General features: G+C 37.0%; 7 protein-coding genes and 1 long non-coding RNA gene across 8 annotated transcripts; 1 reads left to right on the forward strand and 7 right to left on the reverse strand.

Annotated features, from left to right (window-relative positions):
* Nucleotides 1–2616: 2616 nt before the first annotated feature.
* LOC140141638 (low density lipoprotein receptor adapter protein 1-like) lies at nt 2617–25438 on the reverse strand. Its single transcript, XM_072163549.1, is given in 10 exon segments — nt 2617–6135; nt 8268–8455; nt 9282–9419; nt 12474–12642; nt 17318–17432; nt 20794–20851; nt 20854–20902; nt 22065–22087; nt 22090–22206; nt 25423–25438. Coding segments are annotated over 10 exon segments (1083 nt in total). The 3' UTR covers nt 2617–5925.
* Nucleotides 25439–46627: 21189 nt separating this feature from the next.
* On the reverse strand, nt 46628–56481 carry LOC140141413 (transmembrane protein 35B-like). Its single transcript, XM_072163262.1, has 3 exons — nt 56275–56481; nt 49357–49542; nt 46628–48019 (listed from the first exon to the last, which is right to left on the reverse strand). Exons 1-3 carry the CDS (start codon nt 56374–56376, stop codon nt 47909–47911), a joined length of 399 nt encoding a protein of 132 aa, XP_072019363.1. The 5' UTR covers nt 56377–56481; the 3' UTR covers nt 46628–47908.
* A 10707-nt stretch (nt 56482–67188) lies between these two features.
* Nucleotides 67189–68490, reverse strand: LOC140141639 (uncharacterized). Its single transcript, XM_072163550.1, has 2 exons — nt 68262–68490; nt 67189–67847 (listed from the first exon to the last, which is right to left on the reverse strand). Exons 1-2 carry the CDS (start codon nt 68488–68490, stop codon nt 67189–67191), a joined length of 888 nt encoding a protein of 295 aa, XP_072019651.1.
* A 3801-nt stretch (nt 68491–72291) lies between these two features.
* Nucleotides 72292–74796, reverse strand: LOC140141640 (uncharacterized). Its single transcript, XM_072163551.1, is given in 3 exon segments — nt 72292–72770; nt 72773–73033; nt 74568–74796. Coding segments are annotated over 3 exon segments (885 nt in total). The 3' UTR covers nt 72292–72375.
* A 2636-nt stretch (nt 74797–77432) lies between these two features.
* Nucleotides 77433–80837, reverse strand: LOC140141641 (uncharacterized). The gene is made up of 2 exons (XM_072163552.1): nt 79953–80837; nt 77433–78175 (listed from the first exon to the last, which is right to left on the reverse strand). Exons 1-2 carry the CDS (start codon nt 80179–80181, stop codon nt 77517–77519), a joined length of 888 nt encoding a protein of 295 aa, XP_072019653.1. The 5' UTR covers nt 80182–80837; the 3' UTR covers nt 77433–77516.
* Nucleotides 80838–89178: 8341 nt separating this feature from the next.
* Nucleotides 89179–96471, forward strand: LOC140141414 (uncharacterized). The gene is made up of 4 exons (XR_011857408.1): nt 89179–89422; nt 92620–92785; nt 93252–93358; nt 95764–96471. It is a non-coding gene; the product is annotated as an uncharacterized lncRNA (long non-coding RNA).
* Nucleotides 96472–115247: 18776 nt separating this feature from the next.
* Nucleotides 115248–116853, reverse strand: LOC140141415 (limbic system-associated membrane protein-like). Its single transcript, XM_072163263.1, has one exon. It carries the CDS (start codon nt 116482–116484, stop codon nt 115270–115272), a length of 1215 nt encoding a protein of 404 aa, XP_072019364.1. The 5' UTR covers nt 116485–116853; the 3' UTR covers nt 115248–115269.
* Nucleotides 116854–135241: 18388 nt separating this feature from the next.
* Nucleotides 135242–137566, reverse strand: LOC140141416 (heparan sulfate glucosamine 3-O-sulfotransferase 1-like). The gene has a single exon (XM_072163264.1). It carries the CDS (start codon nt 137443–137445, stop codon nt 136189–136191), a length of 1257 nt encoding a protein of 418 aa, XP_072019365.1. The 5' UTR covers nt 137446–137566; the 3' UTR covers nt 135242–136188.
* Nucleotides 137567–144179: the final 6613 nt, after the last annotated feature.

Raw genomic sequence — 144179 nt, forward strand, 5'->3', positions numbered from 1 at the left:
TATTTTTATTGTGCATTACCAATCACAAATTGTTGTTGACTATGAGTAACACTAACCATTTGTTCCATTTGCAGGTGAAATATTTTTGTGTGCACCATACAGGTGGATGTGGATGACTCGTGCTGCAAAATGAGTAACTCTTGTGTTAACTCTTGACAATATATCAAGCTTTTGGGTTTTTCATGGCATTGTGTTTATACTTAAAAAGTTATCCACTTTGGATAATTCTTGTGTGATATATACCTAGTGTTGATATTTACTCACTGTGCTTAGCATTTATTGTTCATTCATTAATTCATTGATTGCTTCATTCATTCATTCATTCATTCATTCATTCATTCATTCATTCATTCATTCATTCATTCATTTATTCATTCATTCATTCTTATCCATTCAATTTAACACTTTATGTATTGATTATTCTTAAATGTAATGTTGGCTCAATCAAAGAAACAGCAGTTACAATGCACATGCACATGAATGTATTCTATGCTGTGAACATTAAGCTGATTGATAATATCCATTGGACACACTTAAAGACCAGCAGTTATAATGTACACATACTCTGTGCTGTGAACATTAAGTTGATGGATAATATCCATTGGATACACTTAAAAATAAGCAGATACAATGTACATATGTACTCTATGCTGTGAAATATCCATCGGACACACACTGTAAATAGACAGCAACAATTAATTACATGTTCTCTATGCTATGCTATTAACATTAATTGGATCTGAATGATATCCAGTGGACATACCCTAACATGTATAACAGATGCATAGTGAAACAAGTTGTTATGCCATTGTTCAGAACTTATACGGAAGAGAGCGGTTGCCATGGCTACTGAAATTACTCTTATTGTGTGCGATTGGAGAATATTTGTTTTGTGCCACTTATTGGATAATGTTCCGAACAATGTACTCTTGTATGCGGATGCAGACAATGTACTCTTGTATGCGGATGGAGACTAGAGACAACACATGAGCCACATATATTTTCATTAGGCGCTGAGGACAGCGCTTCAGAGAGGAGGGGGTTGTGTAGTAAAATCATATTTCTACCATAACCCCTCTAAACTGAATTTGGCGGTATGCGCCCGTATTCAGTACTAAACGCAGCCGTCACCAATTAGGCGACTAAACGCAGCCGTCACCAATTAGGCGACCTCTGACCTCTCTGAACCACGATGTGTTTACGTTTGGATATTGTTATGAAAAGATCTGATTTTTCTGTGATTTGGATTGTATCGAGGAGCCAAAACAGCGGTAATTCGTAATTAATTTAGCCTTTTACATGGTAGGGAGGACGATGAGATAATATAGCCTGCATGGGATGATTCCAGGGAAAGCTTACGGTCGGAATAATCTTCTATGTCTGCAGGTTGTGATATGAGTTTTTCTTGCGGAGTGAGTGTGGGACATTTAAAAATCGTCGATAACGCTTAGCTAGCATTGCAGAATCAATCATCGAGTATAAAACTGAATTCAGTCAATAAAGAATAAATAATAGGCCTATCGCGATCGCGAAGAATGCATACATGGGAAATAAAAGTGACATAAACTGATCAGTGCTAAATTTGCATGTATACACAAAGTGAAGTAGTGACAATATGAATATTAAAATGATCATGATCATGAATAGGTGCACCTTTCGCGATTGCTTACATACCGGTACATATTGTTACACATCTGAATGACTATTGGTATTGCCAATATTGTGTTGTTGTGCTGACTCATCATACAATTGTGTATTTATTTACTATATTTTTTATGTGTCCCTGATGATCTTCCGCCTTGATTGCGCTAGGATTTTTGGTATCATCCCTTATTGCCGGTACACAATTTTGACAGATATATTTTTTATGTGTCCCTGATGATCTTCCGCCTTGATTGCGCTAGGATTTTTGGTATCATCCCTTATTGCCGGTACACAATTTTGACAGATATATTTTTTATGTGTCCCTGATGATCTTCCACCGTGATTGCGCAAGGATTTTTGTATCATCCCCTTTATGGACAGTGCACATTTTTGCTAGGTATATTTTTTATGTGTCCCTGGCCTCTTTCTAAATTACATTATTGATTTTTGGTATCACTTTTAAGAGTCCAACAGCTAGCAGGCCCACCCATTTCTCTCCATCATTACATTGTTTGTGTTGGTTTATTATGAATAGAGTTCACGAAAGTTAAATAGATGTGTGCAGTCTCAATTATTCTTCTTTAAAGTAAATCCTAGTTAAAATATATGTAAATCAGTGTGTTGTACCCTGGTTATTTGCCCAATCTAAACTTTGTAGATCTCACTGGTCTTCCATTGGCCAAAACGTTCGCCCGCCATCGCCGCCGGTCCGCCCCCTTGTGATACCACGCCCAAGGAACCTGTTTTGCCAAAATATTTTTGATATTAACAGTACTTGAAGTAAACTTTATAAATCTGATGATTTATACATAAGTGTATGTAGGTGGGATGAAAAGTTTATGATCAATTGAAAATGTTGACCTTTTCGTATTGAAGATATGGATTTTTTCCCAAAACACCAAAAAAAAATTAGGTCTTTTGGGAAAAAAAACATATCTTCAATTTGAAAGGTCAAAATTTTCAATTGACCATCAGCTTTTCCTTCCTGCTACATACACTTTAAGAATATATCATTAGATTTATATAATTTACTTCGAGGACTGTTATATCAAAAAATTGAAAAATATCAAATTTTTATAAATCGTCATAAAATTTGTATTATATTGTGATTTTCAAAAAATGAAAATTATTTGATATCAGAAAGACATGCTTCGTATTCAGAATGCAATTTGATAGGTCTGAGGTGCTCTCATGTCCCACAAAAAATACTGTCGAAACGCAATAAACGCCCATTTTAGATCCCTTAACTTAGTAACTCAGTTTCAATTTTATGTTTTTATGTGATGTCGTATACAAAGTTGTCTTCAAAGGCAAAGGGGCAATTCCAGTTGAAATCCATACACCCCTGTGGAAGACATGACCTTTATCTTCCACAGAAGGCGTGGAATGAACAAGAAAAACTGTTATAAGTAACATGTCTTCTTTTCATTCGTCACATTGTAGTAAATAAATTTTCAATCAAATAATTAAATCTGAGTCATCAAGTTAATACAACACATAATCCGTAAGGTTATAATTAACTCTTATCATTATATGTGAATATGATGTGATCAAGCAAAATCAGTCGGAAATCGGAAATATTGATTTTGAGCTATAGTCACAACAAAGGAAATAATTCCTTTTGCTTCCTATTGTTTTATATTTGTAAATATTCTGAATCATCCAGGTAGATAGATAAATTAAAAATTAAATATCAAATTGTCCATTTGGACTTACTGTTTTGAGTTGGCTACAGTATCACGTCTCATCCGAGACGCATCGTCAGGCCTATTTTGGAAACTCTCGTATCTTTTGAACTGATTGTCCAATTTCAATGGGGTTTTCTGCAAAATGTAGCTTTGCAAATGCTTTATACGTCAAAGTAGAAAACTGAAAATTGAATATGCTCATCTTCAGACTGATTTTGCTTGATCACACCACAAATCCATCCCTTGCTTGCAAATTGCATGCAAATTTTTATTCATGAAAGCCAAAACCACCTTAATTTTACAGTGTGCAGTTAAAGTTAGTGCATGCAAAAATTGCCTATGCCCAAACCTGAAACAGGCTGAAATACACTCCAATATATTTTTTTGCGGTAAAAAATGTGTCAGGGTTTTAAAATAGCCTACTTCTCCAACAGTATACACAAATCACAAAGTTGGAACTGGTTTGAGTGCTGACAAAATGTTCCTGTCAAAAATACTTGTTGTGTACGTACAAGAAAATCCCAACTGCAGTAAGCTGGCAGGCTCAATGGGCTTTTGAAATTTGCTGTCGTAGACCGATGTCACTTCCTGCAGAGGTCACGACTACTTACGTAGTGATGGATCACATGGTTTGCATGACACAGGGGAGTATGGATTTTAAATGGAATAGCCCATTTTTAATCTTTAATTGAATACTATGTTGAATAATAGAGGTTTATTTTACATTGCAGACTTAACCCCAGCTTAACCCTATGAGAACTACCTGCCGATTGGCCAAAAAGAAGTTTCCATTATCAATTGGCCCAATCGGCAACATTGTTAGAATAATTTCACCACACACAAAAATTGAGGTGAATTATTTGCAAAGCTCCATTCTGATTGATGATTAAAGTGAAGATATCAAGTAATTGACCAATCAGAGGCAATGTTAGATCGGCAAGTAGTGCTCAGGGGGTTAAATGTGATCAGAAGCAATATATTGCAGATATAACTTTCTTTTGCTCGCACAACCTTCACCCATGCGTCCCACATGTGTTGTATACCATCACCAAACTTTGGCAAGCTTCATAAAATATTTGATATTGAATTCCCAGCCATTTTGTGAATAAGTATTGAATCCATTTTGTTAGACATTTGACTTTACAAACACCCTGCATTATCTGTATGTACCATAGTGGTTAGACTGCATACGTCTGAATTCTGCCATGTTTACATGTCGCTCATGGAGAGTGAAATGGGCGATCCCAGTTGAAATCCATACACCCCCTATGAAAGACATGACCTTATCTTCCACACAGGGAGTGCAAATTACTAATGGCAGGGATGAAAACAAGCACGCACATATTTCCTGAAATTGTGTATTTCCCTATCCTTTGTACAGGGAAGAGCCAAGCAAAATTTCCTAAAACCAGGAAATTTCCTTAAGATTTAGATCCCTGTAAATGGGGTTACATGAATGGGTGACTTCATTTGAAATCTACACCCCTATGTGGGAGATTAAGGTCATGTCTACCATAGGGGTTGCATGGATTTCAACTGGAGTAACCTCAACAGAATCCGGACTCTTCCAGTCTAACCTTGTTGGTGTGTACCCGTTGTAACTTGTTTATTTCTTATTTATAATGGATTAAACTAGTTTATTTGGATTTGCTTTGAACAAGTTTAAAAAGATTTGGCACCATTGCCATCAAGAAGAGCAACATGTAGAGCTACCAGGAGAGCTACTGTGACATTCTTTTGAAGAGTGCAGAAGCAGGGTTCGATTTACTTGAAAAATGTGCGTAGCAATTTTGAGCGAAAACCTTATTTAGGCGATGTTCTTATAATATTAGCAATTTAGCATATGTTTACATTGTAAAAAATTGCTATACAAGCTGAAATTTGTGTAGCAGGTTGTCCAAAATGGGGAGCATTTTGCTCCACAACACCAGTTAAACTGAACCCTGTGCAGAAGTGACTGCTGTGGGAGCAGTCTACCACTCTCCTTAATTGCTTCCTATCTTCTCTGCCATTTTATCAAAATAGTACAGTTATTATGAGTGACAGTAGCTCCCGAGTACAATTAAACCAGTTTAAAACAAGACATTAAACCAGTTTTACAATACATTTAACATAGAATGGTTCTAGGTCCCAATGTATAATGCATAAGCCTCTTCCCTTGTTTGTATGATTATATTAGGTTGGCGGGTAAGCATCATTAATTGGACACTGGCATGTAATGTGTTGTTTGTACTGTTTACCCTGACTGCTCATATCCATACAAGCACCAGACTTGAGTCCTTTTTATCAGGGACAGTCTGTGCAGCTCGGTGGTTAGAACCAGTTTAACAAGACATTAAACCAGTTTAACATAATAAACCAGTTTTCATGTTGTCTTTTATCCATTTCAAAGCAATATGAAATGTGGTGGTTAAGATTATTTAATGTAAGCACTATTAAACCAGCAAACATTCATTATTATAAACTAGTTTAATCCAGTTTAGAGCATGTGTTTTATATGGTCGAACCAGTTTATATTATCTTTCTAATATATATCATAATATGTTATACACTGTTAACCAGGATTAACTTACACTGTTGACCAGGTTTAACTTCATATGCTTATTAATAAATCCTCACTTGAAGACTCGTCTACTTTTTCTGATAATAAAGAACTGTTCTCATTGTTTTCTGCAGAGAAGTGGACAATAACATCGGCATCAAACGGTCCTCTCATTACATTCATGTCTAATAATTGGGGATTGGAGCGGCTCTCTGCCAATTTTGAAAAGCATTCATCTAAGTCTACATCATCATTGATATGCTGCAGAGAGAAAACAGAATACATACAATAAGTCATACATTTATCATGATTATTCAAGTACAAACAAAATCCTCAGACTAAGAGTCAATAGAACACAATTTTACTTACTAATTTTTCACAAGTTTTAATGAATCCAGTCTTTTTTGTTAATTGGAAATTGAATATTGAGTGACTTGCTCCCAGAGGGAATACTGTGTTCAAATATTCTGAACTCGCATGCAAGTCTTTTTAAAAATATATTTAGTCAAGCATAGATTCAAATGACATTTGCCAGTTCTAGAGAGACTTGGGGGAGACTGGGTCATTTCATGGTTCCACACTCCACAGACACCCTTATGAGCGGTAGTCAATAATCTTGGGTTTGTGGTTCACCTCAAGTTCGGTAGTGACGTCAATGCTTTTATCGCGGTTGCGCCGCAAGCGTGCGGACAAACTACCCTTGTATGTGTACGCTCTGCGCTTTTAACTTTACGCGCGCGATTCACATCGAAATATGCACCTACGTCACTACTGAACTTGAGGCGAACCACAGTATAATCACGATTGCTTGAGGATGTTTTCACAGGGATCATTCTGCTTTGTAACAAATTTGTTGTTACTGCGCGCACCAACAAAGTTCTAACTCAAACTTTCGTAAAGTCACAACAGCGTGAACTGGGGGAGGGGAGCATGCATCAGACACGTAATACGCCAGGCAAGCGGCCTAGTTGATGCGATCTGATGATTCACCAGTGCCCCTTGAATCCTCTGGCAAAATGCGCTATATAAATCCAAGTTTATTTACCGTATTTCGTCAAATAGCCGCCCCCCTCAAATAAACGCCACCCACCACTTTTTTCAACCAAGATTAGGGTGCATCAGATGCCCCTCATGTCAATGGATTCATCTGTCCCTAGTCTTAAAATGTTCCTATTGTCACAAAACTAACATGTGCCAAGTTTGAATTAATTCGAGGTCGTCCTGGGGGCCACCGAGAGCCTAAAGTTACAATGTGTGCTCCTATGTAGTAAAGTTCGTTGACCCCTGTACAATTCCAATTAGAAGCCGATCGAACAATTTAAAGTAGCTGCCATATCAAAACCATTAGGACTTAGAAGCTCAAATCTTTTGCGCTTATAGTACTGATAATCATCTTCGAATCGGTGATAAAAATTAATCACCAACAAAATGAGCATGTGTGGAATTGGCACAAGCGCCCTCGATACAAAATTTCAGTGAAATAGGCATTTTGTGGTAATTTTACCTCAAATTTTACAAATGTTGATGTCCTGGTTGTCATTACACTTTTACAAAGCAGATTTTCTGAACTTTAGATCAATATATAATACATATTAACAACTTTCAGTGTGAAATAAAGTATTATAGCACTTGGTTAAGACAGAAATTATAGATTTTCCCAAGAATATGGACTGTGGGGGCGCTTTTGACAATAAAACACACACAGTCATTTCTTTGAGATGGATTTTCATCACAGATTCAAAGATGATTATCAGTACGCTTAGCTCCCAAGATTTGAGCTTCTAAATCCAAACGGTTTTGATATGGCAGCTACTTTAAATTGTTCGATCGGCTTCTAATTGGAATTGTACAGGGGTCAACAACTTTACTACATAGGAACACACATTGTAACTTGGCTCTCGGTGGCCCCTCAGGACGACCTCCGAATTAATTCAAACTTGGCACATGTTAGTTTTGTGACAATAGGAACATTTTAAGACTAGGGACAGATGAATCCATTGACATGAGGGGCATCTGATGCACCCTCCCTAACCAAGATGTTTCAAAAATGCCGATATTTCCATGCTATCTTGTGTAGTAAGCTTACCAAGTTGCCCACATGGTTGATAATAGCGTCAATAATTGACGAAAATCAGGATTGGAAACCCGGAAGTGAACCAGAAGTCAGTGTTTCTAGTTCATCGTTCGTCACTTTAGCGTGAGTTTTAAGTTTACCTAATGATTTTAACGGGAATTATCGTTCTAAAATTGACTTGAATAAACGCCCCCTTGAGAAAATGTAACGCCATACGGTATCTATTTTATTATCTATTATTATATATGAATCCACAAGATCAGTTTTGTCTCTGAAACAATGGTAAATCCTTCATGAGTGGCAGGCCTATTTTACTCACCCAATTTTTAAGAAGATCTGTCGTCTCGTCCACGCCCCCATTTGTGTGATGACCATTATGGCCGTTAACGGTGACCGGTTGTGGTTCCAGTGATTTACGTGGTACTCTTTGCCTGGGCGGGATGGCTGGACATGAGGGAGGGGCTGATGTTGACATGGGTGGAAAACCTTGCGAGTGAACTGTTAACACTGCAAAGAATAGAGTACACAGAAATACAATCAGTACAAAAATTTAGAGGTTTTCTTTTCTTGAAAACATTTATAGGATCAGAAATCAAAATTCTCCGCTTCTCAAATTTTGTACTTACCGGAGCGCTTTCACCGGCTCAACCGGCATCTTCAGCGTATGTTGTTGCTCTGAAGATTTGTTGTTGTTAGTGATGTTGAGACACCTCCTATGATGTCACATGTGCAGAAGACGTCAAACAAGAAGATGTTGTAGCGCCCCCTTTATTTGTGGTTTGAAAAAATACTCCTTATAGTAAAATGCTTTTAAAGAAAACCCTGTACATGCATAACTTTTATCCCTTCCATATACAAGGCTTTTTTAAAGGTCCATTCATTTGAGATGCAATGCTTGGCGATGCGTTGAAAAGTAATCGATATATCGACATTGCAAAGCAACACATCATAAATGCGGGGGTAGTATGAACGGACCTTAAACCTTCACAGGAACAGACTTGAAATTTATGCATTAGGAGACGAAAAAAGAAAACTCTGTTCTACGGGCCCGCCCGACCCAGATTGTGAACAAACTGGTTAAAAAATTTTCCTCCACAAATGAATACCGAACCAAATTCCGACAATGTCATGAACAAATTTCTTTTTTTTGTATTCCCCCCCCCCAAAAAAAAAGCCCGACCGACCCTAGAAAGGTCTGCCCGTCCGTAGAACAGGGTTTTTTTCCGTCTTCTTTTGGAAAATAAATTTCAAGAGCCTTTAAGAACCTGTTTACAAGTTTTAGACAATACAAATCTCACCTCTTTTGGTTCTTGAGCCGGGAGGGGGATCTAACGTGGGCGGTGACATGGGTGATGCCCCTGATGACCAACAATGAGGTTTTGTGATTGATCCGTTTTCTTCGGGATGATTCTACTGCGCCCGTGATGTGAGCCGGGAATGGCTTGTGGTGCTGACTTTTGATGCGGTGATGCTACGTAGCAAAATGAATGAGTGAGAATTAATAGGAAAATAGTTTAATGAAGGAAATGAAATGATACAATGGAAGCAATTACTTTTGTTAAGTGCCTTCAGGTCGCGTGTCATGAGGTGGTCCATTTTGTGTTACATGGTCAAAATAGTCAAAAAAATTATTTTTTAATATGTTATAGATATTGTAAAACTACAACATCTCATACCATTTTTACCTCAAAAATGTTTATCGTTTTGGCGTAATTGCCTAATTAATAACTAATTAGCCCATAGGCCGCAATGTAAATCAAAATTTTCAAATGCATGTTTCTCAAATTGGACCTTATTCACATAAAATACCCCACAACAAATGTCTGATGTTGGATTTTGTCCAATGTGCTAGGATATGTTCACAAAATAGTGATGCATCAGTCTCACCCTTCAAAAAAATTATGTAATCGCGTTCACGATATACAGGGTGCGCCAAAAACAGTTGATATTTTTTAATTAAAATTTAATTAATCATTCATATTTTCCCAACACTACTTCCTACCATTTTCATAATGCAAAAATTAGTTTCCTTGTGCAATTTCCTTTCAGAAAATACATACATTTATCATGATACAGTGAATATTAAAGGAGATATGAACCTTGCAGTTTTTGCACGTGATTGCATTGACTTCTGTGTATTTAGAGGCAACCCGTGGTACAAAATGTAATGAGAAACTAATATAGAATATGAAATTGATCAATTTTGTAGTCAATCTTGTTTCTTTGAGTAATTGGCTCTAAAATGAGACATAGAAAAGCTCAATATGACAAGGGGTTATGAAGATACAATAATTATTCAAACCAACACTATGGAAATCTTACATTTTCCTATGCTAATATGTACTCCTGATCCACGTGCTCCTGATCCACGTGCTCCTCCACCCCATCAATTTTCAATTTCAGCTGATGCCATTTATTTAGTTTGACTCACTTTTCAGTACTAGTTTACACAGTTTTAGCCCTGTTCTTTAGCTTTAAAATGAGACCCAAAGTAGCTCAATAGGACAAGGGGTTGGTTCAATATGACATTTTTCATTCGCCTACATTCGAAAAATTGTAACACCTCCACCTTTTTTGGGGTACCAACTTGTGACATGCGACCTTCAGTTTTCCTACATATGTGACATGATCTGGTCCATGGAGGCCATAGGTGGCATTTTGGAAAATTGAGTTACTATGATTATTACATGTACATTATACTTACAATAGGCTATCATATACTGAAATCAACAAAGGCCTAGCATACTTGGTTCTAAAGTTATGAAGTTTTTTGATGTCTATTTTCTTATGTATTTTATTGTTTTTTACTCAATATTTTTACCTTTGTCTCAGTTTCAAATTTGCCGCCTTTGGCCCCATGGACCAGATTGTGTCAGGAGATGTATTTTGTATGATGGTTCTACAATGTTCTATCGTAACTATAAAACTTTCCCAAAAATGAAGCTCTTGGTCTCTCTTGCAATGGGCTATTCTATTTAAAATCCACACTACCCCTGTGGAAGATTTTGTAAATATCTTCCACAGGGGGAGTATGTTTTTCAAATGTAATTAGTCAGGTTTAATCATTTCGAAACCCATACTCCCCTTGTACTATGGCTTTACCTATAACTTTGACATCTGGAGTGAGTATTTCAAATGGAAGTTACCCAACTGTCTATTCTATTTGAGGGGAGCGTGGCCTAGCGGTTAAGGCATAGGACTGTGAATCCAAGGGTCAAGGGTTCGAATCCCAGGTCCGACTCTTTGCGTCTTTGAGCAAGACACTTCACTCTACTTGCTTAGTGCTTCGGAGGGTACTTTAAGCTGTCGGTCCCGTGTACATGCATATTTTCTCACATTAATGTAGTGTGCATGTTAAAGAACGTCACAGGCTATTCGAAAAGAGCAGGGGATCATCCTGGTACTGCTGACTGTACTTCAAAATACACTCATCTACTCTAGGTTCCAGAGTAAAAACTAGATGGACCGCGGTTCTCGGATGTCATGGTTTTCGACGCACAGCGTCGACGGGATGCCTCCACCAAAGGGAGCGATGTGGCACTCAAAAGTTGATACAAAGCAGTTTGTATCAATTTGACCTCAGATGATCTCTGGGTGACCCCGGATGACCCTCCAAATATTTGGCTCTAAATGTTGACTGTACCCACCAAGTTTCATGCACGTATGACAGTTTTTACTAATTTGACCTCAGATGACCCCAATATGACCTCCCAAAAATTTGGCTCTAAATGTTGACTGTACCCACCAAGTTTCATGCCCATATGCTAGTTTTTACTAATTTGACCTCAGATGACCCCTGGATGACCTCAAAATGACCTTCAAAAATTTCGCTCTAAATGTTGACTGTACCCACCAAGTTTCATGCCCATACGACAGTTTTTACTAATTTGACCTCAGATGACCCCTGGGTGACCCCAAAATGACCTTCCAAAAATTTGGCTCTAAATGTTGATTGTATGTACCAAGTATCATGGCCATACAACAGTTTTTGCTCATTTGACCTCAGATGACCCATGGGTGACCTCAGGTGACCTTGACCCACTAACCAATACAAACTTGTTCTGCCTGGGGTCAAGATGCACCCACCCACCAAGTTTGAGGAACGTGCGACCCCTAGTCTCTGAGAAAAGAGGTAAATAAGGAAAATGGGCCCCTGACCTCAAAATGACCTTTAACCTCAGTATATGACCTTGAACCTCACCCCAAAAAAAAGTAGCCAGAGTTTTTGACCATGACCCACCTATCCTGAAAATCTGAAGTCAATCCGCCCATGCATGCCCGAGATATAGCGTCCGGACGGAAGCACGGAAGGACGGAAGCACGGACATTGCAAAAACAGTATGCCTCGCGGTGGAGGCATAATAAGTACAGCTTCTCTGTACGCAGTGCGAAAATACTCATACATATGAGAGAGGCACTTATAAGGAAGAAGAACTCATACTCCCTCTGTGCAAAATCTTCCACAGGGTGTGTCTGGATTTTAAATGGAACAGCCCAATTGTTCGCTCGTTGACATAAAACTTACTTGCTTCCGGTAAATCTTCTAATTCTGTTCTGTTAACTATGATACCATTGAATCTGCTTTCAGCTCCTGCAGGTAATGATGACCCACTATCTGGTATATCCTTACAGTCCTCCCAATACTCAAAGGCAATGTTAAAAGCCTGCGCTACTGTCAGTGCTAATGCCTCAGCCTGCAAGCAAATACAAACAAGATTTAATGTAATACATTATCATTGCTACTCTCAGTATTCTGAATATGGTTCAATCCTGGGTTGTTCAATCATTTGCGACACCATCCGACTTACTAGGCCCATGAAAGCAATTTTGACAAGTGCCCCGACTGTCCCCAGCTGGAAATAAACCTATTACCAAAGAAAAAAAAAAAAAAAAGGTTTGTCTCAAAGTTCACGAGAAATTTAAAAACAAATGCGAAATACGATTTTTTTTTTTTTTTTATTCTATTCCCGACTTTTTTTCACTGAATTTTTCCAGAAAACTAAAAAAATTTTTTTTGAAATAAAAAAATTTCCGCATTTGTTTTTTGTCAAATTGTGGGATTTTACAAACGCGCGCGCAAGCTTTGAGACGAACCTTTTATTTTTTTTTGGCCTAATACACCTTGCAGTTTCCTCAAAATCTAGCCCAATTTCTAGTTTCTTGTGGTTTCTTGTTGATGTTGTTGTCATCTTTTTTCTCCTTTGTTTCTTCCTCTTACCATCTTGCACCCTTTGGCAATAATGACACTTAATAAATCCCTTATTTATGTATTTATCATCAATATGCTTAAATGATATTGTTGAGATCCATACATCCCAATCTTACTTCGTTGCAAAGTTAAGAGCTTTTACAAGGAAGTTTTTTAATGCATTTTAATTTTTATCTGCGTTTGGTTTCTCGTTTTTTTGCCTATTTCTATTTCACACATTTTGCCTCCTCCACTGGCCTGGTTAGACCATGTCCTCCCTTGTTAGACTATTAATATTGCAAATATATTGGAAATGAGCACACAATTACTGCGTAATTGAAACATAATCAAAAAATTAATTGAAACATAATGAAAAACAATTTTGCTCCAAGGAGAAAGAAATATAATATATGTAGTCTATGTATAATTTCTCATTCTCATCAAATGGCTATGTAAAGGGTGTGGTGCGAACCGATTCATTTGGGTGATTACAGAGCACAACACAGAGGTTATTTGTGGGTTCTGGCCAATTCTTTTATTGTCAATATATTTATTTAAAAAATTTGACTTTAAAGGGGCTAGCATTTTCTCCCAAAAGGGGGGGGGTCCCAAACAGGGGTAGCGCTAGGTTGCTTTTTGGGGTCCCGGACCCACCAAAATAGAGTTCGGACCCCTGTTTTTAAATTTTCTGCAAGTTCAGGGGTCCCTGCAGACCCCCAGTTTTTCAATCTAGCGCTATTGCAGATGTACTATTTATACGGTACTGCATTTGTGCAACTCGGACTCACCAAACTCTACTCCGGACCCCCTATGTTTTAATTTTCTGCAAGTTCTGGGGTCCCTGCGGACACTGGAGTGTTTAGTTCTAGCGCTACCCCCGGTCCCAAATTTAGAAAAAATTGGCATCAATATTAAAATTGTGACCCCCGAATTTTTAAAAATTTTATCACCCCTCCTCACCGATATACATCTTACCCCCTAAACAGGCTGAAATTATATTGAAATCAGTCTTTTTGAATAAAATAAACACATTACATGTACAGAGATGCCAGCCAGTTTCACTCAAAAAACCTGAAAAAGCAAGCAAATGCGGGCCAAAATGCAAAAAGCCCCAAAACGGGCTGAAAATAAATAAAAACTCGGGAATTTGTCCTCACAAAAAAACTGAATTCAGGTTAAAACCTGAAGAGTGGCATCTCGATCTGCATGTACAATGTATCTGTGGTAATCTTGTGGCTCCGTACATTTTGGTCAGCAAAAATTTTATGACTCCCTATTTTTCTTTCAAAAAATTTATGACCCCCCGGCCCCCCGTATATTTGGGACCCCCTACCGAAGAAAATGATAGCTTACTAACAGCAGGAAATTGGTCTTCACTCGCATTTCTGTATGGTAAACACCAATATATTGAAAATGGGGACACCACATATTAAGTGTTGTACCAGATCCCTAGAATCGGCTATTCCAGTTGAACTCCATACATCCCAATGGAAGACGTAACCTAATCTCCCACACATAGGATGTAGATTTCAAATGGAATCACCCATTCAGGTAACCCTATTTGAAATCCACACTTCCTGTGTGTGGGATTAAGGCCATGTCTTCCATAGGGTGTATGCATTTCATCTGGAATAGCCCAGTGGTGATGGTCCCCTTCCAACTAGCCTCTCCACCAGCAATGAGCACATATATACCAATTTTAAACTATGTAATCAGCATATGGGTGACATGATACATGATCTGTAAGCCTGCAATAATTGAGGTTTAATGAGACACATACATCATGAACTAAGCTATCAAGGGCACTGGATTATACCATGCACCATGTATTCACTGGAATCATGCTGGTATAATTATACCAGACATGTTTTTGATCAAATGTATATTTCAATTAAATGTTAACTGCTAACAGTGGATTGTACAATGTATGAATATGCCTAGGAGTTCATTTTCACTCACCAGGAGAAAAAATATCAACAGATACATGCAGGGACAGGCGATTTGCGCGGAAAAAAATAGCAAATTGCGCGGTCAGTGCAAATCATGTATCCTTGCCCATAGGAAAAAAAAAAAAAGCCAATTATGCGAAAAAAGTTCACAAGAATCGCCTGTCCCTGGATATATGTAATAATTAAAACAATAAATCCAGAAGTCAAAAAAATAAAAATGAAAACTGAAAATTACCTAAAAATCAAACACTTGTATCTTTATCAAATTATGAAAATGGTGATGGACTGTATTGCCAAGACACTTTAATGTATATTTTATTAGTCTACTTGTGTTACAGCAAGACAATACAAATTATATGACCACATATTGTGAATTTGTGTATGTCTTGCTTTCGTTTAGCAACAGCGGATTTGCATTAAAATGGTTGATAAGCAAAATAGCGAGTGATTGCCGAATAGGGTGCAACTCTACTAGTCTTATTACAAGACTGCCCCACCCCAACCCTAAACCCTAACCCTAAACTCCGTAAACGAGGACTGGACTCAAGTCTAGCAAGTTGCACCCTATTCGGTAATCATACCCAAAATAGAAAATATGAGTATGTTACTTGATTGCACCAAGGGGTTGACAGTGATTCGCCGATTCTCCAAATTTGGCCAAATTTGCACGCTACGGTATGCTGTACAGAAGCTGCCGCGAACCACAAAGTTGGTACCAGCACGGGCACCGCCATCTTGGAAAAAGGGGTGCTGGCGATCGTGAGACTCGACGGTCGCCAGCACCCCGAACGCTTCAGCAGCTCCCAGCACCATGACTACGCCAACAATAGCACGCGCTCCCAACTGTCAATCATTCGGGTCAATCACCGAGCTTGACAACGATATCTGAATAGACTATCGCCAAGTCTTACGTGTATGCGCGAAATTAGGTTAATTTTCGTGATTGAAACAGTATTTTTCTTTTATAAATCTTGGCCTGGATAGCGGGATTGTTTGTTGATTTAATGTATTTGATAAATTAAGTTCATGGATGCGCTAAAAAATGTAATTAAAAGTATTAAAAAAGCTGTTCAACATTTGAAAAAAATGCACTGTAGCAGGCTTGAAAAAGTCTAACCGTGGATGAAGCAAGCCGCGATTTTACTGGTAATTTTCATGACTTGAACGCGGAGCACGGGCGCGATGCAGCCGGTAGAAATCGCGGTAGTGTTCCAGGCCTACGCGATGGCAAGGTAATGGCGGCTTCCCTAGTTGTATTACTTTTTATCTCTAGTGTCACTTCCCAATCTTATTTATTTCCTGATTGCACCATGAGTGTACTGAATCAGTTGACTTCAGTTGCAATTGAATGAAGGATACAATTGATTTTATTTTGGTAAGGACAAGATATTTTTCACAAGTCAAATAAGGAGGGCCACTGAGTTGGGAGGGCAAGCAAAGGTTTGCAAAATGTGTTTCTAGAAATTTAACATACTGGTGGTGCTAAGAGGTAGGATGCGAGGGGGACAATAAAGTTTTGTCACTGCAAGAGGGTGGCAATAAATTTTTGGCATGCCATTTGGAAATTTTACCCTCCCGTCCCAGGGCTTATAATTCTTGCACAGGACCAATGACCTTTTGTAATTCTTCCGCTAGTCCTGACTCTGAAAATAAGGTTTGCTCATCCTGGAAAATGTTTCTCTACATGTACGACGCTATACTCCAAAAATAAAACGTTCGCTCGTCCAAAAGTTATGGTTAGGGTTAGAGTTAGGTTTAGGGTACGAGTGAGCGTTTGGATTAACGACCCTTACATGTAGGACTATGTGTAGCAAACCTTAGCAAACCCGCACCTTTGGACTAGTCACTAGTGGATGTAGACCCACATCATCAGCGTAAAATGATCGACTAACAGTAAAAAAAAGTACAAAAAGGAGTTGAACCTGTATTTTTACAGTGCCCATCTCTCTTTCGTTGCCGATTAGGCCAGACTCCACCATGAAATGTTGCTGTGGGGGATCACCACACCTCCACAGGGAGTCTGTTACCTTCCCAGCACTTCCCGGTTCCCATTTATACACCTGGGTGGAGAAGAGTAATCGAGATTAAAGTGCCTTACTCAAGGGCACAACACGATGGCGTCCCCGTGGCTCGGACCCGCAACCTTCTTATTATGAGTCCGAGCCAGTTCCGCTTGGCCACTCTGCTCGGATATCCCCAAACATGTACCCAAAACAAATTTTGTGTACTTACTATTTTTCTCTTTGCACAAAGGTAAGCATGGAGTTCTAATGATTCATTCTGTGGATTCCTTGAAATGTAACCAAATATTTTATCATTATTCTTATCTGCTGTGCAATAGGATATTCTGCAAAAACAAAACAAAAAAATATTATATCGTTAGAATGATACATTCCCAGTTCCTTGAAATGTAAATTGTAGCCAAATACTTTATCGTTATTCTTATCTGCTGTGCAATAGGATATTCTGGGCAAAACAAAACAAACAAAAAATGACATTGTTAAAAGTAATACTTTTGAAGTACATGGAAATGTAACCAAATGCTATATCGTTATTCTTATCACTTGTATGCATTTTAGGATTCTGAAGGAAAAAAAAAAAAAAAAAAAAAAAAAAATACTTTGTTGGAATTAATAATTTCCAAAAACCAGACCATTTATTTATACACCAATAAAAATAAAGTATTTTACAGAAAAAAAAATTGCAAAATTTCACTGTGAGGACAGACGTTCACTTCATTGGCTATGTACATATAATTTCCAACCTTAAATTTCTCTTCACTTTTAATAAGTACTACACAAATGTGCATTTCATTTCACCATGTAGTTTTTATCGAATCGTGCACGCTATCTAATCCTGCAGAGTGTATACATGAATAAAACAATTACTGAATTTATCATCATTTTCCTATCTATTCAGCTTGTTGTTAAATTTCCTTGTTTCACATCTAACACAATTGATGCATAATTATAGGTGCCAACACCAGGATACAGTTGATTCTGTAAGCCTGTGCAATCGATACACTTCATTGTACATACATGTAGAACAATACTTTAGGGAGTCTAAACATGATTAACTAGCACTATATTTTCTTTTCTTACAGGCATTATTAATCAGCTGTTCTATTGTAAGGTGTGATTTTCCTGTATCAAGTTCCTGGTAACCAGCAATAACCCATCATGTATTGTAGTGTAGGCCTATAATACTGGCTGGACTAAAGCAATGCGACCTGCTACCACGAAATTAGCGTAAAGTCGCAAGTTGGTAGTTTCGAAACATCCTGGTTGCATTGGTGTTCTACCGTTGTTTCAACCCCCCCCCCCCTTCAAGCCAAGAGTATGTCTGCATGTCTTTTGTGAATGGGGAAGGGGGGTGGGCACAATGGGCCATTCAAGATAGGACGATACTACTGACTTGTACAGGTGTGCCGCAAACAAATCACCTCAGCAGTCAGGATGTCTCAAAATGTTCAACTTGCAACTTTATGCTCATTTTGTGGTAGCAGGTCACTTTTACAATACATTTTGTATGATATAAGATTTGCTGAGGAGGAGTGGAGGACAGTAGCCACTTTTGTTTTTCTAAAATAATAATTTTCAGTTTACAATGTACACAATTATTGTAATACAATTATTGCAATGCACTTTATAACTAAAATACTCTGCAAATAAAATCATGGTCAAATTTAAAGGAGTGTCTCTTAAATAAAATCTCCGAATCCCAAGAATTAATTCAGTCAATCAAGATTGACACATATGCACATAGGCGTTGCCGCTAGAATAAAACATTTTACCTCATTTTTTTGGCTAAAATTACCCTGATATCTGATAGAGAAAAAACAGACATTTTTATAGATAACTTACAATTCAATCTCTTTGCAAATAACAGAAAAATCTACATTGTGGGTGAAAAAAATTCTGAATACCCTTCCTTTTTTTATGGTGGGGGACAGGGGGAGGGAGGTCAAATTTGTGATGCAAATCATTGTGTGATATCCATAAAGGAATTAATTAATTTACGCCATGATTCAATATTTTGTTACCTATCCATGTCAGTCCAATGAGTAGGACCTTTTTTTTCTAAGTTACTAGACTATACTCAGCTCAGACTATGATCACTATCTCGCCAAAGTCCAGTGGGCGGTTAGTGGATCTTTGTGGTTAATCTTTCTTGAGCAATCAGAGTCAGAGTATATAGTTGGTAACTATGAAAAAAACAGGTCTTACTCATCGGACTATCCATGCCTACACCCACACAATGTTTGCAGACAGGGTAGGCACCCCATCAAGTAATTGTCACACTGCATTCTCATTGAATACAGTAACCCTGGTAAAACAAACTTACATACATTGTATATATGTATGCACAATATGAAATATGTAGCTGTAAACTTTGCCCTATCTACAAATTTGTAAATTTCTAGCAATACCTTGCTTTTTCTTTGGGAGCAGACTCGAGAATGGCGAGAAGACATCTTAACCTTCCCAGCATGGGCCATCATATTGGGGGCGGGGGCACCAACCATGATTGGGGGGCACTGGGTCTGAATCATCTGATTGAGTGGGGGGTGCACAAGCCATGTTTAAGCAATTTTCTTGTGGGATTTTCTAAATTTTGCAATCAATTGGGGGAGGCATGTGCCCCTATGATATGCTACACCACATTGGAATGACATATAAAAAATAAATCCTTGAGCAAATTATATTTTAAAACAATTTTTTTTTTCACACTTGCGACTTTGTAGGTTTAGAAAGAATTATCATTTCTAGGAAGTCAAGCCTAATTTTCCACAAAAGTAGCAAAGCTTCACACAATTCATGTAAATTCTTTAATTGGGAGGAAATATTTCCCTCCAAATATGTGCAGTGCTCGGGAGGAAACTGAAATTTATAAAATGCTGACAATTTGAATGGAATTTTTGCAGAAAAAAATTCTCTTGAAACGCCCACCAAATTGATATGTGATTGTCTGACAACAGTCTATAATTTAAAAAAAAAAAAAAAAAAAAAAAAAAAAGTCTATAATTTAATTTCCGCACTTAAATTTATTTTAAATTCCACTCTGGAAGGATTGATATTACATCACAGAAATATATGCATTGATCAGTGCACCATGTTTGCTCACTGTGTGGGTGTCATTCATGGACCCACTCCAAAAATACTTGAATCATAAATCCATGCAGTCAGCAGTCTGGTGAAATCATGTTAAATAATTAAAACACATTCCCTACTTTGTGGAATACATCAGAAATGAAGCACAATACTAAAAGTGGACATTTTTGCGTTACATTTATTTTCGCTCTTTTAGTTGCTACGTACCGTGATAATAACACATGTGAATATATTCGTGCCTTCCTATACCGCCACATACAATCGCGCTGTCAGCTATGGGGAGAAAATTGGGGGGGTATTCGGGTCCTTGCTAACGGTGCGCGGAGACGAACAAAAACAATTCTGCGCCTCATCTGAAGCGCCTTGGTACTCCCGCAGGTCACATCAAGTGGGTCTCTCCAATGCGCCCTTCATCCATGTCGCGCTTGCATGACAACGAATGCCTCAAGTGCATTCCGAGTGACACCGAATACCCCCAATTTTTGCTCCATGCCTGTATCAAGATGGCGGTCGAGTCACAATTCTCTTCCTTTAATTCTGTGGTCACAGAGGAAAAAATTTGGAAAGCCCTGGACTGTAGGATCTGTCCATACATACCTATGTATTGATATTTCTTGTAAGTCGTCCTGCGTATCCAAATCCATCTGTTTTATAAATTATGTGTCACTGTTAATGAAACCTTTTGTATTTTGTTGGTATATTTAGCCTGGTATTGAAAGAAAATGTACGAAAGAACAAGATTAGAATTAGAATACGTTAGCAGTACACGCAATGGGCTATTCGAGTTGAAATCCACACCCCCTATGGAAGACATGATCTTAATCTCCCACACAGGGGGTGAAGATTTCAAATGGAGGCATCCATTCAGGTAACCCCATAAAAGTTGTCATGCCTGGAACTTGTGTGTTTACATGTTGAATTCAGTTGGAGGTAGCGGCTAAATATTACCGTTTTATTCTGAATTTACATTGCTGATATCAATAGAGAAATCACTGATATTCTTTTTAAGGTTGAGTAATTAACAATGATAAACAAACATTCCTCATGAGATAGACCCTGTTCACATTAGAAAATATCTTCATTGGACGAAGATAAGTTAATCTTGATTAACTAATTAAGCATGCGTACACATTACGCTGAACGAAGACCTAACGAAGACATTGCAGTGTACACATTTCATGAAAGTTAAACGAAGCTCGAACGAAGCTATTAACGCCCGGCTATTACTAAAGCCGGCGAAGGTCACTTGTCACATGATCACTTTCCTTCGTTGAACGAAGCGAGCGTACACATTACAAAATTAGCTTCGTCGAACGAAGTATTCCTTCGTCGAAACAACCTTTTTAGCTTCGTTGAACGAAGCAATTTTAATCTTTGTCGAACGAAGACATGTGCGTACACATTAGGAAAAATTGCTTTTTAATCTTCGTTCGACCTTCGTCGAAAGAAGAAAATTCCCTAATGTGAACAGGGTCATAGTCATGTGAATTATACATCAGGGATGAAAGTGGCCTGAAGTGACTTGGCAGGAAAAGCCTGAAAAAGCGTGTAAATTTGGGCTATAAAGCCTCAAAATGGGCTGAAAATAAATTAAAGTGTGGAAATTTGGAGTAGCAAAGGCCTGAAATCAGGCAATTGCCTGAAAACTGACATCCCTGATACATGTATGATCTTCAGCTTGTTTTCGTTGTTGGAAGGATTCAATCAGGTTTCACCATTGTTCATCACCGCTTTTAAAATAACTCAGATCCAGCATGTCTCATGTAGTTTACTTCGCTCAGGCAGCTTTTAGTAAACCACACAGACGACACTTGTCAAACGGTAATATTAAGCGGAGAAATATGATTGAATCCTTAAATAACACTTACATCATGTAATATCTTCTTCACCCTTCTGCTGTGTGTTGTTCATCATTAGATTTTTCCATCAAACGCATTCCTAGATATTTGACATAAAATGTTACTCCTTCAAGAACTGGCTCCTTGGCCTTCTCCCAATCATCTTGGAACTCTGCAAAAGAAAAAAGAAATAGACAATTATTAGTCTGACTTGATTATCACCAGGCCTGGAAAAATAGGTAATTTTGGCAATCTCCTTGCTGGGAAATTTGGTCATTTGGAGGAAATTTTGCTTTTCTGGATAAAGAAATCATAAATGATGGGAAATCGGAAATCTTGCAAAGTCGGAGGGAAATTTATCTCTTTTGCCGGGAAATAATTTCAAATAAACATATTTTTTAAGTATTGATTATCGCTATATATGTAGAACTTGACTAACTTCACTGAGGTAAATTTGCTTCAGGTGAGTTCCTACATGTACATGTACATGCCCTGTGACAGCACCAGAAGTTTCTTTCCTATGGGCAGAGGTAGCAAGACAAAATTTTAGGTCTGTTGGGAAACTTTATGCACGGTATATAAATACAAAAGGTCAAACTTTTCATATGATGATCTGCTGCTTTTCATCCCATCTACACACTTTTAAGTATATGTGACCTGCTACCACGAATCAGCGTGAAAGTCGCCACGACTTTATGCTCTCTGGTGCTCTCTGGTCCCACAAAAATACTGTGCAAAGGTAGGTATCGAGCCCTTATAAGAGCTAGAGCTACAATGACACTACCAAAACAGCCCTTGTGTGTAGAAGATTTCACATTTTGATCTTTGGTGTGGTTTGCATCCTTTAGGGAGCATTCAATATTTACATTGGGGTGGGTTTAAGGGAAGAATCCGAATGGGGGGGGGGGGTTTGAGGGGGGAATCTGATATTAGAACCATGATGGGGAATGTTAATGGGAAAAGGGGGCAAACATTAAGGTGAAAGCAAGGTGAATCCAAAAATTTGGAGCGAACGCAAGGGAGTACAAAATGTAACAAGAAAAATTTTGGTCAAAACTAAATATTATTGAACAGTCCCTTATGGACTGCCCATTACCTATTTTCTTGACCCTGCACATGTACACATGTAGTTATGCAAGTCATGCCACAGACGTGAGAATCTCAGCTCTCCTCTGGTCCCATAATGCATGCATGCGAACGATGCACTTTAATCACAATACAATGGTATCTAACCGACTAAACTCTAGCCATAGTGATTCTTGTTCTGGTTGAATAAATCCAATGTTGCACGCAGAGTCAAGTTAAAGTCACAAGTCAAAAGTTTGTGATTCATTTAAAATAAAAAGAAATCACGATAATGGGGGATAAACCATTTCCGATTTTTATTCATGGTCACCGCTGGCGGTCCTAGTTGCTACGAACAGGAGATAAATGTAAACTTATGGTAAAATGTTTTTGTTTTGGCTAACAACATTAGGCCTACTACAAGAGTCCCTGGTAATGTACACCTATACACTGCAATGTAGCACCTGATGAAATGTAGTGAACGTGACATACACACACACATCATTATGCTCGAGACACAGACACTGGCTGGAGAGTTGTACTTTCATATTATAAATAATGTGTATGAACTTTGCAAGTAAGAGGTCAAGTCGCAAATTTAACAACACATGAAAATGAACTTATTGTCGTAAAATAACATTTCTTGCAAACATATTTTAAGAGACACAAAAGTCCCCTTCATTGTCGAAAATTCTATGTGAAAAGAACCACAAATTACAGTACCCTATCATTTATCAAATCTGTGGCATAGTCTCATGGCGACATTTTTGCAATTTTACCCTTTGTCTAGCCTATAACACTTTCAAAGAAATGCTCATGGAAATGTAGTCAGCAGACCTGTCTAAAATTGAATTGCACATCTGACAAGTTAGCAAATTAGTAATTGAACATTTTAACAATTTACAACTTCCGTACCGGGGTACTCTCTAAAAGTGGACATTTTTGCCTGATTAATGTTTTTGGCACTAGAGACAAATTTTGAAAGTTCTGTTTCAGTTGCGATTTTGCTCTTCCTTACATGTACATTGTTCTACAGATGCAAAAAAGGAATAACATTTTGTCTATTGTTATTTTCGTGACAATCCTATTTTAACTGCTTTTAAATTGGAACATGAAAAATGCAAAATAAGCATCATGAAAACTTCCACTTTTTACCTCATATTGAAAATTGAACATTGGATTGATTCCAAACATTTTTCATGTGACCAACTGAATGTCTAGACCAATTTTGTAATCTTTAAATTGTATTCTGTCTGGAGCAGAGCCAGCTCAGACATTTTGAGGCTGAGAAGGAAAGCAATTTTTTATGTGTACAAGAAAATAATTGTAAGTGAAGAAAGGGAATTAAAATATAGGAATTTAAGTGGAATCAAATAAAAGAGCTGCCTCAAAAAAGCATATCATGGCCATAATTAACACGAAAAAATGCTATTAAAGTATTATAGGCCAAATAAAGACACAAAAAACCAAAAACCACAAAACACCTGTTCAATCCATAGACTTGAAATGGGGGATGTTTTTGTTGTTCAGTGCACAATGCACATAGGCCTATAAATCATCATATTTTGAGTTTAGTAGTAAGCAGGGTTCGCAGGTTTTACCGCTTGGCAAAAACAGTTTTTGCTGGCAAAAATGGCAAAAAGTAAAAAGTTCATATTTTTTGTCACAAAATGAAATATCAAATTAAAAAATTAATTTCCTGAGTGTAACAAGGTCAGATTTTGTAATTATAAGTAATTAAAAAAATTAAAGGCATGCGTTTTCATTGCTCACTGGTGCATATGAAATTCAAAACTTTTTCATTTGAAAGGCTTGATGAGACAAAAAATATGTTGAATGATTCAATAAATGCCGGCAAAAAACAGGTTTTTGCTGGCAAAAACCGAACCCTGATAGTACCCGGTAAGTAAAATGTATGCCTCTCAGATCTATGGGATGGGGGGGGGGGTGGATGTGAAGCTAGAGGTTCTCTATGAAGTTATCTACCATCTGGGTAGACTATGCATCTGCTGGGGGCATGGCTCTCTATTGAATCACCAACCATCAAGAAGTAGGTACCAGTCTCATCTTTTTATGCAGTTGCTTCCATCCTGGAAGTATCTATGGTTTGATAAAAACCAATAAAATTTCACATAAAAAGGACAACACAAGTTGTGATCTATTTGTACACTCAATTGTTCATTGATTTCTGTTACACCTAGGAATGTCCCATTAAAAACCTTATTGTCCTAAACTATGCAAGTTATTCATATTATGCTTCCTCGTTAAGTCAATATAGCTAGACACACAAATGTGTCCTGCCAGAGTTTCTTATCTCACCTACCTGTCTGGCTTAGCATTGTATTAATTTGGCTTCTTGCAATTTGGCGTACACCACATTTCGCCATAATACATTCTAGAAACGCTTGCTGTTAGAATAAGAAAAATGTTAATGCTAATTTATTGCACATTCTAGGGAAGCGTGGGTACCTTTTTAAAATAACCGAGTGAGAGGGTTTTCAAGAAAATATTTTTCCTGTCAAAACTGAAGCATCCTCTGTATAAAAGAAAATATGAATATTAACTGCACATCATATATAACGATTTGTGATACCCAATTGTGGCACATTTGATGTCGTTTAAGAAGCAGAGAATTTTATTTCAATTTTATATACGCCAAAATATTTTTTTAATTGAGCAAGAATAAGGATAGAAAAAACGTTGAAAATCCTATGTGAATATTACATTAGACCCAACCAAAGAATACTGTTTCGTTTTTATGGTAATCTAATCTTTTATTTCCTGAAAAAACATTTTGGGTCTAATGTCGAATATTCACATACTTGATCAAAACATCGAACGTGTATACAAGAAAATGGTAGGTTTTCCTCTATGGTATTTTACTGACCATGGAAATGATTAATGTACTGAGACACAAGCATGTGTCAAAATCGATATAATGTATTGTCCATATAGACGCCCAGTTATCATGTTTATTGTTGGATTTTTTTTGTATAAAACACAGAGTTAACAATAATTGAGCGCTAATAATACACATAAATGTTTTTAGGCAAATAAAATTCCAAAATATGGTACGTTTTCTGCCTTTGCTTGTCACGTGGTAGGCCTATGTTGAAGTTGCGATTATATCTTCAAATAAGTTTCAAATGAATTCCAACAAGACAAGTGGCCGAGTGGTCTAAGGCGCTGGGTTCATAGTGTGTCCAAAGCCTCCGCCAAACTTTAAGGAAGTAAAATTAAAATTAAAATTTTATTTAAAAAAAATTTCATATTGGGGAAATGTGACTGGCAGAATTTATGTATGGCGTGGAGTGGTGTGGTGTGAGCGTGCACATTTTGGGTTCTTTCACATACTTTTCATGCATGATGTGAGCACATTTACATACCGTACATAAAAATTATGACTCATTTTTTAAACATAACATGTTTTACAATCTTTCAAAAAGAAAATCTGTTACTGTAGTCTGTGTGTGAAAAGTAACTCACGGTTCTCATTTAGGCCCCCTATGCTGCTATGCACTTCAACTACTCAGCTTTTTAAAAAACAGATCTGTCTTGGGGTTCTTGTCCAATCTTGAAATGAGGATGATGAGGGAATATAGTGCAAGAAAGAGTTGACAATTTAATATTAGCTTTGATCAAATTTGAAAACTTTAAATTCCTTGAAAAGGCATGAGACTCACAAGTTCCTTACCCTGGGACGGGTTCCTTAGGGATGCACCATTTGATTCTCAAGGGAATCATGGGAGTTTAGGTCAGGCAGAATATTTTCTTTCCCTTCAAAAACCCCATGTCCCCTAGGGTCAGATTTTGTAGTGCAAGAATCAATCTTGATTCTTGCAGAACAAATTTAAGGCAATTGTTTCTTGCAGATCAACTTCTGTGTAAACAGCAAAAGTTTGCAAGAATCATGTCAACTAGGATTCACACAAATCTGTTTAGAGAATCTTTGGGAGAATCGATTCTGGCTGAATTTCCAACCCTGCCCCCTGGAAATCAAATTGAGCATCCCTTACTTACTGTCCTGGAAGTCTAACATATGTAACCTATCCCTACATCCCTTACAGATAAAGTTTATTTGGCTTTGAACTTGAACCCTATGCCCTGATAAAGCCAAGCATTGTTTTTCTTCCTTCTCACTGTTGAAACTCTTCCAAGAAATCCAAGCAAGATAATATTGCTCAATTTACTTCCTTGTGAATTCTATTAGATACCATAAAATATCAAATACTTGAACTGAGGCGGTATCAGCAAGATCTTAAAACTATTTACAATGTAGCACCAGCAGCAAGCAACGTATATACGGACAGTAATCATTTTGCACAAATTACCACTAGCCCTTTGTGTCATGGTAAAAAACATTTTCCCCCTCTACTATTAGTATTCACCCATAGCAAGTTCATCTCAAAACAAGGTTATACCGACAAAGTTTGTGCTGTGTGTGCGTATGCCTATCAAACGCATGCTTTAATTATTGTGTACACGATGCAAAAGCCTTCTAGTGCGTTGGAAAGTGCAAAAAAAAAAAATGCATTTAATATAAACAAAAATGCATTTGCAGGGAGAACCTCGTTTTGGTAGCAAGATGGCGGATCCGTGCAAAAGGCGAATAGTCCGTAACTTCCTCAAGCCAGTAAAGTCAAAATTTTGAGATTTTCTTTGCAGGAATCTGATATGCCAATTGGATTCCTTGCATCATTTCCTTTCTGAAAATATACTTGAAGAATAGTTCGCTTCATTATACATTTAGAGCTAAAATAAAAAACAATATCTGATTAATTACTGACTTCAGAAAGGCATACAGACTAGGCAAAAAATAAATAAATTGTTTGGTTGCCCTTCCTGGACAAAAAGGTCGATCCTTTTTTTTTTTTTTTTTTTTTTTTCATGGACTTTTCCTCCATTTTGAAAAGGCTAGTAGTAGTATTGACAAATGCTTGATCATTTTATGGTAAAAAAAATTGTGTCTCTTTGGACTAGATCTAAATGGAAATACTTCTTGTTTTCAATCAAATATGCATTTTAAAATAAATAAAATGAGTGAATAACAAATATAAAAGTTCTTGAACGGTCCAAATTTAAGGTTTCTTCTAAAAAAGTGATTGGAAAAAAAAACCGACCCAAGATTTCCAATTTTTTGGGTCGGTCGGTTGAGGGCAACCAAACATGTTTTTTATCCCTATTATTAGGGTGGCCACAATACTAGCTATTGTGTGTACCCCTGCCTACATACACAAATGTATGGTGAAAATGTAACAGATTCTGCAGCAGTTGGAAAACTTTTGGGCATTTTGAATTCCATATAATTTGTCTCCTAGTAACTTCTGTGCAAACCCGACTACCTAATTAGATAGAAAATATTCTGCTCGTAATGAAGGTGAATATAGCATTTTTGTACGGTCACGCATAAAAAAGTTACGCACAAAATAATTTTTTGTCATCAAATAAAATTATTTTCCCAAAGATGTACAATTATGCTATATTCAGTTTTACAATCCAGACCCTCAGAGCAAAATCCTGTGCAAAAATCAGACAATTTGGTTGTGTAGTTTAGGAAATACAGGCCATTGAAGGTCAAAATTGGCACATAATAGCGCCCTCAAGGGTGAAAATCACATATATTTACCTTAAAAGTCCTGGCAAAAGAGTTATTTTTGTGATTTCAGCCATTTTAAAAATGTTGTAAAGAAGCAAATATAGCAATTATGACCCTGGATTTTTAATATTTGCATAAGGTTGTGCGCAATGAATTGGGGGCCAAATGCGTTACATACTAAAAAATTGAACAATTTGCATGTTTTTGTACTTAGATTGACCTAATTCATAAAGTGTTCATCAAAACCCTATAAAATTATATATCACTGTAAAGCTTAGGGTACCAGGAATACACATGTACAAACAATTGGTCAATATACAGGGTGCCACAAATGTCATATAGGGTGGAAAAGTTAAATTTTGGTTCAAATAGTATACAATTTTGTTCCTCTCTTATTTACTAGCAAGAATTCCTGTTCTGCTGAAACCTTTTTAGATGTGCTAATAACATTGTAGGCTTCCAAAAAAAGCAAACTTGTAATGATGAGTTATGTTGCCCAACTGAGATACAGGGTGTTCAAAAGTCGTACATAATTTTTATGATTTTATTACATAATCAATCAAAACTTTTTTTCCTTCATGACCTACACAAAAACCAATGGCATATTTGAATTCCTCATCAAATTTCCATCCAAAAAATGTAAACTTTTACAGCAGTAGGTAACTCCTTCAAGAAATATGACCTTTGGAACATTTCGGAGCATAAATGAATACTTAACACAGTACAACGTATAGGAAAAGCCTAGAACCCATGACACAGAATGCAGCACACTTGCAACAAATTAACTTAGCTTGGAGTAAAACTGGTCACATTTCAAACTAGACATAAATACCAAAACAATGGTAGGCCTACATAATCCATCTCAATACCTTACTGGGTTATGAAGTTACAGTAAAAAATATATTTGTGAGGCGCTAAAAATCAACATTCCCTATACTTTAACACATGCCTCAACCGTAGGATCCTCAACCGTAGGATCCTCCCCCCCTGACTTCACATCATTTGAACTGCAATATCTCAAGAAGTAAATAAAGTGTGATGTTCTTTCTTTCCACAATTTGAGCTAGATAAATAAGCAACAAAATGAGACCAAAACTAGTTCAGTACCCTTCTCCATTCTTGAGATCTAGGACAAAACGTCCTGAATAAAATGAAAAAATGTAACGCCTCCACCTTTTCCAATACCCCAATTCATGACGCACGACCATAAATGAACATTAAATAAACAAAAACAATACATCTCGTGCCTTCTTTGGCTTTATTCCCACAATTATCGCTCCGTGAATATGCAAATTTATGACAAAATCAGGATTTTCCTAAAAATGGGGTAAAAATGGCCAATTTTGTGAATCTTTAAAAGGCTGTATCTTCGCAACGGATTGTCCGATTGAGTTGATTCAAAAGGTTTTTTAAATCATTTTGCAGCAGGAACAATCCTGACAGAAAAAGTAATTCCAGGGGTGGGTTTGAAATTTTCATGTGACCACCCTACTATTATACATGATGATCAGCTCTTTGTACAATTATGTCAATATCCTGACTGAATTCCGTGAAAACTCAAAAGGGTGGGTCAATGGTTGTAGGCGTTTGTGCAATATAAGTGTGGGGGTGGGTGGGTGTGGGCGAGACATGTATGTGCACATTTTTTGCCCCTCTCCTCCTTCCAGTTTTAACCCTTATTCTGACATTTCTCCTTTTCCTTGTACACACAAATCTGGAATATATAAAATTTAAACTTAAAAGGGTGGGTTGATGGTTGCAGGTATTTAATGCAATGTGTGGGGGTGGGTGGGCGTGGGCAAGGATGTACACATTTTTAGCCCCCCTCCTCCTTCCAGTTTTAACCCCTATTCCTCCTTTACCTTGTACACACAAATCTGGAATATATTAATTTAAACTCAGGATAACCTGGAAGTGTGTAGGCTAGCTGGTAATTATGCGAGTCTCCTGGATAAATTAATATCTTCCTCAGAGTGATGACCTGTCTCGTGAATGGTGAAAGTATCCAGTGTTGTGATCAGGTGTTTTAAAATTGTGAGGTCCACTGATGGCATAATATTCCACAACATGCTCATCTATCAGGGGCACAGTTCTTTAACCCCAATCATTTGCACATTCATTGCATGACCTTTGAAATTTTGAGTACAAAAACTCATACTCTGCAACTTGAGGTCAAATTTTGCACCATGATTGTTTGATTTAAGTTTATTGAACCATGCCATTGGGATGAGGCAGGCAATGTGTATCCACACAAGAATGTTCAGTGTCAGCTTGTGTGGGGCAGTCAAATGTCAAATGAATGGTCAATTTTCTGACAGATGGACGGATGTGTCACATGTGGTACGTTATGAAACAAATTACATAAGTAGGCCTACAATGTCATGAAGCAGACTTACAGCCAGTGTGATTAGGCGATGGCTAATCCCTACAGGTATTTTTTAAGGAAATGCCTAATACAGAAATTATCTTGACCCATTTCAATGGTAAACATCGCAGATCTTGATGAGATCAGGTACATGATGAGACCAGAACTTGCTGCTACTTGGAACCTGTTTCATAAAGACTCAGTACCTTGTGGGGAACAGTGCCTTTACCACAATTCAGTGTTTGGACCCTAATGCCTGTGTATGCAGCATTGGTGGTCTATCGGAACATGATCATTTCGTTGTGGGTTTGAACCTTGTCAACCAAGTTGCTGTGGCAGGAACAGTGGTTCTTCCCAATACAAACTGCATTTTAAGCAGCTTGTATGGTCATGTGTCATATGGTGGGGCACATTTGCGTTACAAGCACTGATTTTGATCATTTGTCCTCCTTTTCATTTAAATTGTTACATCTCTAAAACTATACATCTCACATCAACAAAACTATACATTTTTGGAAAGCTTATGTTCCAAGGAATCCAACTACATGTAGGCAAAAATGAAGTTGGTATACAGGGTGCGTAAGAAAATATATAGGGCCATGCGCCATGATTTGGGGTATAGGAAAAGGTGGCGGTGTTACATTTTTTTATTTTTTCCCAAACATTTTGTAACAGATCTCAAGAATGGATAGGGGTACTGAACTGGTTTTGGTCTTATTTTCTTGATAATTTATCTGGCTAAAATTGTGGAAGGTAAAACTTTCATACTAATTGTACTTGGCGAGATATTGCCAATCAAAGGATGTTAAGTCAGGGGTGGCGGAGCCTACGGATGAGGAGCCTACGGATGAGGCATGTGTTAAGTATAGGGAATATTGTTTTTTGGTGACTCTCAAATATATTTTTTACTGTAATTTAATAACCCAGCAAGGTATTGAGATGGATTATGTACCATTGTTTTGGTATTTATGTCTAGTAGGTAATGTGACCAATTTTACTTTAAGCTAGTTTAATTTGTTGTAAATGTGCTGCATCTTGTGTCATGGGTTCTAGGCTTTTACTATACGTTACTGTACTAAGCATGCATTTATGCTCCGAAATGTTCTGAATGTCATATTTCTTGAATAATTTACCCTACTTCTGTAAGAGTTATCATTTCTTAGAAGGAAATTTAATGAGGAATTCAAATATGCCATTGGTTTTGTGTAGGGCATGAAGGAAAAAGTTTTGATTGAAAATATAATAAAAATCATAAAAATTTTGTACGACTTTTGACACCCTGTATCTCAGTTAGGCAACATAACTCATCGTTACAAGTTTGCTTTTTTTTTGAAAGTCTACAATGTTATTGTATCTAAAAAGGTTTTAACAGACCAGGTGTTTTTGTTAGTAAATAAGAGAGGAACAACATTGTATACTTTTTGAACCAAAATTTAACTTTTCCACCCTATATGACATTTGTGGCACCCTGTATATTGACCAAATGTTTGTATGTTTGTATTCCTGGTACTCTAAGCTTTACAGTGATATATAAATTTATAGGGTTTTGATGAACAGAATTTGAATTAGATCAGTTTAAGTACAAAAACATGTAAATTGTTGAATTTTTTAGTATGTAACGCATTTGGCCCCCAATTCATGGCGCACAACCATAGGGTGATATCATGAAAAAAATTAATTTTACTAGTAAATTCATAATTTATTGCATTTGCTACTGATATGGAATACCTCAAATGTAATATAATTTTGTGGCAGGCAACACTATGAGCTTAAATAAAATTTTTACTTTTGCCATGTTATGATTGACCAAAGTGGTGATACAGGGTGTGAAAATATACGTAACTTCACGCACAAAATGTTGATTACATTTTTGAAGATATTTTCTTTAGAGTGTATCCTACATTTATTTTAACTGCATATTTGGATTCCTGGGGTAAAAAGCTTTCCAAAAATGTATACTTTTCCTATCTTAGGGTGTGTATAATTCTCAAGATACAACAATTGAAAGCCAAAACGCATGTCGTGACTGAAAATCTTGGCATTTGTGTGTAAGTGAATAGGAAAAATTGAGGTTCTGGTGACTTGCGGTTCTCAGTGAATACTTGTTAACACGATTAGATAAAATTAATAGCTGAATATGAATAATGAATGATCAAGCTTTCATTTGAAGTATGATTTGCAAGTATAGCACACAATTTGGCAATGATATAATTTAAAATTCAAAAGGATGCCATGTCTCCCATAGAGAATGCACATACTCCACTACCGCTTATCCACTACCGCTTATCCACCAGGTTTATCTTCGTTAACATTTTGGTATTTTTCACTAATTAAACAAATTGGCATTCCAAATTGAGAAACATATTTGAAAATAAGAATAATCAGGCTGTATAATGAGCCCAAACTTGATGCAATTGGACCAAGAATACCCCTGTGACAACAAGTTAAATCTGAAAGAGGAGAGAAAAATGTAACGTCACCAGGTATTTTGGGGTCCCACCATAAGACACGTGACCGTATAGCAATAGTGTGTACAAGACTATAATATTAATATTACTCTTTTCTAGCTTCATCTGGCCACTTTATAAACCTCTACCCTTAACACAAACCTTACCAGGGACTGCCTTTTGAGGCGAGCGAGAACAGGGCTTGAAATATGGATTTCAGATCCAGGAGCAATTTTGGGTTTTTTGTGTAAATATTTTTTGCCTTTTAGCAGGGGTAAATTTGCCCCTTGCTCCTGCTTATTTCAAGCCCTGAGCGAGAACTATTGCTCTCTACACCTCTCCTTAAATCTGATAAAGGAGAGTGATTACAACCACCATTGATGAACTTTTAATTTGTTTTTAATACGCAAATGTCACAACATGACATTCATCTGACGACAACACTGACAGACTGGCTAGACAATTAGACATAGCCCCAGATTCACCTAGCTCTGTAGACTGATAACATGTTATTTATAGGAGTGATATCACTACCAGAGGAAACAGTGTGATTTAAGCTTAAACTCTTAGTTTCCTGCCATGTCCCAAACTCTAAATTAATCAACAATATTCATGTGTCACTACTGCAGATGTCATAATGTGCAGCAGTGCAGGCCTCGAGATTAGTTTGCAAATTGCAATGTATGTTGGCACGGTTTAAGTAAAAAAAGCGAAGTGATTTTATAATGCGCTATGGCTACGCACACCTAAACGTTGATCCGCAAGCCGCTACGCACTTTACCACAGGTTGTCGCTGACCACTACGGCCCACATCATTCCATAAACCATTAAAACAACAATACAAGGACTTTGCAGCTTCAAGAGCGCACACCTAGACATTCCACAAATGGCCATCGCAACCAGGATCAGCTCCCCGAGTTTTGTATGGGTTACAACGAGACAACCAGTATAGTCAATTTCCTTGTTCAAGCTAACTCTATTTTTTCACGAGAGTGTACTAAACCACTGCGGCACCGCCAGGGTTCGAACCCAAACCTCGCACCATAGTCAAAAGCCTTATCGATTGAGCTAACATGACGTTCTCTTTGAACAGCAGGTTTTTTTTTCTACTGAGGGGTGTTTACCACGACAACATATTAATATTATAAGAAAGGCAAGATCTCATAAATGCAAACTCATTTAAATTGTTCTGGGTAATCAAGTATTGACAACGTCCAATTTTCAGACAATTTTTGCTATTGTTGGTACCGCCACATAGCCGATAACTTTTAAGTGATTGCAGTGGTTTCAACAAGTGAAGAGACATGTATGTTTTAAAATGTTAACCATGTGACATTCTTTATTGGTACTGCCTGGTACTTGGAGTGGGGGCAGGGAGAAAATGACCTCTGATTGGTACTGGAATCACATGATCCTTTTTCCTGACATTTCTAAGAGTAGACATGTATTATGTATATTCTGTATGGTAGACATAAGGAAGTTCATAGTGGAACGGTGGACAGAACAGATTATACGAAGGGTGGCCCATGCGTGTACTTTTTGCCATTTTCAGACTACTTTTCTGGAAATTGCAAAGTTTTGATTTTCAATTTGTCCAAACCTTTCACAATTTTGTATTATAAATCATTTTCAGTGGCGGTGGCAGGATTTTTTTTTCGGGGTCATTGAGGGGCAAAGCGAATTTCAAGGAGGCAAAATCAACAAATTTTGCGCAAAGTTATTGCAAAAAGTTGACATTTGTGTAATTTTGCGTTTTTACTGGGGGCCAACGGGGGGCATGAGTTATCACTGGGTGGGCATTTGTCCCCTCATGCCCCCCCCCCCTGTGGCACTGCCACTGATCATTTTTAACAGACATTTTTTAAATCTAATCCATTTAATAAGCATTTAAATTAGACCTCATTTTGGCTCTATTTTTCAACTTATGTGGTATAATTTATTTGTAGTACGCCTATGATATTTTAGGGTCTCAAACTATAATGATGAACCAACTGCCTCTACCCTCTTTTCGCTTTTTGAAAAATCATCAAAACAATGCTGAATTCAAGGAAAAATCCCAGAAATGCAACTCCAGCACTCCCTCCACACATGTCAAATTCATTCTCTTCAGACTGAAAGGTTAATCTGGTCAGGATTCTGCAAGTTTGTCCTTTTGAAGAAATCTGTGAAATGTGCTATTCCTGTTAAAATCCATGCACCCCTTTCAAATGAAATACATGACTTTTTATATAATCTTCCACACAGGGACTCAAATGAAGTTACAAATGTAGTTACCTGAATGGGCAACTCCATTTGAAATCTACACTGAGCTACACTCCCTCATAATCATATGGTACCATGGATTGGATTTTAACACAATTATGCTACTATAACCAAATATATTTTTATGGGGGCAACCGTCACTCCAAGACCACGTTACTCAGAAGGCCCACTATTTAGAAACTCGTCAAATTCTGAATAAATGGGCTGTTTTCATTTAAAAATGACCCAAACCAGAAGACCCGCTAATCAGAAAACCCGTTTATCAGAAGGCCCGCTACTTAGAAAATATTTCTGAGTAGCGGGTATTTTTCTGAGTAGCGGGCCTACTGATTAACAGGCCCTTTGCACACCCTCTATTCAGACAACCCGCCACTCAGAAAACCCAATTCTCAGAAGTTGGGGTTAGGGGTAAGGGTCAGGGTTAAAACAGCCCACTAGTCACAAGTCTGAATAGTGAGCATTCCGAGTAGCGGATCTTCTAACAGATACAGCCCGCTAGCCAGAAAATCCGCTATTCAGAAGGCCCGCTAGTCAGAAAATTCCGAGTAGCGGGACTTTTACATAAATTCAACAAAAAGCCCACTATTCAGAGAGTCTGTTATTCAGAAGGCCCGCTACTCAGAAAATTCGACGCGATCGCCGATCACCAGCGCGTACCTCGACCACGGAACAAATAAAAAATTAACTATAGGACTTTAGGTTGCGCAGACAAATAATGAAAATTATGAAATGAAAATCGGAATCAACTGAAATTTTGGAAATAGGCTTTTTTCGTGGATATGTACTGAAAAATGTCATAAAAAGAGGATGCTAGGATCACGAAACACTCCTTTTTAAAGAAGTTCCTGAATCCTAACAAATTTATTGAAGTTGTATAAATGGAATGAATCATGTCTAGGAATCATGTAATACTATCATTTTCATAAAACTATGTTAGAATTCATGAATTGGAAATATGTTAATTTCATGACATTGTAAAATTCCCCATCGAACTTGATTTTTAATTTTAAAAATCAAGATCAGTACAAAGAATATGTTCATATCATCATCATGCCATGGACCATGTGTTAAAATTGAAAAGATTTCGTTAACAATTAATACGCCTCCGCAAGTCTATTTTAACAATGCAAAACCGCAATGCCACGAGTCCATGCAGTAGAATCTCTATGCATTTCACATGTCTGTGCACTGTGCACTGCACTGTGCACATTGTAAAACATGGCTGACGCCGGCCGGCATAATTCATTTTGTAAACAAACCAATTTCCGCATTTTTATCAACAATTTTACTCATGAAAGATGTGTTATATTTTATCCAAAACCTACGTACGTGGCTATAATGCATATTATCCATTTAATCACAGTATTTTGGATAAAATATACACTAGACAAAGTGTAAAATGTGCAATTATTTATATTACAACCACCGCATAAAAAGTGAGTAACCGATGAATGACCTTATTGAATGAATACTTCGATGCATTATGACTGCGTCATCGCACGAGAACGTATCACAACAAAACCAAAACATGAAATTCACACCCCTGATTTATCGATAATTACACATCAAAATCACTTAAAAATTGTATAAAATTAATGCTGAATATACGTACTTTGATGTTTCCCCTTTCCAAATCGACTCTTCTTCATTTTTACGGTTGAAATATATCAGTAAAAGTGGTAACGCCTATCGCCACGTTTCTTTCTCGTCTGTCTCGAATACTCGTAGTAAATTACGTGTGTGGTATGCCGGGTATTATGAATATGTTAATGAGCCCATTGATGTAATTTGCCAAATATGGTATGTCTGAGAGGGGTGTGTGCTAAACCCGCCAAAGAAAGCGCGCCATGTAATCGCATGCTGTGCATGTTCGGAAGTTGTAAAACAATAAACTGATTGAGAAAATGTCATTATTGCTGAATAATTCTGACTTTTTGACACCAGTTGTTTTCTTTAAGGCTCTTATTATTTTTTTTCTTGTTGATGCTCTTTGAATTTGCTTTTGTTTACATCTGAGCTCTGCTCTTGCAGTAGACAGAAATAGCTCCCTCCCCCCTCCCTCGAATCACCCAACCCGTCTGCGCTGCGCAGTAGCGTGCGAGACAGGCATTGACTGGAAAGAAGTCGTACGATATGTTTGGTCGAGCTCATTACTATAATAAATCCGGGTTGAAATAATGTGTTCAAATCCAGGGATGTGATCAGCTGTGATCTGATTCTGAATCCGGGTTGGAAAAAGCCAGTGGAAAAAGCTAGAGTCAGGAGTTTCAGTCAAGTTCAGTGTATCACAATCAATCAAAAATATAATACCTAAATCAAAAATGAATATCTTTTGCTAGACTATGCCATAGTCGATTTTTGATAAATAAAAATAGGGGACCTACGTTAATATTAATCATATAGATGAACGCATTCAGTTGAACTCGAAATTATACTGATCTTTATTACATCACAAAATACTAGTATAAAATATGAAAAAGTTTAAATTATATTTGTGACAGTAAAAGTAAAATATACGTAGGCTTATATTATTGAACGCAACAGAGGCCTAGGGCGAGATGGCCGAGCGGTTAAGGCATTGCGCTGCCGGGGGGGGAATGGGTAAATTTAGGGGAACGCGACATTTTTTGTGGTCTTGAGGGGGAACCTGAAATTTTAGTTGAAACAGGAGGGGGATTGTTAAATTTTAAATGGAGAAAATTGGGAAAACAAGGGGAACGCGAAAATTTTGAGCGGACGCGAGGGGGAACGCGAAATTTTTTGTCGATATTTTTGCCAAAACACCCATTCCCCCCCCTGCCGTAAATAACGATCGGTCCCTTAGGTGAAAATTCTCTTCCCTCCCAAAAAGTTCCTATATGGTCGGGAATCCTTCAATTAAGTTCAGTAATTTAATTTCAGAATGTAATTGAAGAATTTCTTCTCGCCCCCATACACTGCCTAGCACGTGCAGGTAGGCCTAGTTATGTGCGATGTCCGTGATTCGGAAGTCACGTAAAGCCGTATACAGGAGGATTCATCCCTATGACACGTTAAAGTGTCAGAGCTATTCGAAAAGAGAAGGGGGATCATCCCCGGTTCTGATATCTGCACTCAACCCTCTAGGTTCAAGAGGACAAGATGGTGGCATAACTATAATGACACGTCAATACTGAACAATTCTAATTTTAGAATCTGCCAGTTTATTACGAGTTAATATCATAATGGCATAACTATAATGACACTTCAATACTGAACAATTCTAATTTTAGAATCTGCCAGTTTATTACGAGTTAAAAAATCGACTATGGACTTTCACTCTTAAGCAGAACTTTACCCAGGGACTTCGTTCTCTAAAACACACTGTCAATCATACTTGTTAATCAAATCTAACCACAAGACTAAGCATGGTGGTACAATACGCGCTAGATGCGTACATTCATCCAACAACTTTCGCGCCAGCACAAAAGCGGTACATTCCAAAGATAGATGTGTAGGCCTACCATGTAGGCCTATTATAGTTAATGGTATTGGTAGGCCTACGTGTCGGAAGGATTTAAACAATAACGAGATCTGGGCGACCAATCATAAGCCAGATTCATTTAAAGATGCATTACATCATGAGTTCATGACCAATTTTAGTTAGGCCAGAACTCTCCATAGAGTCCCATGTTAAAAATGTTAACCGCAATCCAAAGTATTGTTATTTCACTCCAGAAAATTGATTTCAATTCTATTCAAATTCAATTCTTTCTACACCTGGAGTCTTGCTATTCAATTCCAATTCAATCCACCTTGCTTTAGAATTAATTCAATTCGATTCCAATTCAATTTTTCATTTTCAAAATCATTTCAATTCAATTCCAATCCAATGCAGTAAAATTAACAGCTAATCAATTTCAATTCAATTCTGAGCATTCATTTCAATTCCAATTCAATTCCAATTCCAATACAGTTGCAGTTTGTGTTAATTGACCAAAGGTACACTGCAAAAACTGTGTCTAGAGATAGAACTTTTTTTGTCCTCGATACACATGTAAAATCTAAACACAAATGTCAACATGGTCAAACTTCAAAAACATCAAGTGTTTAATATTTAAACACAAGGCATCAAATTACTATAACATGTTTAGCATAGACATGTTTACAAATCGAGGACAAGATGGTGTCTAGAATATATGGTGTTTAATATCTAGACATGCAGTGCAGTGCATGTTTTAAATTTTACTACCAATTTTAAAACACTTGAGTCAGCAACACAACGTCAAAATCAAGTACACTACTTGTCACAACAACATACTTTTCACATTCAAACAATGCGAGTGATCCTTGACCTCTGGGTCCTATTTTATGAAACTTTGGAACTTCTTAGTTCTTAGGTGACTGCAAGGCCGGATTGACCTTTTTTTTTTTTTTTGGGGGGGGGCTGGGCCAGGCCAAAATGCGGAGGCTCCCAAACTCACCATGAGGAAGGCATGTGCACATCAAGTGGCCAAGTTTTGTTTCATAAATAGCTCTAAATTGGTGGCCTACTTTAACATCGATAGGATATTTGCACGCAAAGCGCGCGAAAAAAAAATCAATTTTAACCACTAATTCAGCCCAAAATAAAGGTGAATTTTGCAATTTTAGCATATTTTGGTCCAAAACATCGTGTTTTCGGGCAAAAAAGAAACCTGCACATGGCCACATTGGGGCCCCCAAATTTTGGGGGCCCTGGGCCCGGGCCCATCTGGCCCAATGGTAAATCCGGCCCTGGGTGACTGACTTCGTAATATTTGTTAACTTCTTGTCCACCATGCACATTATTTTCTAAACTTAAGGTGTGTGGTACGATCGATAATAGGACCCTGTCCACATACTGACCTCAAAGATGTCAAAAATCAGGGTTTTAATACTATTAGATAGCCCCTACTTGTCTCCTGCTCCACCTAAGATTTTACACCCAAAATCCTTGTACTTTTGAAAAAGTGTGAAAAAAGCTGTCAAAGATATTTAGTATTTTCTTAATGGTTTTCTCACAATTTGTTCAAATGTACAATGGCTTTTGAGCATAAAAATTAGGAGCTTGAGAAAAATAGGGGCTTAGTGCCAAAGGTTTGAGATCTTTGGCAGGTTGGGGGATCTCATACTCACATTATCGATCATATCAAGCAATTTAAAACATTGGAAAATGCTAAGAATCAATTTGCATCATACGGTATTAGAAGATATTAGTGTCTTTATGAACATAGAACCTATAGTTTTTCCACATGACGAGATATTCTTCTAAAGAAGAACTCCAAAAAAATCTCAAAAAGTTTAAATATACCTGTGTATGAGAAATGATATCATACTTTTAATTTTCTTCAATATAATTGTATTTTATGCTATCATTTTTAAATGAAAGCTTTCCAGAATACTTAGTTGCAATATGTTTTGTAACACTTTATGTTTATGTTTTGTTCCAGTTTATGGCGACTACTGTTTCTTTTTTATTTATCATGTTTTAAAAGGAGTGATCTGGAATCACAGACATCTGCTTGTGAATTGAAATGCTGAATTGAAATCGAAGCTGAATTTCATTTCAATTCCACTTCATTCGTCATCACTCAACATGATTTCAATTCCAATCCAATTCAATTCTTCATTGCTCACGATGATTTCAATTCCAATCCAATTCAATTCATGCCCAAGCCAACTCATTTCGATTCCAATTCAATTCCAATGCATTGAAATGAAAATCGTCCAAAATTCATTTCAATTCAATTCGATTTCAATGCATTGAATTAACATTAATCCAAAGTCAGTAGTCCACTTGGGAAGCTAACATACAGAGGGAGTACGGTGACTGAAAAGATGATCAGTTGTGAAAATCTATCAATTGTGCACAAATTAATTAAATCGGAGTTTTAAGCTTAAATGCAATATCCAGAGTATGCACAATCATAACAATGGGCAATCTTTTGCGAGTATAGCACCAACATTTTTGTGGAGTTTTTTGAGCGCATTTGATTGGAAAATCAAGAAACATTGAAACAAACAAAAAATTGCACGGAAATAGCTCAGCATAGTAGGCCCATAAGCATAGGCAGACCTATTTAAATACTGCCATTGAGTAGGCCTATTAAATTATCAAAAGACTTTCCAAAAAAAAAAGCACAAAAAACTTCTGACAGGGGCCTATTTTAATTAATATGTACCAGATTTTACATTTTTAGGCCACATGAAATTATAAAATCGTTGTCCTCGATCCCCACGTTTTTGTAAAAGTTTGGGTGTTTTATTTACTCTAGGCCTATTTATTTTTTATTTTTTGGTTTTGTTTTGACATTGATGCCTAGGCATATAGCAGTTTTCAGCAAAAACTCATGCTGTCTATTATACTAGACCTACACTAAACTTTGGGGGGTGGGGGGGGACTGATGCAAAAAGAGGGTCCTTTAAAAGTTTTAATCCTCACTAAGGAAACCCTGAAAAATGACCACAATTTTACCTGGGAAAATTGAGTTTAGGCCTATATGCTTTTGGGGTTGACCAATAATTTTCATGTCAAAAAGGGGGCGAGGGGCACCTGAGATTTTTGAGATATGTATTATTTAATAGGGGGCGAAACCCTACAGTACACATATAATCTTGCATAACTCACAAACGCAAAATCAGAATCATGGACTAAGCATTTTTTGTGGATATCTACTGAAAATGTCATAAAAAGGGGATGCTAGGATCAGGAAATAGTGCTTTAAGTGACCGGGGGCACTATTTCAAGGTGGACACCATGCTCGTTTACAAACACAAGTAAAAAGGGTTGTTTTTCAGCACTGGACAAGTACAGCGCTGTACCTGTTCAGGGTGTCAAAAATGCCAAAAATCAGGAAAAATGGTATACTTTTCCAAGCAATTTGCTTAGGGTACTAAAGTTTAATGGCACAATAAAAAAGGGTATATTAAACAAGAACCTGAATACGAATTTTACTTTATTAGTGTTAAAAAAAAAAGGCAAAATACTTGTTTTGGGTATGTTTTGCACACGCTGAGTAATACTCGTAATACCCCCCCCCCGAAGAGACCTTTGTACTCACTCCGGACTCAAAGATACACACACATTGCAAAACAATTTTTCATTCACAAAATACACTAACACAACTTTATTAGCGACCTGAGAAGTACTAGAAAAGTTTACAAAATACAAAACTAAAAAAGTATACAATCTACATGTACAAAATAAGTACCGGTACATTCTATACATACTTGTTCATATCCTCAGCTAGAGCTAGTGTCTATATGGTGTACACAAAATTGAGGTCATAGGTCATTAAGGGGTCATTTCTGGTCTGAGACTGATACTAAGTACCTTCCAGAGAGCCATTGCATTTTGCTATTCCAGTAAATCCATACACCCCCTATGGAAGACATGGTCTAAATCTCCCACACACACAGGGGGTGTATATTTCAAATGGAGTCACCCATTCAGATAACCCCATTTGAAATTCACACTCCCTGTGTACAAGTTTAAAGTCGTGTCTTCCATAGGATTAGAAGGTGTATAGATTTCAACTGAAACAGTCCATTCTGAGGTTTCTGATTGGGAAAAAGACATGGACAATTTTGTATGAAAGACAATAATGACTGGCAAATTGGGCATGCCCAATCCATATATAGCTTCCAATCAAAGTAAAAAACAAACAAACAAACAACAACAAAAAAAGTCTTTGGTATCAGAACTTAGTAACTCCCTTTTACAATTCATGCTGGGTACTTTAGTGAAACATGAACAATTATATATATAAAAAGGCATATACTTTACAAAAGTTACAAATATTGATTGCTTTGGTTTAATTTTCTCCAGAATTTATCAACTTTAAAATTAATATTGCTTCCTTTGGTTTGCACTTTTCATAAGTGACATTGATTTGAACAATAGAGGGCAGACTTCAGAGTTTTCTGTATCTCCAGGCAGTGAATGACATGAGCCTTTTCTAACAAACATTATACTTCTAATTATTGGTCCAATAAGATTGTGAGCCCTGATCCACTATTTATATAAGGTTACAATGGTTGGTACTATAAATCTACAAATCCCACAAAAAACAACATGTATACAAAAGTAAATGTGTACATCCATATCAAAACGATGCACTTGTCGGCTGCTACATGTGTTTCATTTCACATTATAGCTAGGAATAAATACCAGGTTCATCCCAGGTGGATGTTACTTCAAGTCACATGGTTAAGTGACTTCCACTTGAGATGAGTCTGGTATTTGTTCCTAGCTTTTATGTGAAATGAGACACATGTAGCATGTAGCAGACGACAAGTGCATCGTTTTGATATGGATGTACACAAATATCATACCAAGTTACCTGAATGGGCGACTCCATTTGAAATCTACACCCCCTGTGTGGGAGATTAAGGTTCTGTCTTCCATAGGGGGTGTATGGATTTCAACTGGAATAGCCCATGGTTTTCAGCACCAATGTCCAAAGAAGCCTGTTGTCTTTCGTTAAACGTAATCAGTAGTGGAAACTAAATTATTAAGACCACTTTTACTGTTCAACATAAAACAAAGTACTAGTAAACAACAATAGAACATTTTGGAGGTAGCATGTTATTTCAAATTGCTGGACTTTCTACAGAGGGATGTGATATGGATATGACTTCCTTATTTCCTTCATGGACCTAAACATGAGAAGCCCTACTGGGTGACACAATCTGTAAATTGGGCAATTCCAGTTGAAATCCATACACCCACTATGGTGGACATGGCTTTAATCTTCCACACAGGGAGTGTGAATTTCAAATGGGGCTACCTGAATGGGTGGCTCCATTTGAAATCTACATCCCTTGTGTGGGATATTAAGGTCATGTCTTCCAGAATCCTAAAAGAGTGACATGTTATAGAGGGCAGTATGAGAGCTTCATTGACAGATCAATTATGTGTTCTTCAATTTTAAAAACAAGTTGATCCTGAGAATTGATTGATAGCGTGGTATATCTATGATGCAGAAGTCAACAGCAAAATGAATTGGTGCAAAATGAGAACTGAGAATCAAAGAGATTAAACCCACAGAGTACCGACTCAATATTAGCTGTGTGTGTAACACTATCATAAATCTGCCATTTCGGTTTGTCGCTCATGAAGGGCAAATAGTGTACTTTCGTTGTTTTACTTCCGTTGTTTTTCAGCAAGAACCTGAAGTCAAACAATAATATTTGCATCTTTAAGCTTGAGCGTTACGAAGGTTTGCGCACTCTAGCAACATTAGCGAGCATTTTTTGCACACAAAACGCAAACAACAACACACTTTGAACTGATGTTTGCCGGGTGCATAACAAGATAATCTGTACATTATTTGCCCTCCATGAGTGATGACACAAACATGGCAAGAGTTGATAATCTTTGGTTTACCTCATTGGTGAGAATGCAAGTAGCTTGTATTAAAGATACAAAGGTACTTGCAACTTTCTTGAATTCTGATAAAAAAAAATTGAATTGTTCAAGATACAGAAGTGATAACCTTTGTGCACGACTGTTCTCTTTCGGTTTGAAGTTTCAACATACAGAAATATACATAATGGATTATATACACCACTGACTTCATCTAACTTGAAATACTGGATGCAAGTATGCTGTACCCACAGAATTAAAACCAGAGAACCAGGACTCTACCGCCATATTGATACAGACATGGAGCATTAATTGGGGGTATTCGGTTTCCCTCGGAATGCGCTCGAGGCATTCGTTGTCATGGAAGCGCGACATGGATAATGGGCGCATTTGAGAGACGCACTTGATGCGACCAGCACACGAGTACGAAACGCTTCAGATGAGACGCAGAATTGTTTTCGTTCGTCTCCGTGCACCGTCGGCAAGGACTCGAATACCCCCAATTTTCTCCCTATAGCTGACGGCGCGATTGTACGTGGCGGTATAGGGAGTCCCGGTTCTCATTCTCTAATTCTATGGATGTACCTTGACACCTGCCAAAGCACCAGAGAGGTGGTGGATATCTGTGCTATGTTGGGTTAACATTTTCAATGTACCCGCTTTCTGATGGGTAACAATTTCCAATTATGTGACCGTTCGTATTTCAAATCAGACAGATTTATACAGGCTGTCTCAAACAGATGTATACCAGTACATATTTAACTGAACTCCTCAAAATGCATTGGTATTACAGTACATGTATATAACCATACATGTATTGTATTGTATGCATTACAAGTACTGGAAGTTTAAATGCACGTCCACTTTCTTTCGATCTAAAGTTTAGTTATAAAGATACAAAGATAGATAGCATTTTTGGGCAATCTGAGGTTCTTAAAAATTGTTGCGAACAATGACTAATAATAGAACACACTGTAATGGATGGTCTATGCATAAGAGTTGCTAAAAATCTCAGCCCAAACTGCATGTCTAACCATCAAAAAGTCACCAAATTTTTCTCTTAACCATTATTGGTTTCAATGTGAACGTCACAAGAAGTCACCCAATTGGGCTGCCACATCGCAGGTTTGGCAACCCTGAGTTCCACCAATACAAAATTATGGAATCAAGCATAGATCATTACATTACTTTCGGTCAGTAACCACAAATTGAGTATGTATATACAAACAGACAGGTACAAATCAGCTAGAGACAGCCTGTAGCCCACAGTGGACTCCAAACATCTTCATGAGGTTCGTTTTTATGATGTCCGAAAAAGAATAACACACAAAGAGATGTGAAAAACTATCATTGGTCTAAAAAAACTAAAAGTGCTATTGAAACAAAATACCAAGTGCTGTATAAGCCTACATACATAGGCCCTATGTAGCAAAAACAAAATTACAAACCTCATAAAAATGTTGTTTTTGCAGAAGAAAGAAACATGAAGTTTGCTTTCTTTTCCTTTTTCCCTTTTTTTTTTTTTTTTTTACTTTTTTTCTTTACTTTTTCCTTGTCGTTGATCTTCATCTCACATGATTATGTTTCATACAGCAAGCATCAAGTGGACTTTTCCAATTGAAATCCATACACTCTCCGTGGAAGACATGACCTTAATCTACCACATAGGGGGTGAAGTTTCTTATCCAGGTAATCCCATTGGAATTCACACTTCCTGTGTGAGAGATTAAGGTCTCGTCTTCCATAGGGGGTGTATGGATTTCAACTGGAATATCCTAATATATAAGTCTGGGTTTGAATTTCGCAAGTTGTTCGCTCACAAAAAGCTTTGATTTAAAAAAGAGAAAGAAAACACTTTATAACTTTTTGGTCCATTCACTTTGGTCCATTAAAAAAAAAAGAGAATTTGTTCCTACAGGGCCTAGATTTCGATGAGAATCCCAGAATCAATTCTCGCAATGATTCCTGTAAGATTCGGTTGCAAAAAATCAACTTATCTCATTGTATCATACAGTAAGTGCTGTGACTAAGATGGATTTGATTTTCTAGGCCCAAGACGAAATCTAGGCCCTGCCTTAAAATTTCAATAAAAGCTCACATATTCTTACAAAAATCAAACCCTAATTGATGCAAAATCTATACCCAAATCTTTTTATCATTGCATGTAAACACCCAAATTATCATGGGAACAATTCAGTGCCTGTGCCCAAGCATGTTAGCTAACCACCTGTCTGCCCATCATATTGGACTGGGCAGGCAGTTTGCTCCTGGGATGGGCAAGATAGGTAAATGGTCAAATTTTAGACAAGCTGTTTTGGTAAAAATGATAGGCACTTGTCAAATCCTAGTTAAAACCCTGCACACATCTATATGATATGATATGATATTCATTTGTTCGGATTTTGACAACCCTGGATAACCCAAGAAAGCCTCTATTGAAGCTTATTTCCATTGGGGTCCATTTGAACACCGGACTATATAAATGTATGAAAATTGGCCTAAGACACTTGACTTTTCTCATTGTATGATATAGGTACATGTATAATGCTACAACAGAGTCTTAGTCATAGAAATAAATAAAGGAGAATGCAGACTCCTATTCCACCCTGTACAGGTACAAAGATTGAAATTGGATTCTCCTTTATATATCTCTATGGTCTCAGCTGATCAAAGAGCCATGTTCACCACACAGAATGCTCAGCTGTGCCATGCAAGTGCAGGGTAAGTGAGACTGTTATTGACTACTGAGTTTGTTGATGCTAGCTGTACAAAGTCACCTCCAATCTTTCGCTATTACCAGGCATAGTTTCTCTGACCAAAGAGCAGGAAACCAGTGAGGGCAGCAGTCACTCCAGGCATAAGAAGGCTTGCAGGTGGGTCCTGTAATACCAGCAGCATGTAAACCTGAAAAATATGTATAGAAACAATTATTAGGTCTTTACCATTAAGGGGTACTACACCCCTGTGGTAAATTTGTGACTATTTTTGCATTTTTCTCAAAATAATAACACACTGGTATCAAAAGGTATGTATATTATTGGGGTAAGGAATCCAATTACTACACTGAAATTTCAGTGTCTCAAGACAAGCCATTCAGAATATATGATAGGAAATGAGGTACATACTAGCGGTACCTTATTTCTTAGCATAAATAACAAACTGCTTGTCTTGGGTCACTGAAATTCCAGTGTAGTAATTGGATTCCTTGCCCCAATAATATACATAACTTTTGTTACCACTGTGTTATTAGTTTTGAGAAAATGCAAAACAGACACACATTTATCGAGGGGTGTAGTACCCCCTTAACAATGAAAATAATGACCACCTGTAGCTATATTGTAGCCTACTTCAGTGATGCTTATAAATATTTGGTATCACAAAACCCTAGATTAATTATTCATAAACATATTCCCTTCCCTACCCATCCAAGATGGCCACCATGGCATGAGCAGCCATCTTGGATGTGCAGTAAAGATGAATTTTAAAAACTCTACCGGGAACATGAGGAATACATCATTTAAAATGTTTTTGAAGTAAATTGTAGACATGTATGTGACGGTCCACAACACACCCAGGAAAAAAGTTCATATTTGTGAGGGCAGAAGGCAATTCTGCGAAGGCACCAAGGCAATCACATGCTAAAGAATACATCCAAATCTACACATTTTAAGGGGGCACCAAGGCAAAGACATGGGGCACCCAAGGCAATTGCCTTTGGTGCCTCTGGTTACTTTTTCCTTTGCAAACCTCTTGTAAATAAGGCAGCAAATTTGATTTTGAGTTTACAAATTACAGGGCAAAATGTGCATGAAAGTTGTATTCATATGGGTGTGAAAGTTCACCTATAAGCCATTAAACTCTGCTTCTGGATAACATTAAGTAAAATGATGCCAGTTTAATCATTATACGTATCATCATGTACTTCTTTGAATAGAACAAAACAAAATTGACTTTATAAACACGAGAGGTGTGTGGTACATGAAATTCATGGTCACAAATGTTTTCCCTCACGTTTCTCCAAGATGGCCGCAATGGGCTTGTGCCATCCGCATGTGATTAAGGAGTGAGATGGAAGTGTTATAATCGCTGACAGAGTTAAAAAAGACTAGTTTGCATAGACCTGACATTCTGACAACTACAGTGTACACCAGGACAGCCAGCAACCAATCACATCGCTTATGTCCTGACATCTGATGCAAGCTAGCCCTTTTAACTCTGTCAGCGATTACAAGGATCCTTACCTGAATAAGACTCATTACAAACAATGCAATGCAGGAATAGTTGCGCCAACGTCCGATTCCAAAGGCTAGAAGTGCGCCAAAGAACACCTCAGCCACAGCCCACAGCGCCCTCAGCATATCAGCAGCGATTTCAAAACCAACATATTTGAGGGGAAACACACTGGCAAAACGGCCAAATTGTGCTGTCTGGAAAAAATAAAAGAATAATAAATCATACAGCTTGTGAGTCTACATTATTATCATCGTCATGTGGTAATTCTATTCAAGTACATGTAAGCATTAAAAAAAGATTTCCTGATTGGCACTGCAGTGTGTGTGCACCTTGGGGGGGGTAGAACTGAGTGAATAATATATTGGATATGAATACAATACCGGTGTATGTATACTGTTCCATAAATTTAGGAAGGAGCACATGGGTTATGGTAATTTTAAAGTTAAAGGGGTATTTTGTGATTCTAGCAACCTCTTTTTAGGGTCTGGTTCAATAGATGATATCATGATATCCATGAAAATGCTTATTCCCAATTCCCAAAATATCAGTAGCTTCGGACATTTAATTTGCGAGTTGCACACTACCCTACACAGGCCACTGTGTTGTAATTTCCATTTGTCGACAGACAAAAAAATACAAATTGGACAATGTCTTTTTCAAGCCAACAATTTGCAAGAAAGTCAATGTTCACAAATATAGCTTTCTAATGTAAAAATCTCAACTTTTTTGGAGTAAAAAGTTGGGGGATGAGGCTGTGAATCACAAAGTGCCCCTTTTACAAAACTGTTTGGAAACAAGTGAAAATTGCTGCTTTCAAGAAGGTTTTTCATGTAAGTTGTCCATGAAAAACAAAATATCACCAAATCGGAAACAAGTGAGTATAACTTCAAAAAAACAGCATAAAAATGATGCTAACTGGAAAATAATCTTATAATCTTGAATATATAAATTTGTCAAAAAAATGGGGGGCATACAACAAGCCTATTAAAATTGTTAGCAAAACTGGCAAACCCGGTGTAAATTATATGCACCAGCAGTCGATTGGTGTTAAATTAATTATCAAAAATAGCAGAAAATGTGACTTTTCGTTCAAATAATGTTGTTTGATGGAACATTTTAGAGGTATGGAATATTTTAGAGGTATGTAAATTTAATAGTAGAACTAAAAGTTTAAAAATGTTTAATGCAAAAGTTTTAACAAACTTTAAAAAACTTGATGCAGCCTAAAACCGGATACAATAACAAGTGAGATAACAGGCAATGAATAAATCAATAAATGCAAACAAAGGAAGTAAATGAATGAAAATACTTTTAAGAAAATTAAGAAAAGCCTGAAATTAAAGGCAAAATATAAAGCAATTAACATTATTAGTAAGAACTTTATTATTTTCAAACATAATAAATGAATACAAAACAAAATCAACTAATTAACAAGCAAGGATAATGATTTTGAAAATTTTTTCAAAAAAAAAAATGAAAATTGCTGTTTTCCAGAAAAAGGCTTTGTATTTTTATTGAAATAATGAAAAATAAACAAATTTGTAAAATTATGATTGCTAAAAGCAAGAAACATACCTTCGAAAAATCAGCATCACTTTCATCACTTAAGCATGGTAAAATGATGCACTAGGTGATCATAGAGTGGGAAAGAATTTGTGAAATTTAAAATTTTTCCAAAAATCCTACTTAAAATTTATTACATATTGGAAGTTTGTTAGAAATTTTGCTTTAAAATTCTAGACACCAATATACTCAGCCCATTACTGGTACATTATTCTCATTAAAAAAAAAAAATTTAATCAAATGGATTGGTCAGGGATTGAGTTTTGACAATACCAGGCATGCTACAATTCACACTTTCTGGAAATGTTGCCATGTATTGAAAACATGTGCTGCTGATTTGGCTCTTTCAATGTTTGAATACTAGTAAAGTTAATTTTTATTACTTCCGTGGTCCGAGCTGCGCGCCAAGCGTAGACGAGCGTACACACAGAAGAAATAAACAACCACGCTGATTGGCTGATCAACGGACTTGACAACAAGCCGGTTGACCCATTGGTCGTCGGGCGCGCGCCAGTAGTAGGCGACCTTGTCACTTCTACGCCGATCGCAATTCACCAGCGCGTGCACCGGACCACGGAAGTAATAAAAATTAACTTTAGTCACTCACACTTGCACGCCTTAAACTCAATCCCTAAATCTTAGTCAGTGGGAGTGGTCTATTACGTAGACACATAATCTGATTGGACAATCGCATGATTTTGGGTATTGTCTATCAGACTGTAGACGGCCCCACATCATCATGAGTGTTGATAACGTGTGACACGCTCATAGCGGTCTTGGCGTATGTATCGCGTTGTATGCGCGTAGACACAGTGCGGAATACTGCACGCATAGCAGTACACGTAACGCCGGCATCCACTACCGTACTCAAAATATTGGACCTGCCTGTCATCTATCACACGGTAGAGGAGTCAAAATTAAAATTACTATTGTTTATTCTTTAATTGGTATGTCTATCATCCCTCTTCGACTTTGACACTATACCCTGCCCTGGGGATTGTGGTCTTCCACTACAATGTACATGTATGTACACCTATTTTGTTTCAAAAAGTGCAATGAACATGTATTAGCCCAACAGACATGGTATGGAATCTGATTTGGTGAACATTAGCCCAACAGACATCAAACTGATGGGCCAATCAAGTGCTGCCAGGGTTGCCAAAAGATTTGATAAAAATAATCGAAAAGTCGCCCAATTTTTCTTTTTACCATTGGTTTCTATGGGGCAGGAAACTAGATCGGAAGTCGCGGGAGCCAATGTTGAAAAGTCGCCCAAATTTTTTCTTAAGGTAGAAACATCGGCTACGGTGTCATGCACAGATTTGTTTTAAAATGATACAGGATGTGTACTTGGGTGAGACAAACTTGCCTGCCAAATTTTAATTTTTGCCAACAAAGCGTTTATGAGTTATGCCATTTTTTATCATTAGGAAACCCCATTGACTTTGTACATAAAGTGGTTTTGACACTAAGCCTCGTTCACTAAAATTGGTAAAAGTGTGAAAATGGATACTATGTTTAAATATTATTTTTTCTCCTTTCTATCGCCTTTATAGAACTGCTTTTTGGATCTTTTATTACAAAAATGTTACCAAATAATATTAGTGACTTTTTCCTGTATATTGGCCAGTAATAAAGGGGATATTTGAAGGTAATGTTAGTACTTGCTCAAATTTTCTTGATTTGATCTAGAAACACTGAATGACCCAATTTCATAATTATTGTCTGAGCTAACCATAGGACCAATTTTAACAAACAAGGTGTCATATGAAAGGTTATTAAATTTAGAAACTTTTCTCGCCAGTTTTTTTTATTTAAGTGTTTCTAAGTTATGGGTGTTTCTAGATGTCCCTAATTTAAAAATAGAAAAAAATGATTTTTCTCAAAAAATAAACACTTTATCAAACAAATCTGGCGAGAGAATTTAGATATTAGGCTTATTAACCATCCCACAAAGTATGGAAACCATATCACATTCCTTCTAGGCTAGCAATAATTATTTGTAGAAAAAATTAGGGAATTTTCAAAAAATAAAGAAAAACATAAGAAATGTTTAAATTTTCTTGAAACTTTCAAAATAAGTAGAGTAAAGACTTATCTTAAATTGGTTATATATTTGATATGGATACATAATTCTGATTTGATATAGTGGCTATTTTCCTGCATGGGCCTATTATCCGATGCTCCTACCTTAACCATTGGTTTCTATGGGACAGGAAATTGTCAAAAGTCGCGGGGAAAATCTTCAAAAGTCGCCCAATTGGGCTACCAAATCGCAGGTTTGGCAACCCTGAGTGCTGCTCATACATATAGCTGCTTGACAAGGAGCATGAGTAGTGCTTAAAAATGGCAAGGAAATAATACATGACATAAAGTGCATTATAAAATAAAAGCCCATTCAAAAATGTATGAAAAAAGGTCTGGAGGTCATGACATCCAAGGTGAAACCTATCAATCTAATTGGTTGAAGGATATTAGGCGCCACACCTATTTAAAAACACAAAAATTTTACACATTTTTGACAATTTTCTCCACTCTTTTTTCTTTAATAACTCTTTTTGCCACCCAAAAGTTCTTTTTTATATGTGTGTTTTTTATTTTTACAAGAAGTTCTTCCACCCTAGGGTCGCTGGGACTGTCTTTTATAATTTTTACTTTTGCATCAAGCTTTAGTTAAAAAGTTGCCAAACACTTTGGAGTCGAGATTTAATGTACATGTATTGGAAGGCAGGCAGGGCTTCGATAAATGAGGGAAATTATGCGCTAAACAAACAAGGTCAAAACAACTTTTGAAAACAAGTGAAAATTACCAAATGTTTCTCTCTAAATATAATCATAAAAACAAGTAGAGTAACATGCTATAAAATTAGCACCACTTCCTTCACATGAAAAAAAAAGATATGTGAAAAGTTGCAGAAATTTTGTACAGTTGAAAACAAGCTTAACTTTAAGGCCAGAGTAATGGAAGACACATTCGTCCACGACCGAATTTGAGATTTTTTGATATTTATCAACACTAAGATGTATTCTTTCACTTGAAACTGATAAAATACTACTTGCTAATATTTGTTCGTATTTTTGCTTGATTTATTTCACTCTTTTCAACTCTAAAAAGTCACATGGCTCAAGACAACTTAGTAAATTGGCGGGAAATAATGAGTCAGAAATGCGCTGAATCGCGAAATATTGTGATTACGCATGCGATTCGCGTCGCAAGTGACGCTGGCGCGCAACTCTCTGCCGTATGTCCAACGCAGTCAAGGCGCATTCGGTATGTTGTTAACGCCAGCAAATGTCATAATGTGGTGTAAACAAAACATAAATTTGCAGTCAAAATGCCACTTAGATTTTTTAATTATTTTGAACTTTTGGCGCACTGAAAGCAGAGATTATAGATTCATTGGTGCAAAAAGATGCATATTTAGACCATGCACCAGATACAGCTTTTACAAGTGTGAAAGTCTTACCGTTTTAAAATTTACGGGCGTTTTGTGCATAATTTTGACATTTTTTACTAAAACATCGATTTCTCAGAGTTCACTTTTGACAATATTACGCGATTTTTGTGACAAGATAACTCAAAAATATGCAAGCAAAGGGTAAACTTTTTGCACTATCCTTTAGAGTACATCAAAGTCTAGGGAAGGGTTTTTTCATTTTTTCAAAATATTTGTTTTAAACAAAAATATACACCATTATGTGCAATTTTTAGCTTAATAGAGTGACAAAATGGCTTTTTTCACATGTTTTTTTTATTATTTTGAAAAAAGAGACGAATTTCAAAAAAATAAAAAAAACCTTCCCTAAGTTCATGTCTCTTCTTCATGAAAAGCTAACTGAATTTTTTTTTTTCTTTACGGATTTTTTTCTAAGTTGTCACAAAAAAACTTTTAGATTTTTGAACAAATCTGACGTCACCATGGGATTCCTTGACTCATTTCCTTTCCAAAAATGTATAGTTTTATATACTTTGGACATACAATTCAGAAATAATGAAGCTCGAAAAGGTCCATGTTCTCTCCCATTACTCTGCCCTTAAGTTAACCATGTTAGTCCTTGTTGAGAAAGTTTAATTTGATAAATTAGCAATTTTAACCTTATATTATATAGCTCGGGTGGTCTAAAAGTCAGGATCGCCGAAAAACTTATGCTTTTATTGTGATGCTGTACAGGGGAGAATATTGAACGAGCTGATGTTGTTCCAGGACTAGTTATTAGGTGAAGCGGAGATGTATGGTACGGGAAATTATCGTGCGCGAAGTGTCATACGGGGTGAAGCCGAAGGCTGAACCCAGTATGACACTGAGCGCACAATAATTTCCCGTACCATACCCACGCTGAACATAACGAATTTATCATACCACTAGTCCAAGTCATTCTAAATATTTTTACGTTTTTCCCATTTTAATTGCTGCTAAATAGGAAAAATATTACAAAAATAGATGACTGTTCATTCATTTACAGATTGTGTGCATTTTACGCTACCGGTTTACGTGAATCGCTTTTATACGCCGTATTCGCCGCTTAATTTGATAAATTAGCAATTTTAATACGCTCTCACCGACTAGATCATGACATATGGCCAATTCCACCGTTACGGACGTTACAGATACATGCAACTTGCAACTTTTAAGTGAATAGCACACATGTTTGCTGTTAGGATAACACTTAATTTTTTAGTATGCTACTAGTACTAGTTCACACTCTAATGTTCAATATAATGAAGCAATTTTGTTTTGGCTTTCTTAGTTAATTAGCTACAGAAATTAGAAACGAGCGTTACGGACGTTGCCTGCCTTTTTGACAGATGGTACATATCCTTAAATATCCACTCAGTTCTGTGTTTTATTTTTTTCTGTTAACTATATTGAGCAAGCCCTGACTCCATTCTATGTAAACATGAAAAGTAAGTTTGAAATTAATACTCCTGTATCGCCCTACACTGTTGATTTAGTGTTACGGACGTTACATTTTATCGCAAATGTAACGTCCGTAACATTTTTCATATTGAAAAAAAACTGTCAAGGTGCTTCCTCAGATTTTTTTCTTTACTATCTTGAAGTAGGTCTGACATCAATCTATGGAGGCATGATTAGCAAGTTTGAAATAAATGCTCCTGTTTTGAGCAATAATGTTCCAAAATTTTGTTACGGACATTAAGGCACTTTTGGCATGGAATTGGCCATATAAATCATATAAAGCGTAAAATACACTCACTGACTAGATACGAAAATATATCAGGACCCAGGTTAGCGGTGTTCTTTGATGTTTCCCTTAGTGGTATGATAAAGTGTTAAGTATTCTCTACACTAGAGTAACTACAGTACAGGGAACATAATGTTCGGTCCAGTAAGCTTACTCACCATGTGTCCGTGGGCAGGGTTCAGTGGTGCCACTTTCGGGATTGCAACGGCTACGAAAAACAGCCCCAAACCGACACACAAGTAATGGAGATTCACGCCCATGATTGTAATTAATTTATCTTGCTATTGCAAAATTTGTTTAATTGAAGAACTGCTGTAAATTTTGGTGTTATAACACAGACGCTCCACGATCGACCTCACTCAAGTTTACAAGTTGATCGATTGTCAGTGTTGCCAAAACTTTTCAGCGTCAAGGCGCGGCGCATTGACTCGCCAGGCCGCGGTAATGGATTCTCAAGTAGCCCAATTTTTTTAACTTCCAAAAAAGCGCCCAATACCGGATATTTGGGCGGATTTACCCGAATTTAGAACGCAAAACACCCAATTGGGCGGAAAAGCACTTGACTTTGAAACTTCCGGTACTTACTGGGAAGTTACTGACCGATCAATAAATGGTCACAAAACCCATTGTAATTTCAATTTTGAGCTTCAAAGACTCAAAACCTTTGTAAATCGGCTAAATTGAAAGGAAAATACATTGAATTAGTGCCGCGGCCTGAGACTGGCAAAAGTAGCCCAATTTTAGACAAGTAGCGGCATGCCTTTTTGAGTAGCGGCAAGTGATCGCCAAGTAGCCCAATTGTGCGCCTAAGGCGCGGCGTTGGCATCACTGTCGATTGTAAACAAAGATATGACGCGAGAGTGCGAGACGCGAACTAGACTTTACCAAAACTTTCTTTTATTTCCTAACCATGTGTTCGTAACAGATTCTATGACGCTTTGCAATCAAGCATCCGTAGAAGTCTAGACATCAATGCAAAGCTTGATTACAAGAATTCCCAATAAAATGAAAAGTGTGCTACTGGTAGTAAAGGCATAGTTTTTGGGTACAATAATTATAGTGTTGCATGTTGGGGAGGTGGCTGGAAAATATGTGAGGATCGGGATCCTCACAATTTAGGAGTTCTGAATAGGGGGGGTAAAATATGTTTTGCCATATACGGATGTGAAAACTCCTGAAGCAAAAAATACAAAAGCCATAGGGCTTGCAGTATCATCGAGCTTTTTTCAGGTTTGCACGGTCTTATAAGCATCAGATGATTGGCATGTGGTTACAGTGCAGCGTGGGTTCGAGCCCCACCTCTGCCGAACTAAATTTCCTTCTTTTTTTTAAAATTTCATATTAAGTTTAGGGAAATGCATGTGCACACTACTTTGACAATGGAATGTAAGACTCATTATTGATTAGGCGCGGATTTTAAAAGTACAACTCCTGTGCGTGTATAGCAAAAAATTAGAATAGAATGTTTGGAATTTTGTAACTAAAATACTAAATGCATTTTGCAAAATGTGCTCTAACCAATTTATAAATCATTCATTAGCTTTAATTTGACATATTGCTTGACATGTTTGGAATTATGGTATATCATTAAAAAAAATATTAATCAATTAATTAATTATGCCCATTAATTAAAAAATTAATACAAATGTAGATTTTGTGTATGCACTTTATTCCGTAATCAATAAGTCAGTATTATAAACAAACACCTTTCTGGCACAACGACTCATAGCACAGTGGTGTAGGCAGTGGACTATGAATCCATAGATTGTGGGCTCGAACCCTAGACTGCGGAACTCAGTCCTCAATGATAATCAGTCACTTATCTTTTGGTCGTTATATGACTATCATTTGAGGACTGAGTTCTTACCATACAATCTTCACAAAATTATCACATTTTGTTTCCAACTTGAATCCTATCTAAATGGTTCTCAATACTACACAGAAATTATGTTATACAAAGGATAGACATTTTACACAATAGGGTGCTTGCACGGAAGATCATCATAAGTTCAAATCATCCTCCAGCCAGACACGCTCCAGAAGACATGCAAAAATGCATGGAGTACAAAAGTACCAAATCACCTGTAAACTGGTATTGATCAAAGTAAATCTTTGTACTCCATGCATTAGCATATCTTATCACTCTTAAAAATTACCTAGTCGTTTTTTCGACTAGAAATCCTAGTCAAAATAATTTGACGAGATTCTGGTCATTTTGAGGAGATTTTCTAATCATTTCAACGCTGATCTAGTCATTTATGCCTGGTCAACGCATATCTAGTCATTTACGCCTGGTCATAAATTCTAGTCAAGAAATTCTAGTCAATTGGGCTATTCCCAGATGATGGTGGATGCGATATCGCTATTTTTGACGTCGCCATTGGATTAACACATAATCATGAAATCTTCACAAACAATTCTAAATTTGTTATGTGGTGTCAAAGCAAAATTATCTTACTCTAAAACCATTGGGGTTCTGCAAAGTACCCCACTGCAAGTATGTTAATTGTCCATTTATAATCGCTAACCGTGTATTGTGAATGGGGCTGTCAGCCCTGTATCTTCGCCAGCCTCGTACGTCCGAATTGCGTGTCCTATGCCGCCTGGCTATTCCAGAAAATAGGTGCACACCCCCTATAGAGGAGTAAATTTTCAAACAAAGAAATGTCCGGATTTCCAAGTCTGCTTTCTGAAAACGACTGGATTTCCAGTTGCCAATGTTACTGGAAAAAAAGCTTGGAAGTCCAATCAAATGAAGGAAAAATCACGGAAATTTTGAAAATGAGCTCTCAAATTCAGGATTTCTGATTTAAAACTATTTTTCTGCCAGATTTTTTGCCTTTGAACACTTTGAAAGTCTGGATTTCCAACAGTCACGACTGGACAAAAAGTCCGGATATCCGAACTCCTCTATGGGGTGTTTATCTATTTTCTGGAATAGCCCATTCCAAGTCGAGGATGCAGAATTTGGTGTGAGTTTTCACACCAATTTCGGTAACAAATTGGGTAACAATTTTGTAACAAATGATTATTGTGATGAGTGCTAGTGTTTGGAGGACCTTCTCTAAATCCTAAATATTATACTCAGTTGAAATAATAGGAAACAAAACCACGGATGAAGAACACAGGGCAAGCGCTATTTAACACCATAGATTTTATATTTTCAAGCAAATACATTATAATTTTCTGCCATCCTCTTTTAAGACCGTAATTTTATAGATAATTTCTGTAATACGTGTCACCATGCTATCAAATACACTTGATGGCTATTTAACAGTGTTGAGGCGTAGTCAAGGGGGTGACACTAAATTCAGGGGGATGACACTCACCTCATTTGCATGGCAAAATTACCCGTCTCCTCTGCAGCCAATTTGTTTTCGCTCCATCGAAATCAAGCTGGTCACGGAGGAGACTACCTTCCTTTGTGTTTGTTCATTTGTGTATGGAGAGCCTTTCTTGGAGTCCATGACTTAGGCTACTACGCTCTCAGCTAGAGTCCGACGCTGCATTGTACTAGAAATACCTTTTCTGTGAAATCGCTATAGAGCCAATCGGGAACACGTATTCAATTTATAAATATAGCATTAAATTAGTATCACATAGTGGCCTCCGTGCAGTGGAAAACCTTAATTCTTTCATCAAAAAGAAATGAAAATGACCAAAAAACTGGATCCACCTGTACGCCTATAAAATGGGCACAGAAATTTGTCTCAAATATGAATGAATTTTAAGAAACATACGGGATATGATGAACCAATGACCTGACGCCATGATAGCAGGATCTATTAGTTGTTTTATATACAATGCATATACCGTGTTGTCATAATACCAATATTTGGCATAATATATAACGACTAATATTTAGTATTGTAAATATGCAGTTCATATGCACAAACGAACACTGATCTTTATGATATTCAGGTTGTTGTACATCTCATATAACATGTCATATAGGAGGTCATATGTGTTGACCTTCTCCTATTGTATTTGTTCATCTGTGTATGGAGAGGATTAGCGCCATTAAAAGCCATTAAAACTCCATCAGTATTAGGGCGTAGTTCAGTGAACTCACCAGATTGCTATTCCAAGTACTTTGATAAATACAGATAATATGTATTGATGGGTCGAGGCGATTGCATTGAAAACCTAATACATTATTCATAACAGTTACGTAATCAATCGATAGTGCGGACACTTTTCATTTGCAAACCACCAAAATTCGTGATCTTTTAGCGTTGGAAAAGAAACCACGTGAATAGAGTGCCCTCTCAAGAATATCAACTCTCTGCTAAATTCACGGTTGTTCTATTCCCAACGCAAACCTATGACAAACCCCGCTGGTTTGCTCGTTAGAAAATGAGGCCAGTTATCGATCGGTTATGAATAATTAATTTCGATCCCTTGATCATGTTTAATTAGGGTTGGCAAATAACGACGCCGTTAGTTTTGCGAACTCTGCCTGTTCAATGCGAGTAGCAAGCTTGAAAGAGCGCCAGCTAGCAGAGCAGGGAGCAATCCGGTGATGGCGCACTAGTATTTCCCATCAGGCACCAGTGATTTGTTTTTCCAGAAAGTCTACTACTTTGAGTCGGGAATGACTTTTTACAAAAGTAATGTTGAAATAAGGACTTGCTGTCAATAATGCGATGAAAACGCGTGTCAGATGCAAGGTATGAAATACAAGTAGTATTTCAAGTCAATAAAACCTTTGACATGACATCTGACCTTTCAACATGGCGATATATTAGCTTGTACGGGGGTATTGTATGTGTGTTTGTATTCCTTTCCTATTCTCATTAAAAAATTATCAATCTGCAATAATCAGACATATTGGTGCTTGCGGCTATGGGCGTGAAGTAATGTTTTTACAAGTATGTAAAGAAATTTACATCATATTGCCATTTTAGTTATGTATATCAGCACCAATGGACCAAAAATCTGATTGGTCACAGTCTGCTTTAGGGCATAGGTGAGCAGATAGGTCGTATCGCCTTCAGCTACATTTGTACAGACCCCAGAAAAAAAGAGGATCTACTAACTGTGTCATTGCACACCTTGATGCATGATGTACGCGGTACGCCAACTATCTACTGGTCAGTTCGGACTGTTGACAAATCTATCTGTGATTCTATTCCGATCGGGAGAAACGCGTGTGATCATGATCATGGGAAATAAAAACAAAATTTTAAAAGGAAGCAAGTATAGGCTAGGGGCCTACCCACAAACAAATCTCGGCCTAAATACCCGAGTCTAAATATCAGAATCACCGATTCATTGTGTAATATAAAGCATATGCCTACCCAAGGCTCATTCTCATGAACATGAGCTAACACTAACAGGGATGTACGTTTGTAGGTTTAATCCTTAATTATTGTGCCAGTGATGGCGTGGCGTTGTTCAGTAGCGGATCATAAATGAAGAGTACTTTATCCCTTATTCATAGGTCTATCATCAAACGCGTGCTGTGGAAATTACGTAACCCATGTCCTTGAACTTTTGAAGATCTATAGCTGCTTTAACATGATTGAATGACATCGTGATGCTCGATTATATATCTTTAGGAATTAACATTTCTTTTAAATGCAGGCCAATTGTGATTGCTTCAAATTTATCGGATATAATTCAATATTATTGGAATTGAATTCTACATGCAGCCAGGGACGGGCACGTTGCATACATCGCCTAGCTTAAGTCGCCAGAGCTCTGCATTTCAGACAATAACAAGGCTACTATATGTCAAATGTCATACACTTCAATACATTGAATATTACATTCTGTTTTATATAACCAAGGTGCACGAAATATACTAGCTTATACATAACACAGAAAGGTGATATTACGCATCAATTTAACATGCCTGCACACTTCCATTTAGTTCGGACAGGCTCCGCCTGCATGCTATGAATAGCGCCGACTATAAGACCAGGGAGCAAATTTGAATAACAATACGTTATTTACATAACAGTGCGGCTCATGCAAATGAGCTATTGCCGTTTCCAGGATATTGTTCCATGGCGTAGTGTTCCTCTCTTAGCGTGAAGCGGACAAGAGATGATGCATTTCCCCAAATTAATATGACTAGAATTTACAATGACTAGAATCTAGTAAGATCCTATTGCACCCCGCAATCTAGTCAAATTTGACTAGTTTCTAGTCAAAAGTGAAAAAAATGACTAGATATTCTGGTCATGTTTTGACAAGACTCCCTAGTCGTTCCTGTCGACTAGAAGCTACTAGATTATCCTGGTCAAAATGACTAGAGTCTAGTAAGATCCTATTGCACCCCGCAATCTAGTCAAATTTGACTAGTTTCTAGTCAAAAGTGACTAGGGATTTTTATAGTCCTGTATCTTACGGAACGTGTCTGGAGGATGATTTGAACTAATAACCTTCTGATGTGTGTTTGGTATTTTGTAAGGCAACATGAGTAAATAATAAGAAATCAAACATCGCGCCCTCGGCGCAACTCCATGTAATCGAAGGTCGTAAAAGATAATCTGATAAGAATAGCTTGACAATAGCTATCAATAATCCGTTTCCAGTAGAGTCCTTCATACACGGTCCCTGGGTATGCATAGAGAATCTGTGTACAGACAGATCCACCTATGCTGAGTTGCAGTATACTTCTCCGTAGTCCACTTGCCCTCTCTGGCTAGCTATTACATTTAAGCATAAAACTCTGATTTGTATTAATTTGTGTGCAATTGATAGATTTTCACATCTGATCTTTCAATGTCCTGACCAATTCTCGCGTTTCACAATACGATGCGCCGCCAGCGGTTGCTCTTAGCAGTCAATTTTCGACTCCAGTTGACATCGCCGTTCTAGCTGCTATTGAATTTTCACGCGAGTGTGATAATAAATATTTCATGATATGTTGAAAACAGCTCCACGAAGGATTCCCTGTGATCAATAGATAGAAAATGGATCTACTATTGCTGTAAATTGTTGTTTTTAGTGTGCATTCGCATGTAACATCATTATAATGATATTTAAACCCACAATGATGCATGTTCCTGTATCAGTATACCGTAAAACCCCGTCTACAAGCATATATAGTGTTTTTTATAAAAGCTTAATTAATTTGAAGCAAGCGTTAATATACCAATACAATTGATCGGTCTTAAAATAATACTTGTTTGTATATGCTTGGATTCGTAATTTATTTGCTCAAACTCCATAATGGCGACTGGATTAATGTAGCTTTCATCAGAAGCACACTATATGCTTGTAGACGGGGTTTTACGGTATTCGTATTACGCGGGCTTTGGATGTCGACTCATTTTCCCATGACGCACTGCGTATTTTGGCCTCGACCCAGCGACCGCTGGAGGCGCATCGTATTTTGAAACGCGAGAATTATCCAGCTAGCATGCACGAAGGAGATTCGGAGTACGTACGATAAAGTGCGCATCTTTCCCCCAAGAAGTAATATATTAATTTTTGGGGGAAAGATGCGCACTTTATCGTAATATTGAAATATATATATTTCTCTGCTTGTCACGTAGTACCGGTATGGTTTATGAAACAACACATCTGTCAATGTTAGTGGATACAAAGTGGATGAATGCAAGTGAAGAAAAGGAGTGAATGGTGAAAGCAGCCAAGTGTTGGAAATTATAGCGTGTACGCAACGGATCATTGGGCAAGTCTAAAGTGGATCTTTCTCTGATGGGTATATACAAAACCAACTATAAAAAACTAACTAACTAACTAACTAACTAACTAACTAACTAACTAACCAACTAACTAACTAACTAACTAACTAACTAACTAACTAACTAACTAACTAACTAACTAACTAACTAACTAACTAACTAACTAACTAACTAACTAACTAACTAACTAACTAACTAACTAACTAACTAACTAACTAACTAACTAACTAACTAACTAACTAACTAACTAACTAACTAACTAACTAACTAACTAACTAACTAAATGTCAACACATTTTTATTAGCTCAACTATTAAGGGCTGGGGTATGAGCGACCTTGAAGTACCGGTATCTGGAGAGGGGAAGCAATGAGTTACCCCAAATCACAGCGGCAGGTAGTGACTGGGCCGCCGAGTGCTAATATATATTTATTTTGGAAGGTTCGTGTTTGTTTTAAATTTTGGGGCGTTTTTCCAAAATTTGATATTTTTAGTGATATTTCAAAAAAGCGACATGCCAAAGACAACTCTTTGGGCACATAGTTTGTTATTGTTATTGCAGTTCTTTTCCACATACCTACGTTAACATTCGATTGGGTGATTTACTAATATTATATATTTTATGACAGCAATTTGGCGTTTTCAATGCGTTTTACACGTATCATGAAATTAACGCTGCTTTTAGAATTTTTACCTGATCGTCGGCTTTTGCAGGCAACAGAATGCAGATCGGCTCACGATATATGTCGTATTCCTCTATGTGGTTCACTTATTGATAAAATGAGTTTGTATTCCTTGTAACAACACACACATTGCCGTCTGGTAACCGGGTCTGGTACTGATTTTGGGACAGCCATAGACTTCAGCGCCGTATCAAATCTAATAAAAACCACACGACTGACGACTATGTGTTTATGTTTCCCGCACGAAAGCTTGTGTCTACATCTATTACTATACTTCTTTGGAAACGTTGACCTTTGACCATTCTTTGTATAATGCCCTGGTATGACCTTGATATGTTCGCTTGATTGGGTACGTTATAGCATCCATTTCATTGAGTTGTTAGGACTTGGTCAGGGTTGGTCAGTAGATAATACTATACAGGGATACAATAGTTTAACATGGTGTGTGAGCATGGTGAAAGACTCATTATTGATTAGGCGCGGACATATTAAAGGCACAGGTCCTTTGCGTGTATAGCAGAAAATTATAATAGAATGTGTGAATAGAATGTTTGGAATTTTGCAACTAAAATACTAACTGCATTCTGCATTATGTATTTATTTATTTATTTAGGCCTATGCCTATTTATTTATTTACTAACTTATTTATTTATTTTATTTATTTGGTATATTAGTTAGTAGGCCTAGTTTAATAGTAATATTCCATGATAGGCCTACGTCGGTTTATTATTGATTGTTGATAACTTGACAACTTGATTAATTGATCGATTGATAGTCATTTCACATTATATTCCTAGTTTATAGGCCAATTTGAACAGCATCGTACATTAGATAAATAGACCTATCAGTATTGATTTATTCTATTCAGCAATATCAAGGATTACTATCAAACTTCTCATAGCTAATTGTCAGTTGGCTCAGTGGTAACGCAGTAGGTTTTACAACACGGAGGTCCCGGGTTCGATTCCCACCTCTGCCTATTTTTTGCAAGGCTGAGAAAAAATGAAATTTCTGGACTGCAAACTTATTTGGCGCGCGATCTGAGCTGGTCCTTTTCTGGTGGCTGTGTCTGTTACAGGCACACTCCCTCTGCATCCAAACCAGGTTCACGCTCATTACACCTCCCTTAAGGGGCCGGCTGTGCAACATATATGAGCCCCGTGGAAATGGAGGGGGTGCTGCTGCTGGCAAGCTATAAAGGGAAAAAAATTGGCAGGCCGAAGGAGCACCATACCTTTTCAATAATTGAAAAACAATGCTATTTCTAGTATGCACAATTCCAGCTCATGGCACTATGTCATATATGTTGGCCAATTTTTTGGGCACAGCGAGAAAGTGAACAAGCAATTTTTGACTTGATTTCGGAAATTTTACAGTCCCAGAGGTTCATAATTATTGCACAATCCCCACATTATCTGATTATCTCAACTGCAACCGCCATCGGGCTTATTTGTAATTAAGATATTTTATATTATTGAAAACAATCTTATTTTTCTTGCAACCTTTTATAATAATTAAAACTATTAAATATGTTTGTAATAAAAATTCAAAGAACATACCTTCCAGAATAGGTAGTCGTTACTCTGAGTTTCATGCCTAAAAGGCAATCGTCAGACGACATGACGATTGCCTTTTAGGCATGAAACTCAGAGTAACGACGACCTATTCTGGAAGGTCTGTTCTTTGAATTTGTATCACGCTCTCCCTTTTGGGATTGAGCACTTTATTCAAAAGATAGTCTAACTTTATGTACCGTGTTTGTATATATACCGTGTGCAATAAGTTCGTTCCGCCCCCTCCCCAAAAGTATTTATAACATGTTTAGAATGAAACTCACACAATGCATTTCAAGGCTACTTGTTATTTGTTATGTTGTTACATGAGTAGAGATGTTAAACAAATTTATTTGAAATCATAGGATCCTTGGTGGTCAATCACCATGATACCTCCAAACCATGCTTGCCCCAGTTACTGTCCACTATAGTACTAAATGGCAAAATAAGTTCATCATTCTTGTCTAGACTTTGCCATACACTCTGGACTCTATCTGTAAGTGGTGTTATGATTTTGCAATAAGGAGTTTCAAAAACCTTTCTTTTAGAATAGACCACAATATTTCTCTATTGGATTAAGACCTTCTTCCTCCATTCTCTAGCAATTTCTTTCTCCTTGAACAAGCCATTGTCGGGTTTTTTGAACGCCATCTTTAAATGCTCCGAGGTTTGTGGTTCTTTAAATTCCTCAAGACACACGTCTGTCCACACTACAAAAAAATTAAAATGGCTGGAGAAGTTTTACAGCGTGTATGCCTTAAGAACATTCATAGCAAGTAATCCTGAGGTAAAAGCTGATGGTGCTCTAACTATAGTGATAATAATGCTTAGAACAAACCGGACACAAGGGCGGAACGAACGTTTTGCACACCGTATATTATTCTTTATGTAATATCTTTGATTTTTATGGAAATATTAATGAATGAATGACTGACTGACTGACTGACTGACTGACTGAATGAATGAATATTTTCAGGCCAAAGACAATTATTAGTTAAGCGTAAAGATATACGTGCGTTATTGTCTGATAAGCAATCGGCAGGTTGACTTTGTTCTCGTTTTTGTTTCAAATAATTATTTAACACTCTTGCGTCGGGCGGAGCGGATATAAAGTTATAATTCGTGGTATTGGACACTTCAACTTCAACTTCAAACCCAAGAGTGCCGACAGTGAGCTTTGTTAACATTTGAGTTTATTCTCATACATCTCCTGGTAATACTTCATAGAGGCATCGGAGCAATGCAGCACATCTTCGTCTAACTCTTCCCTCTTAGGACACGGCTTCGGCTTGATAAATCCCGTGCTCCTAAACGTCTCCATATTATGTCCTCCGTAATTATGAGCCGTGATCTCTTCTTTGGAGACATTCCACATTTCATCCATACACTCGCGACCTGCTGGCCAGGTTAACAAGTCATCGCTGTACGGTATACCAACGGCTTCACAAAATGCTTTCAGGACTCTTCCTGGATCGGACAGGATGTCGTCAACATCGACCACAACTGGATTCGGTTCCACAGTTTCCTTCACATGCTTCCACATGTCGTAAACTTCTTTGAAGTGGTAACCTTTTGGTAGAAGAAACGCGGGCTGGTCCGTCAACTTGTAGTGATTACTTTCATCAGTCATGCCTCTGTTTATCATTTTCTTCCACGAATGGAAAACTTTATATGGGTGACGAATTAGGAAGGTATGTTTGAAGCCCTTTGGAAGACTCTGGTAATGGTTGTCGAAACCCCATGTCATTTCTTTGCAGAAGATGACTTTGATGCCGGGTGGACTGGATTCAAGTTGCTCTTTGATCCATGAGAAGGGTGTGTCATGAGCAAGAAAGCCGCCTGAAAAACAAAACAATATAGCAGCAATTGTTTAAAGTTTGTTCATCGAAAAATTATGCGAAAAGAGCGTTTATCTATAATTAAAGACCGAAAAAACTAGTTTGCATATGACGTTGTGTCAATCAGGCTAAGATGATGTATAGTATAAGCCGGGAGTATAAGGCTACTTCGGGACCTTTCATATTCCTGTTAGTTTTTGGCATGCGAGCTTTTCGATAGTGTGCCTCTTATATCAGGCGGGTTCTTATCCGAAACCATCGGGCATTACTTAAACTGTTAAAGTATGTCAAGGTTTGCCACGACCATATCCATAGTGCGGGCTTCTTACCAATGCTTACCACCAAAATATTTCTCCCCATCATCAAAAACTATAAATTTTGAATTTCAATAAAGACATCAGCTCAAGTCACTAACCTTTTATTTTCTTGATTTCAGCCAAAGAGTCATTCACACCCCACAAGTCTTTCAGCCATTGCATGAACTCCGTCCTGAAGTTTCCGTCCGGTCCACAGTGGTCTGCAAAGAGAAAAGGCTCGCACCATACCTGGGAATTGGGTACATAAGTCAAGCATTTTAGGATAGCAGTGGAGGTGGATCGTGGTGGACACCACATCATCACACGGGTAACAGGATCTTCTGCCATGGTGCTCTGACTTGCTGCGCCTGGTAGACGGTTTACGTGCCAATGCACTGACAGCTTTGATATAATAACTTAAATTACTGGGGTGAACTTTTTAAACACCCAGCATTATGGACATTGCCCTATATAGATCCTCGTATTCGTATAGGACCGGACCAAGCTATATCTGGCAATTCGTTGATATGCTTGTATTGATAAACTATCAGCAGATCTTTAAACAAACAAAAATGACCATACATGTCATTACCATATTATATAGGTCAAAACTAGCTATTCTTTCCAAGGGTTATATTTGAGACAAAATATAACTCCCAGGCCATTGATCAGCAAAGCGATATAGTAAAGATAACTCAGGTTGTCGAATGCTTGACCGAGTCGGTGACGCTTTAATGGCGACTTGTCCTTATATCAGTAAAGTATGTAGGTGTACACAATAATAATAGTAAGTTACCTATTTGCAGACCCGTCGCTTTCAGGGGTCATTACTACACGTACCGGAATGTCGATTGTTTTCCGCAGTTGTTGAATTTTGACATTAATTTAATATCTTTAAACATCAAAATACTGGAAGAAGGTGTTATTTTCGAGTGTACATTGTGTCACAACCCCAAAAATCCCATGTCCCGTTTGGGGCTCTCAAAACTTTTGGTGCTGATATCTTTTCGTAGATAATTTCAGCAGCGTAAAAAACGCCGGGAATTACAAATTATTTGTTGTCTATTGTGGAAAAGGTTATTGTAACACATCTTTCATAGCAAGGAGTTAAAATAATTTCACCCTTATGTCTAAAATTTCCTTGCGCCCTTTACCATCACGAAAATTGAAAGGGCTCTGAGAATAAGGGATCACACCACTAAATCAAGTTCCTATTCTTTTATGTGTTAAAAGGTACACAAGAAATTTTTCTCAGGGTTATAGCGTCATCGTTCATTCAAAACACCATTTTCCCACAAGTTTATGATATATTCTACCTTAGAACCAGCATTTTTTTGGGGGGGGGGGGTTGGTAGTTGAGCGGCTCGATTTTTCGCAGTGGTGCAGCGAACATGATGTAAACCATACCAAACTCTACAGCTCATGATCTATGTTGTGACATCAGTTGGTCCATGGAACCAAAAACCCTTCATAAAATTTCAGAATTGTAGTATTTTTCATCTTTTTATGCTCAGATGATAAGAAAAACATGCATCCACAGAGCACAACTATCACCAAAAAATGGCACATCAGCCTTCATTTTAAACTTTTTTTTTCCATGGTGAGAGAATTGCTTGCTTGCTTACTTGCTTAAGATGAGTGGTGTCCTCGAACTACAAGAGCACGCCAAACCCTTCTGTCCTGCATGGCCGTTCCCAAATCCATAACATCCAGTCCAGTGTCCTGTTTCAATACATCCACGTATGTTAGAGGGGGTCTACCAGGTTTTCTGCTTCCATGTTTTGGTGTCCAATGGATCAGCTTAGCTACAGGTTCATTTTTGCTTCTGTACGCGTGCCCAGCGAAACGTGTCCTTCTCTCTCTGATCTTCTGTGAAAGTTTCTGTAGGTCACCATACAGTTCTTTGTTCGTGATGTGCTGCTTCCAATTGATGTTGTATACTGTTCTAAGCATTCTTATGTAGCAACCATCAAGTTCGTTACATAGTCTGGGAGACATAGTCCATGCTTCACATCCATAGGTTAGAACGGATTCGGTGGTAGCAGCAAACAAACGGATCTTGAATTTCTTTGGGAGAGTTGACCTCCAGATTTTGTTCAGGCTGTTACATGCTCTCCTGCAGCTGCTTTGCGTGTTTTTACATCTTTTTCCGTGCTAGCCATCCATGCACCCAGATACTTGAAGAGAGAATTAAACGCATTGGTTCTTTTTTCTTCAGTCAGATAGGGTTGGACCCGATTTAGTGGTGTAATCTCATTAGACCAATTATGTTAAGTCATAATTATATTTGACACGGAGTAAACGGGCCAATATGCAGTCAATTCATTTACAAAAGCGGCACTCGTGTTGGCGCAATAAATTCATCAAAACTAACCATTACTTATCTGATACAGGTGGGTATCTTTATTAATCGTCTTTTCCAAACGCTGATCAGTACTAAAATGTTCGCATTATTTATTTTCCCTTTTCCCCAAAATTACAACAGTTGTAAGTTTATTTGTATTCACCTCATTTATTGACCATGCGTACGTTTTAGTTTTGAGGGTCGTAAGTTATCTCAGGGACAATATTGTATAAGGTTGCGCCGCAGGCTTACAAAGAAACAATAGCAATCAAGCTTAAACTTTAAATTAGCACCCGATAGAGGGCAGGGCCTGAAGAATGAGGGAAATTATGGGGTAAATATTTAACGGAATAAACTGCATAATCATATTATTTAGATTTATTCCGTTAAAAATTTTATTTTAACTTATCAAATTACTAGTTTTTATATTCTATGGTGTCAAATATTTAATATGTGATCCTGTCTTCTGGAGTACAAGAATATACTCTCACATGATACTTAATATGTGATCCTAATACAGTATCTCATATTAGTTTTCATGTTCTCCTACCCACTATGGGTGCTGAGGAAACGGCGTTTGAAAATCTTGGTATACCATTCCATTGGTCCTTCTAAAAGTTTAGAACATTCGTGAGCACTCATTTGAAATGTATATTTTAGAAGTAAATGTACACGAATTATTGGCAATACTTGCATGTTCTGAAATAATCGATATATCCTTCGGCTTTATGCTGTATCCAAAATGTCTCTACCACTGCGCAGAGAGAGGTCGAATACGCATTCAACTACGTGTAAACCATAGCACGTATTCTTGATTTGGGGCTTTTGTGTAGAAATTACTGATTGTCCTAAGACTATGTAGACTTAACTTGCTATATAAGTTATAAATAGTCATCCCTGTAATATTTAGCAAAAACTCGAGGATTTTAAAGCAAAAATAACAATATAGGCCTATTTTGCGTATGGTTTTCCGGGATTTTCGCATTTCACGGGCGCGCACTTACATTATTATTAAACCACCGCAATATCATGTGGGGAATGTTTGTACTTATTTTGGTAACACTGGATAGAAGATACATATACATCTATACGTTGGTATCAAATATATTAGTATGGGACATTTAATATAGAAAGTTCGGGATTTCCCGCTATACAATGCTATAGATCAACATGATTTGTACAGCTAAGTATACGATTCGTCTCTCTGCCGAATTTATTTATCGCACTTAGGCGGGATTCGTCCAAATCAAAATTTTAATAACTACGTCGATGAGTAAGATTTACCATTAATTTTTGGTGGAAATAAAAGATAACCTGAAACATAATCATAAGCATACAAAAACTCAATTTGCTCAACATTCTCGATTCGTCACTCTGCCGAATTCATAACGATATATACGTCACAAGTTTGTGACGGATATGACGTGCGAAGATGATTTTAGTAATGAGAGAATCATTTCCGTCACGTGAGGGAGATGATACAGCAGCATCTCCATTCATTGACATCATCTCCGTCACAGAGAATGGCGGAATGCCCTGTTTTGACCTTAAAACTGGTCAAATGGAATTGTAATGATATGTTGCATAATCTTGGCTATACTCCTTTCCTCTGTAGGTTAAAAAAAACAAAAAAACAAATGTTCAATGTGCGACACACGACACATTTTTGCTATAGCTGAACTTCGGTGCAATTTTGACGGATACGACGGCCGTGATGGAGATGTCATCAGCTGCAGTCAAAAACAAGTTGCTAAAAGATTGTTTTAATTTTGATTAAAATTATTTACAACTCTTGCGTTGGGCAGGCGGAGTGATATGCTGTGTTGGTTAAATAGAGGCATACTTCGTGGAATTGGACGCTTCAAGATGAAAACCAACCGCCAGTGTGGTTAACAGTTGAGTTTACTCTCATACATCTCCTGATAATACTTCATAGAGACATCGGAGCAATGTAGCACCTCCTCGTCTAACTCTTCCCTCTTAGGACATGGCTTAGGTTTGATAAATCCCGTGCTCCTAAATGTCTCCAAATGATGCCCTCCGTAATTATGAGCCGTGATCTCTTCTTTCGATATATTCCACATTTCATCCATACACTCGCGACCTGCTGGCCAGGTTAACAAGTCATCGCTGTACGGTATACCAACGGCTTCACAATATGCTTTCAGGACCCTTCCAGGATCGGTCAGGATGTCGTCAACATCGACCACAACTGGATTCGGATCCACAGTTTCCTTCACATACTTCCACATGTCGTAAACTTCTTTGAAGTGGTAACCTTTTGGTAGAAGAAACGCGGCTGGTCCGTCAACTTGTAGTGATTACTTTCATCAGTCATGCCTCTGTTTATCATTTTCTTCCACGAATGGAAAACTTTATATGGGTGACGAATTAGGAAGGTATGTTTGAAGCCCTTTGGAAGACTCTGGTAATGGTTGTCGAAACCCCATGTCATTTCTTTGCAGAAGATGACTTTGATGCCGGGTGGACTGGATTCAAGTTGCTCTTTGATCCATGAGAAGGGTGTGTCATGAGCAAGAAAGCCGCCTGAAAAACAAAACAATATAACAGCAATTGTTTAAAGTTTGTTCATCGAAAAATTATGCGAAAAGAGCGTTTATCTATTATAATTAAAGACCGAAAAAACTAGTTTGCATATGACGTTGTGTCAATCAGGCTAAATATGCCGCACTGGGCAGGTCAGCAACCAATCACGTGCGCGCCTTTGCCCTGACGTCAGACGCAAACTAGCATGTTTAATTCGGTATTCAATAATCTCCCCTCAGTGTAAGATGGTGTATAGTATTATACACTACGCAAAAAAGTTTCTTTATGGTTGGGAAATTTACCCACTATTAAAATCTAGCGACTAATTTTGTACGTTTGCTAAATAATCGCAACCTCAATCACTACTCTACGACACTCCTGAGAAAAGATATGAATCAATGTTTAAGTAACACGAGGTCGAAAAATTAAAATTGCAAAAAGGCCTATTCAAGTTTTCAGCATAAACATGATAAAAGAACACAAAAAACAACAAACATGCAGATAACATTTTTTGTTTAATTGCTTGAGATTAACTCTTTCTTTACCAGTCTTTCAATACTTTGTGTGTCCACCGTTGGCTTTTTTCCCTTACAGCAGCCACGGGGCGTCTCATGCTCCTAATGAGGCGTCGAATGTTACCTTGCTCAACCTTATTCCACTCGTTGATAACGATGCGACGCAATCACACCAGAGTTGTATCTGCATGCCTTTATCTTCTTGTTGACTCGTCTCTTGTGCTGATCCCAAAGGTTCTCCAAGGGTTAAGATCAGGGCTTCTGGAGGGCCACTCAAATGTCTCAATTCCTTCTGCTTCAAGGAATGCAGCTGTAATCATGACCTGTTTTGAATCCCTTTTCCAAATCCATCTCTCAAAACGCAAATGTCTTAGTACCCACTCACCTTTGTCTTTGATCATTCATCTGCACAATAAGCAAAGGATTATCCAACATGCATCAATTAAAATGCTTTAAATTAAAATTGAAAAGGCGGGAATAATGAAACCGTCTTGGATCAGTGAATCAGCTCTAAAACAATTTGAATAGGCTTCTTTGCAATTTTCATTTTTCGACCTCGTGTTACTTAAACATTCATATCTTTTCTCAGGAGTGTCGTAGGGTAGTGATTGAGGTGTCAAAATGCACAGGACAATCTCCCGCATGCGATTATTTAGCAAACGTACAAAATCATTAGCTAGATTTTAATAGTGGGTAAATTTCCTAACCATAAAGAAACTTTTTTTTGCGTAGTTTATAAGCCGGGAGTATAAGGTTACTTCGGGACCTTTCATAATCCTGTTAGTTTTTGGCATGCGAGCTTTTCGATAGTTGACCAAAATGTGTGTGCCTCTTATACCAGGCGGGTTCTTATCCGGGACCATCGGGCATTACTTGAACTGTTGAAGTATGTCAAGGTTTGCCCCGACCATATCCATAGTGCGGGCTTCTTACCAATGCTTACCACCAAAATATTTCTCCCCCTCATCGAAAACTATAAATTTTGAATTTCGATAAAGACATCAGCTCAAGCCACTAACCTTTTATTTTCTTGATTTCAGCCAAAGAATCATTCACACCCCACAAGTCTTTCAGCCATTGCATGAACTCCGTCCTGAAGTTTCCGTCCGGTCCACAGTAGTCTGCAAAGAGAAAAGGCTCGCACCATACCTGGGAATTGGGTACATAAGTCAAGCATTTTAGGATAGCGGTGGAAGTGGATCGTGGTGGACACCACATCATTACACGGGTAACAGGATCTTCTTCCATGGTGTTCTGACTTGCTGCGCCTGGACGAAGGATACAGACGGTTTACGTGCAAATGTACAGCTTTAGTATAATAACTTAAATTCCTGGGGTGAACTTTTTTAAACACCCAGCATTATGGACATTGACCTATAGATCGGGTATAGATCCTCGTATTCGTATAGGACCGGACCAAGCTATATCGGGCAATTCGTTGGTATGCTTGTATTGATAAACTATCAGCAGATCTTTAAACAAACAAAAATTACCATACATGTCATTACCATATTATGTAGGTCAAAACTGGTTATTCTTTCTAACTTCCAAGGGTTATATTTGAGACAAAATATAACTCCCAGGCCCTTGATCAGCAAAGCGATAATAAAGATAACTCACAATGACCAAATGGCATAGTTCAATAACCTCAATTAAACAATCATAGTGCAAAATTTGACCTGAAGTTGCAGAGTGTGAGTTTTTGTACCCAAATTTCCAAACGTCGTTCAATGAATGTTAATGTATTGGGGTTAAAAAAAAAACCTGTGCCCTGATAGATGAGCATGTTGTGGATCCTAGTGTCAGGTTGTCGAATGCTTGACCGAGTCGGTGACACAACGGTGACTTGTCCTTATCAGTAAACTATGTAGGTGTACAAAATAATTGGTATTAAAGGTACCTATTTGCAGACCCGTCGCTTTCAGGGGTCATTACTATACGTACCGGAATGTCGATTTTTTTTCGCAGTTGTTGAATATTGACATTAATTGAATATCTTTAAACATCAAAATATTGGAAGAAGTTCTTATTTTCGGGTGTACATTGTGTCACAACCCCAAAATCCCATGTCCCGTTTGGGGTTCTCAAAACTTTTGGTGCTGATATCTTTTCGTAGATAATTTCAGCAGCATAAAAAACGCCGGGAATTACAAATGATTTGTTGTCTATTGTGGAAAAGGTTATTGTAACACATCTTTCATAGCAAGGAGTAAAAATAATTTCACCCTTATAAATGTGTAAAATTTCCTTGATCCTATTGCGCCATTTACCGTCACGAATATTGGAAGCGCTCTGAGAATAAAGGATCACACCACTAAATCGTCATTTTCTCATGGTATAACGTCATCGTTCATTCAAAACACCATTTTCCCACAAGTTTATGATACATTCTACCTTAGAACCAGCATTTTTTTTTTGGTAGTTGAGCGGCTTTTCGCAGTGGTGCATCGAACATGCAACTCTACCTGCTCAGTGCATCTATGTTGTGACATCAGTTGGTCTATGGAACCAAAAACCCTTCATAAAATATCAGAATTGTAGTACTTTTCATCTTTTTATGCTCAGATGATAAGAAAAACATCCACAGAGCACAACTATCACCAAAAAATTGGCATATCAGCCTTCATTTCAAACTTTTTTCCCCAATTTAATGTACCTGGTATGGTCAGCGAATTAAACACTGGTTCTTTTTTCTTCAGTCAGATATAGCTGGTATTATAGCTTCAGTTGGGTAACCGATTATAAATGAAACGCAAGGAAACAATGGTATGTGGACCTTTGTTCACGAAATTAGACAATGGTCTGCTTTTTGTTAACCAGCATTCTTAAAAATGAGCAACATAATGATTGTTAACTTAACACGGTTTGGAAATAATTTCTTCATATTTTTTGGAGTTATCTGTCGTTTACATATCCTTCCTAAAACACCAAAGTACGCATATTTCCAAACATCTAAATTAGCTAAAAATGTAGGACATGTTACAAAACTATATTTTCTAGAATTTTAGAAGAGTACTTTTAATGGGCTATTCCAGAAAATAGATGCACACCCCCTATAGAGGAGTTAGGATACTACGGACTTTTTGTCCAGTCGTGACTGTTGGAAATCCAGACTTTTAAAGTGTCCAAAGGCGAAAAAATCCAGCAGAAAAATAGTTCAAAATCAGAAATCCTCAATTTGAGAGCTCATTTTGGACATTTCCGTAATTTTTCCTTCATTTTATTGGATTTCCAGGATTTTTCAAGTGACATTTGCAACTGGAATTCCAGTCGTTTTCAGAAAGCAGACCTGGAAATCCAGACATTTCTTTGATTGAAAAGTTACTCCTCTATAGGGGGTGTGCACCTATTTTCTGGAATAGCCCAATATTGGCCGGTTATTTTTCACACAGCGACGTTAACTAGGCAAATCCCCATACTTCTAACGTACGCTATTTGTAGAGGTCACGCGTCAATGGTAAGAGCACTGTGTATTGTGTATAGGAAAACGGACAGTAACTGCAGTATGTATCACGAGTTTGTGACGGATATGACGTGCGAAGATGATTTTAGTAATTAGAGAATACAGCAGCATCTCCATTCATTGACATCATCTTCATTATAGAGAATGGCGGAATGCCCTGTTTTGACCTTAAAACTGGTCAAATGGAATTGTAATGATATGTTGCATAATCTTGGTTATACGCATTTCCTCTGTAGATAAAAAAAACCCAAATGTTCAATGTGCGACACATTTTTGCTATAGCTGAATAACTTCGGTGCAATTTTGACGGATACGACGACTGTGATGGAGATGACAGCAGCTGCAGTCAAAAAATATAAAAAGTTGCTGAAAGATTGGTTTAATTTTGTTTTAAATTATTTACAACTCTTGCGTTGGGCAGGCGGAGTGATATGCTGTGTTGGTTAAATAGAGGCATACTTCATGGAATTGGACGCTTCAAGATGAAAACCAACCGCCAGTGTGGTTAACATTTGAGTTTACTCTCATACATCTCCTGATAATACTTCATAGAGACATCGGAGCAATGTAGCACCTCCTCGTCTAATTCTTCCCTCTTAGGACAAGGCTTCGGCTTGATAAATCCCGTGCTCCTAAATGTCTCCAAATGATGCCCTCCATAATTATGAGCCGTGATCTCTTCTTTCGATATATTCCACATTTCATCCATACACTCGCGACCTGCTGGCCAGGTTAACAAGTCATCGCTGTACGGTATACCAACGGCTTCACAATATGCTTTCAGGACCCTTCCAGGATCGGTCAGGATGTCGTCAACATCGACCACAACTGGATTCGGATCCACAGTCTCCTTCACATGCTTCCACATGTCGTAAACTTCTTTGAAGTGGTAACCTTTTGGTAGAAGAAACGCGGGCTGGTCCGTCAACTTGTAGTGATTACTTTCATCAGTCATGCCTCTGTTTATCATTTTCTTCCATGAATGGAATACTTTGTATGGGTGACGAATTAGGAAGGTATGTTTGAAGCCCTCTGGAAGACTTTCGTAATGGTTGTCGAAACCCCATATCATTTCTTTGCAGAAGATGACTTTGATGCCGGGTGGACTGGATTCAAGTTGTTCTTTGATCCATGAGAAGGGCGTGTCATGAGCAAGAAAACCGCCTGAAAAACAAAACAATAACAACAATTATTTAAAGTTTGTTCATCAAAAAATCACATAAATAGCCATATGAAAAGGTTTAACTACGCAGTTTCCACCTCGATATACCCGAGCACACAGATATTTCCAGCACAACGAGTCTATCCTAGTAAGCAGTCTGTGTTATACTACACGGTTGAGTGCATAGCATCATAAGAGCTGTACGCGTGAGATTTATGTGGAAAATAGGCATCTGTGATTGGTTTTTCTCAAAACCTCAAGTGTTCCCTTCATCCAATCAGAATTTTTTTTTTTATATCGAATGAAAGCTATAACATTTCCCCCTAAAAACACTTTTTCTCATTAGGTCGACATATAACGCATTATTCAAAACCTCAAGTGTTCCTTGCAATATTTTTCAAATTTTTATGTCATGTTAAATGAAAGAGCACACTTATATTGTCCATATACTAGCCTCATTTTAATGAGCAATCTCTAAATTGCAAATCTTGTGCAAATAGTTACTATTTTCGCCTGTTTTGTCATACGGTTGTAAATTCAACTATGACTTTGCTAAAGATGAGCGCTTACAAATTGATATGAGGGTTATCTCCCTCGGCCTGTATAAGATGGGGTGGCACAGTGTCATCGCCCCGATATCTTCATGGCAGAAATCGCCATGGTAGGTTGAATCCACAGCCACGCATGGCCATTTTGTTCCGACCTGTTTGATAGTTTTGAGACGCATAATGAGCCGAGGGACATCCGACTAAGGCTACTGACAATAGCCTGGTAACTGACCTCTCTGTGTGTGAATGAGCATGTATACGCCATGCGGTCATCTGCTTTTAGACTGCCTCCACGAGTGAGTGCAGCTAGTCTACGCTGCGCTATAGTTCGGCACATATAAAATCAGAATTTTTGTCAGTTTTTGAGCTCAATACGCACGCTTATTTCTCAATACGCAAGCTAACGACTATCATATTCTTTCAACACATATGTTCAAATAAAAAGAAAAAAAAATATGGCTTCTTTAGAATAAAAAAATTACAGGAGATATTCATCATTTTCTACCCCGGTATCCAAAGATTTATCGTCTGAATATCATATCGTGCATAGCACATTCACGTGTATCGATCCCGTGTACAAATGTATTTATTTTAGTGTCTCAGCTGTACAATGTAATTATTAACCAGGCGATGTTGGTGTGTGTGGTATAATAATTATGGTTACTTCTATGGCAAATATATTGCACAATAGAACAGAAAAACCTGTTTTTTCGTCGATAAACCTGGTTTTTGAATCGAAAAAAACCACGTTTATGGTTTATCAATTCGATTGTCAGAGTTTTTTGATAAACTTGTTTTTTCGGCTGATAAACCAGGTTTATCAAAAACTATAACAATCGAATCGATAAACTTGGTTTTTTGCTTTGATAAACCTGGTTTTCAATCGAAAAACCTGCAGGTTTTTCGAATTTGATTGTCATAGTTTTTGATAAACCAAGTTTATCGACCGGGAAACCTGGTCTTTCGCCGATAAATTTGGTTTTTCAATTCGATTGTCATAGTTAGTCATTATCAGTGAAAAAACAAGTTTATCGGCGAAAAACCATGAAGGTTTCTCGGCCGATAAACCTGGTTTTCGCCAAAAAAACAGGTTTTTGACCATATACTCGAATACAATCATGATATATCCATATATAGTGCGGATTTCTTACTACCAAAATATTTGTCCCTCTCATCGGATATTATAAGTTTTGAATTTTGATAAAGGCATCAATTAACTCAAGTCACTAACCTTTTATTTTCTTGATTTCAGCCAAAGAGTCATTCACACCCCACAAGTCTTTCAGCCATTGCATGAACTCCGTCCTGAAGTTCCCATCCGGTCCACAGTAGTCTGCAAAGAGAAAAGGCTCGCACCATACCTGGGAATTGGGTACATAAGTCAAGCATTTTAGGATAGCGGTGGAAGTGGTTCGTGGTGGACACCACATCATCACGCGGGTAACAGAGTCCTCTGACATGATGTTACGACTAACTGGTGCTGTTCTCGAATGAAGGATATAGGCGGTTTACGTGCAAATGTACAGCAAATTACGTGCAAACGAACTTCTGTTAACACATAACATTTTGAACATTGAACTATATAGATTCTCTTAAGGGCTCCGTCACCCACCTCTGCGCAGTATTTTTTGTGGGACTTGAGAGCACATCAGAATCATACACACCAAATTGCATTCTGAAAATTATTTGATATTTTAGAAGGACATTCCTCGTATTCAAAATACATTTGGTGTGTCTGGTGTGCTCTCACTAGGTAAACACAAAAATACTGTGTAACGGTGGGTGTCCGAGCCCTTAACAGGTCCATCCAGTCTGACAATTCGCTGACAAGTTTGTAATGATAAACTATCACCAGGACTTTGGACAAACAAAAATAACCATATCATTTATGCATTATAATGATGACTCTGTTATTATACTTAGGTGAAAACCGGCTAATCTTATTTTTATTTATCCGACAACTCAAAACCCAGACCAGAAATGCTCTAAGATAAACGTTGGTGCGATCAACGAATGCTTAGCCAATTACACAACAGTGACTAGCCATATATGTCGTGCCATGTCAAAAGGAGAAACTTTTGGGCAGGTTATCAATTTTAAGATTTTTACATATCTTAAATATCTTAAGTATAAAGATATTTTGCTCCATAACGCCGTTTTCCCCAATGAAATCGGACATTCCTAAGCGAAGATATTGTGTTTGTAAGTTATGGTATTATAAAATTGGAAATTGAGATATCGGCATTTAAAAATATTATTGACAAAGTTGAGAGTAGGAATTTCCTTGAAAAATATGTCAAAAAATACAAGATGCCAGTTATATTCCGGTCTGAAACTATCAGACAATATTTTAAACATTAATAACATCACAAATTCGCAACAAACCCAAATTGTAAAAAAAATCACACCGGACAGATTTTTGGTTATTTCTCATTTACGACCAAAAGTGTCTCCTTTTGATATGGCATGTCACATATAATATAACATCAGAAGGACATTCTTCGTATTCAGAATGTAATTCGATATGTCTGATGTGCTCTCATGTCCCCACAAAATACTGTGCAAACGTTGTTATCCGATCTCTCTCAGATTCTGCCACAAATAAATATAGTCCCTTAGACCTTGTTTTATCTCAAAGTATTTTGTTAAAGCACATTACAATTGTGTAAAAATCAGAATTTTGAAATAAAAAGAGGGCGTCCTCCTGAACTAATCTCACAATCACCTGCTCACAATATTTCTGTAAAATATAAAACGGGAATATGCACGATTTAATAGTCCAGTCTAATTATGGGAAAATTTGGGTTAAGGGAAGGGGTATGAACGTTTGGACAGTATTTATTGTGGGACATTAGGGACCGTTCATTATTTCTACCGGAGGGGGGGGCCGGGAGCAGACAGAAAGTCACTGCCGAAAACTATATGACCCCCTTCTCCGATAATAAAAACCATATGACCCCCTCCGAGCTACATGAAAATCATATGACCCCCCACCTGACGTATGCACACGCGCAATAGATGCGCGCATGGATCAGCTGCCTCAACACTTCACGTTACTGCCACATATCAGGCTGACAAATTATGCCTTTACTGTTTTTGCCACCCGGTTATTAATATACCAATTTTTCACAAAAAGCACCTAAATTTACCCTAGTTGCAGTAATTGGGCACTTTTCTCCAAATATTGGTCTTTACTGAATAGCCACCCATATACCAAAATCGCTGAAAAGGACCCCAAAACGTGGCACATCCTCATATACCTTCAACTAGATAGAACCCCACAGGGTATTTTAACTTGTTTTATTTATTTTTCTAAACTATTATTTATTTCACATGCATGTACACAGTTTTTTGTTCAAACTGCCACCCTGTGCTCCAGCTACTACATGTACATCCATACCACAGGTCCCTGAACAAACCACAGTGATAGTATCCATACGACTACAGTTTTTTTGCACCAAGAACAATCTTTCAAGAGGCAGGTTTGGAAACTTGGGGTCAAAATTATTATAATTCATTAGTTTTATGTAAAATGGCTGTAAAACAAATTTATTTCATTTTTTAAGTTGTAATTTAATTCAATCATACAGAATATAAAAAATCAAATGAGTTTAATAAACTATCAAGCTGATTTATTAATTTTCAAAAGTATGCATCAACTTCTCATACATGTTGATACTGGGTGCAGTACATAGCCCCCTTTGGTGTAAAATTAATGAATTGCAAAATCTTCTTCATCAGTATATTAAAATGAATAAAAAGTAGTTTGTGACATCTTACCATAAATCAGTGTTGTACAGGGACGTAGATTTCTTTTTGACATGGGGGGATGGGGTTGGAAAAAAATTCTTGAAGTACCGTAGAAACCCGTCTATAAGGAATAGAAGCGACTGTGATGATAGCATATTTCACGCTAGCGCCCTCCACAATATTATATCATTATGGAATTTGAGCAAATCATTTACCGACACAAGCAGGTATACAATGTATTATTTTATCTTTATTTCGCATCTCACGAGCATAGCTCACTTGGCAAGGCATAAGACTTTGGTTCTTTAGATCGGAAGATGGTGAGTTCGAGCCTCATCACGGTCACACAAACTTTTATAAACAAAATATTGTTCAAACTTTTCATTTATATTTTCTTGCATTTTCTAAAGACTCCTTTCGTGATCATTTTTTTTTTCATATTTAGTTTAATTTATTCTATTGTTTTTTCTTTTATTTTTTTCTTTTCTTTGTCTTTTTTTCTTGTTTTATTTTATTTTTTCTTTATTTTTCTTTGATTCATATAATATTGGCAGGATAAGGAGAGGAGGGAACTAAAGACCCATTCAGTGATTTGCTCATCCGGACGATCGTAAAAATCATCAAAATTCACCTTTGTCATTGTCATAGATGTGGTAACATAGCCTGCTAGTGGTTCAGCAGAAAACCGTGTGACACATAATATACATTTGGCTACATTTTATTATACGATAAATACGAATTTATTAAACATGGTAACAAATATTCTCTAGCAGATCGGTTATACGATGGAACTGGTAGGCATAGGCCTATTATAAATTCGGGATATTAAATATCTTCCTGACGAGACAGATCTGCGCATGTGGTCAAAGACGATTCCTTAGGGACCGATTGTTATTTACGGCAGGGGGGGAATGGGTGTTTTGGCAAAAATATTGACAAAAAATTTCGCGTTCCCCCCTTGCGTCCGCTCAAAATTTTCGCGTTCCCCTTGTTTTCCCAATTTTCTCCATTTAAAATTTAACAATCCCCCTCCTGGTTCAACTAAAATTTCAGGTTCCCCCTCAAGACCACAAAAAATTTCGTGTTCCCCCGAAATTTACCCATTCCCCCCTGCCATAAATAACGATCGCTCCCTTACTAGCCACAGACCAGAGGATGATTTAAGGAAGCCCCATCATGCACTGTAAAAGTGTTATCACTAGAGTTTCAACTGCCACTTTACTTTTCAAATCCCATTGAACTCTGTGCAAAAGATGTTGTTTTAGAATTGCCCGTGTGTCATTATTATTTGGTCGATTTCAGATCTAAAATGATGTATGCATGAAGGATAATTCACACCTTCTGTAGATAACATAAAATGTGAAATCGACCAACCTTTTGAAGGTGTTTTTACTGTAAGCATATCTGTCCAAATTCAAATTTAACCATGCACGTGTGTATGCAGTGGGCGGGCAGTGGTGTCATGTTCACTCACACAGCTGTGCTAACCGCAAGACTTGCTGGGAAGTGCTTAAATCATCCTCTGGCCACAGACCGTCCGCTGGAATTAGTTGAATCGCTATGGCTGTTGGTCGGACCTCTCATCTCTCCACATCGATTGTGACCTATCCCCGACATTGCCCTTATGAACTCACATCATCCTGTTTTATTCAATACGCTGGCGAAGTTACGTAATAATCGGATTAACTACCATAGCAATAGGTGAAAACAATTTTTGAATATACCGCGTTATACACTGATACGTTCAGGCGGTACCTCTTCATTGAACCATATCATGTTGCACCTGTAAGATCTTTGAAAAGACCAGTATTGTATTCAATCTATGATTGCAGACATACACAGTACAGGTGATGAGTGTAACCTGCTTGTAGCGCAGCGCGATATGTTCAAAATTGTTTTCACCTATTGCTATGGTAATTAATCCGATTAATTACGCAACTTCACCAGCGTATAATGGCCGAATAAATTCTGACCATCACTTGGCTTGTTGGATTCGTCTATACTACAATTCGCTGTCGAAGTGACGTAATAATCGCAATAACTACCATCAAGCAGATTGCACTAATCACCCGCGTATGTCACCAAACATAGATTGAATACCACTCTTTTCATAAATACTAATCTTACATGGCGAGTGATTAGCATTTCTTTGACAACTATGGTTTAATGCATAGATGCCACGTGAACGATGAAGTGCAGGGCTATATATTCGAAATTGTATTCATCAATTGCTATGGTAGTTAATCCGATTAATTACGTCACATCGACAGCGAATAGCCTATAGTATGGGTTCAAGTGGAACAAAAATAGTGTATGTCCATTGCTAGCTATGGTAATTAATCATGTTAGTGTTTACATCACTACTTCGGTGAAGACAAGAGAAGTGTGCCTTCTCTACCAACGCCTGTGATATAACAGGTGCAAGCGAAACAAAATTGAATGACCAGAATAGTTTCCTTTGTCAGATGAATTTATTGAAGTTTTTGAAGACACTCTATTCTTGATGGGACAATAGATTCAAATATGGAATAATTATTATTCCTCATCTATTTTTTTTATTGAAAAAACTGCAATTGTGGCAACAGAACAATATTTATTTTGATTTCATTTCAAGTAGAAACAAAATCGTGCTTAAGCCAAAAAACGCACCCTACCTCAAGAATTGGGATGGCACAAAGGTGCAACATAGGTTTTTATTGCAAAGACGAGGACAGACAAGTAGTTACAACACATCTGTCTAACCGTGGGTTTCGCTATTATTTAGAATAAATGCTTTTACTAGTTTCTATAAAACCACAAAATTACTAAAAAACTATAAAAAAACTTTAAAAAACTTAAAAAAAAAAAAACGCACCTAAAATTAAAAGTAGAAAGGTAGATTTGAAGAAAGATAAAAAGAACATGTCAAAAAGTTAAAATTAAGCGAGAATGAAAAAACGGAACCGGTGCCCGGACCATGCTCTCTTCAGCATGTCTTCAGTTCCAAAGTCTGACGCTCTATCAATTGAGCTATACGATCCTGATATACGAAACAGTCGTTATTATGTCAAATACAATTGATTGGTGTTACAACATACTTAGATGGAATGCATAGCCACCCAGTGCCAGTATATATTTGCTCAAACTCCAAATACAACAAGCAACCAATTTTATTGAGGGCGTTTCTTGGGTATATCCTTGTAGACGGGGTTTTACGGTATAGTGAATCCAGCACCTTTTGGCGACAAAATAAGTTTATGGTACAAATGCGCGGGAAGCGCGCAAAATTTTTTGATATTTTGAAGCTAAACTGATGAAATATGGTGCAAAAGTAGAATAAATGCGCGCGAAGCGCACAGAAATTTGCACTTTTGGGGCTAAAATGGGCAAATAAGTGGTCAGAAACCTATATTCAGCAACATTGGGGGGATGATTGTATGGAGCATCCCCCTGGCAAAATATTGGGGGGATCTACGCCTATGGTGATGTATCGATCGGACTCGAGTCCACTTTTTGCCGGACTTGGACACAAACAGACTCGGCTCAGCTCAAACTTGGACACAGGATCAATTAGATCCATGTAAAATGTGAAATGATTATCTAAAAATGTCAAAATAGATCTCAAATTTGATTCAAAATTTGTTGTCATAATATCCAACATATCCACAAAATTATTTAGATTTATCTGTCACTTAATCCCAGAATCAATACTGTTATCGTTTTAATTGATAATTAATATTTTGACTATATTAAAATATCTAAAATTTCTTTCATGGAACTTTCTAATTCATTAAACTCTTGAAAGAGAGAAAACATGCACACAGACATGTACACCCCATCCATAGGGCTAGGGTGGCTGTGGTTTGTGTGTGTTCACTACTCAGTGGCAGTCACTACACATTTGTCCGGAACATTTGTCCATCACACAACCATTTCTGAAAGGGTGAATTTCTATTTCTATGTGGAGTGGGGTTTGATAGTGGATGTGTATTGAGGGAGTGGTTTGGGGTGGTGTAGTTGTCTCTTTTCATTGTAAAAGAACAAAGAAGAGTCTGACCACAGCATTACTGTGCAGCAGCTTGATTATTCTTAATTCTCTATTACGAAAATGGCAGTGTACATGTATAATTTATGAAATATGGTTCAAAATTCTCTTATTTCAGCAAATTTGTATTGTACATTTGGCAAATTAGAAGCAAAATCTAGAATTGTCTCCCTTTTTTTGGAATGTTTTACCCAATGACCCATTTTTTCAAAATGTTATAATAAATTACTTACTTTTGGTGCAAATTTATGTCAATTCACACCTGAGACGAATTTGTCTCAGATTCACACCGTGTCAGGTGAAAAACAGGTTGAGGCCCGACTTAAGTCCGGACTAGGATCAAAGTGTCGGCCGACATGCAAAGTGCAAATCTAATGGTCAGGGGTCATGGGGCAATGTTCCAGATAGGGGTCCAGGGGCGAAGCCCTGGAAGCTCAGGATTTTGAGATGCAAAACCATCTGACCCCCCTTTCAATAACTAAAAACCATCTGACCCCCCCTTTTTGCCTAACAAAAACCATCTGACCCCCCCATGTATTCTCCCGGCCCCCCCTCCGGTGGAAATAATGAACGGTCCTTAGAGCACATCAGACATATCGAATTGCATTCTGAATACGAAGAATGTCCTTCTGATATCAAATAATTTTGATTTTTGAAATTCGCAATGTAATACACATTTTATGGCAAATCATTAAAATTGATATTTTAATATTTAACAGTACTTGAAGTAAACTTTATAAATCTGATGATTTATACTTAAAGTGTATGTAGGTGGGATGAAAAGCCGACGATCAATTGAAAATTTTGACCTTTCGTATTGAAGATATGGATTTTTTCCCCAAAACACCCAAAAAAAAAAAGGTCTTTTTGGGAAAAAAATCCATATCTTCAATATAAAAGGTCAAAATTTTCAATTGATCGTCGGCTTTTCCTCTCAGCTACATACACTTTATGAATATATCATTAGATCTATAAAATTTATTTCGAGGACTGTTATATATCAAAAATGTGAAAAATATCAAATTTTAATAATTTGTCATAAAATTTGTATTATATCGTGAATTTCAAAAATGAAAATTATATGATATCAGAAAGACATGCTTCGTATTCAGAATGCAATTCGATACGTCTGAGGTGCTCTCATGTCCCACAAAAAATACTGTCGAAACGCCATAAACGCTCATTCTAGATCCCTTAAGCCACGAACCACTAATAATTATTGCAGCAGAATCCATTTCACATGAACCCATCTCCCAAATCAAACAGCACGGAAAAATTAAATTAGTGAAACAGAGCCTAATTTGCATAAACCCAAAATGGCCGCTTTTTACATTGGACTAGATAGGGAATGATTGAAAAGTTGCTGGTACTTGATACTTACCCAGCAAACACAAAACGTTTAGAAAACGTTTTCTCTAGGTTCTAGTTTGGTCTTTTACGTCTTCGTCTTCCAAAACGTTTTAAAAACGTTTTAAAAACGTTTTGACTTGGTTAAAATATTGTTCGTTTTACCATGACGTTCAGAAAACGTTTTTAAAACGTTACAAAATATTTCGATTTTTTTTTTTTTTTTGCTACCTTTATAATACGTTATTTCCAGAACGTTTTCCGAACGTTTTGTACAACGTCAATTAAATGTCTTTCTAAAGCGTTTAATTATTATTTCATATTATCAAAATGTTTTAACACGTAGCCTACTCTGGTTTAAGGCACTGTATGGTCGTAAATCCTGGGGGACAGCGGGGACACGTCCGCATACACTTTGGGATATCAAATGTCACCCCCACCCCGTTTTCGGCAAACACGTACTTCCCTGGTCTAGTTTAGAATTGAAATTTTCTCGCGCTCCGCGTACTTCATCGAATTCAAATTCACCTTCATATTCACATCCAATTCACCGTGATTGGGGGCTAAAATAGTATAACAAGATTTGTGTGAATAATACGCGCATCTCCCCGTAAACTTGACCGGTAAAAAGCAATTTGTCTATGTCATACCCCTGATATCTGGTACGTCAGCAATTAACAGAAAGGAAAAAGAGGAGCTATCATGTCAGATGACTGAGGAAAAGGACGGAATCGAAGGATTGAAGAAAGTAAAAAAAGACAAGATACACATGACAACGCCGACTAAATATTAAATCAACAGGGATTAAATAATTCCTTGAATTCTTATGACAACCCCTCCCCCCCCCGACATCTCAAAGAAGAAAAAAGTGAAAGAAAAATTCCTTGTTGTTTATAGATAGCATTAAACGCCTTGATTTGGTATAAAATAGTGTAAAATTGCATATTTTTGCGCGCTTCGTGGGAAATGAACCCAAATGTGTATCAACTTTCACTTCAAAATATGAAACTTAATGTTCGCCTGCTGTTCGCATATAAATCCCAGCAATTGTGAAGTCAATGATGTCTGTATATTGTTGATGAATACAAGTTTAACTGTTTAATTCTTTATTATATGTGCATCAATCAGGAAACATGTACCTAATTTGGCAAGTGTTTCACGCAGTCCTTTTTATTATAACAATCTCTTCATCACAGCACGGTTCAATTATGCATTCGACAACATCACTTCTCGGACGTTGATCTCAATTTGTAGAGATAAGCTTTTGCAACCAACATTTTAAAGTCAGCCTAAGCCTAGCATAAGCTTAGCATAAGCTGCTTGTTAGTGAGGAACTGTGTCTTAGAGATTGTGATGTATGACCCGGGTGTTTGACTTGCTTGACATCTTTAAGTGTGACCTATATAAAAGTTTTATGGTTTTGTGAATCGTCTGGCAACCCAAAATTCAAACCTGGAATGTGAAAAATTATACGTTTCACACGATCGTTTATGCTGGCATGCTGTTCTAAGGAATATACATCAAGTTGCTCATCAAAAGGAACTATTTGCATCTGTTTCTTTCAGTTCTACCAAACAAAGGTAAGATTGTATTTTATTATTACTATATTTGCATTAAACATGTTAAAGCGTGTATGTTTTTAGTCAATTTAATCAGTGAAGTTTTAAGTACAATGAGTAACATATGGCATCCACAATATAATGACGGTTGATGTAATTTGAATTCGAGGAAAGTCTTTAAAAGCTGAGGACTTAAGATGTTTTTAATAGGATATTGTTTTTCTAATTATTTACCATTCTTGACTTAAAAGTATGTTGTAAGGTTTGATGATATTCATGGTTTAATTCCGTATTGGTACTACTAAATAAAATACTTGTATGTTCGTGATGCATTCGTATAGCTGGCCTATTCGTCGTGATTGAAAGCTTTATAAAATTGCAATCTCAAAATTGAAAAAGCTCGGCGATGTTGTCAGAATCGAAAGGCCGTGCCTACAATTAATTATTTGGTTGAAATTCAAGGTGGTTTATTGACTTGAGTTTTGTCTTGTTTGTCAAATTGTTATACCTATTTCATAAGTCTATCTGACATAATGTGTTAGATGAGTATTAGATTAGCATGACACTCATGACACTCGATCATCAGATCGTCGGACAACTTAGTACCTGATTTAATTACAAGTAGGCTATATTATTATTCTCATCTATATCATGTATATTTACACAGGCAAATTCCTGAAAGTAGTAAGAGAAGTCATCAAGTATAAAAACAGAACACGTGAGAAGTAACATTATTAATTACAAGTGCAAAAAAGAGTGGCCGTGGTTACCCAATATGTAAGCAATATGTGATTAATAGGGAGTATTTAGCGCCCAAAACCTCATAATTTGAATAATTACTTTAAAGTCAGGCAGAAGGGTTTACTGGAAATCCATTGAAATGATTATCATGTTGCCGGTTATTGCACCCAGAGGTGTATTTTGTGCACCCAGAACTTCACCTGTACCACCTCAGTCTTGACCTATGTTCTGGGTTAGTCACAAACTCCAAGTCCATGGTTAAAAACAACAGATGGTATGACCTATAAATCATATATTACCCAGAGAAGTTCAAGTACGCTAATTTTTGCCCTAAACAATGGAATGTTGCAGATGTTGGAATATTTATGAAATGATTGCAAATGAATAATGATGTATATTGATTGCTTGGAAGTGGAACACATTTGTTTTTATTTTTAGTGTAATTAATTAGGTTTGTGTTGCCTGAAAGCACTGAATTAAAAAAAATCAAAGAGATCGATGACCAGTACGATTCTTTAGCCCTAGGTATGCATGCATAAGAGTTCAAAATGATTAAAAACAACAAGTAGAATTTTTTAGCTGTAAATTAAGACCAAAATCAAGTTCATGTAGCCCCTGTAGTCATTAATTTATTCAAGTTACACATGCGAAACGCCCTGTTCCCATAGACTTTGTGTGCTCCTCTTCCCCATCCTTCCCTCACAACTTTCGATCAACCACACATCTCCAGTAGTTGAAAAGCTACATTGTTCATATTTACAGGGTTGCTAATGTTAGTGGTGTTTTAGCTTTCAAATGACACCAAAACAAACCATGACATTTTATCAATTAAACAGATCACAATTTAAAAATACATAACCCACCACCCTGTTTGGGTGGCGACTGGGAAAACGCATATCCATTAGTATTAGATTACCATCTCTTGTAATCTTAGTTGTTCTCCTTCGTATAAAGTTTTAAAAGCAAGACAATTACTTATTTTGTACATGTAACATGTCATAAAATCATATAGGCCTTAAGGTCTGGCAACTGCTGGTTCAGAAGTTTAAGATATTGTCCTTCGTTCTGTTGAAACATTTTTCGATGTGCTAAGAACATTGTCGAAAAATATCCATATTCCATATTTTGCAACATTGAAGTTTATCATTTGTTTAAAGAGTGATAGAGTTACGCAATCTGCTGTTTAGTTAGTTATCAATTAGAACTTTGTAAAGAAACATGACAAGATAGCTTTTTATTGTACCTGATTGAAATACAAAAAAACTATGTCAATATTTTGGTGCACTCTTAAGGGATCTAAAATGAGCGTTTATTGCGTTTCGACAGTATTTTTAGAGGACATGAGAGCACCTCAGACCTATCGAATTGCATTCTGAATACGAAGCATGTCTTTCTGATATCAAATTTTTTCATTTTTGAAAATCACAATATAATACAAATTTTATGACAAATTATAAAAATTGATATAAATTCAAATTTTGATATATAACAATCCTCGAAGTAAATTATATAAATCTAATGACATATTCTTAAAGTGTATGTAGCAGGAGGAAAAGCCGACGGTCAATTGAAAATTTTGACCTTTCATATTGAAGATATGGATTTTTTCCCAAAAGACTTTGTTTTGGGAAAAAAATCCATATCTTCAATACGAAAGGTCAAAATTTTCAATTGATCGTCGGCTTTTCATCCCACCTACATACACTTTAAGTATAAATCATCAGATTTGTAAAGTTTACTTCAAGTACTGTTAAATATCAAAATATCAATTTTAATGATTTGCCATAAAATATGTATTACATTGCGAATTTCAAAAATCAAAATTATTTGATATCAGAAGGACATTCTTCGTATTCAGAATGCAATTCGATATGTCTGATGTGCTCTAATGTCCCACAATAAATACTGTCCAAACGTTCATACCCCAGCCCTTAACTATAAGTTTTGCTTTTTGCAAAACATGCACATGAGGGCCGCATGTGGTTTTATATTAAAACTCCACTCAGCCAAAAATATTTCTATATACATGTATTTTAATATAGGAATATCGAATAGACACGAGAGGTTCTTTAAATATTTTAATATTTCTCAGGAACTGTCATTTTATACCAAACAATCATAACCTGTGCAAAATGTTCCCTTGCCTCCACCCTATACTAGCTTTAAAAACAAAATTATGAATTAAGATGCAATTTTCGTGTGTTCAAAAGTACACAATATGAAATTGTGGTTGATTTACACAATTGAAGTACTAATAATCATGATCATTTATAAATAGGCCATAATTCAAAATAGGCCTATGTTTGACATTTTGCACTTGCGATGAAAATCACAATAACTTTATTCAGTTGTGGGTCAAAGTATCACAAGATACTGAACCATCAACAACAACAACATCATAAACGATATTGACTTCCAAATTCCATGCGATAATGCATTAAAAATATTTAGCTTTGATTCATATGTCTTTATTCCAGATACGACACCTTAGTCTTGTTGGAGGACATGATCTCAACGAAACCATCAGGAGGATGATGAGGAAGCTGGGAACGAACAATTTGTGGTCCTCCTACAGTGTATAGGGAGAAAAGGCAAGCTGAGCATTAAAGATAGCCCTTTCAAGTTTCTACAAAGTTATCGTCAGTAAGTTTCATAGGCCCAAGATACAATCTATGATTAACATAATATGTCAAATCACGCAGGCCTTTCCTTTTGGGTGAGAAAACAGATCCATAAGCTTCCATAGAGCTAAGATCGGCTAAACCTAAACAGAATGCATATAATTTGTCATGCTGTCTGAACCAATCATAGTGGGTGTAATATACTCATATTCTGTGACTATAAAATTAAAATATGGATATTTAAATCTGACCCTAAATCGGACATACGTTTCCAACTTGGTTTTTGTTGTTGTTATTTTAGATTATATGTGTATACTTTATTCATAAACTTATCAAATAAAAAATTCCCCTAAGACCACAGACCGCACGTATGGTAACACGTCGACATGTAGGCTTTTGGAAAATCCTAATATTGAGATACAGACCGTTTATTTTGATAAAGGAGTTTAATTTAATACTGAACTCATATCATTTCCACCTTTCTATAGAAGCTTGCATGAAGAATCATCCTCAAGCTAAGGAGGTTGAGATAGAGAAGGGACTTGGAGATTATCTGAAAAGAACACCAAATCTTCCAGGTGGAAAAAAGTATAAAGTAAGTTCAAATATCATTGCTGAACATACTGCAGTTACTGTCCGTTTTCCTATGCACAATACACAGGGCTCTCACCATTGACGCGTGACCTTTACAAATGATCTACGTTGGAAGAATGGGCACTTGCCTAGTTAACATCACTGTGTGAAAAATAACCAGCCAATATGTTAGCTATTCTCCAAACTTCTAGCAAATATATTTCTCTAACATGACCTAAAATTACAGCTAGGTTAGATGTTCAGAAATAGTCGCACTTTTGTAAAATATGAGTGAGGGCAAGGCATAGCTAGCCAACTCCCCGTGTTAATTGAATGGAGATTTGACCGAAAATATTGGTATCGGACCGCTCACTTCTGAAGGATGCCACAAAAAACGGTACAAGCTACATTTTAACTATTCTCTGGCAATCATCATGATGAGTTTCTGATATAGTATGCCGAAATTGGGTACTGTAGGTGATTGACAAATGGTCGCACTTTTCTGATAAATAAGTGAAAGTGAACATGAAATATCAGCGCCCATAAACCCAAGTTAGTAGCTAGTTAGTAGAGGCCGTCACGGGACTGATTATTGATTATTGAAGTGCCTTATTAATAGATACGCACGATTTAGGGCAAGAAAAACAAACCGGGACACTTTTGGAGACATCATCATCATCATCATCATCATCATCATCACATCATCATCATCATCATCATCATCATCATCATCATCATCATCATCATCATCCTCATCATCATCATCATCATCGACATCATCATCATCATCACTTTCTACATTTTTTCTAAACAACATAGGGCCTACCGTTTTAATAAGATTTTTTTCTTGAAATGCATGTAACTATAATTATTGTTTAGAGCGTGATGAAATAAAACATCACGATTTTCATCGCAAAACAAATATAATGCATAAGAAATCGTTTGTTTTAGAGCGTGATGATGAAATAAAACATCACGATTTTCATCCCGAAACAAAGTAATACATAAGAAATCAATTTTTCGTGAGTGATGAAATAAAACATCAAAATTGTCATCACGAAACAAAGTAATACATGAGAAATCGTTTGTTTTAAAGCGTGATGAAATAAAACATCACGATTTTCATCACAAAACAAAGTAATAGGCCTACAAAAGAAATACATTTTGTCAAGAGTGATTGAATAAAACATCACGATTTTCATCACGGAACAAAGTAATACATAAGACATCGTTTGTTTGATTGCAATCAACCGCGATAGTTCGTCTCACACACATAACAATGCACTGCGATCAAATAGGTTGATGACAACATTTGATTGAATGGACTGCACTGCGCCATGATTACGTGCACCGGTTCAAATCCTTTGTTTGGAGCCAATCAATAATTTCACGTACAGCCTCTATGCAAATTAGAGTTTACACACGCTGCAGCTGGTGTAATCGACCGAAGGTTGTTGCCGTTAGTGATCGAATGCATGAGCTTATTTACTTTACTGAATCGATTTACTGGATTAATTTCCTGTTAACTGGGTTTAATGCCACAAAGGTCGAATCGCCTTTGCCATGGACCATGACTGCATCATGAATGCCAAATTCATTTATTTAATTCATGTAGGCCTAAAACAATGTCTAGGGATTATAATATAAGCACTCATTCTAGACACCACCTTGTCCTCTATTTGTAAACACGTTTAAATGCTAAACATGTTTAGGAATTAATATGTCTTAATGTGTTTAGATATTAAACATATGATGTTTTGAAATTTGACATTGGTGTTTAGGTTTTAAACGTATTTACAAATTGAGGACAAAAAAAAGTGTTCAATCTCTAGACACTGTTTTTGCAGTGTATTACTATGTTTCTGTATCTGAATATCAAAAGTGCATAAATATTGTTCGTTGAATGTAAAATGAAAAAAATATCGCATATCGCTTTTAGCTCATTTTCTTTTAAAAATAATGTTTAAAAATAATAAAGCATAGCACAAAGCTATTTTACCAAATGTATCTGAGACATACTTTTTTGTCCTTACATTTCACACACCTACGTGATGTTTCTTTCTCTATGGAGCATTTTGTTTATTTTCACTTCTCTTAGGTTCAGTAGGGGCACCATGCCCCCTCCCACACACCCCCACGCGCGCATTATGATTTCGTTATGGTTTATACAGACCTTGAAAATTACTCAGAATTAATGATACTGATAATATAAATAAGTTGTCTGGATATCTAAGGGTGACCATAACCTGATAGTATTTTTTTATTCATAGAATTTCTTATGCCTATTTATATATATTTTGTCATGGCTGCTATTTTAGTGAGCTGATAGATTTAAGGGAATCGGGTTTCAGTTCAATTTAAAAATGATGTTTCCCAAAATGATGATCATGCTTATAAATAGATTGTTTTCCATTTTATTATCTATAGAAAGCTGGGAATGTGGATGCAGCGGTACCTGTAGGGGAATTGGAGGATGATGAGCGCGGCGAAAATGAACGTGGCTCCCAACAGGAAGAGGAAGAACAAGACTAGGGGACACATTGAAACTGAAGACCACAGGCACTGTACTGGTAAACATGCTAGTTTTACAACATTGTCGGACAAGGTGCTCACTGTCTATTGAAGTATATATATTCGATAAATATAAGGTTTAAGTTTAAAATAGCTGTGATTATATATCAGACTTTTATTTTAAAACATTTCTCATAAGCATGTTAAGATGTTTTTGTTTCTGGCGAAGTGACGTCCTAATCGGATTAACTACCATACTAGATGAATACAATTTTTGAATAGATCGCTCTGCACTACAGCAGGTTGCACTCATCACCTGTCTTCAATCATATAATAGATTGAATACAATACCGCTCTTTTCAAACAGGCTAATCTTACAGGTGCAAGTGATTAGCATTTCTTTGACATAATATATGGTTCAATGCATCGGTACCGCATGGACGTTGTAGGCATACGGGGATACAGTCAAAATTTTATTCATCTATTGCTATGGTAGTTAATCCGACTAACTACGTCACTTCACCAGTGTATAATCACCTAGTATTCGCTAAGTGCGTTTCCACAATCGCTGATTTATATTAAGCCTTTTTGAAGTATGGCGGGCACAAAAGAGGGAGTACTTTTATTTGGGTAATCTTTTGTATGCTGAAAGAAAGCATACACAAGATTACCCAAATAAAAGTACACCATCTCCATTGTGCCCGTCATACTAAAAAGCCTTATTGTTGCAGCGTCGAGGTCCGTTCAAACTACGCCGCAATGCAGTGCGATGCGGTACCGATAAATCGATTACTTTTTGCCTCAACTCAACGCTACTCGTCGCATTTCCAAGTTAAAATGTATTGAACTTCATTTATTGAAGTATTCTGCAGTGCGGCACCGCACCGCACCGCAATTGCGGCGTAATATGAACGGCCCTTTGGTCAAAGTTGCATTAAAGGTCATGTATGGCTTGCGACTTGACGCTCGAGGGCATGCTATAATCTGAGCCCGAATTAAAAAGACTAATTTGCGTCTGACATCCTGCCAACCAGACCGAAAATGTACTCGGACTTTTAAATTCTGCCTCAGATTATAGCGACTTATCGATTATAGTAACTATACCGTGATTTTAATTTGCTGTAAAACGAGAGCATACTTCCGCGATGTTCACAATGCGCCTCCGATCCGAAGCGTAGGCCTACTATGTGTGCTTTACACGCCGTACGTGTTGTTATTTCTGTCGCCATACTCGCAAGTTGCGCCTTGTCAATCGCGCAAGTACGCTCTTGTCAACGGTTTACAGTTAATCGCTCTGCCCATCAGCAACGGAAGTGATGATATTATCTGTATGTTGTGTAAACAATGTAAATTAGTGGTTTTTACGTTGTATTTGGGGACACTAGTAAAGAGGTAATAATTCAATTTGAGGAGTTTTATTTTATCTTTGAGACTAGACTATGCGTATTCAAATTATTTGACGTGTTTAATGACATTAAGGGATCTGGAATGAGCGTTTTGAGCGTTTCGACAGTATTTTTTGTGGGACATGAGAGCACATCAGACATATCGAATTGCATTCTGAATACGAAGAATGTCTTTCTGATATCAAATAATTTTCTTTTTTAAATTAACGGTATAATACAAATTTTATGACAAATTATTAAAATTTGATATTGTTCACATTTTGATATTAACAGTCCTCGAAGTAAATGTTATAAATCTAATGATATATTCTTAAAGTGTATGTAGCTGGGAGGAAAACCCGACGATCAATTGAATATTTTGACTTTCCATATTGAAGATATGGAATTTTTCCCCAAAAGACCTATTTTTTTGGGTGTTTGGGAGAAAAAATCCATGATACGAAAGGTCAAAATTTTCTAAATTGATCGTCGGCTTTATCCTAAATAAATACACTTTAAGTATAAAACATCAAATTTATAAAGTTTTCAAAAAATATCAATTTTAATCATTTCACATAAAATGTGTATTACATTGCGAATTTAAAAAAAATCAAAATTATTTGAGAACAGAAGGACATTCTTCGTATTCAGAATGCCATTCGATATGTCTGATGTGCTCTCATGTCCCACAATAAATTTTGTCCAAACGTTCATACCCCATCCCTTAAAGGAACAACCAAAAAAGATCGAGGTTTTTGGGAGTGGGTTTCAAATCTCAATGACGTTTGTAAAAATATTTCTTTTAAGAAGATAATTTTCAACATTTGTGGATTTACGTTTCTGGCAGGGAGGAGATGATGGCCGAAAACGAAAGTAGTTTCGTTTATAGGACTAATTTGCTCGTTAATGCTTTGGGTACCGGTAGTTCCTAGCACTCTGTACTCTGATACCTGTATGATGATTGTCCACTGCGCTCGCTGCTCGCTCCGCTCGCTGTTCGAGAGGCGTCGCGGTTTGAGAACGGGGCTAGTTCCATAAGGGAAATGCAGACTTATCATCTTTATAGGCCTACATTTAATCAATTTAGGTAATGAGCCGTGAAAAGGCTCATGAACTGTACATTTGTCAATATTATGCCTAAAATAAATGCATAAATGTTCATGGTACTTTTATTTTACAGAATTCTGCCTTAAAACTTGGTCAATCAAAATGTATAACGTGTTGTTAATTCCGTCGCCATATATTCGTTGTGAGTTGCGACTTGTCAACATCGCGCAAATACGTTCTTGTCAAAGTGTCAAACCGGACCACGTTACTTTGCATAAATGCTAATTAAATTTGAGAGGGCTAGACATTACGAACATAGTAGGCCTATGGCAAAATTCTACAAAATTAAAGTAAACCATGAACAATAATTATGACTTAATTTTAGCAAAGTGTTGGCAAAAGTTACGAGCACTTTCAAGTCTAGTCATCATCAACTCTCTAAGAAATAATTGTCCTCTCAGGAGAACCCGCCCTCTTAGATCTTGAACCTCTAAAAGGTTCTTTAGTTTGGGGTCATTTTCGATGGTCTTGGAACCATATTTGGTTCTTTAGAAAACCTCTAAGGGTTCTCCTGTGAGGACAACTTTAGAATCTTTTTAGAACCTTTATTTCTTAGAGTGTTAACTGCGCTTTGTACGTGAGAGTAATCAATTAAGTTTGTCGAATTTAACTGAAGACCGAATTGAAAACATTAGTTTGCGTCTGACGTCAGGGCAAAGGCGCGGTGTGATTGGTTGCTGACCTGCGCAGAACGGCATTTTTGGTCTGGTTGACAGGACATTATACGCAAACTAGTCTTTTGAATATTATTCTGTCTTCAATTATAAATAGTAACTTATATTTGAGAGTTTTCATGTATATAAATCATGTTTTAAAACTTTTTATCCTATAAATGTACAATAATCGGGTTTCATGAGTATTCCATCCATGCATATGTATTAAACAATAATTATTATAAATCGAGTAATAGAGTGTATAAACAGTCATCAATGGTCATGACAATAGTTGACTCGATACATGGTAACACAAGTTCCACATGTTCCATGGGGTGATTTTGCATAGCATGTTTGTATAAAATTAATTTATGTTTCAGCAGTATTTTCAACGAAAATGAATGAAGAATAGTATTCATACACAGGAATAAAGTTTAATGAATCACACATCAAATCAACATTAATTGTCTGGTGTGATTTATTATGTGTCGTGTAAGTCGTAAGTATCACTAATTTGCCAAACTAACTTGTTTCATGAATTTTGTATTGGCCTAATTTAATAATATTTGATATTTGTTTTGGACTTTTATTAAATTACATTTTCGCTTTATTTTCATTGTCTTAAACTAATAAAACATAGCACGTTTTCTAAACGTCACTAAAACGTCAAGAAAACGTTCTAAAAACGTAGTAGAAACGTAACATACGTTTTCTGGTGGTGAGTAATGCATCCTCCAATACGTTTTTTACGTTGCTATAACGTTTTCAGGACGTTTTGGACGTTTCTGCAACGTTCTTAGTACGTTAGTTGCGTGCTAGAACGTCCAATACGTTTTCTGTAGGTCCTGGATACGTCTTGGGTAACGGAAAGATAGGTCTTAAAAACGTCTTTTACGTTGCGAAAACGTTTTAGAACGTCTTTTAATAACGTTTTTAAAACGTCAAAAACCCTCCACAAAATTACGTTTTAAAAACGTTTTATCAGAACGTCTAGAAAACGTCAACGGTACGTTCTCACAACGTTCAGAAAACGTTTTTTGGTTAGCTGGGTAGGGCTGTGCAATAATCATCATGATCATTGTACCCCGGGGTGGTCAATTCTCATATATGGTCTGCCAAAAAATCACCCCCTCCCCCACTTTGACCGTGCAAAAAATCGTTGCCCCATTATAATTAACCACCCCGGGTGATTATTGCACCACCCCTTAATATTTACGGTACAACACTCAAAATAAAAGTAGCCAGTGCGAGAAATAGTAATTATATACATGTAGTACTTTCTTCAATATATAAAATTCTTTTTTGCCGATTTTATTTGCAACTATACCACTTTGAAAGACGTTGTGTGTATCTTTTTACAAATAATTTAATATATCTATATTTAAACAGCATTTTTTTTCACGTTTTAGCTATAAACAAGAGAAAAAATTATCCATCATAAAAAAATTAATAAAAGAGTACTGTTCTTAAAGAAGGGTTTCGTGATCCTAGTATCCTCTTTTTATGATAGTTTTCAGCAGACATCCACGACAAAACTTCCCAAAATTTGAGTTGAATCCGATTTTGCGTTTGCGCCGGAGTTATGATGATTATTATCACTGCTCCATAGGCCACTGTTGTAATATCGTGCATGGTATAGGGCTACCAGAACGAAATTCAAATTTGACAATATTTTTGCTAAATGAATTAATCTGCAAGAAATTTTTGGTACATAAACATTATGTAGCCAGAGGTTTCCAGTGGTATAAATATCTCAACTTTTATTGAGAAAAGTGGGGGGATGAGGCTGTGGATCACGAAATGCCCTTTTAATTGTCATTGCAGATGAGTCAATATGACTTAACCTGTTCCACAAAATGAGCGTTAAGTCAGGAGTTTCGAGACATTCCAACTGATGAGCTGATGTTCTTTGTTTGAAGACACCTGTATTGGCAGTGGTATGTCCTTTGTGAGTGGGATGTTCCATTCACGAAGGACATACACTGACTTTCAACAATGAACAGTAACTCAACAATTGGAATGTCCCGAAACCACCAACTTGCGACTTAACTCTCATTTCATGCGGAGAACAGGTCACATTTAATTGTCTGCAACAAACATCTGCTACAAAAACAGTGCCTTGGTCATTACTGCAGATCTGTTACGGTGAATTGAAGAAGTGCACATTGCTAATTACATCGACGGTAGACTTGTGTATTAATGAAGTAGTGCCACGGGGGTGACACTAAATTCACGGTTATTCTATTTTAATAGAATAACCGTGAATGCTTAAAAGCACGCAACAAATCCCGCTGGTTTGCTTGGTAGAAAATGAGTCCAGTTATCGATCGGTTATGAATATTTATGTTCGTCCCCTTGATCATGTTAATTACGGTTGACAAATAAAGCCGCCATTCAGTTTTGCGAACTTTGTATGTTCAATGCGAGTACCAAGCTTGAAAGTGCGCCCGCTTTAAGAGCTGAGACCACTGACCTCCACTGACCTCGTTTGTTTTGGTTTCCTCGTGTGATGATAAATATCATTCAATCTATAGTTATCGGACGTACACGTTGTATTACCGCCCTAAGCAGTTTGTTTTTAAAAACAAGTAAATAATCATTACTCGCCGTTCTATTTGATCTTGTGCATTTCCCAAATCACGTAATAAATTGAAACGCCCTCAATTGAGCTGAGGCCACTGATTATATAATCCCCCGAGTGTTTTGAATTTGGATTTATACACTACAGCGTGTGAGCCGGTTAGTAATATTAATGAAGTGACACACTGATGCACGGCGTTTATAGCACTTGTAGGCCCCTACATTGCACTGATATGTCACTTGCTGAATTACGTGTAGGCCTACTCATAGTATTTAAAATCTATGGCCTACTAGAAGAGTTTAAGTCTATCAAAAGAATGATTGAATGATTTTGGAGATTATCCCCGTAGATTATCAAGGGCTGTGTAATAATTCTGAGCCGGGGGAGGGGGAGGAGAAGGGGGCTTTTTTTACACATCATGTTCATGGTAGGCCTACGCCTATTAAATAAAACGCTCTAAAAGGCTTAGGATAACAGTACGCGTCCGGAAACGCTTAAATATGCAAATTGTCTTTTGAACAAAACCAAATTCTTCGCCTGTTTAATAGGCCTATGGTCAATAATGAGTAAAAAAATCGGTTTTGTTCCAAAAAAAATGTTTCTTACTGTAAGCCTATTGGAGGGCCTATTAATTTAAGGTTTGCGGGATCGGATCCCAATAATTTGGATGTGCAACGAGGGTGGGGTGTCACAATTTTATTTGCAGATAAGCGATTTTTGGCAGGCCGGTGGGGGGGGGGCATTTTTTGGACACGCCGTTTGGAAATTTTATCCCCGGGGACCCATAATGAGCCCCCCGGGGGTAAAATTTCCGAACGGCCCGCCAAAAATCGCTCCCCCCTGCAAAAATCGCTTGCACCCCCCTCTCGGTCCGCCAAAAATTCTTAGCCCCCCCCCCCCTGCACATGCCAACTTTTTGGGATCCCAATTTGTGGGTATCATGCGGTATGGCTTATTATGTTGCGAGCGGAGCGAGCAGGAATATTTGCATATTAAAACGTTTCCGTACCGTACTGTTTTCCGAAGCCTTTTTAGAGCGTTTTATTTAAAACGTACCCTATGGATGTGTGCCAAAAATCGCCCCCCCTCTCTCGGCTGGCCAAAAATTGCTTGTCCCCCCCCCTTGCGGCTCGCCAAACAATTCTTGCCCCCCCCCAATTTTACCCTCCCCAGGGCTCATATTAGCGCACAGCCCCTAATGATTTCAAAAGAGAAATAGGCCTACAACAATTTTATGAAAACAAAACAAATATACAGATAGAATCAGCCCTAAACGAAATGGGACATCTATTGCATTGATTGTTCTTGCACAACTTTTATTTATTTATCTAATAATTAATTAGTTAATTAATGAATGAATGTATGAATTAATTACTTAATTAATTTTTATTTATTGATTGATTTACTTATTTATTTATTTATTTATTTATTTATTTATTTATTTATTTATTTATTTATTTATTTATTTATTTATTTGCTTGTTTATTTATTTATTTAATTTAGGCCTATTGAAGTAACTCAGCTCTTAAACATTTCACGTACTCACTTGCAACGGCTCAACGAATTAATCAATAAATCAATTCTTCAAGTTCTCATTCAATCAAACAATAACAATATTAATAATTATATAATATTCAATTTCGATCAATAGACTTATCAAACCAACAAACAATGAAACAATGAAACAATGAACTGATCGACCGTTCAAGTTGTCGATCAATTTTAATTTTATGACTTGTGATGACGTGAGACTAAATGACTGACAGATTGACTGATTGATATGTTGATGTTTGGATTGATTGAATGATGAATTGATTGATTGATTGATTGATGATTGATTGGTGGAATATAGTGTGAAGGTATAACAGGTAAATGAATGAATGCAAGAGTGATTGAGAGGAGGGAGTTGATTGGTTGAAATAAAAATAAAATAAATGCGAGCAATAAATTGCCATTTTGAAGTTAAAGTGAGACAGGTGTCAAGAGACAAGAGAAATCCAAAAATCATCATTATATCAATGTGTTTTTCATTATTAGACACATTAACATAATGCACTTTTGATAATACATCAAACAAAATTTTAAAAGTTATGCAAATCGGATAAAAAGATATAAAAACAACGTTTTTTTTTAAATTTTCAAACGCGTTTTTTACACATTTCATTTTTTCACCATATTTCGACCTGAGATAAAATGTAGCTCCAAAAGTATACCCACCATAATAGGCCTTAAAACTTTGCATATATTGACTTTAGACTATTTTCTACTGCATGCACCTACAATCAAATTGATCTATCTGGGACATTTATAAAAACATTTGGTCAAATTTACAAAATTTAAATAATTTAAATAATATTGTTCATGATATAATTAATTTTGTCATCAGAATGAGATTAATTTTAAGTGAGTGAGTGATGAAGTGAGTATAAATGTTAGTGATTAAATAATAAATGAATAAATAAATAAATAAATAAATAAATAAATAAATAAATAAATAAATAAATAAAAAAATAAATAAAAAAAATAAAATAAAATAAAATAAATAAATAAATAAATAAATAATGATAAATAAATAAATAAATTAATTAGTTAAATAATTAATAAATAAATAATTAAATAAATAAATAAATAGATAAATTAATTAATTAATTAATAAATACATTATAAATTATAGTATAGACAAGTTATTGTAATATATTTTTTTCCAATAGAGGCGAAACACTCTGTTTCAAAATATTTATTTAAATTTATTTGATTATTTTCTAACTTAAATATTTTCTTTAGAGCAAAGACAAATATTTTCCCTTTTCTCTAGTAGAGCTTTCTCCAATTTGAGCCCTAAATGAAACCATGGAAGAAAGATCTCTTTCTTCCATGATGAAACTCTGCTTCTTTTATTACTGATTTAATTTCACGATTTATTCCATTGAGCAATATCAAGGATTAAAATCACACGTCTTACATCAGATAGTTACTTGGCTTAATGGTCGTACGCTGTGCCTTTCAACCGAGAGGTACCGAGATCGATTCCCGCCTCCGCCTACTATTTTGTTCAAGACTGGAAAGAATGAAGCTTATTTGACTTTACAACACTAAATTATTCATGGCTTACCCTACGTGGTGGTGTAAAGCAACGCTCTGCAGGGTCTATTGTTCTATTGTTTCCGATTAGAGCGCTGACATATTGGAAAATGTTGCCAATCAATATTCATGAGAGTGTACATTCAACGTCCAGTTTGCGAAATTGGGTGAGTTGTGTTTGGTAGGTGTGAAATACATCTGACTGGGCGTTTTAATTACGTAACGAATAAAGGCATTGACATAGTCGAATGGCTGCCCAGTGCTGTTATGTGTTTAGTTATTATAATAGGCCTAATAATTATTATTAAATGTATTCATCATTCCTTTCTTTTCTCTTCTCTGTACTTATTCTTTCCTAGGCCTACATTTTATCACTCCCTCGCTCTCATTGTCCCTCTCACCTCCCTCTCTCATTCCCATCATTTTCCTTATATTTCTATTTATCTACTTGTCTTTATTATATCTTTTTATTTCTCTCTCCTCCAGCCCTCTCTCACTCTCTATATCCCCTCCTCCCCTCTTCCTCCCTCCCCCCTCCCAAGACTTCTCACAGAGGTGAATCTGCCCCTCCCCAACACCCTCCCCTCTTTGGGTACGCCACTATTTCTATACCAATCTTCTTAAAATAAAATTAAATGGAAATTTCTTAAAAACAACCTTTATAGGCCTATACTTATACTTACATGTATACGTATAGCGATTGTCCTGGCCCTAGCTAGAACCCGGCCTACACCGGATAGGGCAGAGATTTTGACACTTGATTTGGGTTATTGGACCTTTGAGGTTAACGAATCACAGAGGTGCTTTTGCGAAAGCGGCTGCGAATTCGAGAAATCCAAGATGGCCGCCGGCGTATTTTGAAAATTTTAAATTTTAGTTTTCACTCAATATTCATGTGTAATACATCATTCTATAGGTTTTTGCATACAAGGAATCAATTTCTGACATTATTTTTATGATTGAAGGTCAGTATAACATGTTTACATTCAAAATGGCCGCCAAATGGTTGCCAAAAGATGGGGTTTTCATTAAAATGTATTTAGAATTCAATATTTTAACTTATTTGATGTTAAAAATAACCATGGGTTGCTGATATTATGGTCAGTTGTCTATGTCATTTCTATCATCTCCTGGATATGTTTAAAAATCAAAATGGCTGCCAAAATGGCCGCCAAAATCGTCTTTTTTCATTAAAATGTGTTACAGGAGTATTATGAAGTACCAGATTTACAATGAAATGGTGCCAAACATTGTGTTCTTTTGTATTCAAAGTATCTCTCTGGTAAAGGGGTAACAATATGACATCAGCATCAATTAATATGATCTCATGGGCATGTAAACATTCAAAATGGCCGCCAAAATGGCTGCAAAAACATGATTTTTTCATTAAAATGATATTTAAAACAGCATTTTAATAGATGTTGTGTTAAATATTTTCATTGAACGCTGATATAATGTTAAAGGAGTATTTCTATCCAAATTTCTTCCTGCTCATGTGTTTTTACATTCATGAAAGAAACCTAAACCCAAATTTTCATGCAAATCGGACATTCAGTTGGCGAATTATGGGCTATAACATATATTTCAATGGTCCATAGGATTGTGTGTGATACTTTCGTTGTCGACAGAATGAAATTCAAAATCGAACATTTCGGCCCGTTTCTCTAGATATAAATTATAAATTTATAAGATAAATTTGCAAGATTCCTTTTGCACATGATCATTATGCACCTAGTAAGGGAGACCGGGGCAGGTTGGGCCCCTTTTTCCCCACTTATCTGGAGAGCTCAGTTTGTGGGTTAGGAGGCTCTCAATTTGATACTTGAGAGCTGTTTACTCTAGGTAAATGCTAACAAATTTATATGGCTCTGTGACTTATACAAAAGTTATAGTAGTTGTAGGAGAGAGCGAAAAGAAAATTAACCAGGCCGGGGCAGGTTGGCCCACCAACCGGGGCAGGTTGGCCCTCTATGCACAACCGTGTGTTATTGCCATATTTCTTTCCAATAAAACATTCTAAAGTTACAACTGCGGTAAGATATCACCTATCATAGTTCCAAGATAATCAAAAAATAAAATTCATTTTGCGCCATCATGGGTCATTCTTGAGGAAATAGCTAAAATCAAGGAAATAACGTTAACCAATCATCTTATAAAACCCATAACGAAAAACTGAAAGGCTGTGGATAACAATTGTAATTGACTTTTTTGTTCATTATTAACTATTCTGAGTGATGAATTACTTTTTATGTACAAATTCCCAATTATAAAGAAATATGATATTGAAATATTGCTATTTCCAGTCAAAAAGTGCTCAAATAGGACAACAATATAGATTTTTTTGTACTATACTCCGCCTTTGAACAATTTTATCCATGGAACTGACTAGTGTTGGTGTGTAAATTGTATTTTGCTTCATTTGACACAAAATGGGTGAAAATGGAGAAAGTATGCATAACTCTTGCCCATAAACACAATGGGGGCAACCTGCCCCAGCACAAGTGGGCCAACCTGCCCCATAGTCTATTTTTGTTTTCCATCAAATTCCGCAAAACAGAAACAGGATGGAAAGCTTTCAACTATATGGCATTTTAAGCAAGACCCATACCTTCCAGCAACTTACAATTTACATAATGTATTATGTGCAACAATAGTGCTTTCTTTCCTTTCTTTTTTCTCCAAAATGACCATGCAAGTAGTTTTAAATTGATAATATTATGTCTCAACAACATGTAATTTATCTGATTTTTTAAGGAAATGGTGCCACATGAGTGCTTTCTTCGAGATCCAAAAATATCTTTGTGGCAGAAGGGTAACGTAAAATATGTCATTCAAAATTATCCCATGGGTAAGTTCAAAGAAATAAAAGTGACTCCCAAAATGGCCACCAAAATATTATTTTTTCATCAAAATCTGTTACAGCGACACTAGGTATCTGGTTTTCAAGGGATGGTGCCATAAAAGGAGAGTATTTTCCCACATAATCATTATAGCATAGCAGTAATAGGAAAACAGCATGGACTTATGGGTAATTGGGCATGTTTAAAATTCAACTTGGCCACCAAAATAATATTTTGGATGTTGGTGTAACAGTCATTTAAAAGAGTATATTATATTCTTTTAAATGACTGTTACACCAACTTTCAAGATACCAGTTTTTACAGGAGATGTCATTTTTCAGCTTCATGGCATATGGTTAACATTCTGTTGTAAAATGATTCTGCCGGCATGCTCGGAACGGGACCCCTTATATACTAGGTGCATAATGATCATGTGCAAGAGGAATCTTGCAAATATATTCCCTTTCCAGAGAAACCGGCCAACATGTTCGATTTTGAATTTTATTCTGTCGCCAACGAAAGTATAACACACAATCCTATGGACCATTGAAATATACGGTATGTTATAGTCCATAATTCGCCAACGGAATGTCCGATTTGCATGAAATTTAGGATTTAAGATTCTTTTATGAATGTAAAAACACATGAGCAGGAAGAAATTGGGATAGAAATATCCCTTTAACATTATATCAGCGTTCCATGGAAATATTTAACACAACATCTATTAAAATGCTGTTTTAAATACCATTTTAATGAAAAAATCATGTTTTGCAGCCATTTTGGCGGCCATTTTGAATGTTTACATGCCCATATGAGATAATATTAATTGATGCCGATGTCATATTGTTACCCCTTTACCAGAGGGATACTTTGAATACAAAAGAACACAATGTTTGGCACCCTTTCATTGTAAATCTGGTACTTTATAATACTCCTGTAACACATTTTAATGAAAAAAGACTATTTTGGCGGCCATTTTGATTTTTAAACATATCCAGGAGATGATAGAAATGACATAGACGACTTATGCTTTGTTGTCACCATAATATCAGCATCCCATGGTTATTTTTAACATCAAATAAGTTAAAATATTGAATTCTAAATGCATTTTAATGAAAACCCCATCTTTTGGCAACCATTCGGCGGCCATTTTGAATGTAAACATGTTATACTGACCTTCAATCATAAAAATAATGTCAGAAATTGATTCCTTGTATGCAAAAACCTATAGAATGATGTATTACACATGAATATTGAGTGAAAACTAAAATTTAAAATTTTCAAAATGGCCGCCGGCGGCCATCTTGGATTTCTCGAATTCGCAGCCGCTTTCGCAAAAGCACCTCTGTGATTCGTTAACCTCAAAGGTCCAATAACCCAAATCAAGTGTCAAAATCTCTGCCCTATCCGGTGTAGGCCGGGTTCTAGCTAGGGCCTGGACTATATAGTGTAATATAGATATATGGACTGGACGTGGCAGCCTTCATACATTCTAATGTGTAATCGATCACCAAGAGCATTCAATTTATTTCAATGAAACACCTATCGTCAGGTGGGTGGTAAAGATGATTGCATCGACAGCTAAAGCCTCCTTATAGTCTTCAGACCCACACAAGCACACATTTGGGATACATCAGTACAATGGTACCACTTTACACATGACTGCCCTTACACATGACTGTAGTGTGGTCACTTATTGATACTCGCCTGTTGTGTAGAGCGTTAATATGATGCCGGATCAGTGATCAATTTAATGGCGGAACCCTTTATTCGAAACAATGGTACCACTTTTATGAATAGCCTGTCGCAACTTCTAATCGGCATCAAACGAACAAAAGATTATATAATCTATTGCGACTCTATTTCTATTAAAAGCTCTTTGGTGTAAAGTGCTACCGGTAAACATGAATATGAATTTATAACACAATGGCTAATATAAATAAGAATGCGGCCTCATGCTAATTAGGGAGTGCCTCTTCCTATCAATTATTCCATGGTAGTGCACTACTTACCATGGGCGTCAATCCGGAGGGAGGGGGGGGGGGCAGGGGACGGGTTCCCCACCCTTCGGCAAAATGATCCATTTTTTGTTCTTTTCAGCTATTTTTTGACAATAATTCAGATCGCTTGAATCCCCCGTCCCCATTTTAAGGCGGATTGACGGTAATGCTACTGTAGTGCATTGGACTATTCCATTTTAAATCCACACTACCCCTTTGGAAGGTTTTGGAAATAGCTTCCACAGGGGGAGAATGAATTTCAGATGGAATGAACACTTTAGGCTGCTCCATTTGAAACTCACCCTCCCTCTGTCGAAGATTTTGGGTTTCTCAGATGGTGAATGAATTTGAAATGGGGCTACCTTTTAAAGGCTCATTCCATTTGAAATTCATACTCCCCTGTGGAAGATATTTCCCAAATCTTCCACAGGGGAAGTGTGGATTTTAAATGGAATAACCCATTGCTTACGTCGACCTATACAGCAGATCTTTGGAGGTGACGCGTATGTAGGGCTGTTAAGACCCCCTTTTTCAGCATCGCTGTCACCCAAAGACCCCATATTTTTTTACGAACACATGCTCTGTCACCCGAAGACCTCCTGTTTTTTCATTTGATCTGTCACCCACATATCCTTACAAGTTCAATTTGAACAGCAACTTTCATTTATCACTGATTTTGTTACTTGTTTTGAAAAAATAAAGAATTTTGAAGCCATTTAGAACTAGAAATTCGATTTTCGAGGTTTCTGTGGCGCTGTTTTGGTTCTCACCCAAAGATTCCAAAGCATCGCTGTCACCCAAAGACCCCATATTTTTTTACGAACACGTGCTCTGTCACCCGAAGACCCCCTATTTTTCCATTTGATCTGTCACCCAAAGACCCTTACAAGTTCAATTTGAACAGCAACTTTCATTTATCACTGATTTTGTTACTTATTTTGAAAAAATAAAGAATTTTGAAGCCATTTAGAACTAGAAATTCGATTTTCGAGGTTTCTGTGGCGCTGTTTTGGTTCTCACCCAAAGATTCCATTAAAAAAAAAGTCATGTCCTCACCCAATGACCCCATATTTTTTACATTTTGCTCTCACACCGAATGCCAAAAATCAAGCTCTCACCCAATGACCCCATATTTTTTACATTTTGCTCTCACCGAATTCCCCTTAGAGCGAAAGTGCCAGCCCTATACACCTATATATAGGTGTATATATAATGGATATATCCATTTCAAATTAAAGTGCCCCCCGGATTGTACTGCACATATCTACTGCAGATCTGTGTAATGATGAAGTAGTGCACTGCTCACGTACCTCTACTATAGATCTGTGTATTTACATGATTGACGACGTTAATGCACTGCTTATACGTCTACTGCAGATCTGTGTATTGATGAAGTAGTGCACTGCTTTCGTCTACTGCAGATCTGCATATTGATGAAGTATATAGTGCACAGCTTATTAATATTACGTCTACTGCAGATCTGTATATTGATGAAGTATTACATTGCCTATATCGTACAGCAGATCTGTATATTGATGAAGTAGTACATTGCTCACGTCTACTGTAGATCTGTGTGTTGATGAAGTAGTGCATTGCTTGCATCTACTGAATATCTGTGTATTGATGAAGTAGTGCATAGCTTACATCTACTGCATATCTATATAATGAAGTAGGCCTGTTGCTTACGTCTACTACAGATCTGTGTGTTGATGAAGTAGTGCACTGCTTACGTCTACTACAGATCTGTGTACTCTCTAAATGTAAAAGAGTGAAAAAACGCACTCCCCAAAAGAGTGATTCACTTATAAAACCACTCAAAAATTAGTGAAATGTGTTTTTAAACTTCACAACCACTCAAAAAGAGTGAAAACCACTCTAAAAGAGTGAATTTCAACTCGTTCAAGGAGTTAAGGGCTGGGGTATGAACGTTTGGACAGTATTTATTTTGGGACATTAGAGCACATCAGACATATTGAATTGCATTCTGAATACGAAGAATGTCATTCTGATATTAAATAATTTTGATTTTTTGAAATTCGCAATTTAATACAAATTTTATGGCAAATCATTAAAATTGATATTTTTGATATTTAACAGTACTTGAAGTAAACTTTATAAATCTGATGATTTATACTTAAAGTGTATGTAGGTGGGATGAAAAGCCGACGATCAATTGAAAATTTTGACCTTTCGTATTGAAGATATGGATTTTTTTTCCCAAAACACCAAAAAAAAAAATTAGGTCTTTTTGGGCAAACAATCCATATCTTCAATATGAAAGGTCAAAATTTTCAATTGACTGTCGGCTTTTCCTCCCTGCTACATACACTTTAAGAATATATCATTAGATTTATGTAATTTACTTCGAGGACTGTTATATATCAAAATTTGAAAAATATCAAATTTTTATAATTTGTCATAAAATTTGTATTATATTGTGATTTTAAAAAATGAAAATTATTTGATATCAGAAAGACATGCTTCGTATTCAGAATGCAATTCGATAGGTCTGAGGTGCTCTCATGTCCCACAAAAAATACTGTCGAAACGCAATAAACGCTCATTTTGGATCCCTTAAATGAAGGACAACACATTTTTAGAGTTGTCCTTCATTTAAGATATAGCTGTGTACTCTCAGACATGCATGTAGTAAAAGTACAATAACTTTGTAATTATTCGCGCAAGACATATAAAAGTATACATTTTTATGAAGGCAAGACATCAATGAATCTTAATATAAATATAGATTTGGTGCAAAAACAACAGTTATGAAGAAAATACCCAAAAAGTGAGTTTTTGGCAATATTTGTTCGGTACATCATAACAAAAAAACACTCTTTCCAAAATATTTTATTTTGTTTTTATCTCAATCTTGAGGCTCCATTCCAAAACATTTTTTTAGTTTTTTGATATTGGCCTTATTTTTTGAGATATTGACCATATAAGGCATCAAAATGAACTTTTTAAAATTCACAAACGCCTATTGGCACGAAATGATACCTAAAATCGGAAATATACCAAATATTAAAAAATGGGAAAACCTTTTCTTGAGTCGATCATGCTTCATACGATGATCATATTTGCTTACCTATTGTAGATGCTGTATTAATTGAGTTATCGTGTACCTAAATCGTCATTTTACCGAGAAAATGAACATTGAAATAATGGCCGTTGAAGTTTAAAGTGGTCACATTTTGCACTTTCATCGAATCTCACATGAGAATGCGGCAGTTTTCGTTTTTCTATCTTACATTACATAAACATCGGGTTAATCCACGGCCCCTTGAGAAGTTTGAGCGAAATCCATTCATAACTTGATATTTAAATCGGGGGAAAGAACTTGAAAAACCCACATTTTATCAGCTAAAACGGAGCCATTTGACCACTAGGTTTTTGTGAAATCAGTGCTTCCGTGGTGTTTCCATAAGATGCGCCGCGCATGCAGATAAGCGTCGCGTATGCCTAGCGTATTTGTGCGTTAACAAATTGCGCGATTCGCAACGTGATGCGTTGTTGCGCGCGTGTACCCTGGCTGGTACAACAAAGATTTTCTTTCCTTTTCAATTTCAAACACGAGTGGAATAGTGAAATAAAATCCTTAAAATATTGCAGTTGGAGTTTACAAATCTGGATTTTCATTCCTTGTTTTATAAAAAACATAACAAAGTACAAACATATCAAAAAAACTCAATTTCGCGAAAGAAACAATGTCTATAGTACACAGCCGCGTTAACTCCTTGAAAGAGTTAAAATTCACTCTTTTTTGAGAGGTTCTTAAGTTAAAAAACACATTTCACTCCTTTTTGATTGGTCTTATAAGTGAATCACTTTTTTTGGGAGTGAGTTTTTCACTTTTTTACATTTAGAGAGTATTGGTTAAATATAGGGCATTCACTACTTATGTCTACTGCAGATCTTCGTTGCTTTGGAGATACTAATAACATAGGCCTACATCATATCATTAAATCCTCGTAATAGAGATTAGTGAGACGAATAAAAAACCTTGTTCTACGGCCCGACTGACCCCGATTTTGCGTTTTGAGGAGATTTATCAGCTGTTATTAAAATCACGTCTTATGGGCTTAGTCTTTGTCAAAGGCTATCTCGCGATCAAGGGGGGACTCACTATCGAGGGGGGGGAGTTCGATCCGCGAGTTCGATCTTCACGGCTCGAATTCGCCGCTTCGCAGCTCACCCCCTCGATAGTGAGTCGTCCCCCCCCCCTTGATCGCGAGATAGTCTTTGACAAGGTTTCTGTGAGAGTATGGTACCCAGTAGTTTCTCTCCCTATGGCTAATATTGCATGGTCTGTAGCACACACTATATGGGCTCGGTGACCCAGCTTTGCATCCTATTTTGTGAGACCTGAGAGAACATCAGACACATCAAATTGCATTCTGAATACGAGGAATGCCCTTCTTCTTTAGATTTTCAACACGGGAGGAGGGGGCTGACATATACAAAGTTTGTTGATGATCTGGTACCCGAACCCCCGGAACCAGAAAAATGAACAAAAATATGGACAAAAACTGCAATTTGTCCAGTATCTGATCCACAGTTGGGGCTGAAGGTATCCGAGCCCCGCTTCTGTGGGGAGGGCTTTCTCCCCGGTACCTAACATGATGCAGTCATGTCTACAGTAGAATTCACCACGACCTTTGCAGGATTTAAACCCCATTAAATGCTATTAAACCAAGATAACACTCATTGAAAACAGCAACTGATTAAATCAGATCTTCTCTGGTTAAATCCACACAACACATGTTTCTGATTTACCTGTGAAATGAGCAATGAGCTGGTATTATAGTTTCAGTTGGGTGAACGATTATAAAGCGAACGCTAGGTTACAATTCTGTGTGGGCTTTTGTTTACGAAATGAGAAAATGGTCTGCTTATTGTTAACCAGCGTTCTTGAAAATGAGATAAAAGCATAGTAGTTTGCAGACTATGAGACTTAACACGGTTTGGAAATAATTTCTTCATATTTTTTGGTGTTATCTGTCGTTTACATAACACAAAAGTGCGAATATTTCCAAACACCTAAATTAGCTAAAAATTTAGGACATGTTACAAAACTATATTTTCTAGAATTTCAGAGAATACTTTAAATATTGGCCGGTTATTTTTCACACAGTGACGTTAACTAGGCAATTGCCTATACTTCTAACGTACACTACTTGTGGAGGTCACGCGTCAATTGTGAGAGCTCTGTGTATTGTGTATAGGAAAACGGACAGTAACTGCAGTGTGAGCCCATAGTACATGTATTATATACAACGCTGTGCCAGACATGCCCCTTTTTCCTGCCCCAAATGCTTTGATAAATACAGCCAAAAACCGGTATCAATTGTAAAATGAAGTCTCCGGCAATCACAACATTTTGCCTTATAATTATGTTAGAAAAAAAAGTATCAATCACGAATCACGTGATTTTATTTTAAACTAACTCATATGGCCGTAAGATTAAATTCAAATTCTCGGGCACTGAAATTTTCTGGGGCAATGACGTCCCAGTAATATAATGAAGGCTGACGAAATGTGAGCACAAACAACCATAACGTCATTGCATTAGACAATTTCGGCGCGGGAAATTTGATTATCGCGTGTTGAGATCCGACTGTTTATATCATTCGTTTTTATGGTCAATATGAGTTTGTTTTAAATAAAACCACGTGATCGGGCTTGATAATTATTTTCTAACATATAAGGCATAATGATATGACTGCCGGAGACTTCTTTTAAGGCTTTTATACTACAGTCTAGAGATTGGTACACCTAACTACCAACCATCGGATCTTCTGCTTCCCTGGATCTACAAGCACGTTTACATCTGTTACACGGTCCTGCACAAGCAGGTTTAGCAGTAAGAATTATGTTCACTATAATAACTAAAGCAAATAACGCTGCTACGTCGACCGCGATGATGAATAATAAATCGGCATCTTTTCCATACGTTTTTGCCTCCTTAAACCATGTAGTCTTATTGCGTTCTCCTTCTTCATTCCTTGCTTGGCAATGGATGTTAAGAAGATAGTCCTCCTCTTTAATTCCGTGAATAGTAAATATAAGATCTCTGCCTTTTTCTGTGTCTTTAATTGTGAATAAAAATCTGCTATCTACTGAAGAAGCGCCACCAACGGCTAACAACGTGTCATTAACATACAGTCTGGTTTCTTGGACTGCGGGATTTGATTGTGTGCGACATGTTAAGGTTCCATTAGATCCAACTTTAACCGATTTGTCCGCCGGATAAAAAACGACTGTTGGCTTATGAAGGACTTGCAGCGTGCCCGTAATACACTCACGATGTTTACTTAAAGCGCGGTGCGTCTCACGGCATCTATACCGCACCCCGTCATCTCTGGCATGTGCCCTTCTGAGCAAGTCACTTTTACTCTGTTCTCGTGGTGTCACAGATATCTTTCTTCCATCAAACCATTGCAAGGTTGATGGAGTAATGCCACCTGGGAAAACGACGCAGCTTCCATTTATGTAGTCCCCTTCTCTGAAATTTAACGCATTCAAGCTACATACAGGTCCTTCTGGAGGTGGCGTCGGCTGCAGGACCCGTAACTGTCCTGCGATGGGGTTTATACCCGAATCAGCCAACGTACATGTGTATGACCCAGCATCGGAGAGTTGTAGTTTAGTAATCCTCAAATTGTATTGCCCAGTGTCGTCATCAGAAATGATTGAAAATCTAGCGCGTCTGTAGGTAGTAGCGAAGTCTTCATGTCCTATTAAGTGACCACCTCCACCAGAATCAGGATTGAAGTACCAAAATAAGTTGTAGCTTCCTTTGTTTGTTACGATGCATTCAAGTTCTACGGTGGTGCCTTCAAGAGCTTCGTGTGAGATGAATTGAGTTAACATTGGTGGAATGTCTTGTGACTGCACAATGGTGAAGATTAGACAACATATTGCTGCAACTGATGTACTTAACTGGCTTAAGCTTATTGCATAATGAGATTGGATAAGATTTCTCGCCATGATGGTACTCAGAATATAGCTTGATTGAGTTAGTGCTACCGTTACGTCGACGATACTTATGTTCAAATTCGTCTTCAAGTCGTGTTCATGTTAGACATCAGCAAGTTTAAGTTCAGAAGACGGTGTCCCATTCCATTTCACGGTAACCATTCAACGGTTGTAGTAAGTCTTCAAATTCCATATTGACATAGAGTATAGCAACATCAGAAGGCATAACCTGCAGCGGCTATTACAAAACGAATATGCGTCATTTGAAGCGATTAAGACTCGTTAAAGCTGAAACAATTAATTCTTAAAAGCATCCTTAATGAAATCCATTTGCTATATAGCTAGTCCAGATCATTAGTATTGCTATCTACCATTGCCACGCTATGATATGAAGCAACGTAAATTAGGCCCTATACTATAACTAGTGATCAGTGGAGCTGATAATCAATTATTCGATCCTCTAGGTCATCACAATACAACGGCGTACCTGTGCAAACAAGACATGTGTGGAACTCCACAGGTTGCACCAACTGCACGGTATAGTCTGCTGATATTGGCACCGCCTTACACTCGCTTAGTAATCACTTTTACTCTTTGAAGGGGTTTGTTTTAATCGTGAACCAATACTGGACATGTTTTTACTTATTTTAATACATATTCGTCCGAAACTAATTATCAGTATCAATTATATATTTCTTTTTTTTTTTTCATGGTTACGAAGGTCATGAATTTTGTTTAATTTTTTTACTGCATCAGACAAACTGATCAAAAATATTTAATACTCATTCACCCACACGGTTAAATCCACAAGGAAATCGGGAGTATCTATCCTCGATACTTATTGAAAGTTGAACTTTTGTCTGCTTTAGTGAGTTTAATGAATAGCTTTAGAATGATTCAGTTAGTGAACTGTGAGCGTGTGCAGTGAAGGTAATTTAATGAAATCTAAACTTCGCCTTAATTTGAAGGCATGTATAGCGCCATCCAAATTTACACAAAAATGTGAGTGAAATGTTGACATTTTGATCCAGGGGACGGCAGTTTGTAGCCACTTGTATAAGTGTAACTCAGTCCCGCTCTTTGTGGCAACATAATTGGCAAATTGTAGTCGGGTGGGGTTATACAAATGACCATACGGGGATGTGAAGCAAACATGGGTTGCAGTTTTTGGTATATATTTTCAAAATGTTCCCAATTTCTTTTCTTCTGAAAATAGCCACACTTTGGCCTCACTGTAGGCCTATAACCAAAATGTCTGGAAATATCCAAAAATTTGGGGAAAAGCTGTTAAACTTGACCGAAAATTTGTGGTAGGTCCACTTGCAAATTACAGCGCACACCCCTACCCAAATTTAACGTTTTTAGTACCGCCACCCCTCCCCCCCTTAAAAATGTTGTACAAGTACTTTAAGGGTACACGACGTATTGTTGGTCGAAGCAGCCCAAAACAAAATCATTATTTAAATCAATATATTATTGAAAAATAACATAATAATTATACTTTGAAAAATTGCTTGAATTATTGTTGTTGATGAGTTACAACATAACTCATGAGTTACAACATAACTCAAGAACCACAGGACCTACAAAAGTATATCTATGATATTTGAATTCTTCTACACGCTCGCTATGATGTGATCAATGCAATTTTTGAAAGCTCACTACCATTCGCAAGATGCTGTGAACTTCCAAATCACAACAGTTTAAAATGGTTGCTAACTTTCAAGCGACATAGCTTTATCATGCTTGCTTAGAAAAAAAGATGAAGAAGTATGTTATCAGCATATAGATAGCTGATGAAGTAGTACATTAACATCAGAAGATGAACCAGTGCGCAGTAGTTGATGAAGTAATTTACTATCAGCAGTAGATAGCTGATGAAGTAGTGCGATATGAAGTAATTTGATATTAGCAGTATATGAGACAATGTGATAGCGAAGATGAAGTATTTTGCTGTCAGCAGTAGATAATTGATGAAGCAGTTGCAATCAGTCAGTAGATAGCAGATGAAGTAGTGTGCTATTATAGTAGTTGATGAAGAAATAATGTGGTATAGTGGATGAACATGTGCTTTCAGCAGTAGATAGTTGATGAGCTATTTGCAGTAGATAGTTGACGAAGTGGTGTGATATCATATCAGCAGTAGTTAGTTAATTGATGAAGTACTGCGTTATCAGCAGTAGATATAGTTGATGAAGTACCGTACTGTGCTGTCGGCAGTATATAGTTGATGAAGTAGTGTGCTATCAGCAGTAGATAATTATGAAGCAGTGTTTTATCAGCAGTAGATAGTTGATGAAGTAGTGTGCTATCAGCAGTAGATAATTGATGAAGCAGTTTGCAATCAGTCAGTAGATAGCAGATGAAGTAGTGTGCTATTATAGTAGTTGATGAAGTAATGTGGTATAGTGGATGAACATGTGCTTTCAGCAGTAGATAGTTGATGAGCTATTTGCAGTAGATAGTTGACGAAGTGGTGTGATATCATATCAGCAGTAGTTAGTTAATTGATGAAGTACTGCGTTATCAGCAGTAGATATAGTTGATGAAGTACCGTACTGGGGCTGTCGACAGTATATAGTTGATGAAGTAGTGTGCTATCAGCAGTAGATAATTGATGAAGCAGTGTTTTATCAGCAGTAGATAGTTGATGAAGTAGTGTGCTATCAGCAGTAGATAATTGATGAAGCAGTGTTTTATCAGCAGTAGATAGTTGATGAAGTAGTGTGCTATCAGCAGTAGATAATTGATGAAGCAGTTTGCAATCAGTCAGTAGATAGCAGATGAAGTATAGTGTGCTATTATAGTAGTTGATGAAGTAATGTGGTATAGTGGATGAACATGTGCTTTCAGCAGTAGATAGTTGATGAGCTATTTGCAGTAGATAGTTGATGAAGTAGTGCGCTATTAGTAGTAGATATAGTTGATGAAGTAGTGTGCTATCAATAGTAAATTACTAATGAAGTGGTGTGCTATCAGCAGTAAATTATTAATGAAGTAGAGTGCTATCAGCGGTAGATAGTTGATGAAGTAGTGTGCTATCAGCTGTAGATAGTTGATGAAGTAGTGTGCTATCAGCTGTAGATAGTTGATGAAGTAGTGTGCTATCAGCTGTAGATAGTTGATGAAGTATTGTGATATCAGCAGTAGTTCGTTGATGAAGTAGTGCGCTATTACCAGTAGTAGATATAGTTGATGAAGTAGTGTGCTATCAATAGTAAATTACTAATGAAGTGGTGTGCTATCAGCAGTAAATTATTAATGAAGTAGTGTGCTATCAGCAGTACATAGTTGATGCAGTAGTGTGCTATATCAGCGGTAGATTGTTGATGAAGTAGTGTGCTATCAGCAATAGTTAGTTGATGAAGTAGTGTGCTTAGTGTGCTATCAGCAGTAGATGGTTGACGAAGTAGTGTGATATATCAGCAGTAGATAGTGATGAAGTAGTGTGCTATCAGCAGTAGATAGTTGATGAAGTAGTGAGCTATCAGCAGTAGATAGTTGATGAAGTAGTGTGCTATCAGCTGTAGATAGTTGATGAAGTAGTGTGCTATCAGTGGTAGATAGTCAATGAAGTAGTGTGCTATCAGCGGTAGATAGTCGATGAAGTAGTGTGCTATCAGCGGTAGATAGTCGATGAAGTAGTGTGCTATCAGCCATGCGCGTATTTTTTTTGGGGGGCTTTGGGGGCGCCAGCCGGGGCCAAAAAATGAAGGGCGGCGGAAGAAGAAGGGCGGCAAAAACAGGGGCGGCCAAAACGAAGGGGCGGCAAAAAGAATTAGTAAATAAAAAAGGGCGGTAAAATTTGATAAAGCATAAAAAAGTTTGAAAAAATGTTACTATACATCAAAATGTGCTGCTATTAGAGCGCTAGCGCCTTTTTTTTTTGTGCTCTTCACTTTTTCAAACGACCGAGAAAAAAATTGGGTCAACCTTTCCGGGCTGTTGAGGAAGGGGCGGCAAATTTGAATTTTCTTCAGCCCCCCGGGGTTGGGGCGGCCACGGTACGCCACTGTCAGCAGTAGATAGTTGATGACGTAGTGTGCTATCAGCAGTAGATAGTTGATGAAGTAGTCTGCTATATTAGCAGTATAGATAGTTGATTAAGTCGTGTGCTGTCAGCATTTTGAGAATTGACCACGCGGGCAGTAGGGGTGGGGGGTACACATCATTATTGCACTGCGCCTAACCATTATTTCATAATAGTTGTCAGTATAAGTCAGTGAGTACTATTCGCCGTTCATACGGTATAGTTATAGGCCTCTATAGGCCTAATCATAACAAACAAGAAGCATGTGGAAGTGACAACGCGTGGTAAAGTGTGAGCTTTATTGGTTTTGATAAACGTCTTTTTATTTCAAAATGTAGAATAGATTCTGAAGAATTAATTTGTTCAAGGTTAAAATTCATCTTCTTTTTGGCGAAACATGTTAGTTTCTGCCCAACTTCACCTCCGTCACCCGGTCCATTTACCCTAGTGGACCTAGTGAGGTAATATTTATCACATAATACAACAAGCGTTATTTTAATTTAAAGTTTATTAATATTGGTCTTTTATTTTGACAAGATATTTTTTGTCAAAAGTTGAAATATTTATCAATCACACATGAATAAAATGCTGTGTTGTCCTCCATGAAAACGGAGATAAATATAACTATGAAATACACAACTTTGAATCCAAAAAGCATATACTTTTTCTCCTAATTGTGATATTTGTTCACCAAAGTATCGCCAAATATATACATTTGTGGCGTATTTAAAATAATTACTGATTGTAAAGTTGATTTAAATTTGCCAACATGACATGCATATTTTGTCACCATTTTGTCATCAAACTCTCATGATCATTGTATGATTAATTGATAATTTGTGGAGAACTATAGACAGAGTATTTTTAACAAACTCGATCCTAATGTCTTTTTCTTCAATTTAAATGGCAAAAAAAAGAGAAAAAAAAGATTGTTTGCTTGGCCTCCCCCGAGCGACCCTAATATCGAAAATCTGGGTTATTTAACTAATTTTGAAAATTCCAGAAATTTGTTTTACAGTAACTGTTTCTAAACTGTTTTAAAAACATGAATGAAGTGGTACACAGTACAGAAATATCCCAATTTACAATTATTTGGGCTATTTATTATGCTAATAAAAGGCATACATACAGTCATGTTTTGCTATGATTATGAACTTTAAAAAAAAATCCCGACCGACCAACCCAATTCTTAAAAAGTTGTGGAGGACAAGCAAACGATCTTCTTCTTTTTTTTTTTTTTTGTTTGTTTGTTTTTGGTCTGGAGGGCAGCACATTTACTTAAACACATTGTTTTCATCCTTGTGTCGCAATCATACTGCTTCACTGTTTCCGTATAGAGTTGGTCCGTATTCGTTTTAGAAATTAAATTATGATATTATGGTAGAATGCAATAAAATATATAATTCCCAGTTAAATGTTTTCAAATGGTCTCTCTCCTGTCCGCTAACGCAGCTGATATGAATAAACATCATCGAATGCTCAAAAGTTCAAGATTTCATCCTCCTAGCTACGATGAAGGAGCCGAGTCCAATGACAGCTACAATACCTCCTGCTACTAGAAGTTTGGTTTTCCAGGAATTACTAAGAAGATTGCGCATCCTGTAGTGTAAAGAAAATAAAGAAGATGATGGTGGTAAGCTGCCTTGATGAAAAGATGATAAGAAGCTGGTCATAAAATCATAATGCCTGCTGTATCGCTTTCTCTTAAGGGGGTACGACACCCCTGGCCAATTTTGGGCCTATTTTTGTATTTTCTCAAAAATTATAGCGCATTGGTGACAAGTAAGATATGTATATTATAGGGGCAAGGACTACAACTACTGCACTGAAAATTCAGGAACTCAGGGCATGTAGTTATTGATTTATTGATCAAATATTGGTTTTCCCTCATTTTTTATTTACTGTAACTCCACAACTGTTGTCCGTGCTGAAATAAAATTTCCAGTGCAGAGTTGTAGTCCATGCCCCTATAATATACATATCTTACTTGTCATCAATACTCTATAATTTTTGAGAAAAATGCAAAAATAGACACAAAATTGGGTAGGGGTTTACCCCCTTAACTTAACATTTTGGTATCAAAAATTATCAACATATGCTAGAAAAAGTCCTACTTCTATACTTTCAAAAATATCTCAGAGTTAATAAGAGAAAAGAAAAAGATTTGATCAATATTATTACATCTCTACAACCTAGGATCCATCTCATTGAGTTGGTCATCATGAATTTGTTATTCTTCACGTTAAAGTGCTTCAAGTTCTGAAAAACTTCTGTGACTAGCATTCTACCGAATTTATACTCGTATGCGGCTATTTATCATAGTCATTGAAGACAACATAACCAACTAAATGTTATGTCATTATCCCGAAGCTGTCAATATAGGATGTTTGAGTTTCACAGTTGACTTTTGTTTTAAATCCCCAAGAATGATTTACTTTCAGGTTTTGATCCCATCACGCACTGATATCACTCTACCTTGGAAATTCAGTTTGACTTTTAAGACTGCAATAATAGGAACTTTATTCTGATAAACTTGTAACTTATTTTCTCCACCAAATCAAAAATTATTGTGTTCATAGTTTAGGCCAAGTGGCTATTCCATAACAAATCCACACTCCCTGTGGAAGATTTTGGATATATCTTCCACAGGGGAGTATGATTTTTTTAAAGTGAACCCATTAGGCAGCTCAATTTGACTTTCATACATCCTCTGAGAAAGATTCAACCTGAATTTTCCACAGAGCAGTGAGAGGGAGGGTGAGTTTCATGGAGCTGCCTAATGTGTTCATTTCATTTGAAATTCATACTCCCCCTGTGGAAGATATTTCCAAAATATTCCACAGTGGTAGTGTGGATTTTAAATGGAATAGCCCGGCTACTTACCACTTGCATACAGGGTTTGCGGGTGATGCATTCTTCTGATCAGTGGTTGATTCAGGCAGCCTTCGCCGAGCTCTTCTACCACCCTTGCCATATTTGGCATCATACATATCAGTGAGTGTTGGCGCACTTTCAGTGAATGGACACGTAGAGGGAGACAAACAACTCCAGATCATAGCTGGTGAAGGACTACCCTTCATTGCTTCTTTGACTTCACACACTGCCGATGCAGACGGACTTTTACGTACTCGCAAATTTGACATCTTTCCTGAGTGAGAGCAGATCAATTAGGAATTGTTTTAATTTTTCATTTTTGAAATTAAACTTTATTTATCTATTTTCTCTACCAATTTTCGAGAATATGCATTTTATTTATTTTGAATTTACCACGGAACAAAAAAAAAATCGAATTCTAAAAGAGGCAAAACTTAAAACTTTCAAAAGAGAAAATAAACCCCGAAACTACATTTGCGCAATTTAAAATTACAATTTCGATGATTTCGAAGGATTATCTGATTAGTATAATTTTAGTTCATGTTGCTAGGCCTACATAATAAACAAACACAATAATTACCTTTATTTAGCAGATATCCACTGGCAAACTTGACTTTTAATCAACAAAAGCACTTTAGCTTTTCACGAAAAATGAGGAGCTTATCCAACTCAAATGATTTATGATCAATCGTAATATTTGTTTGACACTCGTGCTTGTATGCGTTGCCTAGCTAGCGCAACTGCGTCGTACACCAGCGGGAGCCCATGAGCGGGAGTGCGGATTAGGTGAATGCGCATGTAGCGCTTGACAACGCGAAGACGCAGACGAAGACGCGAAGACAATAAGCAATCGTCACAATGGTGCGCGCATCAAATTTATGCGCAACATTTTCATAATGGTTTTGTTTTAGTACAGCTGCTAACCTTAAGTATAGTGCAGTTTGTGTTAAAAGCATGAGAGTTTCCACATAGGCCTAAAGTACAGACTTGACATTTAATATGGAATACTTTTTGGCAAAATTACAAGACTGGTCTGGTAGAGGTCTGCATAAACGGCACATACTCCGGGAGATGGTGTAAAATAATTGTTTGACAGAAAACGTGCTTTCCATTAGTTTACATTATGGCGCTCATAATGTAGCGAATTAGCCTAAAATGGCGGATTTAAGGAGACTAAATTTGATTTTTGTGGAGTAACATTTCTGAATTTGAGCAACATTATTCTGATATTATAAAATTCATTGAGGTTTGAGGCGATTTTACTGAACCTGAATGCCAATAAGTGTTCGTCTGAATTGAAATGCACATGTGATACCAGTTTTGAAAATGGGAGGAGCTTTAAAAAATATGGCTCTTAAAAGTGGTACGCACTCAGAAAGCTTGAATGGTCCCCTGAGGCCAAATGTTATAAACGTACTGTACACAAAGTAATAGTGTGAGTTCATTGGACAACCAGGAATACACACAGTTGTTTTTGCACCGTAGTTTATAACATTTGACCCCAGGGAGCCATTCTTTCTGAGTACGTATACAGCGTCTAGAGCCCCATTTTAAGCTCCTCCCCTGTTCAAAAACTTGGTGTAGGGCCTAAGGGTATTTTAGCTGTGATGAATGCCAGTTGCTGACGAAGTTTAAGAAATATCACCTCGAACCCCTACAAATTTGATAATAACAGAACCATGTTGCATAAAGTCTGAAATTGTATCCCCCACAAAGCTCTAATTCAGCCTCCCTAAATCCGCCATTTTAGGCAAATTTGCTACAAAATGAGCACCATAATGTAAACATAATTTATGGAAAGCACAATTTCTATCAAATAATTATTTTACACCATCCCCGACACACCCCAATTAATATTTAGCCCGTGCGGTTTATGCAGACTCCGTCCAAACCAGTCTTGGAATTTTGCGAAAAATATTCCATATTAAATGTCAAGTCTGTACATGGTCCCAGATCAAGTTTATTTTAAGATCAAGTTCGGTTGTTTTCGAGTTTATAATAATTCTACAAAAAAACTTCTTTTTTTTTGTGCGGGGCAAAACAACACATTAAAAATCAACTTGCTCCGACTTTGACAAAATGAACAGAGTATGCAGCAGTAGTGGTTTTTTTTCAAGACGATTTAAAACGTTTTATTCGCTAAATTCGCTGCGCTTTAACGCGAATAAAATATTTAGCCTTATTTATCGAAAGCGAAATTTTTGCTCTTTAGCTCGATCTCTGAAGCCTTAGAAATAAGACAATAAATGGCTATGTATTCATTTTGGAATACAAATTTAAGGCATTCATAGCCAGTTGACATTATTCCCCTATCCAATCGGAAACTCGCAATTACGCTCTAGTTCCTCAAAATTTTTGAACCGACATCCGAATATTTATCGAAAGCGAAATTTTTGCTCTTTAGCTCGATCTCTGAAACCTTAGAAAAAAGACAATAAATAGCTATGTAATCATTTTGGAATACAAAGGCATTCATTGCCAGTTGACATTAATTCCCCTATCCAATCGGAAACTCATAATTACGCTCCAGTTCCTCAATAGGAAACAAAGAATATCATAAATAATGACCTCTTTAACTTGGCTCAATTCCTCTTTTAGACCTGTTTTTGCCAAGCCATCTGCTAACCAATTCAGTTTGCTTGGTTGTATCTGCTTGAAACTGCATCTGAATGTAATTCAATTGCGGAATTATTGCTCTTTAATATGTTTAACTCAAACTCTGATACCACGGAATTGAAGGCAAAATCTTGAGGCAATGTCTTAATATCAACAACTCTTCTCAACCACCCTTTTATTATCAGGGGTTGATTATGCGCTCCAAAATGCATAAACCAAATATCTCTACCTCGTAACAACGAAAAACCTGGGACTTGCGACTGCTCCAGTAGGGTATTCTGTGATAAAAAATCCGATGGTTGAAATTACGCTATTTGCAAATCTTACTATAAATAGGGGAATGTTGTATGTGGGTGTGTGAACGGAAAAGCTCCGTCAGTTTCGATCCAAATGTCGCCAAACTCATACGGGATATCGATGAATATACGGGAACGTGTTTAAAGTTTATTTGGTTGAAAACGGTCAATAATTGACCTCAAAATCAGTGAAAATATGGGTAAAAACGAGGTTTTTGTTGTGAAAATTGGTTGCAAGCCTACGCGTCGCCGCAGCGCGTCGGCGCCGCATGCGTAATTCGCACTACGCCAATGCGCGCGCAAATGGCGCAGAGCCACGCAACTCGCGAGCCAGAGACCAGTGGACATGATAATATGGAAAGAAGGAAAATAAAGGACAAAAAGGTACATGGATGGGTCACGGGATTATGATAACGGGTGAACACGTCCGCAGACACGCTATGAGAGGACGTAATAAATACGGGGGAACAATGTGTGTTGTATAAACAACATGAAGCGGTACTATAAAGAAATATGAAATTAAAACGAGGACAAAAAGTAGGCCTACGAGTAATAGGCCAACGGGTTAAAGTAACTAAATGAAATGGGAATAAAACAAAGAATGAAAGAAACTAATCAGGAAATGTAAGAAAAAAAAAAGAAGCTAAAATATTGAGAACAAAATTAAATAAAAAACATGGAAACGGGAAATCACAAGCAGCGAATAAAAAAAGCTAAAAGGAAAATGTAAAAAAGAACAGATTTAGAAAATAATGGGAACGGGGTTAAATAAATAAATAACATGGAAACGGAAAATCACTAGCTAAGCAGAAGAAACTAAAAAAGAAAATGTAAGAAGAGACAGATTTAGATAAATAAAATGTACCTTTTCAATGATTCTACCTGTTCAGTAATTCTTCCTGTTATAGTGAACGCTCCCATTTACTCATCTAGCGGGATACCCGCGCTTCGCGCGGGTCCCCGCTAGATGAGTAAACGGAAGCGTTCCCTCAAACAGGAGGAATTACTGTACAGGTAGAAAGTAGGCCTACCTTTTTATGTCCTTCTTTCTTTTCTTTTCCCCCTCCCGTACCCTTACGATATTTATGTCTTCGTAGGCCTAATCCCGTTATCCCATATCCCGTACACCATAACCCTGAGCGCAAGTTGGCTATGCGCACGCCGCACCCGTGCGTGTAAGTCAAGTGACGCTCGTCGTGTACACCGACGCGCTAACGGCGCGGTTTATGCTAGACATGTGGACGCGTTGGTTGGCATAGGCCGTAAAGAAACAACCGCTATAAATTTGCCCGAAAACCCCACTTTTTACTGATTTTGAGGCCAATTCTTGACCGTTTTCAACCAAATAAATTTTAAACACATTGTCGTATATTCCTCGATCTCCCGTATGAATTTGGCGACATTTGGATCGAAACTGACAGAGCTTTTGCGTGGACACACATACATACACACAACATTAGCCTATTTATAGTAAGATTATTGGTGATGACAAATCTAAAATCTAGCAAAGCTTCCTCTGCAAAAAACGCAATACAGTACTTTAAAATGTATACCATGTAATCATAATAATAATGTATAACACGGAATTCTGACAACGATGCTGCCATATTTTGACTTCAGGCAGCTATTGATTGATGCGCTCCTGCATTTGACTCGATACAGTTATCGGTGCGATATTGCCAATAAGTTTGACTTCAGGCAGCTACTAATGCGCTCCTGTATTTTAAAAACTCTCCATTCAGTTATCGGTGTATAACTTACACCCACTTATTTGAATTATTAATCAAAATTCACATCGCCGTGCACCGACTGAATTAATATTTTAAGCTATGCATGCATAAAATTTACTCACCTGGCTGGCTCCTCGTACAAAAAACTGTCCAACATGGAAAAAGAAAAACCGGAGAAAGGATAAAACTTGCCTTCCCGCTTACCATCGCCATTGCATAGACGTATTATTAATGGTCATACCACCATTTACCTGCGAAACCGCGTCGACACCACGTGTCAGTCTGTCAGCGCCACTTTTGAATTAAATATTATGTGCGTTACTCTTCTCATGAGCAATGCCCCTGTGCTGTAATTTCCAGCCAGCTAGAAGAATCCTACTGATTAAAAATCGTCCAAAAGCGTGGAAACTGCTACCGTAGTGAATTAGATTATGAATCCTCTGTCAAGGCAGTTGAACCTCTTCGAAGTGGGAACATGTTAGCATACGACGGGCATGAACTATTTTTTTAAATTAAGAAATCCGCGAAATCTAGAAACAAATCTAGATAAAAGCCTGAATAACCAATCAATCAATGCGATATTGTTATACAATCGCTGAACACCCTTTGTTCAACAGCTGTTAGCTCCGTAAGAAAAAACATTTCGTCACCTCTATACAACCCGGTAGTTAATTAAAACGTTTTGATTAAACAAAACCAAAACATCTTACTACACACTTAAAACTACGGGGTCAAAAAATGACCCAAACGGGGTCATTTTTGACCCCAGCATAGTTATCAACTAAACACCATACCACTAACGGGGTCATTTTGACCCCATTGGTCGGGGTCATTGCAATGACTACGTATTTGGGTCAAATAGTAACCCCATTGGGGTCAAAATATTACCACATTTCGGGGTCAAATGAAATGACCCCTTCAAAAGGGTTGCCTTATTGGGTTACTTAATGACCTCATTTCGGGGTCAAATGAAATGACCCATTTGAAAGGGTTGTTTTATAGGGTTACTCAATAACCACATTTAGGGGTTGTTTGGATTTTTTTAGTAGGCCTATGGTCATGCTCGTCCCACCAGGACATAAGTGTGTTTCTGCACAGAGAAAGCATTACATAAACAGCAAACTGCAAAATGCATCTGTGTATCACACTCACACACAGTCAGTCATCGCCTATGACAGTTCACGTATTATAAGCTTACATGATATAAGCTTATAACAACTGCAGCCAAGACACCAGCCACGACAGCATGAATTTTGAATGAATTTGCGTGCATAGACAAGGGTCTATGCATCCTTGCAGTCTCACTTTTCAACTAACTTTTCATATTCCATCATGCAGACAAGCACACACGACAATCCGCTGAGCTGCACAATCAGAACAAATATGGCGCTGATGTGACCACGTGAGCCGATGCACACCGTGTGTGCAAATAGTTCCGAAATGCAAGTCATTATAAAGCTGACAAATTGGGTAACTTCGGTCAAAAAATTAGTTTTATTTATTAATCAACAAACATTAATTGCAGCTCATGTTTAAACTCATTTATGAATTGAGATTTTCAAAGCGGAAGATTGAAACTGATATCAATGCGCGACGGTATCGGCAAAATGACCACTAAGTTTTTGACCACGTTCGTCATGGCTAAAATGACCTCGTGAAAGTGGTCAAATTAAAACAGTACAACCCCCTTGAAGGGTCAAAACAACCCCAAACGTGGTCAATTCAAAATGACCACGGAAAATATAACCCCGTAGTTTTTAGTGTGTATAAATAGGGGAATGTTGTATGTGTGTATGTATCTATGTGGTTTATGTAAAAGGCTCCGTCAGTTTCGATCCAAATGTCGCCAAATTCATACGGGAGATCGAGGAATATACGGGAAATTGCCTCGACTTTATTTGGTTGAAATCGGTCAAGAATTGGCCTCAAAATCAGTGAAAATATGGGTAAAAACGGGGTTTTTGTTATGAAAATCAGTTAGGCGTCACTGCAGCTGGCAGGCAGCGCGTCGGCGCGCGAGCGTAATGCGCACTACGCCAATGCGCGCGCAAACGGCGCAGAGCCACGCGACTTGCGAGCCAGAGACCAGTGGACATGATAATACAGAAAGAAGGAAAAATAAATAAAAATTAGGCCTAAAGGACAAAAAGGTACATGGACGGGTCACGGGATTATGATAAAGATGAACACGTCAGCATACACGCTCTGAGAGGACGTATACGGGAAAAATATGTGTGTTGTATAAACAAAATGAAGCGGTAGACCTATACTATAAAGAAAAAATGAAATTAAAAAAACAAAAGAGGTACGAGTAATTAGGCCAACGGGTTAAATTAACTAAATGAAACGGAAAAGAAAAAAAGAAGGAAAGAAAAATCAGGAAATGTAAGAAAAAAAAAAAAAAAAAAGAAGCTATAATAATGATAACAGAATTAAATAAAAAATGAAGCTAAAAGGAAATGTAACAAATAACAGATTTAGAAAAAAATGGGAACGGGTTTAAATAAATAAATAACATGGAAACGGAAAATCAAAATGTAGGCCTATCTTTTCGATGATTCTACCTGTCCAGTAATTCTTCCTGTTATAGTGAACGCTCCCATTTACTCATCTAGCGGGGACCCGCGCGAAGCGCGGGTATCCCGCTAGTGGTTATAAGTTAACCTGTTTATAAAGTTTTAAAAACATTTGTATGCTTAAACTTGGTTAAATTTTACGATTGCCAGTTCCATAAAATTATTGATGAAGTAGTGGGCTATCAGCAGTAGATAGCAGATGAAGTACCGTAGTGTGCTATCAGCAGTAGATAGAGATAAAATAGTGTGCTACAATAGTTGATGAAGTAGTGTACTATCAGCAGTAGGCTAGATAGCAGATGAAGTATTATAGTGTGCTATAATAGTTGATGCAGTAGTGTGCTATAATAGTTGATGAAGTGGTGTGCTATCAGCGGTAGATAGTTGACGAAGTAGTGTGCTATCAGCAGTAGATAGCTGATGAAGTAGCGTGCTATTATAATAGTTGATGAAGTAGTTTGCTGTGAGCAGTAGATAGCTGATGAAATAATGTGATAACATCGATATAGTTACTATCAGCAGTAAGTATCAGATGAAGTACCGAAGTGTGCTATAATAGTTGACGAAGTAGTGTGCTATCAGCAGTAGATAGCAGATGAAGTAGTGTGCTATCAGCAGTAGATAGCAGATGAAATAGTGTGCTACAATAGTTGATGAAGTAGTGTGCTATCAGCAGTAGATAGTTGACGAAGTACTGTGCTATCAGCAGTAGATAGCAGATGAAGTAGTGTGCTATTTTAATAGTTGATGAAGTAGTTTGCTGTCAGCAGTAGATAGCTGATGAAATAATGTGATGAAATCGATGAAGTAGTTACTATCAGCAGTAGGTATCAGATGAAGTATCGAAGTGTGCTATAATAGTTGACGAAGTAGTGTGCTATCAGCAGTAGATAGCAGATGAAGTATAGTGTGCTATAATAGTTGATGGAGTAGTGTGCTATAAATAGTTGATGATTAGTAGTGTGCTATCAGCAGTAGATAGTTGACGAAGTAGTGTGTTATCAGCAGTAGATAGCAGATGAAGTAGTGTGCTATTATAATAGTTGATGAAGTAGTTTGCTGTCAGCAGTAGATAGCAGATGAAGTATAGTGTGCTATAATAGTTGATGCAGTAGTGTGCTATAATAGTTGATGATTAATAGTGTGCTATCAGCAGTAGATAGTACTAAAATAGTACTATTGAACCAGAACCTCTCATGGCAGTATATATTTGTATATAAAATAGTGTGCTACAATAGTTGATGAAGTAGTGTGCTATCAGCAGCAGATAGTAAGTAGTTTGCTATCAGCAGTAGATAGCCCAGCAAACACAAAAACGTTTTAAAAACGTTTTAAATAAGTTATATTTTGGCTTTTGGTTTAGGTAAAAACGATTTAATAACATTAAAATGTCGGGTTATATAAAGGTCTTGATAACGTTTTAAAACGTTTTATATGAAAACACACTACAACAATATTTTTAAATGTTTTCAAAAAATGTTATTGTAAACTATTTTTATAAACATTTTTGCCAAATATTGTGTCAATACTTAAATAACATTATGTTAAAATGTTTGAGCCTAGCAAATACAGAAATGTTCTTAAAATGTTTTTTTGAAAACCTTTTAATAACATTTAAATGTCGGGTTATACAAAGGTCATGAAAACGTTTTTAAAACGTTATGGGAAATATTTTGGGCAAACATTTTTCCCAAAATATTTTTTTCAACCCCAAAATAACATTCTGTTTAGAATGTTTTTGGAATGTTATTAAAACATTAAAACGTTTTTATACCCTTTATATAACCCGACATTTAAACGTTTTCTGTAAAACATTTTTGTTTGCTGAGCAGTAGATTATCAAAAATGTTTTTTAATGTTATGAAAACGTTTTATACTCTTAATATACCCTTATATAACCCGACATTTGAACGTTTTCTGACAACCTTTTATAACCTTTTGCGAATGATGTCGAAAACGCTTTGTGTTTGCTGGGTAGTTGATGAAGTAGTGTGCTATCAGCAGTATAGATAGATGATGAAGTAGTGTGATACCAGCAGTCAGGCCCGTACGCAGGATTTTTTTTGGGGGGTGCTGATTTTGAAAAAGTGGACTTTTGCCAAGGGGGGGCGATTTGAAAAGTGGACTTTTCCCCCAAATTTGGACCTTTTTTGACCAAAAAAAAAAAACCTGATTTTTTTGCTCGCTACGCTCGCAAATTCATAAATTTTGGGACTTTTTGTATATTTTTGCAAATTTGGGGAGGTTCGGTCGCACTTACCCCTTCGTACGGGCCTGCCAGCAGTAGATAGCAAATGAAGTAGTATGCTATAATAGATGATAACGAAGTGTGCTATCAGAAGTAAATAACTGATGAAGTAGCATGAGTAGTGAGCTAGTAAATTATTAAGGTTGGTCTGAACCCTGGAATTATGGAAACTTTCGGGCCTCATAACTGCTAAATTGTTGGTCTAAAGTATATAAAAGTATACATATTTAGAATCCGCCATTTTAGGCTAATGTTTAAGACATTAATGAACAAATTATGCGGACCCTATATTGCATTTTGATGTGGCATGTCCATAATCGTTGGAAATCGATGGGTACCAACCATTTTGATACAGCCTGTAGTACGAGGTGCGTTCAAAAAGTTCGTAGAACAAGGTACATGCTACTTCTGTCACACGGCAATGAATTTGGCTCAGCTTGTTCCTTCTAAACACTACTACAAAAGTATTCGATTTTTTGCATCACTGTATATGGGCAGGACATTCTGCAGAGGAAACCTGCATACTGGAATTCACAGGTACTACCAGAAGTGAACACGGGATCATCATGGAAATTTCTTCCGGCGGTGGTAAAAACTCACATGAAATTTAAAAATGTACAGTTGCTGTAAATGGTCCTCAGAGTTGTGAATAAACAGCCAGACAAGAAAGATGAGATAGCCACAAAACTCTGATGAAAGTGTTTATAACATAAATAAAATAAAACGCTCTTAAAAGGCTTAGGAAAACAGTACGGAAACGATTTAATATGCAAATTTGGCACTTTTTGGCGGGTCGAGAGGGGGGGGGGGGGCAAGAGATTTTTGGCAAAGAGGGGGGCATGCAATTTTTGGCGGGCCGTTGGGAAATTTTACCCCCTCCCCCGGGGCTCATAATTATTGCACAGCCCCTAAAGGTGATAAGACATACACTAATCACTGGAATTATGAGTCCATTCACTGAATGGGCTCACTACAAAAATTACTGTGCAAAGGTGGGTTACAGAGCCCTTAAGGTTATTAATTATTCTAAACTGTTGTGATTTGGTAGTTCACAGCATCTTACGAATGGTAGTGAGCTTTGACAAAAACTGCACTGCTCAATTCATAGCGTTTAGAAGAATTAAAATATCACAGATATACTTTTATAGGTGCTGCGGTTCTTGAGTTACGTTGTACAGAGGGCTGAAACAACAACACTTTTGTAAAACGTACATAACTCATTAACAACAATAAATTAAGCAAGTTTGCAAAGTATACGATTTGTAGAATGAACTTTTGCAAAACATCAAGGCGTTAATTTTCAATATGCAAATTTGGCATGTGTAAAGGGGGTGGGCGAAGATTTTTTGGCGGGCCGAGAGGGGGGCTTGCTTCGACCATCAATACCTCGTCTACCCTTTATGTTATTGCTTTAACTGCATGTACCTATACGCCGTAGAAGTGACGTAGTTAATCGGATTAACTACCATAGCAATAGATGAATACAATTTTGACCATATCGCCCTGCACTACAACGTTCACGCGGTACCGATGCATTGAACCATATATGTCAAATAAAGGCTGATCACTCTTTGAAAAGAGCGGTATTGTATTCAATCTATGTTCGCTGACATACACAGGAGATTGGGGCAATCTGCTTGTAGTGCAGGGCGATCTATTCAAAAATTGTATTCATCTATTGCTATGGTAGTTAATCCGATTATGACGTCACTTCTACGGCGTATAGCATTCTTTATTAAGGGATCTAAAATGAGCGTTTATTGCGTTTCGACAGTATTTTTGTGGGACATGAGAGCACCTCGGACCTATCGAATTGCATTCTGAATACGAAGCATGTCTTTCTGATATCAAATAATTTTCATTTTTGAAAATCACAATATAATACAAATTTTATGACAAATTATAAAAATTTGATATTTTTCAAATTTTTCATATATAACAGTCCTCGAAGTAAATTATATAAATCTAATGATATATTCTTAAAGTGTATGTAGCAGGGAGGAAAAGCCGACGGTCAATTGAAAATTTTGACCTTTCATATTGAAGATATGGATTTTTTTCCCAAAAGACCTAATTTTTTGGTGTTTTGGAAAAAAAAATCCATATTTTCAATACGAAAGGTCAAAATTTTCAATTGATCGTCGGCTTTTCATCCCACCTACATACTTTAAGTATAAATCATCAGATTTATAAAGTTTACTTCAAGTACTGTTAAATATCAAAAATATCAATTTTAATGATTTGCCATAAAATGTGTATTAAATTGCGAATTTCAAAAATCAAAATTATTTGATATCAGAATGACATTCTTCGTATTCAGAATGCAATTCGATATGTCTGATGTGCTCTGATGTCCCAAAATAAATACTGTCCAAACGTTCATACCCCAGCCCTTAAATGACATGGTAAAATATGATAAAAAACTCGATAATGCAAAGTGTCCTATACTGACATGACTGAATTTCAGTGAATCGGGAAAGACCACTAACTCGTGATACCAAAGAAGATGAGAATCATCTTCTCTTGTGATACTCTATCTGAAATTACATGTTGACTTTTACAATCTGATATTTTCTTCCTGTATTTCAGCATGGGAGAAAGAGATATTATCGCTTCCATCGAGCGCCATGTGTCGAAACCATAGTAGGGCAAAATAGAACAAAAGACAGTCCGTATTGCGTAAGCAGTCTATTCATGACTTCAGCAACGCGACCTCGATCTCCATCATTTCTATTCACCATATTCATTCAAGTGATCGAGGTTTGAATGGTAAAGATTTGCATCTCATGAATGTGAACTAATTCTTTGGAAATAAAACTGCCCTGCGTTTTTGACGTACAACTGTGAAATTAATGAAGTAGTACTAGTAGGCCCTATGCAATATTTAATTTAAAATAAACCTTTAAGGGATGGGGTATGAACGTTTGGACAGTATTTATTGTGGGATATTACAGCACATCAGACTATCGAATTGCATTCTGAATACGAAGAATGTCCTTCTGATATCAACTAATTTTGATTTTTTGAAATTCGCAATGTTATACACATTTTATGGCAAATCATTAAAAATTGATATTTTTGATATTTAACAGTACTCGAAGTAAACTTCATAAATCTGATGATTTATACTTAAAGTGTTATGTAGGTGGGATGAAAAGCCGACGATCAATTGAAAATTTTGATCTTTCGTATTGAAGAAATGGATTTTTTTCACCCAAAACACCAAAACAATTAGGTCTTTTTGATATAATACAAAACAATGTCTAAAATTTCCCATTTAGAGTGATCCTGCGTGCCACCTTCAATGGCTGACCGGAAACGTTGTGATAGGATTTTAGCTTAAACTCTATGTAAAAGTAAGTGTCCGATTCAAATAGTCTTTGAGTTGTGAATTATATGGTGTGAAAAAGTTTAACATTTGTTGTAGTAGGTTTTGGTCCACACTTGGGTGTAGTCTCCCCTTACCCCCAGCGTCCTTACTGCTTGACATACAATGAACATCAGGTCTATCTGTCACGTTTGCACAATATAATCCCTTAATGGAACTAAAATAAAACTGCTCTTCCTTAAAGAAAGCTGAGAGACCGAGAAACCGTTCCACTTCTTTCAAAGCACAATGAGGATTTTGTTTAAACTCGTGTCCATCAATTATAAGAGTTCGTTCTCTGTCAAAATTGTGGAATAGCGTTTGAATGGCTTTGATGTAGATTCCATGTTGGATAAACACATGTGATGTATTTAGGTTGCCATGGTTATCGGTGATTGTTTCCTCAAATGTGCTACCAAACAGCTCATATCCTTGGAACAAAGTAATATTTCTTGCTCTTTGTTCGTCGTATTTATAGGTAGTTTCTTCTCGGTGTTGTGGTATGCTTAAACAGGCTTTAACATGTACATAATCAGATATAGCTCGCTTTACTGGATCGCAAAGTATCAAAATTAACTTCAAATCAGGAATTGCAGGGTCCATTTTATGTTGTCGGTTTTCTTGAAAAATAAAGCGAGGAATGCCCACTATAGTCATTTGGTCCGATGTACTCAAAGGCAGTTGAGTCATCCAGTTTCCGATATCGCTAGTGAACGAGAACGCTTCACGATACTGACGATTTTCATGAACGGTCTCTAGTTGAGGATGAAGATCGAGAAAACTTTGGAGAGTCCCGGTTGCACATTTCTTTACACCGATGATAAGCGCTTTTGGAGGTCGACGAGTGCAGCCCAATTTTCGAAGTTGTTGTTTTGGTTTCAGTTTCTTTACACCATGGTCGCTATAACGGTAGATGTAGCAGCTAGTTTCAGGTTTAAATGGTATCATGACTTGGGGTCCCGCTTGTGTTACCAAACTGCTACTACCATGACTACGGAGATTCCCACCGTTGATTCCCCGGGCGTTGATTTTTGTTCCAAAGTTTGTTGTGTTTTCTTTACTATAGAAATGTGTGCTGAACCGCCTGGTCTTTGCATTATCTCCAACTATAGTCGCATTCATAATGTTAGTTGAGACATTCATCGTTAATAACGCCGACACTAGGAAGAGCAGCCCCGAGAGAAATACAACTACAGGCTTGGTACAACCATTTCGAGCTGAATTCGGAGACGTCATTTTTGATCTTCTTACACCATGGCATTTAATATAATATCAGAGAGGAGATATTCTTGAGAGGGCACTCTATTCACGGATACGATTTTTTTGTGGTTTGAGCGTGTCCGCACTATCGACATATTACCAGAGAGTTGATATTCTTGAGAGGGCACTCTATTCACGTGGTTTCTTTTCCAACGCTAAAAGATCACGAATTTTGGTGGTTTGCAAATGAAAAGTGTCCGCACTATCGATTGATTACGTAACTGTTATGAATAATTTATTAGGTTTTTCAATGCAATCGCCTCGACCCATTAATACATATTATCTGTATTATCAAAGTACTTGGAATAGCAATCCGGTGAGTTCACTGAACTACGCCCTAATACTGATGGCGTTTTAATGGCGTTTAATGGCGCTAATCCTCTCCATACACAGATGAACAAATACAATAGATGAAGGTCAACACGTATGACCTCCTATGTGACATGTTATATGTGATGTACAAAAACCTGAATATCATAAAGATCAGTATTCGTTTGTGCATATGAACTGCACATTTACGTTGCTAGATATTACTCATTATATATAATGACAAATATTGGTATTATGACAATACGGTATATACATTGTATATAAAACGACTAATAGATCCTACTATCATGGCGTCAGGTCAATGTTCATCATACCCCGTATGTTTCTTAAAATTCATTCATATTTGAGACAAATTGCTGTGCCAATTTTATTGGTGCACAAGTAGATCCGTGTTTTTTTTATTTTCATTTTCTTTTAATGAAAGAATTAAGGTTTTCCACTGAACGGGGGCCACAACGGTGATACTAATTTTAATGCTATATTTTCAAAACGAATACGTGCTCCCGGTTGGCTCTATAGCGATTTCACAGAAAAGGTATTTCTAGTGCAATGCAGCGTCGGACTCTAGCTGAGAGCGTAGCCTAAGTCATTCCGGACTCCAAAAAGGGCTCTCCATACACAAATGAACAAACACAAAGGAGGGTAGTCTCCTCCGTGACCAGCTTGATTTCGATGGAGCGGAACCAAATTGGCTGCGGAGGAGACGGGTCATTTTTCCATGCAAATTTTTCAGTGTCAGCCGCCTGATATTACCATGAAGCAATTCCTGGAGAGGGCAATCCCTCATTTGCATGTGACGCTTTCTTATTTAAATTAGCCATTGTGTTATTGCTTAATATTCATATGTTATGGGGAGCACTTTACACCACCAGGTTGGGCAAGTCATGAATAATTTAGCGCTGTGAAGCCAAATAAACTTATTATTTCCCAGGCTTGAAAAAAAATTACAGGCAGAGGTGGGAATCGATCTCGGTACCTCCCGGTTAAAAAGCACAGTGCAAGACCGCTAAGCCAGCTAAATATCTGTTGTGAGACGTGTAACATTAAATCAGTAATAAAAGACGTAGATTCTTATTTTGGGCTCAAATTGTAGAAAAGGGGAAATATTTGTCTCTGCTCTAAAGAAAATAAAAATTGAGATCTTCAAAACAAAATGTTACGGCCCTATTAAAAAAAAAAGATTGATATCAAAATAACTTTAAATTCATTTCACGAGGCGGCATTGTCACAGACGAACACTGTATAGGCTAAAAACTAGGTCCTCACCACTAGACGACGTCGTAGCACAGTGGTAGAGCATCAGACTGGTGATGCAAAGGTTGTTGGTTCGAGTCCTCCTGTCAGCAATGTTTGTTTTTGTGAATGCAATGCTACGATACCATTTGTTCAAATTTTTCTTATTTATTTATTTCTTTTTTATTTATTTATTTATTTATTTGTTTATTTATGTAAATAATTATGCTTGTATTTATTTTGTTTAATCACTCACTCACAAACTTTAAAAAAAGGGCTCTTGGTCGATCAGTTCATTTATTCATTGTTTGATGGTTTGATATGATATGTCTATTGATTGAAATTGAATATCATATAATTTATTCATATTCATTGTTTGTGAATTGATTGATTAATTAACTGATTGATTGATTTGTTGAGCCGGTGCAAATGCGTGAAATGTTAGAGGTGAGTTACTTGAACAAGCCTTAATAATTATAATAAATAAATAAATAAATAAATAAATAAATAAATAAATAAATAAATAAATAAATAAATAAATAAATAAATAAATAAATAAATAAATAAATAAATAAATAAATAAATAAATAAATAAATCGCTTTCCCTCTCAGCCTGCAAAAAATATTGTGACCACCACCCTGTTGCACATTCAAATTATTGGGATCCCAAATAATGATTAAATACATCAGATTTGTAGATGTAGGCCTACAGTAAAAAAAACTTTTTTTTTAAAACTAAACCGATATTTTACTCATTATTGACCATGGTAGGCGAAACCGTCAATAGTGATTAAAGAATTTTTGTTCAAAATAAACATTTCCATATCATAAGCGTTTCCGGACCTTTACTATTATCCCCCCCCCCCCCTCCCCCCAGGGGGGTACTCACGTATAAGGTTTTCCACGAAAAATCCAGAGACATGGGTCTCCCCTTTAGATTTTCGGTGCTATGTGTGAAAAACATGCCGGAAAACATGTTGCTTTTACTATTTTCAAGCTCAAATCCTTAGATATGGGTCCTTACTTTCCTGACAATCCTTAGATATGGGTAGGGGGCCTACCTATTTTCGGTAAAATCGTGACCCTTAGAAATGGTTATGGGTTCGGAAGCTCGGGCCGCACATCTCCGTCGAAAAATAATCCAAGTAACCCGGCCCCCTGGTTATCCTAAGCCTTTTAAAGCGTTTTAAGGCCAAAATCGCACCCCTCACCCCAATTTTACCCTCCCCAGGACTCATAATTATTCACAGCCCCTGATAATCTCCTAAATTATTCAATTGTTTTTTCGATGGACCTAAGCTCCTGTAATATGCATGCACATATTGAATAGGCCTACAGCAAGCTACATTCAAATTATACATGCACGATGCAAGTGCTATTCCAGAAACGCTGCACATCAGTGACATCACTTAATTAATATTACTACCGGTAGTGAATAGCAAGCTTCGAAGGTTGAAAGTGCGCCCGCTTTACTACCTGAGAGCAATCCGGTAGTGGCGTTTCAATTTATTACGTGTTGGGAAATCCACAAGATCAAATAGAACGGTGAGTGATGATTATTTACTTATTTTTAAAAACAAACTTCTTAGGCCAGTTATAAACTACGTTCACGGCCGAATATCGTATCAAATTCAAGTGATACACTACCGTCGTATTATTGACACCAATTCCTAATTTCGACATTACTATTGCGAAAGGTTATTCCATTATCAAATTAGTAGACTTTCTGTAAAAAACAAATCACTGGTGCCTGATGCAGCCCTGGCCTGATGGGAAATACTAGTGCGCCATCACCGGATTGCTCCCTGCTCTGCTAGCTGGCGCACTTTCAAGCTTGCTACTCGCATTGAACAGGCAGAGTTCGCAAAACTAACGGCGTCGTTATTTGCCAACCCTAAAAGGGATCGAAATTAATTATTCATAACCGATCGATAACTGGCCTCATTTTCTAACTAGCAAACCAGCGGGATTTGTCATAGGTTTGCGTTGATAATAGAACAACCGTGAAGTTAGTGTCACCCCCTTGATATTACCAGGGGGATGACACTCTATTCACGTGGTTTCTTTTCCAACGCTAAAAGATTACGAATTTTGGTGGTTTGTAAATGAAAAGTGTCCGCACTATCGATTGATTACGTAACTGTTATGAATAATTTATTAGTTTTCAATGCAATCGCCTCGACCCATTAATACATAATCTGTATTACAATCTGGTGAGTTCACTGAACTACGCCCAAATACTGATGGAGTTTTAATGGCGCTAATCCTCTCCATACACAGATGAACAAATACAATAGGAGAAGGTCAACACATATGACCTCCTATATGACATGTTATATGAGATGTACAACAACCTGAATATCATAAAGATCAGTGTTCGTTTGTGCATATGAACTGCATATTTACAATACTAAATATTACTCGTTATATATTATGTCAAATATTGGTATTATGACAACACGGTATATACATTGTATATAAAACGACTAATAGATCCTACTATCATGGCGTCAGGTCATTGGTTCATCATATCCCGTATGTTTCTTAAAATTCATTCATATTTGAGACAAATTTCTGTGCCCATTTTATAGGCGTACAGGTGGATCCGTTTTTTTTGTCATTTTCATTTCTTTTTGATGAAAGAATTAAGGTTTTCCACTGCACGGAGGCCACTATGTGATACTAATTTAATGCTATTTGTAAATGAATGCGGATTCCCGGTTGTTGTTTTTCCACAGTGTGACAACTGTCCACCCATCCAGACAACATCATCACATAATAAAACGTCTGTATTTTTACGATGAGTAAATATTAAACTGAACTTTGCCTTGGAACATTGTGTAAGACGGTGTAAGATTTTGTGGGCGCCCTCAACATTATTATCCTCTTTGTATCCGTAAATGACATGGCATAGACTGTGTGAATTCTATGAAGACTAGGGGCCTACTTATACATGGGGTCATATCCATGGACACAAGTAACGATAATTGACAACACGATACGCGACTGTATTTAGGGAGGCTAACCACTAATAATTAATAATGCCGGGTAGGGCCTACTCCTGGGCGACTCGTGTGGGCAAGGACGCTTAGGACGGTGACCAAATGAGTCTCAAATTTCACCGGGAGGGCACTCAAGTATGATAATGTAGGCCTATACGCATGTGTGGCCAACTTTTTAAACACCCCCTAAAACGAGTTTTACCCTACCAGCAAATTTAGGATCAATAGGCCTAAGCTAACTTAATACACTAAAGGAAGTTTTGGATGAGAAAACGGACATTTTGATGAGAAACGGCCAAAATGGTGAGAATTTAAATTTTCTCATTCTTTTGGATGAGAAACTTCCTGGTGTGTGTGTCAATCATTATTGTCTTATTAAAATCCGGGACTTTGGTTGACCTGTGCTAGACTCCAGCACATGTTAATGACGCAAAGACAGTTGTGGTAACACCATGGTCGCAGACCTGCAAAAAAGCTCAAAAACAGATAGTAATGAAACCAGTTTTTATTTTCCTTGCTCTAGCGAGTTCACAGAGAAGGTGTTTCTAGTACAATGCAGCGTCGGACTCTAGCTGAGAGCGTAGCCTGAGTCCAAACGGACTCCAAGAAGGGCTCTCCATACACAAATGAACAAACACAAAGGAAAGTAGTCTCCTCCGTGACCAGCTTGATTTCGATGGAGCGAAACCAAATTGGCTGCAGAGGAGACGGGTAATTTTGCATGCAAATGAGGTGAGTGCCCTCTCAAGAATAACTACTCTCTGATATTACGTAACTGTTATGGATAATTTATTAGGTTTTTCAATGGAATCACCTCGATGCAATAGTGCATAATATGAAAGTAGGCTTGCAATTGCATGGAGTGATACCACAGAGAACCTATTCTTGAGAGGGCACTCTATTCACGTTTTTTCTTTTCCAACGCTAAAAGATCACGAATTTTGGTGGTTTGCAAATGAAAAGTGTCCGCACTATCGATTGATTACGTAACTGTTATGAATAATTTATTAGGTTTTTGAATGCAATCGCCTCGACCCATTAATGCATATTATCTGTATTATCAAAGTAGGCCTACTTGGAATAGCAATCCGGTGAGTTCACTGAACTACGCCCTAATACTGATAGAGTTTTAATGGCGTTAATCCTCTCCATACACAGTTGAACAAATACAATAGATGAAGGTCAACACGTATGACCTCCTATGTGACATGTTATATGTGATGTACAAAAACCTGAATATCATAAAGATCAGTATTCGTTTGTGCATATGAACAGCACGTTTACGTTGCTAAATATTACTCATTATATATTATGACAAATATTGGTATTATGACAATACGGTATATACATTATATAAAACGACTAATAGATCCTGCTATCATGGCGTCAGGTCAATGTTCATCATATCCCGTATGTTTCATAAAATTCACTCATATTTGAGACAAATTGCTGTGCCCATTTTATAGGTGCACAGGTAGGCCTAGATCCCTGTTGTTTTTAATTTTCATTTCTTTTTAATGAAAGAATTAAGGTTTTCCACTGTACGGGGGGCCACAAGGGTGATACTAATTTTAATGCTATATTTTCAAAACGAATACGTGTTCCCGGTTGGCTCTTTTGCGATTTCACAGAAAAGGTATTTCTAGTACAATGCAGCGTCGGACTCTAGCTGAGAGCGTAGCCTAAGTCATTATAATTAGTAATTTTGCCATGCAAATGAGCTGAGTGTCGTAGCCCTGGTGATACCTTGAGATGACACTTGGCTCATTTGCATGGCAGTCGGACTCTCCATTGTATTTGTTCATTTGTGTATGGAGAGCAATGGCGACCCTTCATTGTATTTGTTCTTTGTGTATGGAGAGCCATTCTTGGAGCCCATGGGACTCAGGCTAGGTCCTCAGGTAGAGTCAGACGCTGTATACTAGAAACGCATATTCTTAATTCCGCGTTTATTCAATGTTAGCATTAAATTTGCATTGCCCAGCATCGCGCGCAATGGAAAAACCTGAATTTGTTACATAAAAAGAAATGAAAATTAAAAAAAGTCGGGTTCCACCTGAGTACATATTAAATGGGTGTAGAAATTGTTCTGAAAATATTAATTAATTTAGACAAACATACGGGATATAATGAACCTTTGACATG

This window comes from Amphiura filiformis, chromosome 19 (genome assembly GCF_039555335.1).
Source record: "Amphiura filiformis chromosome 19, Afil_fr2py, whole genome shotgun sequence".
In the NCBI taxonomy this organism is placed as follows: domain Eukaryota; kingdom Metazoa; phylum Echinodermata; class Ophiuroidea; order Amphilepidida; family Amphiuridae; genus Amphiura; species Amphiura filiformis.

Excerpts from the sequence above, each read along its gene's own strand:
- LOC140141413 (XM_072163262.1), bottom strand. The coding sequence starts at position 56,376 with ATGGGCGTGAATCTCCATTACTTGTGTGTCGGTTTGGGGCTGTTTTTC. Across the intron at positions 49,543-56,274 it reads ACCCTGCCCACGGACACATG|ACAGCACAATTTGGCCGTTT; the intron begins GTGAGTAAGCTT and ends TATTTTTTCCAG. Across the intron at positions 48,020-49,356 it reads TTGTAATGAGTCTTATTCAG|GTTTACATGCTGCTGGTATT; the intron begins GTAAGGATCCTT and ends CATATTTTTCAG.
- LOC140141639 (XM_072163550.1), bottom strand. The coding sequence starts at position 68,490 with ATGGCAGAAGATCCTGTTACCCGTGTGATGATGTGGTGTCCACCACGA. Across the intron at positions 67,848-68,261 it reads TGAAATCAAGAAAATAAAAG|GCGGCTTTCTTGCTCATGAC; the intron begins GTTAGTGACTTG and ends TTTGTTTTTCAG.
- LOC140141641 (XM_072163552.1), bottom strand. The coding sequence starts at position 80,181 with ATGTCAGAGGACTCTGTTACCCGCGTGATGATGTGGTGTCCACCACGA. Across the intron at positions 78,176-79,952 it reads TGAAATCAAGAAAATAAAAG|GCGGTTTTCTTGCTCATGAC; the intron begins GTTAGTGACTTG and ends TTTGTTTTTCAG.
- LOC140141415 (XM_072163263.1), bottom strand. The coding sequence starts at position 116,484 with ATGGCGAGAAATCTTATCCAATCTCATTATGCAATAAGCTTAAGCCAG.
- LOC140141416 (XM_072163264.1), bottom strand. The coding sequence starts at position 137,445 with ATGACGTCTCCGAATTCAGCTCGAAATGGTTGTACCAAGCCTGTAGTT.